Genomic DNA, 142,786 nt, shown 5'->3' on the forward strand with positions numbered 1-142,786 from the left:
ATGGCTCTGCAGAGATGGCGGACACACGTTGTGCCAGGGTGGGCGACATTGCAGCTGCCAGCAGCAGCCCTCCCCAACGCCCCCCGCCAGCGACCGATGCGGCCCTCCTACCACCCAGATGGGCAAGAGAAACGGGGAGAGGGGAAAATTGTGATGGGAAGATATGCTACCATCGCCACTGCTGTTGTTGAGGTTGCTGCTGCGGCCGCTGCTGCCGGCTTTAGGGGTCTTTCCCAGGCCCAAGGAGAAGGAGGAGGGGGAGGAAGAGTGGAGAAGGCGTGCCTGTCCCTCCAGTATGCACACAAAGCTGGCCTTGGAGGGTGCCTGCAGCTGTTTCCTGTGGGGGCTGCGGGCTGAAAGGGCCTGAATTTCCCCCTATCTTTTCTGCTGGCGGGCAACACAATGCCTTCCTTTCAACCCTGTCTCCTCATCCTGATTACTGCGTGGCCTGTTTGCTGCTATCATTTCCCTGCAACTGACGTCAATGGCATGTCATTTTGGATGTTCTCTGCAGAAGCCTGCTTTGTAGAGACTCTACTAGTTACCCTCTGCAGCCAGCCAGCCAGACAGCCTAACAGACAGACAGGGAGCCAGTTAGCCAGCCAGCCAGTGCCTGCTTTTCTTCTCCCACGGGGACATCTTCCAGCTCAGTGAGAAGGGCAGGCCAGGGAAGAAGATGGTCAGCTTTGCATGCAACATTAGGCAATGGGCAGGGGGGTTGGTTGCCACTGGTTGGGGAACCATCACACAGAGAACAGTTCTGGCATGGAGGTTCCCAGAACCATCCTAAAAATGCTTTTCTTCTAACTCAGGAGCCCTGTCCAACCTGCCCATAAAGAGCTGGACTCTACCCCTGGTAGTCTCTCCCCCTCCCTCATCCCATTCCCTTTCCCGGTACCCTCCCTGAATTTAACCACCTCAATGCCTAATTCTGGTTGGTCAATCTTTATCCCAATGGGTGAAACTTTTACCCTTCCAGTGGTCAGCAGCAGGGTTTCGGGACTTGTATTTCAGCAGGACTCAAATCTTTAAGTGACCCTCGATTTTCTCCTTCCCCTTCCTTGGGTGAGAAGTTGGGACAAACTCCCCTTGCAGATCTCTTTAAAGATCTCCTTTCTTGATCAATCAATCAATAATATTTACTGAGCACTTGGTTCATATAGAGCACTGGACTGAGTGCTTGGGAGAGTATAATAGAGTTAGTTGACATGATTCCTGTATTTAAGGAGCTTACAGTCCAGCGGAGGAAACAGACTCCAGTGGTTGCCTATCCTTTTCCACATCAAACAGAAACTCCTCACCACTGGCTTTAAAGCACTCCACCATCTTGCCCCCTCCTACCTCACCTAGCAACTCTCCTACAACCCAGCCCTCACACTTCACACCTCTAATGCCAACCTTCTCACTGTGCCTTGATATCATTTATCTTGCAGCCGGGACCCTTAACCCACATCTTGCCTCTGGCCTGGAACACCTTTCCTCCTCAAATCCCACAGACAATCACTCTTCCCCACTTCAAAGGCTTATTGAGAGCGCATCTCCCAGACTAAGCCCCGCCTTTCCTCTTCTCCAACTCCCTCGTGTGCCCTGACACTCTCCCCAATCCCAGCCCCACAGCTCTTATGTGCATATCTACAGTTTATCTATTTGCACTGATGCCTGACTCCTGAGCCCTCTAGATTGTAAGCTTATTGTGGGCAGAGAATGTGTCTGTTTATCATTGTATTGTACTCTCCCAAGCGCTTAGGAAGGAAGGAAGCGCTCAATAAATACAATTGCATGAATGAAGACACCAAAATAAATTACAAGTAGAGGGGAAGGAACGGAGTTTAAAGATATATAAATTCTACCAGGGAGGGGTTGAGGGGTAAGGAGTGCTTAAGTGAGATGGAAGTGCTTGAATCAATCAATTAATCAATCAATGGTACTTATTGTACAGTGCAGACCACGTACAGAGCACTTGGGTGAGTACAATGCAACAGAATTAGCAGACACATTCCCTGCCCATAACAAGCTTACAATCTAGAGAGGGGAGACAGATATTAATATGAGTAAATAATTTATAGCATATAATTTAAAGATTTGTACATAAGTGCTGTAGGGTTGGGGTGGAGCAAATATCCAAAGCCACAGATTCAAATGAATAGTTGACGCTGATGAGGTGGTAGTGGGGGAAATAAGATGGCAAGATGAGAGATTAATCAGGAAATGCCTCCTGAAGGAGGTGAAGATATTTCTCCAAGGGCTAGATTGTATTTAGTCTGGAGAGGTTTAGGAGGCTGCCTGGCCTGAGGGCAGGGAGGTGGGCAAAACCTCTTGAGATACCCCTTGACTCTCTTTCAGACTTACCAAAATGGAGGCCACTGCAGTGCTAACAGGTGCTAGTCCCATTGTGACAGGGTGCTCCCTGAAAGCAAGGAGGAAGGAGGCTAGAGCCTGAGGGTTAGGGGTTGGGGGGGAGGTCACCCCAGTGCTAATTCTGGGACCATTTTTATCCTCTTCTCTAGCATTATAGCAGCACAATCCTCCTTCTGTTCATCCTCTCCGGAGTTCAAAGTGGGACCAGGGAGTGGGACTAGGGAGGCAGGCGAGGTAGAGACAGAGAGCAATGGGTGGCTGAGAGGAAGAAGAAACCAAAAGGGTCAGAGATAGTGGAGATGCAGAGATAGAGAAGGATCGAATGAGTCGTAGAGAGAGGGAGGCAGAGGGAAAGAGAGTGATGCAAACACACAAACAGGAAGATCACACATGCAAACACACGCACACACAAAACCTTTCAGAAACATATACTTCAGTCAACATTCACAAGGCTCTCTATATTCTCTCACTCAGTTGCACTCAGAGAAAAGCAGAGGAAAGCAAAGCAGGGACAACAACAGGCCAAGGTGAGAGACACAGCAATTGCCATTTTGTCTCTTGCTTTCTTTCCACTGTTCCATTCTGTGGTGGGTTCTCGGTGGCCAGTGCTGCCGCTTCAGGGGCCACCTTCGTCAAAACTGGGTCTTTTGAACCACCTGTCAGTAGGTGGGTTCGTGTGACCACATCCTGGACGTGTTATGCCACCATGTTAGTCTCCAGCTTTTTTCTGCCTCTCCCCATCCCCCCACAAGCTGTTGGGGGCAGCGACAGTAACGGAGAGGGGGGAAAAACTGGAAGGAAAAAGGATTCGGATCCCTCAAACCAAATCACGCCCATACGCCACTTCTCCCAGCTGAGAGGCAACAGGGGTAATAGAAGTCACAGTTCTGATCAATCCCGCTCAGTTTCAGTAAGTCAGGAAGGGGAGAGAGCGCCCAGTCCTGCAGAGACAGAAGTGATGGGGGTGGACAACCAACCTCTCAGCTGTCTTCTCCTCCCCTTCGCCTGCCCCCAGATCCTTGGCTGTGAAGGAGTCACCAGGGCTGAGCTACAGCAGCTGTGGCCCCAGCTGCCACTCAGCATAGAAATAGCTAGCTAATAGCCACATCAATTAGCATCAGCTAATTGCCCCAACCATTAGAAGTGGTAGTAGTATTTATTGTGAGTCCACTGTGGGGAAGTGTATTTCACTAAGCATTTTGGAATTAGCATTAATTAGTTTAGATGTAGGGGATTAGTGAACGGTGTGAACAAAGGTTGGGGGTGGCCTACCCAAACTGGATCGGTCCCCGCTGGGCTGGGAGAGTGGGGTGCAGGAGCCAATGTGGGGAGGGGGAAGCTCCTCACCAGGGACAACCCAGTGAAGACAAGGAGACTGCTCCATTGTCCTGATTTGCAGCACATTGTAATGACTTTATTATTATCACGTGCCATCAAGTTGTTTCCGATTCATAGCGTCTCTATGAATCGCTATTTTTTCTCCAAAACTTCCTATCTTTCTGCCGTAATCTGTAACCTTGCTAATGGTTTTTCTATTATCCTTGCTATGGTTTCCTCCTACTAGCTGCTGGTCTGCTCACATTTTCCCTGGACTTTTCCTAGCATTAGGATCTTCTCCAGAGATTAGTCCTTCTGAGCAAGTGTCCAAAATATGCTCGCCTAAGTCAAGTCATTTGGCCTTCCAAAGACCAATTTGCTTCAAAAGCCATTTGTTTTGTTTTGCAGCCAGTCTATGGTATTTGCAAAAGCCTACTCCAATAGCTCATTTCAAAAGAATCAATGACTTGAGTAGGGCCCTACAAAATCTTTTAACCCCAGGCCCATGAGGATATTTAACACGTCCCTGGTCTCAAGGCAGTGAGGGGGCAGGAAACAGGGACGTGTGCAGGTCTCTAACTGGAGAACAGCTGCCTGCCAGAAGGGACACAGCTGCCTGCCAGAAGGGACTTGCCTGAGTGTTTTATTAAATGTGGCCCTCACCATCCTGGGCCAGAGGCTCCTGGCAACTGGCCACTAGAGAGAGAGTGGCAGTCAGGGGTCTCATCAGTACAAGGGGCTTGCCACAGGATTCAGCAGGGGTTAACTGGCCTAGGAGCTGACTGATCCTGGTAGCCCAGCTGGGGGGGCAGGGCAGGGAAGTTAACCTCTTATTGGGGTGGGGTCTTCAGATGTTGGGGACCAGGAGTTAGGAACAATGCAAAGATGGGCCTGTGATGTGGTAATAATAATAATGACATTTGTTAAACACTTACTATGTGCAGGTACTATAAAGTGTTGGGGAGGACACAGTCCCTGTTTAATGTGAGGCTCACAGTCTTAATCCCCATTTTACAGATGAGATAACTGAGGCACAGAAAGTAAAGTCACTTGCCCAAGGTCACACAGCAGACAAGTGACAGAGCAGGATTAGAACCCATGACCTTCTGACTCCCAGGCCGGTGCTCTATCCACTATGCCATGCTGCTTCACATGTGGCACTTCCCAGAAACCAATTTAAAAGACATGGATTGGTTGCCCAAACCCTTTGCTGGAAGGAGGGAGAGGCCTGAAAGATATGGGGACAAAAGGAAAGGGAGAGGGTAAGACACCAGCAGATAAAGTCCTCACCAGCCTTGAGGTGACCTTTCTGCCTCCACCTACTTATAATGGTACTTTTTGAGTATCAACCATAAAAATGGTATTTATTGAGCACTGACCAGTAGTTAATGGTGCTTGTTACTATTTTAACTAATAATATGATAATAATAATCATGGTATTTGTTAAGCACTTACTATGTGTCAAGCACAGTATGAAGTGCTGGGGTAAATGAAAGATAATCAGGTCCTATGCTCCTCTCCCTCTCCCTTCCCATCCCCTCAGCACTGTACTCGTCTGCTCAACTGTATATATTTTCATTACCCTATTTATTTTGTTAATGAAATGTACATTGCCTTGATTCTATTTAGTTGCCATTATTTTTACGAGATGTTCTTCCCCTTGACTCTATTTATTGCCATTGTTCTTGTCTGTCCGTCTCCCCCGATTAGACTGTAAGCCCGTCAAAGGGCAGGGACTGCTCTATCTGTTGCCGACTTGTTCATTCCAAGCGCTCAGTACAGTGCTCTGCACATAGTAAGCGTTCAATAAATACTATTGAATGAATGAATGAATTAATAGACCTCACAGTCAAAGTAGGCAGGAGAACAGATATTGAATTCCCACTTGGCAGATGAGGGAATTGAGGCACAGAAAAGTTAAGTGACTTGTCCAAGGTCACATAGCAGACAAGTGGAGGAGCCAGTATTAGATCCCAGGTCCTCTGACTCTCAGACCCGTGCTCTTTTCACTAGGCCTGCTCTTTTCCAAATCATTATTGAGGACTTACTGATAGTAATTACTATTGGGACTTACTAATAATAATAGTAGTTATCAAGCACCTAATAATTGTGATATTTGTCAAGCACTTATTATGCTGCCAAGAACCATGTTAAGGGTTGGGGTAGATGCAATCAGATGAGATACGGCCCTTGTCCTTTATGGGGCTCACTGTCTAAGGGACTGTGCTAGGCACTGATCAAAGCACCTGGAGAAGTACCCCAGTGGTAAATACATATTTCTGGCCTGTAAGGAGCTGCCTTGTCCTAGCCCCAAAGCTGCCATTTAGTTTCAAATCTCAAGAGTGAAATTCTATCCCCTTTCTATCCCCACCAGATGTGATTGGAGATGGAGTTTAGTAGCCTTATGAGGGTTTATGCCTAAAAATATCCCTGCTGTCAGTTATTTCCTTGCTACCCAAACCCCAGCAGGGAAGGTATTAATAAATTAAAACTGGGTGGACTCCCAGGAGTGGGACTGGAAATAGCCAGCCCAGCAGCTAGAAGTCAGCGTCTACAGGTTGGGGCAGGACAGAAATATTCAACGGTCAGTACCACCTGCTGGCTGAGACCAGTGTTGACAAATGAGCCTGTAGGAGGGTCAACGTTTTAGGAGGAGACAGTAGTCACATTGGGGCAGTCAGGCGGGGACAACTTGATTCAGGCAGGCAAGGATACATGTTTTCCCAGAATGCTCCTCCCAGGCCTCTGAACCAAGGTCTTCTTGCTTCCTCGGTTTCACTCAGGGAGGTAGAGATGGGGGCTGGTGGAGAGTTTTATATGATCAGGTCCACTGGGCTAACAGGAGGGCTGCAGCTGGTTCTGGGTAGCAAAAGGAAACTCTTTACTTCCGCCTGCTGTGTCGTTCTTGGAGTTGGAGCAAGGGTAGAGCCTCTCAGTCCTCTCAGGGGGCAGTGCAGTGGACAGGAATCAAAGAGCTTTGACCCTGCTACCCTCCCCCCCCCCGGCACCCTTCTCCATGTGGGAGACTCAAAATGTTTCCAAGATGCCTTGAGGGAACAGGTTAGTTGGGAGCGGGCACAGGGGTACTGTCAATTTTTTAAAATTTAGGAAATCCAAAATGGCAACCTGGAACTGCAGGGGCTTGATGGATCAGACACAGTTATTATTATTATTATTTTAAAGCGTATTTGCCAAGCATTTACTATGTGCCAAACACTGTACTGTGCTCTGAGGTAGGTAGACACAAGGTATTCAGATTGAACACAGTCCATGTCCCAGATGGGGTTCATAATCTTAATTCCCATTTTATAGATAAAATAACTGAGGTACAGAGAAGTGAAGTGACTTGACCAAGGTTACCCAGCAGACAAGTGGCAGAGCTGGGAGCAGAACCCAAGTCCTTCTGACTCCCAGGCCTGTGCTCTATCCATTAGGCTACTATGCTTCTCTCTTCTCTCTCCTATTTAGACTGTGAGCCCCATGTAGCACAGGGACTGTGTCCAACCTGAACAAATTGTATCTAACCCACTTACTACCTTACTTACCTTACTAACTTACTACCTTTAATATCAAAAGAGGTGTCTGTTAAGAGCTTACTACGTGCTAGGCACTGGGAGAGATGCAGTACGATCAGGTCAGATGTAGTCTCTGTTCCACACTGGGATCAGAGTTCAACTGGAGAGAGAACATATGTTGAACTCCCCATTTTGCAGCTGAGGAAACTGAAGCCCAGAAAAGTTAAGTGACTTGCCCAAGGTCACACAACAGGCAAGGAAGCAATTTGGCCTAGTGGAAAGAGCATGGGCCTGGTAGTCCAAGAACCTGGGCTTCTCATCCCAGTTCTGCCACTTGTGTTCTGTGTGACCTTGGGCAAGTCACTTAACTTCACTGTGCCTCAGTTACCTCGTCTGTAAAATAGGGATGAAGACTGTGAGCCCCATGTTGGACAGAGAGTGTGTCTAACATGATTATCTTATTTCTACTCCAGTGCTGTACAGTACCTGGATCATAGTAAGCACTTAACAAATAACATTAAAAAAATAACGTGGTGGAGTGGGGATTAGAATCTAGGTCTCCTGACTCCCAGGCCCTGTTCTTTCCACTAGGCCACAATGCTTCTCACTGTTAATCAATCAAACAGTGACATTTATTGAGCATCTACTCTGCAGGGCACTGTATGATCCCTGCTTTCAAGGAGTTTACAGTCTAGTTGGGGAGAAAGATATTAAAAGAAATTGCTGCTCCACCCCAGAGTCCTCACCCGAGCTGCTCCCTGCAGATAGCAATTCCCCGAGGAGCCTGGCCACTTGCCAATGGTGGGAGGAGACGTGAATAGGACACTTTGTTTACAACCTTTCCCGCCCCCAACTCCTGCCAAGACAGCAACATTGTCCCCAGATCTTGTTTCGCTTCTGGCTGATTGGACGCTTCCTTCAGTGAACCAATCCGCTAAGAAAAGCAAAGGGTTTTGGGGCCCCACCTGCTGCCTTTCCTTACGTAACAACCTAACTTTGGATTTTAGGTCCAGATTAAACAAAGCAATCTCATCTTGTCGGCAGGTGGGTAGCTGGGGTTCAGCCACTGGTGAGTGTGAACTGATGTCCAATTAAGGAGGTTTGTGACACTGTTGATGATGATGTGGGGAAACTGAGGCACCAAGAAGGAAGAGGAGAAAGAGGAACAGGGGAAATATGTTCTCTGAATCAGGAGGGGAACCCAGAAAAGAAGCTAGAGTTCTTGATCCCTGGGCCATGACTGTGGCAAGCAGAGATACCTGCAGATCTGAGTTCTAATTCCAGCCCCACCACTGGCCTGCTGTGTGACCTTGAGCAAATCACTGGCTTCTGTGCCTCAATTTCCTCATCTGTAAAATGGGAATAAAATACCTTGCTTTCAACTTAGATTGTGAGCCTCGTGAACGACAAGAACTGCATCTGACCTATTTATCTTGTATCTACCCCAGCATTTGATACAGTGACTGGCACATAGTTAAGTGTTTAACAAATACTACAATGGTTATTATTATCACTAAGGGGGAGAGGAGAGCTGCAGGCAGTGGAATCACCCAAGGCTCACTCCTGAGCCAGGAAACAGACCTGTGCCAGGGATAGAAGTTGGCAGTAGAGCAGTCAGGATCCCTTCCCCTGGTGGCATGACCACTGCCGCCCAAAGCCAGTCAGTCGCATTTACTGAGCACTTACTGTGTGCCGAGAACTGTACTAAGTGCTTGGGAGAGTTCGATATTACAATATAACCAACACAATCCCTGCCCACAACGAGCTTACAGTTGAGAGGAGGCAAAACAGACATTAATATAAAGCAATATAATTTAAGATATGTACATAAGTGCTGTGTGGCTGGGATGGGGGAATGAATAAAGGGAGCAAGTCGAGGCGATGCATTAGGGAGTGAGAAAAGAAGAAAGGAGGACTTAGTCAGGGAAGCCTCTTGGAGGAGATGTACCTTCAATAAGGTTTTGAAGATGGGGAGAGTAATTGTCTGTCACATATAAAGGCAGGATGTGGGTGAGAGGTCGATGGCGAGATAGACAAAAAATGGAAAAATGGAAAAAAAGGAAAAATGACTGGGAAATCCAAGAAGACTGGCAGGGCTCAGAGGAATCCAATTCCACTGTAAAGCTGGCATAGCTGTGGACTTTTTTGCTCTTCTGAGTAGGGCAGCAGAGCTGGGCAGAGGGCAAAGGGATAGGCTTACCAGGCCCATCACCCACCCTTGGCAATGCCAGTCGCATGGTGGTCTTTATGTGTTTGTAAGCTTCCCCCATACCCATGGACAGGCTAACATCTCTTGAACCAGCCATGGGGTTTGAAATTGAGTTTTTGAGCTAGAAATTTACACTCCATTTTTTCCCCAATCGATAGCAATAAAGTTTAGAAGAGACATTCAACCCCTGTTCAAAAAGAAACCCAAATGTCACAGCAGGCTAGCCGGGGGTGGCAAAAACCTCAATTAAAACCAAGAAGTAGCTAGAGATAAGGCCTCCGGGAAAAACAATCCAGATGATTCTTTTTCCAGACTGCATTCAGCTTCTCCTCATCCTGACCTGCCCGAGAGGTGAAAATGTAATTTTCTTTTTTAAACTCTGTTCCTGGTTTTTTTTCATTAACTCATTTAGCTAATTGGGCAGCTGTTCTATTATGGTTTGTTCAGTTCATCTTTAGGCTCCGCTCCTCTGTCTCGGTCTCTCTGCTACTGCCTCAGTTTCCCTATGCCTCTAACTTTGTCCCTTTTCTTGTTACCTCTTCCTGTTGTGTACTTGTTTTCTCTTGCTCTTCTCCTCTGTCACTGTCATCCTGTCTCTCCTTCGGGGTCTCTGTCCTTCTTCCTCTCTCTGCCTCTCCGTCCCTCTGTCTTGGCTTCTCTCTCTCACTCTCATTCTTTCACAGGTGCATTTGGAAATAAAATTGGAAGGTTCTATTTTCTACCCACACCCCCTCCTCTTTCAGGAAGGGGAGTTGAATTCAGAGGCTGATACTGGGAACTCGAGGCCCTCCCAGCTCCCCCCACCCAAACTCCCCAATCTCCCCATCCCCCAAGGCGGGCAGGCTGCTCTCTGCTGCCTGCCAATCCAAGAGACTCAAACAAACTAAAGGTCATCATGGACACTTTTGAATCCAGGGCTGTTCTGCTGCAACTCTGATGAGAAGAAATCTTAACCCAGGGCAGGGAAGGGCATGTAGCATGTGGCCAGGAGCTCGCTCTCCATGTTTCAGAAAATTTCCTGTCTCTGGTCCTCCCACCGGGAAGCAGAGTTCACTTGTTCCCAATCTACCATAGACGTGAGTGGGCTCAGGGGACTGAGACCCCCTCAATCAATCAATCAATCAATCACATTTATTGAGTGCTTACTGTGCAGAGCACTATACACAGTGCTTGGGAAAGGACAACATAACAAAGTTGGTAGACATATTCCCTGCCCACAAGGAGCTTCATTTGAGTTAAAGGTGTGATGCCCCCAAAGCTTTGCAGAGGAGAGCTCTTTCCTCCAGGAGAACAACTTCCTTCAGGACTGAACTCAGGTAAGGGCTCACTGGATCCCTCTCATAGGTGCCCAAGCATGTTGAGAAGAAACTGACACTTTCATGATGCCTCAAGATGATGATGATAATAATATTAATAATAATTGTGGTATTTGTTAAGCACATATTATATGCGAACACTGTACTAAGCACCAGGGAGCATAGGTCAGAGACAGTCTCTGTCACACATGGGGCTCACATGGGGAGACCAGGTAATGAATCCCCATTTAACGTTTGAGGTAACTGAGGCCCAAAGAAGTGAAGTGACTTCCCTAAGGTCACACAGCAGGTAAGTGGTAGAGGTGGAGTTAGAACTCAAGTCCTCTATCTCCCAGGCCCCTGCTCTATCCACTGGGATGGGGTGTGGAGCTGCTGATCACATCTGTGACCGCAAGTCAGAGCTGGTAGCACTGCCGGAGCCTCGACGGAGGTTGGGGTGGACCTAGAAATAGAAGGGCTGATGATCTCAAGCTCCACTCCCACTCTCGAACATTCCGGCTAGGAGAGAAGTTTGACGGGCCAGTGGGAGAGGTGTTAGTTTGCAGGACCCAGCACCTCTCCCAATATAAATAGAACTCCAATTTCCTCACCTACAACTCAGGAAAGGGGGAATGTCTTCAAAGTGGTTCGTCACCAATCACCACCACTGAGGTCGCCCATCCCTCTCACCAGGACCTGGGAGATTCTGATTATACCTGTCCCTTTAAGTATCCTCTTGGCCCTTGGCTTTCCCTTTCATGGGGAACCTTGTCCTAGTTCCCACAGCAATTCAGAGCACTGGACATTCCAGGAGGACTGCAGCAAATTCTGGGTACCTCCCAGAACCAGAGAGAATATCTAGGACCCAGGGGAGTCTTCTAGATTCCAGAAAAAGCTTTCTAGAATTCAGGGAAGCTTCTCTACCCCAGGAGAGCCTTCTAGAATCCAGAAAGGGCTTCCAGACCCAGCGGTAGTGGGGTGGGGGGACTTTCTATTATTCGAAGAAGGCTCCTAAAGCCCAAGAAGAGCTCTTCAGGGAAGATTGCTGGAACCCAAGAGAGGGTTTGAGAGGAGAAATCCCCCAGGAGGTTAGCTTGGGGTGAGTCAGACACCTGAGTTAGTTCACCTCATAGTTTCTAAATTCTCTGCCACTCCCGAGGAACCAGGCCTGTTGGCTCAGCTGGGAGTTCTGGTCCTCTATGTTCTAGCTCTCGGATGCAGACAAAGATGGCAAACCGCACTGCCTCCTCAGCTCCTCCTTCTGAATACATGTGGGAGCTCGTTGCCACCACTTCCCTGTAGGGAATGGTCCAGTAACTTTCTCAAGAGGAGTACAAACAGGGTTGTCCCCTGGGATTTGGCTTTTTTGTGTATGTGTGATATTTGTTAAGTGCTTACTATGTGCCAGGCACCATTCTACATGCTTGGGGAGATACAAGCAAATCCAGTTGGAAGCAATCCCAGTCCCACATGGGGCTCAGAGTCTTAAACCCCATTTTACAGGAGAGGTAACTGAGGCACAAAGAAGTGAAGCTACTTGCCCAGGGTCATACAACAGACAAGGGGTGGAGTGGGGTTTAGACCCAGGTCCTTCTGACTCCCAGGCCCGTGCTCTATCCTCTAGCCCACATTGCTTCTCTAGGTCCCTCTAGATCCTGCAGGAAGAACCTGAGGTCCTGACCAAGAGGCAGAAACTGCTTGCCTGACCAGTCCAAGGGGACAGTGGGGATAGGGAAAATTCTCCTTAGCAACTCTGGGCTTCGGATGGAGGGAGTTACTCTGTAACCATTCTTCAGTGAGCCCAGTTTTGGGGTGTTCTGGTTGGAAGGGACCTCCCCTGCTTCTGAGGCACTCCAAGTGGGCTCCCTTCCTCTCTAGGTCAAGCTGGAACTTAACTGAGGTCCCTCAGGACAGTCCAGACTATAGCCTTTTGTGCAGAACATGAGCTCCACGAGGGCAGAGACACCAGCCCTGGAATGATGCAGTCTCCTTGTTCAGTTTGACACTGAATGGGCCCCCACAGGGTGCTGTCTTCTGGCTCAGCTACAAAGCTTCCCCCCGGATCCCTGTGGGCTAGTAGGAAATGAACAAATCTATTGCCTCATTTTTCTAGAGTCTGGATTTTTTATACATGTAAAGAATTGGCTGGGCACCTTGGTTGTGGCCATCCACTTCCCTCTTTAAAGCCACACTCCTGGGTTGGGACAGAGAGGCCCAGAGGAAAACAGTTTCTTTCCCTACCAGAGGCTGAGTTGGGTTGGACCCAAATGGTTCCACAGCTCTAGACTGTGAGCTCACTGTGGGCAGGGAATATCACTGTTTATTATTGTATTGTACTTCCCCAAACAGTTAGTACAGTGCTCTGCAAACAGTAAGAGCTCAGTAAATACAATTGAATGGATGAATGAAATAAGGAAGTTCAAGTTACTGGATAGAACAAGATGCCCCAGGTCATCTTCAGGGTCCTTGCCTGGGAGATAGGTGCTCCCTAAAGAAGTGGGAGAGGAAGAGAACGCTGAGGTATGAAACCTTGGTTGAGTGCAAGCTGAGAGAATTCCAGGGTGTGGGCTATGTGGTTATTATTATTATCATTCTTATTATTATCATTATTTCTTTTAGTGGTATTTGTTAAGCAAGTACAATGTGCCAGGCACTGTACTAAGTGCTGGAGTAGCTAGGTTGGACATAGTCCTTGTCCCACCTGGGGCTCACAGTCTCAATCTTTATTTTGTCTTGTCTTATGGATGTCGTCATTTCTGACCCATAGGGACATCACAGACACATCTCTCCCAGAAGGCCCCTCTCTCCATATGCAATCGTTCTGGTAGTGTATCCATAGAGTTTTCTTGGTAAAATTCCGGAAGTGGTTTACCACTGCTGCCTTCTGCGCAGTAAACTGGAGTCTCCACCCACGACTCTCTCCCATGCTGCTGCTGCCCAACACGGGTGAGTTTACAGATGGGGTAAATGAGGCCCAGAGAAGTTAAGTGTTTTGCCCAAGGTCACTCAGCTGACAAGGGGCAGTACGGGGATTAGAACCCAAGTCCTTCTGACTTCCAGGCCCATGATCTATGTACTAGGCCATGCTGCTTCTCATAATAATTATATTATTCCTGTTATCATATATGTTAAGAGCTTACTATGCACTGTTCTGTGGACATAGTCCCTGTCTCACATGGGGTTCACAGCCTAAAATGTGGGGGAGAACAGGTATTGAATCCCCATTTTACAGATGAGGAAACTGAGGCACAGAGAATTTATGTGACTTGTACTAGGTCAGACGGTAAGGAAGTGGTGGAATGGGGATTAGAATCCAGGTCCTGTGATTTCCAGGCCCATGCTCTTCCCATTAGGCCATGCTGCTCTTCAACTGGTCCTGTTTTATGCCAGATTATACAGTTTCCAGCTAGTCTGCTCCAGTCCAGCATGGATATGACACCATTAGCTGCTCTTTTATATTCAGTACCTGGACCCTCTCACCTTGGCTTCTCCACCATGTTCCGTGGCTCAGATGCGGTGCCCATGTTCACACAGACCCAGAGTTCAGAGGTGGGGAGAATTACAGGATGTAGGGGTCCCCCTGAAAAAAACCCCAAGATTTGGGTGGTTCAGGTGGATTTCTGCAAAAATGGTGTGTGACGTCATTAGGCACTATGTCGAGATGCCAGGGTTGGGAGCTGGAAAGACGTTTCCCCAAAGGCTCAGTGTCTCTTAGGACCAGAATGAAGCTAGCAGGCATGAGAGGCAGGTCCCCTGATCCTGGACTCAGCCCAGACTCCAGCCTATCTCAGAGAGCTCTTGGCAACCGGTCAACACCAAATAAGATTCTAATAGCCATGGCTCTTTCTTTTTCCCTTCGTCTAACTGTCCAATCTAATTGATTTCCCCAGCTAGAATATCAACTCTCTGAGGGCCAGAGGGATGGTGACTAACTCTATTGTCCTCTCTCAAGTGCTTAGGGCAGTGTTCTGCACACAGTAGGCACTCAAATACAATTGATTGATTGATTGGCTTGCCTCGGAGCCTCTCCCTGCCCTGGGGCTATGGTTTGCTAGTATAGGCCTATTCAGGCATCTATTACTAGGAGAAACAGAATGGCCTTGTGGTTAGAGCACAGACCTAGGAGTCAGAAAGATCTGGGTTCTACTCTCAGCTCCATCACTTGTCTAGACAGCTCACTTAATTTCTCCATGACTTTTACCTCTTCTGCAAAATGGGAATACAGATTGTGAGCCCCATGTGAGACATGGGATGTGTTCAACCTGATTAGGTTTTATCAACCCCACTGCTCAATACAGTGCCTGGGACACAATAAGCACTTAATAAGTACCATAGTTATTAATTATTATTATTACATGTACGTGCAGCCCTGCTGTGGGTCCAGTGGAAAGAGATTTGTTGTGGGAATCAAATGTTCAAGGGCCTTTCCGAGTTTGGGTGTCCTCGTGTTGATGCGCACGGCACATACACCAACAGGGTACACCTATAAAATCCGGTCAATCCTTGTCAAGCGGAGTCATGGTACTGATAACTCAAAGCCACAGGCTCCATTTAAATGTCCCACCGTTTATAATAATGATGACATTTGTTAAGCGCTTATTAAGTGTCAAACACTGTTCTAAGCACTGGGGTAGATACAGGGTAATCAGGTTGTCCTACGTGGGGCTCACAGTCTTAATCCCCATTTTATGGAGGAGGTAACTGAGGCACAGAAAAGTAAAGTGACTTGGCCAAAGTCACACAGCCGACAAGCGGCAGAGCCAGAATTAGAACCCATGACCTCTGACTCCCAAGCTCATGCTCTTTCCACTAAAGCCATGCTGCTTCTCTGTGGGACCTATTTGAAGTGGGCCACCATGCATGACTCAGATGGCTTTTTGACCTGTTGCTGGGAACAAAAACTCCTCACTCTAGGCTTCAAGGCTCTCCATCACCTTGCCCCTTCCTACCTCTCCTCCCTTCTCTTTCTACCGCCCACCCCGCACGCTCCGCTCCTCTGCCGCCCACCTCCTCACCGTCCCTCGGTCTCGCCTATCTCGCCGTCGACCCCTGGGTCACGTCCTCCCGCGGTCCTGGAACGCCCTCCCTCCTCACCTCCGCCAAACTGATTCTCTTTCCCTCTTCAAAACCCTACTTAAAACTCACCTCCTCCAAGAGGCGTTCCCAGACTGAGCTCCTCTTCTCCCTCTACTCCCTCTGCCATCCCCCCTTTACCGCTCCACAGCTAAACCCTCATTTTCCCCTTTTCCCTCTGCTCCTCCACCTCTCCCTTCCCATCCCCACAGCACTGTACTCGTCCGCTCAACTGTATATATTTTCGTTACCCTATTTATTTTGTTAATGAATTGTACATCGCCTTGATTCTATTTAGTTGCCATTGTTTTTACGAGATGTTCTTCCCCTTGACTCTGTTTATTGCCATTGTTCTCGTCTGTCCGTCTCCCCCGATTAGACTGTAAGCCCATCAAACGGCAGGGACTGTCTCTATCTGTTGCCGACTTGTTCATCCCAAGCGCTTAGTACAGTGCTCTGCACATAGTAAGTGCTCAATAAATACTATTGAATGAATGAATGAATGGCAAATCACAAATCAAAACAGCCTGGGTTTACCAGGGAAAGGAAGTCTTTTGGGAACCCCACACACCTTTCCTTCACTCTCTCACCAGCCTAGGCTCTCTCCCTTGACACCTCAGTAGCAGCAGACTCAGCATCCCCAGAATAATTTTCCTAGGTCTACCCTGATTGCACTATATTCATTCATTCATTCATTCAATCATATTTATTGAGTGCTTACTGTGTGCAGAACCCTGTACTAGGCACTTGAAAAGTACAATTCAGCAACAGATAGAGACAATCGCTACCCAACAATAGGCTCACAGTCTAGAAGGGGGAGAAAAATGATGGTATTTAAGCACTTACTACATGCCAAGTACTGTTCTAAGTGATGGAGCAGATACAAGGTAATCAGGTTGTCCCACGTGAGGCTCACAGTCTTCATCCCCATTTTACAGATGAGGTAACTGAGGCACAGAAATTAAGTGACTGGCCCAAAGTCACACAACTGACAAGTGGCAGAGGTGGGTTTAGAACCCATGACCTCTAACTCCCAAGTCCGGGCTCTTTCCACTAAGCTACGTTGACTCTTTTTTAAGAAGCTCTCTATTCAGCCCAGCCTTAAACTTAGTGGTTGGCCCACAGCAAGCACCTATCAAATACCACTGATGATTATTTTTTTCATGCTCCAGCACCTTGAGCTTAACCAATCTATTGTATTTATTGAGTGCTTACTCTGTGTAGAGCACTGTACTAAGCACTTGGGAGAGTATAATGTCACAGAGTTGATAGAAGCATTCCCTGCCCACAGAGAACTTACAGTCTAGAGTCATTTTGTGGTGAAGAACTGTTAGTCTCCCTCATCTTCCTCTCCACCACCCCAACCCTTCAACAGGGAGGTGTCTGGTTAGAGAAATTCCTCTCATCTCAGGACCACCAGGGAAGGTATTGACAATGGTTGAGATGTTTGTTAAGCTCTTAGTATGTTCCAAGCACTGTACTAAATGCTGGGCTAGATAGAATACAATCAGATGGAACACAATCCCTGTCCCACCTGGGGCTCACAGTCTAAGGAGGAGGGAGAATAGGTATTTCATCTCATTTTACAGATGAGCAAACTGTGGCATCAAAAAGTGAAATAACTGCCTAAAGTCTTGCAGCAGGAAAGTGGTAGAGCTGGGATGAGTTCCCAGGTCCTCTGACTCCCAGGCCTGGGCTCTTTCTACTACTACTAATAATAATTATGGTATTTGTTAAGCACTTACTATGTGCCAGGCACTGTTCTAAGAGCTGAGGTAAATATAAGATAATTGGGTTGGACACAGTCCACGTGGGACTCACAGTCTTAATCCCCATTTTACAGATGAGGGAACTGAGGCACAGAGAAGTTAAGTGACTGCCCCAAGTTCACAGAGCACACAAGTGGCAGAGTCAGAATCAGAACCCGTGACGTTCTGACTCTCAGGCCCATGCTCTATCCACTAGGCCATGTTGCTAATGTTCGAGGGATAGATCAGGTTTCCAGGGCCCCTGAGATGCTCTGCTCGGAGTCCAGACAATTAAATATTTCTGTATCGATCAGCAAAAGTCAGCAGCAGTTTGGGACTCGACCGTTCAATATCATCATGAACCCAGCAATGCATCCTATCCCATTAGCAGCCAGCAGTGCCGCTTCCCATCCACCTGAGCCAGAGAAGGTTCTTCTTCTTATTAGTCTTCTTCTTATTATTACCCTGGCTGAGTGGGGCTGAGTAGCTATCTGCCTCTGCCAAAGAGGCTGGTGGGGAGGAAAGATCTTATATTTAATTGACAGCTGGCCACCAGCCACCTCTTTTGGGCCGGCTGGACAACTGGCCGGCTGACTCGGGAGCCGAACGTTTCAGGAACGCTGTTTCCCCAGTAGGTCCTTCCTTGGCTCCTGCCGGCTTTGGCTCTCCACAGCTCACGCCGGCCCCCAAGATGCTTTCGTTGAACCTCATATTCTTGGAGTGGAGGACCGAGGCAGGCCCATGGACCCTCAGGGAGGCCATGACCTCTACAGGCATAGTTAGGGTGAGATGGACTCTTGGCCTTCATTCCCTCCAAGGAGCAGGCAAAATGCTGTTAGCACTCTGACGGGGGAGGGGGCTGGAGAGGAGGGCCGAGGTAGCTGAGACCGACCGCAGGAAGGAAACTCAGAGGCACAATCACACAGAGGAGCGGGAGGCCGGGCGGCTCCGGACCTTTATTGGGACGTGAGCACACAATGACAGCCGAAGGCATGGGTACAAGACACCAGCTCCCACTGGAGTATTGCCGTGGATACGGAGAGAGGAGACAGGGTTCAAAAAGACAACTGACCGACAAAGGGGAGCAGAGGCCAAGGGAGAAGGGGAGACTTTGCCTCTATATTGCACGCATCCTCTGGCCAGGGGTTGGGGTGATGGTGTGGGAGGGAGGAGGGTGGGCCAGGAAATATTGCAGCTTATTTCACCTCATCCTGAGGCTCCCCTCCTCAGACCCCTCCTGGGGCGGACGGACGGGCGGACCGTTCTCGTCAGGCCTGTCGGGGCCATCCTAAGACAACTAGTAGATGAAGGAGACCGGAAAGAAAACGAGACCACAGAACAACTTCCTCTTGCCCTTCCAGGAAAGGCATGGGCTACAGTTAACACAGGCCCCATGGGGGAGGGATGGGCACGGGCTGCTGGGGCTGGGGGTGGCGGGGAGGTCTCCCATCGGGGGACTTCGCGTTAAGCCGGAGGGCGTCGAGTCCGGCAGGCCCCTCGGCCCCATCCTAGGCTACCCCAGGGGTCAGTGACCAGAGTCCCATTGGGCATCACCACGCTGTCCGGAGCAACCAGAGCACAGGGAGATGGACTCGGTCAGAATAATCGACGTGGATCCAGGGGACCAGAAAGAGGACTTGGAAGGAGGGCGGAGGCTGACACGTTAGACGGACCACTGAGCAACACATGCATTACAAACAAGCTTACAGGAAGTATGGATATATATATACGAATGCATGTATATCTTCTTCAATGTACATTACAACAGGGAAACACTAGGATCGTTCCAGGTTCCGGGTCTGGGAAGGTCCGGCAGGGTTCTGCCAACACAAGGATTCAGAGTCTTTCAACGTGAAAAATCCTTGCCGGGTTTTCAGAGCTCCCTAAAGCCTCCCGCAGTCCATCCATCTGTCCGTCCATTTGCCGCTTTGCGCTTTCGTGCTGGTGGAGCTTTAAGAGAGGGTAACAACCTCGGCTTGAGGGTAATTGGAAGAGTGGACGTCTTGGCAGGCCTCTGCGTTTAAAGAATACGGGCGTGAGACGCCGGGACGCACGTTTCCCTTTCGGCAATCCCTTCTCGGGGAGAAATGAAATAGGATTAGATGGAGCGATTAACCGTCACCCCCAAGCCGACGAGGCACTGGATCCAAGGAGTTGAGCAGCAGGGCGCTGTGAGTAAGGGGAGGGGTCCGCGGCTACCCCTTGTGCTGCTGCCCCTTGGTCAGCCTGAGCCCTGAGGAGCTAGGGGAGAGGAAGAGTGTAGGGGTTGATGCCAAGGCTTCAAGGCAGGGCCGGAGGGAGGGCTGGTGGGCCAGGGCTGAGCCTCTCTGGGGCTGAATTACATACCTGAAATTTATTCATATCTGTAATTTCTTTACTTATTTATTCATAATATTGTGTGTCTCCCCTTTTAGACTATAACCTCAATGTGGGCAGGGGATTGTTGTACTCTCCCAAGTGCTTCAGTACAGGCCTTTGCACACAATAAATGCTCAGTAGACACAGTTGAATAAATGAATATGTCTATTGTTATCCTGAACTCTCCCAAGAGTTTAGTACAGTGCTCTGCACACAGCAAGCACTCAAAAAATACGAAGGAAGGAAGGAAGGAAGGAAGGAAGGAAGGAAGGAAGGAAGGAAGGAAGGAAGGAAGGAAGGAAGGAAGGAAGGAAGGAAGGAAGGAAGGAAGGAAGGAAGGAAGGAAGGAAGGAAGGAAGGAAGGAAGGAAGGAAGAAAGGGAGGGAGGAAGGAAGGGAGGGAGGGAGGGAGGAAGGAAGGGAGGAAGGATGGAAGGAAGGATGGATGCAAGGAAGGAAAGAAAGAAAGACGGGCCGCCAGGTTGGTGCCCAGGTCTCAGGGTCAGGCCCCTTCACCTGCCCTTTCAGCCCTGGTGGTCTGGAGTGTCAGGCTCCACCAGCCTCAAAGAAGTCAGAGGACTTGGGGATGGAGTGAGCTCTGGTGGTTCCTGACTGGTTGGTCTCTGGGTGAGATGGGGAACTTCACCGGGCTGAGCCGGGCACCCTAGTAGGCCTGACTGGCCCAGGCCTCCAGCGTCTTCCCCCAGTCCTCCAGGAAATCCTCTCCCCCAGATCTCATCTTCAAGCCTTCAGGAAATATTTTCCTCTCCCAGGTCCCCAGCATCTTTTTTTAAAAATTTGATAAGCGCTTACTATGTACCAGGTACTGTATTAAGCACCAGAGTAGATACAAGATAATCAGGTTGGACACAGTCTCTTCACACATGGGGCTTACAATCTTAGGCCCCATTGTATAGATGAGAGAACTGAGGCATCTTTTCCCAAGCCTCTAGGAGAACCTTCTCCCCCAGGCCTCTATCAAACAATAATATTTACTGAGGGCTTACTGTGTGCAGGGCACTGTACTAAATGTTTGGGGTGCAAGACAACAATATGAAATATTCCCTGACCACAATGAGCTCTAGTATCTCCCCCAAGCCTACAGGATAGCCCCTTCCCCCAGGCCTCCAGCTTCTCCCTCCAAGCCTCCAGATCCACCCCCCCAAACACCCTCAAGCATCTTCCCCCAAGTCTCCAGGAGAGTCCCCTTCCCCCCAGGGACAGATTGGGGCTGTCCCTCCAGTCCTTGCAGAAAGAGCTCAGAAGCCCAGGTCACTGATCCCAGTGGGCTACAGGTCCCTCTCCCATTATTTGGGAGGACATTTGTGTCCACTTGGGCTTTTGACAGGAACAGGGACTGGGACCAGCACCAGCCTCAGCAGAGCCCAAGTAGGTCCCCTGGGGGAGCCAAGCCCCAGAGCCAAGCTGAGGAAGGGGGAAGAGTATAGAGGGGTGCTCCAGCTCTGGATGCAGGCTGCTGTGGTTCTGAGCAAAATGTGAAGCCAGCCAGGATGACCAAGGGGAACCCCACAGGTCAGTCAGGAAGACAGCTGCCACTGGGGAGACATGGGCCTTAAAAAAAATGTTGGTATTTGTTAAGCGCTTACTATGTGCCGAGCACTGTTCTAAGCGCTGGGGTAGACACAGGGGAATCAGGTTGTCCCACGTGGGGCTCACAGTCTTAATCCCCATTTTACAGTTGAGGGAACTGAGGCACAGAGAAGTTAAGTGACTTGCCCAAAGTCACACAGCTGACAAGTGGCCGAGCCGGGATTCGAACCCATGCCCTCTGACTCCAAAGCCCGTGCTCTTTCCACTGGGCCACGCTGCTTCTTAGGCCATAGGCCGGAGTGATCGGGGGACGACCAGGTAGAAGCAAGGAGTGGTGGTTGGAAGAAGTAGAAAAATAGTTACTCTCTTGATGAAAAATCTGGCCTTGCATATGTGGGCCTGGGATCTGGGCAATGTCCAGGGCAGGGGCAGGGTGGGATTCTGTTAGCCAGACCTCAGGAGGGCTCCTTCCCCTGATCCCTCCCTCCCTCTAACTGCCCTGGTAGGACCTCTAGCTAGGGACCGCAGAGCCCAGATGTGAAGGGGTATCCCAGGAGCGTCTCGGGGGGAGATGGCACAGCTGGCATCCCTCTCTGGATCCTGCTCAAGGACTTCTCCAGGGTGAACTGGGCCCCTTAGCCTGGCTGGTCTGCCCAAGCCGCCAGCATTTTGCAGAACTCCCAACCCCAACCAGTCCAAATCAGTGGGGTGTCTGTCCCTCCACCCATTGCAGCATGAGTCCAGAGGCCCGGGCACCAGCACCTGCATATGCCCAGGGCAGACAGGAGGGCAGAAGGTGATTCAATGAAGAAGCACAATGCCAAGGTGGGCCAGGGAACCAAGGGGGGGGCAGTATGAGAAGCTGAGAAGCAACATGATCTAGTGGAAAGAGCATGGGCCTGGGAATCACAGGACCTGGGTTTTAAGCCTAGCTCCCCTAATTGTCTGCTGTGTGACCTTGGGCAAATCATTTAGCTTCTCAGTGCCTCAGCTGCCTCATCTGTAAAATGAGGATTGACTGCCTAATAATATTAATTGAGGAATTCATTAAATGCTTACTATGTGCCAAGGACTGTACTAAGCACTGCGGTAGATATTCAGGTTGGACAGGGTTCACATTCTACCTGTCCACCCCTACTTGGACTGTGAGTTCCACATGAGATAGGAACTGTATCCCACCTGATTGCCTGGTATTTATCCCTGCACTCAGAACAGTGTGTGACACTATAGACTGTTGTGGGCAGGGAATGTTTCTACCAACTCTGTTATACTGTACTTTCCCAAGTGCTAAGAAAATTCTCTGCACATAGTAAGCACTCAATAAATACCATTATTTGATTGACTGACACATAGTAACTAACAAATACTGTAAAAAAAGAAAAATAATCTGGCTGGGGCATCTTAGGTGCCAAGTCTGTGGTGTCGGCTCAGCTGTGGCCTAAACAATGGTAAAGTCTTCACTTTCTGCTCACCTATCTAAGATGCATCCTCATGGCCCAGGCCTGTCAGGTGGTGGGATCAAATCCAACCTCAAGAGACTGTGGCTTTTTCTAGGTGGTCCAGTTGCTACAGGAGCCTCTTGGGGACCTGTCTCTCTCCCCGGGATCCCACACACACTTTCTCTATATCTCTCACCTGGATTTCCGACACAGAAACTCCAACACCTACGTGGCAGCAGGGGTCCTCCCCCAGACTAGCAGAGGGCAGAGCTTCCCAGCCTCCAGACAGAAATTGGGGGTGAGGGCAGAGGAGTGAACCCCTGCCTGTACCCTAGAGATGTCCTGTTCTAGGATCCCCGAAAAGGGGTCCTGTACCCTGGGCTGCCACAGAACTGGGATTTCCTCCCACTGAGTCTGGATAGGAAAACTAGAGTGTAGTGGAGAATTGGGGGAGCCTGGGGAGTCCTCAGGAGGGGAGACTTGGTGGCCAGGGCAGGGTCTGTAGGACCCCTGAGCTGCGACTAGATGGGGAAGGATAGCCAGTGTTGAAAATGGGGCACCCAGGGTCAATACAGTCTGCAAGTCGTTTTTCCTCCTCATCTGGAAAGAACACAAGACTGGGAATCAGAGGAGCTGGTTCTAATCCCAGCTTGGTCTCGTCTCTGCTGTGTGACCTTGGGTAAATCATTTCACTGTGCCTCAGTTTTCTCAGCTGTAAAATGGGGATTCAATACCTCCCTCCTTCTTAGAATGTGAGCCCCATATGGGACAGGAACTATGTCCGACTTGATAATCCTGTATCAACCTGAGTGCTTATCACAGTGCCTGGCACATAGTAAGCACTTAAACAAATACCAGTGGTGGTACCTCCTTTCTCCACCTCCCCCCACTCCCCTCCTCCAACCATGCCCAGAGGATGTGAGCCCTTTCTCTTCTGGTCTGAGAATCTCCTGGACCTGGGAAAGTCTGAGTGCTGATCCTGAGCACCTAGACCCACTGAGGAGGATTCTCGGGGTTCCGGACAGAACCAACACCAAAAAGACCCAGATGGGAACAGCTGAGAAGCCCAAATGGGGAAACCCTGGGCCCATCTCTCTGGGCCAGTTCTACTCCAAGACGGGGCTTGGAAGAACCACAAAGGCTGTGGGCAAGACGAGCTGGGCTACTGAATGAACTGGGCTGCTGAGGGGAGGGGCCCAGGCAAAAGGTCCAGCAACCTGGTTGACCCCTTCCTCCTCCCAGTGGGCTCTGGAGTGGGTGGAGCTGAGATGGCGAGAGCACTCGTTGAGCTGTGAGATGCATCAGAGGGGACGAAGAGGCTCTGGGCCACTTCTTCCCACTCCCCTCCCTTCCTGCCAGGGGATCCCAGGAGCAGATGTCACATGGACAATGTGTCATGGGTGCCCCAGGCCTGGAAAACTCAGCTTCCTGCTTCCTGGCCTCACCAGCCCCCCAACTCTGCAGAGCCCTGGGCCAGCAGCTGTGGAAGTCCCACCTTTGAATAGGAGGGCCCTTGGGGCACCCTCAAAAATGATTGAACGACCGACTGCCATCTGAGCATGGCTAGAGTGCTCCAGGAGCCGGGCTCAGTTGTCCAGAAGCTGAAAGACAGGCAACCCCCACAACACCCTGTCCTCAATCTTCCCTTCCTCTTCTAAAACATAAGCTTATGCCATTCTTGCCTTACCCGGAATCCCCCTCCATTTCTTCTCTTCAACCCATCCCTTTCCTCCTTCCAAATGTTACAAAAACCCCGACTCCATCAGGAAGCCTTCCCCAATTAACTCAGCCCAGCTCAGCACATGCCAATTACTAAAGCCCCCGTCTAGCACACAGATACTTCCAAACATTCACAGACAGGTATAAACAGTGTGCAAGTTTCTATGGTTTGTGCTTATAGGTACCTTATTTTCAGCATCTCTGTCCCTGCACTCTGGAAACATCTTACTCCCCCGTCAAGTCTGCTAGCTCCTCACCGTCAAGGGCTGGGTTTCCCCCTTCCACTTCACTTCCCTCAGTGCCCAGTACAAATGCGGGGAGAAACAGGGAGAGAGAGAGAAAGTGTGGCCTGTCTCCTCCGCCAGATAGCAGTCCCAGAGGGCACCAAATCAATCGATGGCATTTATTGAGCACTCCCTGTGTGCAGAGCACTGTACTAACCATTTTTCCATCCTCTGTCTTTCCCTCCTTCCCCACAGACTCAAGTGCAGAGGTCTGCTCAGTGTTGGCACTCAGGCCAGAGAGGGCAGAATGGCTAACTAGCAGCTGGGCTCTTGAGCTCAATGCCTCTGGTCCTGGCATACAGGGAATGACCGAAAGACTTGTATCAGACCCAAGTCATTGTCCTCTCCATGTGCCCTTGGCTAATAGGTCAAGAAGCAGCAAGACCTAGTGGATAGAGTGTGGGTTTGGGAGTCAGAAGGAGCTGGGTTCTATCCCAATTCCACCACTTCTCTGTTGTGTGGCCTTGGGCAAGTCACTTAACTTCTCTGTACCTCAGTTCCCTCATCTGTAAAAATGGGATTTAAGACTGTGAGCCATGTGGGACATGTGGATTGTGTACAACCTTAATAGTTTTTATCTACCCCAGTGCTTAGCTCAGTGACTGGTACATAGACAGTGCTTAACAAGTACCATAGAGGAAAAGTCCTTGAGCTCAGATCTCCTGGGGAAAAGTTTCAAGGGGTGCTCTGGATTAAAAGATCAGTCCACTAAGTGCAAATAATGGTATTTGTTAAGCTCTTACTATGTGCCAAGCACAGTGTTAGAAACAACGCAAACAGATGAGTCACATTCTTACACAAAGTTTGTAGACTGAGGAGGAGGACCAGATACTGAACAGTGCTTGACACGTAGTAAGCATTTAACAAATGCCATCATTATTATTATTACTGAATCCCCATTTTACAGATAAGGAAACTGAGACCCAAAGAGATTAAGTGACTTGCCCAGGGTGATAGTACACACAAGGAGCAGAGGTAGGATTAGAGTCCCGCTCTCCAATCCTCAATCCTGTGCTCTTCCCACTAAGTCATATGGCTTCTCATTTCAGTTGGACCTTGATACCCTCTCCCACAAAAGGAGATGGGCCACCAGGCCTTCTGTCCCAGGACCCTCACCTGTGGGGGGGAGTGCCATCTCTGGAATCTGCTCCCGGCCCCTTTCCATCCACCACAGACATGTCTCGCCTTCTGCCGGAGTCCCTGGAAATGAGGAGATGGCCAGAAGTGGGGGACCAAATGGGACAGATCGTGAAATCTTCAGGCTCCCGCACGGTGCCCGTTAAATTTGTTCCCACTTAGTCACCGCCCCAACCACCTCCCCAACCACGCCCCAGTGTCACTGAAGGAGCTGCTCTGCTTCTGCTGCCAGCTGAGTGATCACTCAGGAGCTCAGAGAGCTTGGCCAGGGTTGCAGTGGGGTTGGAGTGCAGGTGGTCCCCAGGCAGGGCCCAGGCCGGAGCTCAAAAGTTTAAGGTAATGACAGCTCCTTGAACCAGAAGAGGGCATCTCAGAAAGGACCCCCTTCCTGGGGAAGAGTCCCGATTGTGTGCTGACCCCCAACCCAGGGCCCATTCATTCCTTTGGCCCTGGGAGGGGGACCTCCCTCTGAGCAGAGGGCTGCACCCAGAGTCCAGGAGAGGAAAGGGAACCATTTTGGCAGCTCTTCTCTGGGACTCTCCTTTTCCCTGCTGCCCTCTGGGAAGCTTGGGACCAATTCTCTGCCCCTGGTGCAGGAGGGGCTTCCGTGGAGGGAGAGATTAAAGAGGAGGGGGCTGCTGGGAATAAGGGACCAGAGGTGGTATGTCAGCCTCCAGCCACGGGCTGATGGCCCTGGGAGCTGGGGCCCCCAATTCTTCATTCATTCATTCAATAGTATTTATTGAGTGTGTAATGTGTGCACAGCACTGTACTAAGCGCTTGGGAAAGTACAAATCCGAATGGAACCAGGGACACTGCGGTTCCAGAGCCCCGATGAGACCCTGTCGTTCTAGATCCAACAAGAATGGGGTCATCCTAGAATGGTAACAAGAACACCATCCCTCTCCATAACAGTGGGGCTTGAGAAAGGGGGCAAGAGCACAGGGGATCCTAGAATGGCAATGAGAAGAGCATCTTCCTACATTAGAACTAACTCTCTGAAAGACCCCTTGGTCCTCCTCCCTGCCACTTCCCCAGGGTGATGTCATTTTGCAATCCACTGCAGCTGTTCCAGGCCCTCGCCCGGGGGCACTGCTGCAGTTCTGGTCTTGGGTGCTTCAGAAGGAAGAGAGTGAGCACATTAGTCATTCTCTCGACAAAGTTGCATAATGCCAATTCTAAAAATGGCCAAGCACCACTGTCACAGGAAAGATGTCCCGACAGGGGGAAGATGAAGGGTCTTCGCTGAGTGGTTTTGGAGGTCGGGAGGGTAAGCCGGGCAGGAAGGAACAACACGGGTAGGTTGCGGGAAGCAGTTTCAGGCTTTGCTCAGCAGCTGAAAAGGAAAGGGCAGGGGATCTCGCAGGAGGTCGGCCGGCTGAGAGAGCTCCAGAAACTCTGCTCCCCCAGAGCAGTCAGTCCCCCAGCACTCCCCTACTCCATTCCGGCCGGCTAAGGTGGCTATTTTCTCCTCTCGCTGGGCCGCGCCGGAGAGGCAGGGCCCCGGGTTTGGCCTGTGACTCACGCACCTGTTGCGCTCCCAGGATTGGTAGGTAAATGAATCCACTTAATTATAGAAATTAGATGAGTCTACGATTATGGCATAAATTCAGGGAGAAGAGACTGGGTGGGGAAGGCAGATGAGTCACAAAACCCCGGCAGAGTTCATGGGGGAGAAATGGGCAATGCTGGCATTTGAAGCTGATGGAAATATAGCGGAAAATGAGCTTTTATTACTGTTTTGGGTTACTGGGTTTCAGCCTGTGCTGCCAAAGTCTAGAGTGCCACTCCAAACAGGAATAGGCAGGAAGGAGGGGAGGGGAGAAGGGGACAGAGGGTAGAAGGGAGCAAGGGGAGAAGAAGGCATGGGGGGCGGGGGGAATGAGGACAAAGAGGAACTGTGAGCCCCATTCAGGACCGGGACTGTGTCCAATCTAATTAACTTGTACCCCAGTGCTTAGAACACTGTTGGACACATAGTGAGCTCTTAACAAATACCATTAAAAGAAAAGGAGGGAAGAAGAGAGGAAGGAGAGAATGGCATTTCAGACTCAGCGATGGGCTCATTCTCGGTGGCTCCAGCGTCAGTAGGCAGTCGAAGGTAAAGAGTGATATTGGGACCAGAATCTCATCCATTTCATTGTGGGTGAGAAACATAACTACCAACTCTCTTATATTGTACTCTCCTAAGCACTTAGTCCAGTGCTCTGCACACAATAATTGCTCAATAAATACAATTCATTGATTAATTGATACATTGTCATGTAGTTAACAATGATTTGGACCAAGCTGAGCTCCCAAGGGCTCAGAAAATATCGAGTCTCCACCCTAGACCAACAAGCACTCAGAACAAAAGCCACGTCTGCTGCCAAGAAGATGGTGGTCCCTCTACTCCTGGGACCAACAAGAGGGAATCTGTGAGGATTTGAAGTGGATAACTAAAGTCCAGGAAACTGAAAAGTGCTTTGACTTCATCCAAAACAAGAGTTTTCTGTTCAAATCCAAGCTGTGGGGGGTTGGAAACCTCTTTCCGATGCAAAACCCATCGAAGGGGGGGAGGGGGCGTGGGAACCGGCTGAATGAAAAAGGATCTTCCCAATATGGATAAGGGTCACAGGTCCCCAGCCTTGGATGTCCAAGTCGGCTTCTCTGGGAACTCCCAGGGGAGGTGCTTGGCGGGTTGGGAGAGGTGGGGAGAGAAAAAGCTTTGCTCTTTTCAGAAGCTATTTACACTGAAAAGATGTTCACTCAACTTGTTTATTTTCACTACTCTAGGGGTAAGAATTTTGGACTGTTTCCCCATTAGAATGTAACCTCCCTGTGGGAAGAGAATGCATCAATTCTTACTGCTATACTTCCCAAGTATCTAATACAGTACACCACACAAGTGGGCATTCAATAAATGCTCCTCCTTCTCGTGGACAGTCAGTAACTCCATTCTCTTCAGGGCAGAAAGTACTGGGTCACTGATACTAAACTCCTGCAGCAGGCTGTGCCTCCTCTGTCTGTGAGTCCCCCCAGTGAGTCCTCCTCTGGCTGGCAGTCAGAGGACCTGGATTCAAATCTCAAATCTGCCATTTACCTGCTGGGTGACCTTGGGCAGGTCATTTATCTTCCCAGTGCCTCAGTTTCCTCCCTTGTACAATGGGAATTCAATGCCTGTTCTTGCTTCTACTTAGACTGTGAGCCCCATGTGGGACAGAGACAGAATCTGACACTATTAACTTGTACCTATCCCAGCGATTAGGACAGTGCTCAACACATAGTGAGTGCTTCATTATAATAATAATAACAACAATAATCACGTTCTTCACCTGCCCTTCTCTAGCCTACAGCCTTGGGCTGCCCAGGAAAAGGCTTTCTTCTCTCTGAGGGCTCCCGGGCACTCTCCATCACCTCGGTGGGACAAGCCCATCCCAGCCTCTTCCTCTGCATTTTAGCAGACCCGGACTGAAATGCTGGTCAGACAAAGAGAAAGACAGTCAGGCAGACCGAGGCCTACCATCTCAGGTTGTTCTATTTCTGGCCATAGGATGTCAAATATTTTCTGATTAGTTATTAGTACATTATAATAATGATGATGATGATGACGAATTGCAATAGTTTAAAATAAACACACTTGCTCTTCAGTTTCAGGGTTCCCAGCTTAATCCTCAATCTCCTTCCACCCTAAACCAGCCCTGTCACACTGGTCTGAGGTCTAAATTGGGAAGCCATGGTTGACAGGAAGGGAACAAGTTTAGGTTGGACTTACTTTCTGAATTTCTGGTCTACCAGAGGGGACAATTTTTCACTGGGAGCCCAGTAGTGAAAAAGGGGCAGGGGGAATGAGGACTGGGAGGAGATAGGCTTCAAAGCACTAAGAGGCCAGAAAGCTGTCTTTCTGAGTCTTTTCAATCCTGAATGGAAATGTTCAGGAGCTGTCAGATCTGAGATGAGCAATTCTGGGGGTTCAGTTATTATTATTGCTAAACACTTACTATGTACCAAGCACTGTACTAAACACTGGGGTAGACACAAGATATCAGACTGGACCCAGTCCCTGTACCACCCAGGGCTCACAGTTTAAGTAGGAGGGGATCTGTTCAGTTCAAAAAGTTATGGGGACCATAACCCTATCGATTCCCCAGCATGGGCACTTATGTCATCTAAAGCTGGAGGCTCACGGGAAGAAATGGATGTCTTTAGGGCACTTCACCTGGGGCTGAACAACAGGAGGAGGCCCACATACCTAAGCCAACCGAAGGCCGATGCTTAGATTCGTTTAGCACTTAGTAGAGTGCTCTGCACACATTAAATGCTCAATAAATACCATTGATTGATTGATTTAGATTCTGGTTGCCGGTGGCAACAATGTTCCTCTACCCAAGATGGTTTGTGACTGAGGACAAAGGTTTAGAGGGCATGTAGCCAGGGGAGTACTGACAGGAGAGGGCATGGGGCAAGCGGAACAATTTGTGTTGAGACCCCAGGACAAGAGGCTGGCTGGAGAGCCAACAGGATGGTCAGATAAGGGTGGAGCAGATCCAGGCAAATGACCAGTGAGAGGGCGGGAGGTGCAGGAGATTGGGAGCATGTGGGAGGGTAGGGTGAGATGGGACAGGGCAGAAGCGGACCAAGCCCCACGTGGGTGCCAGTTCGGGCTGGCCTTTGAGAAAGATAATGTTGGTGAAGGAAATGCACCCTTCAGGAACGACCCTGAAAATCAACCCGAAGGGCATCTGAGTTACAGAGAAGCAGCATGGCTTAGTGGATGAAGCACGGGTCTGAGTCACAAGGTCCTGGGTTCTAATCCCAGCTCCGCTAAATATCTCCTGTTTGACCTTTGGCAAATCACTTAACTTCTCTAGGCTTCAGTTACCTCATCTGTAAAATGGGGATTGAGTGTGAGGCTCATGTGGGACAAGGACTGTATCCATCCCAATTAACATATCTATCCCAGTGCTTAGAACAGTGCACTTAACAAATACCATTATTATTATTATTACGGCTCTGCGGCTCCTGATCCTGGTCTTCCTCTCCTTCCTGAGGAGAACCCAGACAAGTCAACGAAGGAGGAGACTCTCTCTTCTTGAATAGGCTTTCAGCCACCTGTCCTCCATTCTGTGTCCGGGGGGACGTCTCCCAGACTCCATGTTCCCCAGTCCTGGGGTCATTCTTCTGACCCCAGAGAACACTCTCTGGCCCTGGTTCATCTCAAGATTACATGTGTGGCAGGACTCACCTCAGCAGACTCCCAGTTTCACTGATTCTTGGGAGACAAGTTTGTTCCAGCTGCCTGGACCCTGGAGGCCAGGACCAGGCTCCCCTCGAGGACATCAGTAGCCGGGTCTGCAGATGCTACTACCATCGGACTCGATGTTTCTCTCCCACCCTGGAAGCCTGAGTTTGACCAGTCCAAAGAGACCTCAGAAGGGCTGGAAGGAGTCAGACAGCATTGCCCGCCTTTGCCCACTGAGTCTCACCTCAATCTTGAGAAGTAACGTGACCTAGTGGAAAGAGTCTGGGAGTCAGGAGACCTGGGTTACAATTCCAGCTCCATCACTTAACCACCGTGTGACCTTGGGCCAGTCACTTAACTTCTATGAACCTTGGTTTCCCTTTCTGCAAAATGGAGGCTAAATCCCTGTTAGACCCTCCCCTCTGACTAAGAGCCCTATGTGAGATAGGGCCTGTGTCTGACCTAATTGTAGTGTATCTACCCAGCGACTAGTATAGTGCTTGGCTCCTAGTAAGCACTGAACAAATATCCCAATCACTATTGCTGAACGGGTCTGGGTGGGCTCTGAACAACTCGGGTAGCCTCTCTCCTGCCAGAGTAACGGGCCCGGGTGCCACTGTTGCCATCTGAACAAGCGGCCGGGGGAGACACCCACAGTGTCAACATCGGGATCCAGGCTGACAGCCCCTCACTGGCTGCCGCCGCCAAGCCCAGGTGGGGCTGGTGGGGCGGAGAGAGCGGCAGGGCGATGGGCAGTTCCGTGATGCTAATTGCCGCGTTTGCTGGCAGCGGGGCCGGTTTCCCAGCAACCCACCTGGGTGTGCGTGAAGGCCACTTTAATTGGTTTAGAAACGTGCTTGTTGCCAAGGCGCCATGTAGAGGCATTTCACAAACAGAGAGCCTTGGCCAGCGGACCCCTGGGGGCCTCTTCCCCTCGGAAATTGCATGATGGTGGAAGCAAGGTCGGTGCCACCCACCGCCGCCCCCGGACTCAGCCTGGTCTTACTATACACACGGCAACACGTGGATTAGAACAGGAACAGATGTATTCCTCCAACGCTGCCCACCGTGTCAGTGCACGTGTGTACACACACACACACACACACACACACACACACACACACATACAAGTCAGGCTTGCCTGCACTTCTGATTCCTCAGCCCCAGACACCCACACGTGTGGTAAGTCAGTCCCAGTGGCATTCGGCTTGATAATAATAATAATGTGTGGTCTTTGTTTAACACTTACTATGTGCCAGGCACTGTACTAAGCATTTGGGTCTGGCAAGACAAGCAAATCGAGTTGGACACAGACCCTGACCCACATCAGTCTTAATCCCCATGTTACAAATGAGATAACTGAAGTAAAGTGACTTGCCCAATGTCACACAACAGACAAGTGGCAGAACCGGGATTAGAAACCATGACCTTCTGACTCCCAGGCCTGTGCTTGACCTACTAGGCCATGCTGTTTCTTAAATAACTGGAACCTTTTTTAATGGTATTTGTTAAGGGTTTACTATGAGCCAGGCACCTTCCTAAGTGATGGGGTAGATAGAAACTAATCAGGTTGGAGACATTTCATGTCGCACAAGGGGTTCACAGTCTTAATCGCCACTTTAGAGATGAGACAACTGAGGGCCAGAGAAGTTAAGTGGCTTGCCCAAGGTCACACAGCAGGCAAATAGTGGAGCTGGGATTAGAACCTACGTCCTTCTGCCTCCCAAGCCCGGACTCTATCCACTAAGTCATGCTGCTTCATGGAAATTCATGTAAATGCAGACACATGATCATTTCCCATTCCAGTAGCCATGACATGTTGGTCTCCATTAATAATTAAGGTATTTGTTAAGTGCTTACTATGTGCCAAGCACTGTTCTAAGCATTGGGGTAGATACAAGGTAATCAGGTTGTCCCATGTGGGGTTCACAGTCATTATCCCCATTTTACAGATAACTGAGAAACAGAGAAGTGAAGTGACTTGCCCAAGGACACACAGCAGACAAGTGGCGGACCCAGGATTAGAGCCCATGTCCTCTGACTCCCAAGCCCGTGGTCATTCCACTAAGCCATGCTGCTTCTCATTACCCTTCCCTTCCTCCCCCAACCTGTCCCAATACACACCCAGACCCGACCCCTCCTCTGACCACTTCCTCCTCTGTTTGGACAAGACTCAACTCCCTCAACCCTCCACAAATGAGCTCCATGGGAGTTTACACGTGTCATCCAACCTATCGATTAGGTCAATCTCACCACTAATCCACTCCTCAGGACACATTCCAGATACATGGGTTGGCAGAAAGAGAGAATGGCATCTTCTGGATGTCTTCAAACAAGAAACACCTTAGAATGGCGGTGACTGGGGAGCAGATTGGTGGATGAGAGATCAGGGAGATCTGAGCCCAGAAAAAGGCTGAGAGAGCAACTTCTCTCTTGCAGAGAACTGAGCCATTGGCCAACCACAAACCCCTCAGCAACCATCACCTGCCTCCTCTGAATGAGCTCACTGCCCCGCCTTGGCGGCCAGTACTCAGCATGACTCTGGCCCCAGATCTACTTAAGAGATAGGGCCGCACATTAAACCCTGGAACCCCAGTTCCCAGAACTCTTTGTGGTCTTGAGAATAATAAGTGCCCAGGAAACTCCTGCCCTGCCCTGGAAGCCTGCTCTCATCCAGGGATTTCTGAGAGGTCACGGAAGCAGAGAGGATAACGAGCTTTTTTTTTTGAAATGGTATTTGTTAAGCACTTACTAAGTGCCAGGCACCATACTAAACAACAGGATAGATACAAGTTTCTGAGGTTGGAGATAGTCCATGTCTCACTTGGGGTTCACAGTCTTAATCTACATTTTACAGATGAGGGAACTGAGGCCCAGAGAAGCTAAGTGACTTGCCCAGGATCATACATCAGACAAGTGGCAGAGCCAGGATTAGAACCCATGTTCTTCTGACTTCCAGGACCATGATCTATCCACTAGGCTACAAGCTTCCCCTGAGGAACCCAGCAACTCAGTAGGGAAGAACCAAACAAGTCTCCAGTATAAGAACGGTGCCTGGTCTTCCTCTCACTGTCTCCCTTTTTGCATGCTTCTTTGTCTGCTAATCCAAGTGTGTATGGAGAGAGAGTCTTCTCTGGGGCTCTGGCTGCTTGAGAGCTGTAACATAGAATGGGCCAGATGGTCCTTGTTCCCTCCCTGGAGCTTGGCCTATTGGAGGCCACGGCCTGTTGGGGATGGGAGGGCAGTAAAAGCATGGCTGTGGCTCCGGGCCACAGGACTTTATGACTGAGGCTCAAGGTGTAGTCAGAGTAGGGTGGGAGGAGAAGATTATTCTGTCCTGGGCTTCACTGCAACTACTTGCTCCAAACTGCCCTGGACTGCACTGGCTCAGGGGATTGGAGTGTTGAACTGTCCCGGGGGGGGGCCTCAAAAGTCCAGCCAGAGGATTCCCAGGAGGTTCTGCTGGCAGTGGATCATCTCTTGGCTGCACCCTGGAGGGGAAAAGGCCTCAGGCCCTGTGGTGAGGGCTTGAAGAGAGCCCAGAGCTGCACTGGAAGCTGAGCAGAGAAAGACCAGAAGATGGTGATAGGGTGAAGGGATGGGCAGTGGGGCTGGGCCATGTTTGGCCGGTTGGTTGCCTCCTGCTCCTGGCCCCCTTTGAAACTCGGTGACCAAACCAGGAGGAGAAAGGGAACAAGAGAGGCAGGGGGAAGGAGACCAAGGCAGCATCCAGCTAGTTCTGGAGCATCAAGAAGGACTCTGAGCATGAGAGATGGCCCCTGGGTTGGGGCAGAGTCAGTGAGATCTGGAGGAGAGACAGTGGAGCTGCAGACCATGAAGAGGGAGGCAGGGAGGAGGTAGAGCCAAGAGCAAAGGGAAAGGATGGACTTGAGGTGTTGAAGGGAGGGAAAACCCACAAAAGGGGATCAGAAAAAACTGGGTAGGGCCCAAAAAGACCCCTGGGGACCCAGGCTGGGGGGCAAAGCTGCCCAGGGCCCCAGGCCAATGGAGGCACAGGAGAAGGGGGAAACCGGGTGATTCTTTAAGGGGACTTCAGTGGTAGAGGGGATGGGATTATAATTCCCACTGGGAGCAGAAGGGGCCCAGCCACATCATCCTTCACCCCGCCCCCACACCCCAGAGACCATGACCCAACTCTTACCTTTGTGGATGCTGCCATCGGCGGCACAGGTGTAGTCCCCAGCACTAAGCAGGAAGCAGGTGGCCGCCTTCTTGCTCTTGTCGCGTGAGCTGGAGCGCCTCAGGGACCTGCACTCCCCGGGGGCCGAGGCCAGGGGCTGGGTGAGGCTGGCCCCCTCTTCCTCCTCCGACAGTGCCACATTGGCATCCCCATTCTGCTTCGAGTCTGAGGAAGGGATGGGAGCGGGTGATTGAGTGGGGTGCTAGTGTTCGGGGATAGTGGAGAGGCAGGATCTGGATGCCCAAGGCTGGGGCTGACTGAGCCCTTCAATCCCAGGTCCAGGCTCACTACATCCCAGCAGCTCCAGCAGGAAATAGAAATGGGGGCAGGAATTTGGGAGGCCCCTGAAAGAGGAGCATACCCAATCCTGCAATAGTAATAACTATGGTACTTTAAATGCTATGTCCCAAGCACTGTTCTAAACGCTGGGATTGATACTTCTTAATCAGATTGGATACAGTACCTGTCCCACATGGGGCTCACACTCTTAATCTCCATTTTACAGATGAAGTAACCAAGGCCCAGAAAAGTAAAGTTACTTGCCCAGGGTCACACAGGAGACATGTGGTGGAGCTGGGATTAGAACCCAGGACCTTCTGACTTCTAGGCCCGCAATTGCCCCAGCCTGCAGGGGTCCGCGGCACTGAGGTTCAAGGCCGTTATTCTCAAAGGGAAGGGCATGACCAGATAAATTCCTCTACCTCATCCACCTCAGGACCCTGCTTAGACCCCACTGATGCCCTTCTCCCGCAGAGGGGTAGTACAGCCCCTTTCCTTGGGCTCCCCAGAGGAAGAGGGATCTGTGCTCTCCTCCTAGGACCTGGTACACCTGTTCAAACACATACTCATTCAGTAATGCTGACTGAATACCTCCTTGGTGCACAACACTGTTCTAAGTTCTGGGGAGAGTTCACTAGAATAAATACAACTGACTACTGCCCTCAAGGAGCTGGCAAATCCATGTGGCTCCTTGGATTCCCATCTACACACAGGATCTTTCAGGGTTATCACTCTGGATTCCAGTTTGGAATTCAAACCAGAGGTCGTGTGTGTCCGTTTGTGTGCTCCTGGATTCTGTTGCTGGTCCAGGAGGCTTCTGCGATAGGCTGTGAGCCTGGTGCCACCATCATGGAGAATTATAATGATAATAATAATACTAATGATGATGATGGTTTTTGTTAAGCACTTATTATGTGCCAAGCACTGTTCTAATCACTGGGGTAGATACAAGGTAATCAGGCTGTCCCACTTGAGGTTCACAGTCTTAATCCCCATTTTACAGATGAGGTAACTGAGGCACAGAGAAGCTAAGTGACTTCCCCAAAATCACACAGCTGACAAATGGTGGAGTCAGGATTAGAACCCCTGACCGCTGACTCCCAAACCCATGCTCTTTCCACTAAGCCACACTGCTTCCTGGGTGAAGTTCTGGCCCAGAGGTTCCTGGCCTGGATTTATGGCCAGCCGAGCAGGCTCTTTAGCACCTGGATTAGGAACTTGAACAGAGCCGAACCCTGGACCTCCTCCATGTTCTCCTAGGAGAACCCTTCGCTCCACAGGTGTCGATGAAGAATGGGGAGAGGAAATGCGAAAGGGCCGGTGCTGGGAGGAGACTGGAGAATTGGATCCCCAGTTTCCTATAGGGTGGGCTGAGCCTGGCCCTGGTCAAGCGTGAAGCAGCATGGCCTGGTGAATAGAGCACAGGCCTGGGAGTTAGAAATACCTGCGTTCTAGTCTTGTCTGCTGTGTGTCCTTATGACAAAGTGCTTCACTTCTCTGTGCCTCAGTTACCTCATCTGTACAGTGAGGAATAAGGCTGTGAACCCCATGTGGGACAGGGTCTGTGTCCAACTGGATTACCTTGTATCTACCCCAGTGCTTAAAACAGTGCCTGGAACATAGTAAGCACTTAACAAATGCCATTTAAAAAGAAAATTTTTTTAAAAAGCTCCCAATCCAGGGGCTAAAGAGCCTGCTCAGTTGACCATGAGCTTAGACTGACAGCCCCGGACCACAGCTTCACAATGAAGGTGGTACCAGGCTCAAAGCCTGGCCCATAAGCCCTTGGGACTAGCAGCGAACATAGGAGCATGCAAGCAGACACGAAGGACTTTTCTTCGGGGGGGGGTCCCCAGTGCACCCCAAGGTCACCGCTAGGAATGAAGAGCTGTCACCATCAACTGTTAGGCCCAGTGGCATTGATGGTAGACCGGGCCTTGCTACTGGAGATTTTGGCATAAGCAGCTGGGAGCTATGTCAGCTCACCCAGAGAAAAAAGCGGCAGAGGCTGGTCTTGGTCTGGTCTGACCTCCTGCAACCCCAGCACCCTGTCTCACCACAGATATAACCCAATGTCAATTACCCTCAACAAGAATTTAGCTTGCAGGCTGCAGAGCCACCGAAATCCCCAAGTGGTGGCTTGTTCCCTCCCCTTCCCGCCCTCCCTTCCCTCCCCTTCCCGCCCTCCCTTCCCTCCCCATCTCACCCTCCCTTCCCTCCCCTCCTTGCCCTCCCCTCCCGCCGCCTCCTGACCTGACCGCTTCCTCTCCGCCCCTTCCTCCCCCGACAGGGGCCCGGCGACGTCGCTCAGGGCACTGTCGCGCAGGGAGTTTCCCTCCGACTTGCAGTAGGTCGGCGACTCGAGAGGGGGTGGGCGGGGCACGTGCTTCTTCCTCTTCTTGGGCAGCTTCTGCTTGGCCATGGCTAGTGAGTAGTACATGCCAAAATTGTTGACGATGACAGGTACCGGCATGGCGATGGTGAGCACTCCGGCCAGTGCGCACAGCGCCCCCACTAGCATGCCTGACCAGGTCTTGGGGTACATGTCCCCGTAGCCCAGGGTGGTCATGGTGACCACAGCCCACCAGAAGCCGATGGGGATGTTCTTGAAGTCGGTGTGGTCGTTGCCCCGGGGGTCGGAGGGCCGGGCCCCGATCCGCTCGGCATAGTAGATCATGGTGGCGAAGATGAGGACGCCTAGGGCCAGGAAGATGATGAGCAGCAGGAACTCATTGGTACTGGCCCGGAGGGTGTGGCCCAGAACTCGCAGCCCCACGAAGTGGCGCGTCAGCTTGAAGATGCGCAGGATGCGGACGAAGCGGACCACCCTCAGGAAGCCCAGCACGTCCCGGGCCGCCTTGGAGGACAGCCCGCTCAGCCCCACCTCCAGGTAGAAGGGGAGGATGGCCACGAAGTCAATGAGGTTCAGCAGGTTCTTGACAAAGACCAGCGTGTCCGGGCAGCAGACGATCCGCACCAGGAACTCCAAGGTGAACCACAGCACGCAGACGCCCTCGATGTAGGTCAGGACGGGCTCCGTCTCCACCTCCGTCCGGTAGTGGACGCTGGTGGTGTTGCCCTCCCGGTGGATCTCCGTCACGTTGCGGTCGAAGTTGAAGGCCTCGTGGGTCTCCAGGCAGAAGGTGGTGATGGAGACCAGGATGAAGAAGAGAGAGGCGAAGGCCACCACCTGGGGAGAGCGGGGAGGGAAGGACAGGCCAAGCCCCAGTGAGCCCACCACAGGGGAGTGAGGAGTGGGAGACAGAGGGTGGGAAGGGAGTTGCACAGACCTACATTAAAGGTAAGGGCAAGCAACAGTTTAAAGTTATGTACATATGTACAGAGAAGAGCTGTGGCTTAGTGGAAAGAGCACGGGCTTGGGAGTCAGAGGTCATGGGTTCTAATTCCGGTTCTGCTACTCATCAGCTGTGTGACTCTGGGCAAGTCTTTTCACTTCTCTGTGTTTCAATTACCTCATCTGTAAAATGGGGACTAAGACTGTGAGCTCCATGTGGTACAACCTGATTACCTTGTATCTACCCCCGTACTTAGAACAGTGCTTGGCACATAGTCAGTGCTAAACAAATAGCATTATTATGTGCTGTTGTGGGGAGGAGGGTGTGTGTGTGTGGGTATTAAGTGCTTAGTAGGGGAGGGCTCAAGTGCTCAGGTGACATAGTAGGGGGAGATGAGAGTTCTCACTAAGCCCTCATTTTCTCTTCTCCCACCCCCTTCCATATCACCCTTGCACTTAGTTTTGCACCCTTTATTCACCCCTCCCTCAGTCCCACAGCACTTAGGTACATGTCCATAATTTATGTATTTATATTAATGTCTGTCTCCCCCTCTAGACCGTAGGCTCGCTGTGGGCAGGGAATGTGTCTACCCACTCTGTTATGTTGTACTTGCCCAAGGGCTTAGAATAGTGCTCTGCATGCAGTAAGTGCTCAGTAATTATGATTGATAGATAAGTCAGAGAAGGCTTCTGGGAGGAGATGGGCTTTTAGTGATCAATTCTCATCCGACAAGCTGGAGTGCTGACTGGAGACTGAATTAGACTGTAAGCTCCTTGAAGGAAGGGATCATGCCTACTAACTCAAATGTACTCTCCCAACCACTTAGTACAGCACACTATAGATGCTTAATAAAGACTACTGTTTGATTGCCTGGGGCATGGATGGGATGACCAATCATGTCCAGAACTCTTCATCTCCCTGACCTGGCCTCAACCCCTTTCCTGTCCAGCTCTTCCCATGCTCCCCACTCAAGGCACAAGCATCTTCCTCTTCCTTCTCTTACCTCAATATCGTAATGAGAGAGGGCTAGGCAGAGGCAGTCTCTCTCTCCCTTAGGGTGGGGCTGAGCTCCTGCTGCTCCACCATGGACCAGCTTCCCTGGATTTACTCCTGTTCACTTCTCCATCCACCAGGGACAGTGGCCACCTCACCAGGCAGCTAAGCTGTTGTCCATTTAAAGAAACCTGCCTGGCTGAATCATTAATCTCCACCAGGGATTAATAATAACAATAATCATGCTAATTAGCAGGTGCTTACTGGGTGTCAAGCGCTGCACTAAATGATGGGGTAGAATACAGTCCTACATGGGACTCACCAACAAAGGAGAGGGGAATGAGGAAACTAAGACTCACAGAAGGTAAATGACTTGCCCAAGGTCACACACGAATGGCAGAGTCAGGATTACAATCTAAGTCTCCTGATTCCCAATCCTATGCTCTGCCCACTAAGTCACTCTACCTTTCATAAGAACGGTGGCCCGGGGATAGGAAAATGAATCCAGCCCAGATGTGCCCAGAATGACATCCGGCGACCCAATCACTGCAGAACCCAGTGATTCGTGTGTAGATTAGCTCTGTTTTAGGGCCACATGCCCATGTCTGCCTTGCACATCTCCGTTCTGTCATCTGCCTCTTTATTTAATTCTCCAAGTATCTTTAGGTGAGTTGGTGAACCCACCTTTCTCTGACTTTCCCCCCCCCGGTTGGTATTCAATGGGCACTCAGGAAAACTGTTCAGTGATTCAGATTAGTAACTGCCCGAAAGGCAGTCCTCCAGAACTACCCCTTCCCCTCACTGAGGAAAGAGGGTCTCCCCTGCAACTCTCCACCTTTTCTGAGGTGATCTTATGTCTCCCTGCCCATCCCCTCCAGCTCTGGCTCCCCAGCAGAGCTGGTCAGACCAGAGCAGGTCACTGTGAAGAATGGACCAGGGCCTCTCCCCAGCCATACCAGCCCAAGGACCAGAGCAGCAACAACTCCTGCTCAGAACCCCCAAACAAACCTCATTTTAGCCAACTCTCAACGTTGACCCCAGCCCCCCAGAACATCCCAGGGGGAGAGGGGGAGGCTCTTCATTCCCTTCCAGACCAAGCAAGCAGGTGGGGGTGTCCTGTAGGCTCCCTTCTGGGCACATCACCTTCCCATGGCCAGCTGGGCCAAGCCAGCAGCAGGATCGGGGAGAAGGGGACAAAAGCGGGACATGGACACCAGAGACTGTCTCTCACCCACCCAATAATAATAGTAATTGTGGTATTCGTTAAACGCTTACTGTGTGCCAGGCACTATTCTAACACTGGGGTGGATTCAGTCCTGTCCCATGTGGGGCTCAGTTTCAATCCCCCATTTTGCAGATGAGGAAACTGAGGCAAGAGAAGTGAAGTGACTTGCCCAAGGTCACACAGCAGACAGCTGGCAAAGCTGGGATCAGGACCCAGATCCTTCTGACTCCCAGGTCTGTGCTCTATCCACTATTCCTGAAACCCACCCACAAGGGCAGGGAGTCAGAACTTTACATCCAGTTCCTAATAGGCATGCACACAAACATACTCCTCCCTCTAGACTGTAAACTCATTCTGGGCAGGGAATGTGTCTGTTTATTGTTGTAGTGTACTCCCCCAAGCACTTAGTACAGTGCTCTGTAAACAGTAAGCGCTCAATAAATACAAAGAATGAATGAATGAATACTCACTTGTACCACCGCCCCCCCCACACAAACACACCCATCACTCCAAAACCAACCAGCTCCTTAAAAACAGCAGCAATCCCCCCAAACACTCCCTGGGTCAGAGGAGAAGGGAAATAGGGCAAGGGATGAGGTCAAGGGGGCAGCACGACCTCAGTCAGAGGCGAGGGGCCAGAGCCTCCAGCCTGGCTGAGGCCCCTGGCCTTCGAAGGCCCCATGAGGAGGTGCCGGTCCCCGCGGCAACTGGGATTCCGGCTGGGATGATGGAAACGGCACTTTCCACAGTAACCGTTGGGTTTAAGTGTCCAATCATTATGAATGGATATGAAATGCATCTGTAATAACACCAATTACCAAGCCTTCATTTGTAATTCATGCGGCTGCCACCCCGCTGCCGTCCCCGGAGGCCCTGCCACCCGCCACCCTGAGCTAGGGAGCTGACGGCTCCTGCCGTCAAAATCAATCCCTCTTTTCCTTCTTCCCCTGCCTCCGGCCTGGGTGGCAGAGAGGCAAGGTGGCTGCTGATGAGACCCCCGCGGAAGGGAGCAGGGCAGGTCTGGCTCCCTCTCCAGGGCCACTCAGAATCCCAGATTCCTCCAGCAGCAACAAGCCCCAAGCTGGCTTTCTCAGACAGGTTAACTGCTCCTCTCCCCACCCATGGAGTAGCCAGCTTGATCTCCCTCTGGGAAGCCAATATCCAAAGGGAGGTCGGGCCTCTTTTGACCCCTTGCACTTATTTCTAAGACCCTGAATTTCCCGTAGCTCTAACTCTGCTTGGAAACCGTTCAGAGTGGGTTTATTTCCCAAGGAGACTCCCGCTCCACACATGGGCCAAGTTCCCCTCACAGGTGGTGATCCAGACAAGTCATTTAGAAGTCACAGTCTTCCAGACTGTGAGCCCTCTGTGAGCAGGGATTGTCTCTACTTGTTGCTGAATTGTTTTTTCCAAGTGCTTAGTACAGTGCTCTGCACACAGTAAGCGCTCAATAAATTCGATTGAATAAATGAATTGAATGTAGAAGCAGTGTGGCTTTGTAGAAGGAGCCTGGGCTTGGGAGTCAGAGGTTGTGAGTTCTAATCCCGGCTCTGCCACCTATCAGCTGTGTGACTTCGGGCAAGTCACTTAACTTCTCTGTACCTCAGTTACCTCATCTGTAAAATGGGTGTTGGATCCCTGTTCTCCCTCCCACTTAGGCTGCGAGTTCCATGCAGGACAGGGACTGTGTCCAGTCTTATTATAGTGTATACACCCTGGCACTTAGCACAGTGGTTGGCACATAGTTTGAGCTCAATGACGACCACCGTTATTAACGCGGAAACAGTTTCCGCTTTCTTTTTGTATGGTATTTGTGAAGCGTTTACTATATGCAAAGCACTGTTCTAAGCGCTAGGGGAGATACAAGGTGAACAGGTTGTCCCACGTGGGGTTCACAGTCTTCATCCCCATTTTCCAGATGAAGTAACTGAGGCTCTGAGAAGTAATGGCAGAATTCGAACCCATAACCTCTGACTCCCAAGCCTGGGCTCTTTCCACTGAGCCACTCTGCTTCTCTCACCCCTCCAATTTCATCGAGTGGCCTCTGACAGGTCAACCTCATGGCTCAGTTCTGTCTATGTGGCAGAGACAGGGTGGCGTCAGGGCAAAGAGGGCATTGAGCGCCTGTGTAAAAGCAGCAAGGCAGAACTTGCTTCCCTGAGTGCCAGGTCGTCTTTGAGTCAGAGAGCGAGCTGGAGCCAGAGGACCCAGGTCCATCGAGGAACAAGAGATGCTACAACATTTAGCTGTCAGAGGGCAGATGAAGACAGTGGATCGAGGCCAGGTCTAACTGACCATCCTCATGTCTTCTCTCGGTTCTCATCCATTGCTCGGCACACCTGAGGTGCTCAATAAGCATGAATGAATGAACGAATGAATGAAGACACCCCAGGAGAACTGCTGGGCAAAAGAGCAAAGTGGTAATTAAATAATAACGGCCGACTCTTCTCCTTCCCCTTCCAGGCCCACCGGGACAACTTCGTATGCTGTGGTCAGTTTCTCCCAGGAGGTGGACACTGAGGCCCAGCTCTGGAGCCCCTGGCAGGCCTGGTGCTGAGAAACTTCCAAGGCCTTTGAGCTAATCAACGAGAAAGGGGCTGGTTCTCATCAGGTGGGCCCAACGCCACTCAAGGGAAGAGGAGGTGGGACAGCGGGGGCAATATCTGTCTCCCCAGGAGAAGCAGCAATGGGAGGAAATGGGCTATCACAGGGACAGAGGAAGTGGAAGACAGAGATTGGAGCTGGGGAGGTTACAACCAGTGTGGGAGCCTCATGGAGAAATTCTCTTGGAGAAATTATTCTCTCTTGTGGCTTAAACTACCACCTCTATGCAGATGATTTCCAAATCTACATCTCCAGCCCTGACCTCTCTCCTTCTCTACAGTCTCGCATTTTCTCCTTCTTTCAGGACATCTCTATTCGGATGTTCCACTGACACCTCAAACTTAACACGTCCGATAACAGAACTCCTTAACTTCCCACCCAAGCCCTGTTTTCCCCCTGTCTTTCCATCATTAAAGACAACACCACTACCTTCTCTATTTCAGAAATCTATAACCTTGGCATTATCTTTGATTCATCTCTCATTCAACCAACATGTTCAATATCGCCAAATTCTGTCAGTTTTACCTTGACTACATCACTAAAATCTGCCCTTTCCTCTCCAATGAACTGCTACTCTGCTGATCCAGGCACTTAAATCCCACCTTGACTACTGCATCAGCCTCCTTGCTGACCTCCCTGCCTACATCCTGTCTCTCTCCACTCATTCATTCTTTCAATCATATTTATTGAGTCCTTACAGTGTGCAGAGTATTCATTCAATAGTATTTATTGAGCGCTTACTATGTGCAGAGCACTGTACTAAGCGCTTGGAATGAACAAGTCGGCAACAGATAGAGACAGTCCCTGCCGTTTGACGGGCTTACAGTCTAAACGGGGGGCTTACACTAAGCACTTGGGAAGTAAAATTTAGCAACAGAGACAATCCCTGCCCACCCCGAGCTCCACTCCTTACTCATTCTGCTGCCCAGATCATTCTTCTAAAAAACCAGTCAGTCCACATTACTATCATTATTGTATTTGTTAAGTACTTACTATGAGAGAAGCACTGCTCTAAGTGCTAGGATAGATATGAGTTTATCAGTTTGGATAGAGTCCCTGTCCCACCTGCAGCTCATAGTCTAAATATTTCCAGGGGCTGCCCATCCACCCCTGCATCAGACAAAAACTGTTTTAAAACATTCAATCAGCTCACTCCCTCCTAGTTTCCGGTCTGGAACTCCTTTCCCCTTCCTATCTGACAGACCACCAATTTCTGCTACCTTCAAAGCCTTATTAAAAGATCACATTTTCTCCAAGAGGCCTTCTCTGTCTAAGCCCCTTTTTCCTCTAATCTCTCTCCCTTCTGCATCACCTATGAACTTGGATCTTTAAGCACTTGATATTCGCCCCACCCTCATTCCTTCATTCAATCGTATTTATTGAGCACTTACAGTGTGCAGAGCACTGTACTAAGCACTTGGGAAGTACAATTCAAGTACAATGAGAAGCAGCGTGGCTTAGTGGAAAGAGCACGGACTTGGGAGTCAGAGGTCGTGGGTTCTAATACCAGCTCCGCCACTTCTCTGCTGTGTGACTTTGGGCGAATCACTTAACTTCTCTGTGCCTCACTTGCCTCATCTGTGAAATGGGGATTAAGACTGTGAGCCCCATGAGGGACAACCTGATAACCTTGTATCTATCTCAGCACTTAGAACGGTGCTCGGCATGTAGTAAATGCTTAACAAATACCATCATCATCAATTCAGCAACAAAGAGAGACAATCCCTGCCCACAATGAGCTCTCAGTCTAGACCCCCACAGGATTTATGTACATATCCACCGTTCCTTTTAATGTCTGGCTCCCTCTCTACACCGTATGCTCTTTGTGGGCTGGGATTATTTCTACCAACTTTGTTGTATTGTACTCTCCCAAGAGCTTAGTTCTGTGCTCGGCACTCAATAAGTGCTCAGTAAATACCATTGATTCATTTATTTATTGATTGAGCCCCGTGGGCCTGGAACTGAGGGAATCCCAAGGCCCGCTGAGCTAAGCAATGAGAAGCAGACTGGTTCTCGTCTGGTGGACCCAAAGCCACTTTTTTATAATGTATTTGTTAAGTGCTTACTACATGCCAAACACTATTCTAAGCACTGAGGTAGATATATGATAATCAAGTTGGACACAATCCCTATCCCACATGGGACTCACAGTCTAAGTAGGAGGGAGAACCGGCACTGAATTCCCATTTTATAGATGAGATAACTGAGACACAGAGAAGTTAAGTGACTTGCCCAAGATCACACAACAGACAGGTGGTGGGGCGGGTATTGGCACCCAAGTCTTCTAACTCCTAGGTCCACACTCTTTCCACTAGAAGAGGAGGTAGAATCAAGCGGGGGCAACATCTGTTTCCCCAGGAGGAGCAGTTGCTGGGGGAGAAGGGCTGTCACAGGGACAGAGGAAATAAAGAGAAAGAAAGAATGGTCAAGGAATGTGTCTACCAACTGTTATACTGTATTCTCCAAAGCACTTAGTACAGTGCTCTGAACACAGTAAGCATTCAATAAATACAACTTATTGAGAATCTGGGGCTTTGGAGGTCACCACGAGCATGGAAGGCTCACAGGTGGAGAAAAGAAGGAGACAGAGCAGCAAGAGAGAAGGAGACCAACGTGCTTGAAAAGGAGGGTTTGTTGCTGTGGTTCTGAGCCCTTGGAGAGAAACTTTAATCCACCTGAGGAGGAATGTGCAGCTCAGAGGTCCCTGAGGAGGCTCTCTGCTTAGCTGTGACCTCATTTCCCAGGGTCCCAGGATAAGGGGATTCCGGCCTGGGATTGCTGGGGAGCCCCAGGTCTTTCAGGTTGAAGACGGAGCCAGAAGAGGAGTCAAGCGGCTCCCTCCTCTCTGGACAGGCATGGAGCATGCAAAAGGCTGACTCGGGAGGGAGCCGGAGTCCGCCTTTCTGCCCAGGCAAGCCTCCCATGGTCCTCCACCAGGGTCCCCACAGCCTCGGCTGGGACCCTATGGAAAGCTGAGGCAGCTGTAGTTCAAATGGCCTAGAACCACTCAGGTCTGGCAGGAGCTGCACCGGGCCCACATTGGATGGGCCGGGGAAGGCGCTCCAGGTTCCTCCCCGAGTTCCTGGTGCCAAGGCCGCCTCCCCAGAGGGCCAGACCCTGCAGGCCGGGAAGCAGATCACACCAGCTGCTGAGCTCCAGAGACCCAGACGGAGACACTCTCCAGCCCCCAACCGCGCACACGTGGGTCACTGTGCAGAGAAATACTGCGGCAGCCCAGGCGCCGCCGGCCGCGAACCACCTGCTCCCTCCAGGAACGGGCGGGCGGGCGGGAGAACACCCCGGGGGGCCCGCTTCCAGCTGGCCAGCCCCTCTCCCCCTCCTCCCTCCACCTAAACCCCTCTTGCCGCAGGCAGAGAGAAATCACAGCTTTGCCTGAGAGAGTCCAAGCTCCTCGGACCCCTGACCCTGGCTGCTCTCCGTCCTGAGGCCGCCAACCCCGCCTCGCTCCTATTCTCTCTCTCTCTCTCCCCCCGTCGACTGCTCTCCCCCCCTGTTTTTGAAAAGACTCCCAGTTTGTTTTTTTCTCCACCATGGCAAAAACACAAACACCTCATCCTCCCAGAGACAAGCTGTTCAGAGGCGAATGTTTATCTGTTCCAAGCAGAGACCAAAAAAGACCGTGATCTGAAAGTTGCACTGGGCCTGCTTGGTGGTAGGGAGGTTTCAGAAAGAGGGGCTAGTTTGTTGGTGATCCCCCTGCCTGAGGACAAGTCCGGGGAGCCCCTCGTCCCCACCCCGCCGATTCTAAAGAGACAGTGACACCCCACCTTGAATTTTATTTAGCCTTTTCATTTTCTGGTGTACATTCCTCATCTGATGTTTATCTTGACTGCACCTCTAGGGAAAGGCAGTGTGCACCCATTTTACAGATGAGGAAATGGAGGAAAGATTGAGACTTACCAAAGATCATCCAGCAGGCTAGCACTAGACCTGGAGGAAAACTAAAATGCCCAGACCTGTGCTCTTTTCTCCACCCAACACTGCTGTGGCTCTGGGAAAGAAGGAGTCCTCTCGGGCCAGGACTGCAAGCCCCTATTAGAACGTGAACTGCCCGAGGTGTGATACTAGGTCATTTTTTCGTTGGGGCACCCTCCATCTCCTCGCCTGCCCTGCATCGGTAACATCAGCTACCTCAGGCATTAGCTGATTCCTAATGCCTTCTCCCACAAGGAGTGACACCAAGAATGCCCTTCCTCTGCTGCATGGCCTGGTAGAAAGAGCACAGGCCTGGGAGTCAGAAGACTCTCTAAGGTCACCCATGACCTCCTTCTTGCCAAATCCAATGGCTCCTACTTCATTCTAATCCTCCTTGACCTCTCTGCTGCCTTTGACACTGTCGACCATCCCCTCCTCCTCCATACCTTATCTCACCTTGGCTTCACGGACTCTGTCCTCTCCTGGTTCTCCTCTCACCTCTCTGGCCGGTCATTCTCGGTCTCCTTCGCTGGAGCCTCCTCCCCCTCCCATCCTTTAACTGTTGGAGTTCCTCAAGGGTCAGTTCTTGGCCCTCTTCTGTTCTCCATTTTTTACACTCACTCCCTCGGTGAACTCATTCGCTCTCACGGCTTTGACTACCATCTCTACGCAGATGACACGCAGATCTACATCTCCGCCCCTGTCCTCTCCCCCTCCCTTCGGGCTCGCATCTCCTCCCGCCTCCGGGACGTCTCCACCTGGATGTCGGCCCGCCACCTAAAACTCAACATGAGCGAGACTGAGCTCCTCATCTTCTCTCCCAAACCCGGTCCTCTCCCAGACTTCTCTATCACCGTGGATGGCACGACCGTCCTTCCCGTCTCTCAGGCCCGCAATCTCGGTGTCATCCTTGACTCATCTCTCTCGTTCACCCCACACATCCTATCCGTTACCGAGACCTGCTGGTTTCACCTCTACGATATCGCCAAGATCCGCCCTTTCCTCTCCACCCAAACGGCTACCTTACTGTTACGGGCTCTCGTTATATCCCGGCTAGACTACTGTGTCGGCCTTCTCTCTGACCTCCCTTTCTCCTCTCTCGCCCCGCTCCAGTCTATTCTTCACTCCGCTGCCCGGCTCATCTTCCTGCAGAAACGATCTGGGCATGTCACTCCCCTTCTTAAACAACTCCAGTGGTTGCCTATCGACCTCCGCTCCAAACAAAAACTCCTCACTCTAGGCTTCGAGGCTCTCCGTCACCTTGCCCCTTCCTACCTCTCCTCCCTTCTCTCTTTCTACCGCCCACCCCGCACGCTCCGCTCCTCTGCCGCCCACCTCCTCGCCGTCCCTCGGTCTCGCCCATCCCGCCGTCGACCCCCGGGTCACGTCCTCCCGCGGTCCCGGAACGCCCTCCCTCCTCACCTCCGCCAAACTGATTCTCTTCCCCTCTTCAAAACCCTACTTAAAACTCACCTCCTCCAAGAGGCATTCCCAGACTGAGCTCCTCTTCTCCCTCTACTCCCTCTGCCATCCCCCCTTTACCTCTCCGCAGCTAAACCCTCATTTTCCCCTTTTCCCTCTGCTCCTCCACCTCTCCCTTCCCATCCCCACAGCACTGTACTCGTCCGCTCAACTGTATATATTTTCGTTACCCTATTTATTTTGTTAATGAATTGTACATCGCCTTGATTCTATTTAGTTGCCATCGGTTTTTACGAGATGTTCTTCCCCTTGACTCTGTTTATTGCCATTGTTCTCGTCTGTCCGTCAAGGACCGTAAGCCCGTCAAACGGCAGGGACTGTCTCTATCTGTTGCCGACTTGTTCATCCCAAGCGCTTAGTACAGTGCTCTGCACATAGTAAGCACTCAATAAATACTATTGAATGAATGAATGAATGAATGAAAGACCCGGTTCTAATCCCAACCTTACCACTTGCCCATTGTGTAACTTGGACAAGTCACTTCACTTTCCTTTTCCTCTATTTCCTCATGTGTAAAATGAGGATTCAATACCCCTTCTCCCTCCCACTTAATTTGTGAGCCCCTTATGGGAGAGGGACTGTATCTGACCGAGTGATCTTGTATAACAATGATGGTAATTATTTGTTAAGTGCTTACTATGTGCCAGGAACTGTTCTAAGCGCTGGGGTAGATGCAAGGTAATCAGGTTGTCCCACATGGGGCTCACAGGCTTAATCCCCATTTTACAGATGAGGGAACTGAGGCACAGAGAAGTTAAGTGACTTGCCCAAGGTCACAAAATAGACAAGTGGTGGAGCAGGGATTAGAACCCATGACCTCTGACTCCCAAGCCCTCGCTCTTTCCACATTATCTCCCTCAGCACCTAGAACACCTTGATTCTATTTAGTTGCCATTGTTTTTATGAGATGTTCTTCCCCTTGACTCTATTTATTGCCACTGTTCTTGTCTCCCCCGATTAGACTGTAAGCCCGTCAAATGGCAGGGACTGTGTCTATCTGTTGCCGACTTGTCCATTCCAAGCGCTTAGTACAGTGCTCTGCACATAGTAAGCGCTCAATAAATACTATTGAATGAATGAATGAACAGTGTATGGCACAAAGTAAGAGAAGCAGTGTGGCTTAGTGGGTAGAACTCGGGCCTAAGAGTCAGAAGGACCTGGGTTCTAATCTTGGCTCTGCCACTAGTCTGCTGTGTGGCCTTGGGCAAGTCACTTCACTTTTTTGTGCCTCAGTTACCTCATTTGTAAAATGGGGGTGAAGACTGTGAGCCCCATGTGGGACACGGATTGGGTCCAACCTGATTACCTTGTATCTACCCCAGCACTTAAAACGGTGCCTGGCACACAGTAAGCACTTAAGGGATATCAATAAAAAATAGTAAGCACCTGCTAAATACCACAATTATCATTGCTACTCCATTCCCCACAAACTCTAGGGCCCTGAGGTACTTCTGCTCCTGCTCAGGCACGTAGCACAGAGCCCTGCCTCCTCCACCCACCTTCAGATCAAGGAGAGCTGCCTCACACCAGCAGCTATTTTACCAAGGGTTGAACCCCCTTGCCTCAAAAAGTCCTGATTACCCAAGTAGGAGCTAGAGCTGCCATGTCCTTCCCGGGGACCCAGGGAGGAGGCCAAAGTCCTGTTAATGAATTGTACATCGCCTTGATTCTATTTAGTTGCCATTGTTTTTATGAGATGTTCTTCCCCTTGACACTGTTCAGTGCCATTGTTCTTGTCTGTCCGTCTCCCCCGATTAGACTGTAAGCCCGTCAAACGGCAGGGACTGTCTCTATCTGTTGCCGACTTGTTCATCCCAAGCGCTTAGTACAGTGCTCTGCACATAGTAAGCGCTCAATAAATACTATTGAATGAATGAATGAAAGTCTGGGGTTCCAGAACAGAGGCCAATGGTCAGGCAGTGGAGCCTCAAACCAACCCCCTGAGGAGGCCAGAGTAATCTCAGTCTTACTCTGTACCCCACCCCGGGCAAGTCTAGGTAGTAGCTCCCCATAACACTGGTGTTTCAGATTGAACTTGATTCCTGAGCCCCTGGAATTCCTACCTGGATCCCCAACTACATCCACTGCAGGGTCTTCAGACCTGAGAGCCTCCCTAGTATGGCCCAGGAAATCTATGAGCCAGTGTGGTTCCTAGCTGTGCCACAGGACCCTGTGCCACAGAAGCAGTGTGGCTCAGTGGAAAGAGCATGGGCTTTGGAGTCAGGGCTCATGAGTTCGAATCCCAGCTCTGCCACTTGTTGGCTGTGTGACTGTGGGCAAGTCACTTAACTTCTCTGTGCCTCAGTTCCCTCATCTGTAAAATGGGGATTAAGACTGTGAGCCCCACGTGGGACAACCTGATTCCCCTATGTCTACCCCAGCGCTTAGAACAGTGCTCGGCACATAGTAAGCGCTTAACAAATACCAACATTATTATTATTAGGTTCAGGGAACAACCAGGTGAACGTAAAGTGTCAGCACTGCATTTCCACTTCCCTGACCCTGCCTGGCCCTATTGAGAAGTCATATTTGATGATCCAAGTGAGCAACAACTGCCACAGTGCCTCACAGCAACCCCTGCTCATCCCTTTGCCCCCAAAGGACTGGGCCACGACTGGCCCAGAGAGACTCTGCAAGTGTCTCAACTGAGAGGTTGGATTCCTCTCTCCCAGTGCCCCATGACATTCTGGTTAGGGAGGCTGCTGTCCACAGAGAATCCAGAATCCAGCTTCCAGCCAAGGGTAGTAATACTACTACTACTAATAATAATAGTAATAATAAAAACTGTGGTATTTGTCAAACATTATGTGCCAGACACTGTTCCAAGCACTGGAGAAGATACAAGGTAATTGGGTTGGACACAGTCTCTGTCCCACATAAGGCTTACAGTCTTAATCCCCATTTTCCAGATGAGGGAACTGAGGCACAGAGAAGTGAAGTGACTTGAGCAAGGGATTAGAACCGAGGTCCTTCTGACTCCCAAGCCTGTGCTCGGCTGGAGGTGAGATCTTGTGCTTCTCCCTTTCTTGGTTCAAATGGTCCCAGGAGAAAACCATGAAGTGAAGGAAGAGGGTGGCACCTACCCACCCTCAAGAGCAAAATTCAGCCACCCAGAGAGCTCAGGCTCCAAACCATCTCCACTGGCTCACCAGTCCCTGCGGAAAATCAGGAAAAGGTCATTCTGGTTTGGATTGCTCTGATGACTTGGTTGCGGTTGCTCGCTCATTCCCCCCTTCGCTGGCCGCTGATCTGCCTTCTGCCCAAAGACACCCTCTGCCTCCCACATCCCTGACCCCTCTGAAACTCCCCCACTTCCCTCTCATCCCGAGCCACAGTCAGGTGGCACTTGTAGGGGTGAGACAGGCCGGTCTGACCACAGGCCTGAGGGGCATGTGGAGGGCAGAGGCTCAATGCCCCGCAACAACTCACGGTCCCACGTGCTCAGAAAAACACGTCGCACACTCGGGGCCCCGTAGCCAAGCGACCAGTGTGTGCATGCAGGCAAAAGGCCAGGGCCAGGCCTGTAGCTAGGCAACAGCCTCTCCTAATCATCTTAGCGCTCTTCCCACTTATTGCCAGTTTGCTCCCGTCAGAACTCGCGCCGAAAATTCCAAATGACCGCGGGCTCGGCTCCTGCCTCAGAGAGATTTTGCAAAGGGGTAGGGGATGCTTCTGAGCTCGGGGCTCCTCCATGATATAATAATGTTGGTATTTGTTAAGTGCTTACTATGTGCAGAACACTGTTCTAAGCGCTGGGGTAGACACAAGGTAATCAGCTTGTCCCATGTGAGACTCCCAGTCTTAATCCCCATTTTACACATGAGGTAACTGAGGCACAGAGAAATTAAGTGTCTTGCCCACAGTCACACAACTGACAAGTGGCAGAGCCGGGATTCGAACCCATGACCTCCGACTCCCTAGCCCGTGCTCTTTCCACTGAGCCACGCTGCTTCTCTATGTCCTCTCTCCCCCAACCTCGGCAGTCCCACTGTTCTCCCAGGGGCTCCGCGGGGAGGGTGGGTTGAGGCCCTCTGAGGGCATTCACTCCGGCCCTGAGACTCTCCATTCTTCCGAGTCACCCCACCTCAGTTCTTCTTCCAGTGAGCCAAGATTTATGATCCTTTCCTTTCCTGACACTTCAACTCTCCTGTTTCAACTAAATAATAATTATAATATTTATGACACAAGAAGCAACATGGCTTAGTATATAGAACACAGGCCTGGGAGTCAGAAGGACTTGGGTTCTAGTCCCAGCTCTACCGCTTGTCTGCTGTGTGACCTTGGGCAAGTCATTTAACTTCTCTGTTAATGCAACTATAAAATGAGGATGAAGACCGTGAGCCCTATGGGGGACAGGGAATGTGTCCAACCTGATTAACTTGTATCTACCCCAGTGTTTAGAACAGTTCTTGGCACATAGTAAGAGTTTAACAAGTACCGTAATTATTCCAAGTGCTGGGGTAGATAAAAGTTATATAGGTTGGACATAATCCCTGTCCCTCATGGGACTCACGGTCTAAATAGGAGGGTGTAGGATTGAATCCCCATTTTATAGATGAGGTAACCGAGGCCCAAAGAATTAAGTGACTTGCCCAAGGTCACACAGCAGACATGTGGAAGAGCCAGGAAGAGAAAGCAGATCCTCTGACTTCCAAGGTCCATGCTCTTTCCAGTGAGCCTTACTGCTTCACAAACTGAAATTCCACAATCCAGGGACTGACGTTTGATTTGCAGGATTATCCAGACCTTGGTGTCTTCTCCTTTTCCTCCCTTTAGCTCCTCTCATCTCGGCCAAGTTACTGCTCCTTAGCACCTCTCCCAGGCAGACACTCCATCAGTCACCAACTTTTATGGTGTGTCTGCTGTGGGCGGAGCCCTGTTATCAACACTGACAGGAAATGGAGAAGTCTGATCTGCTCTTTACTCATCACTTAAAGAAGGGGTTTGGAGGGGAAAGGGGATGGAAATCTTTTGGCCAAAATGAGTCCGGGGGAATTTTCTTTAGGTTTTGGTTTTCCACGCCTTTTCCAGTTATTGCCCCTCCCGCCCAAGTCCTCAGCTTCACACTCCATCTCACCGCAGAGACTAAAGTTGCTTTGCTTCATTCACTCATTCAATTGTATTTATTGAGCGCTTACTGTGTGTAGAGCACTGTACTAAGTGCTTGGAATGTACAATTTGGCAACAGATAGAGACAATCCCTGCCCAACAATGGGCTCACAGTCTTTGATGCTACTGAACAGCTGCCATGCTCCACCTCAGAAGGAGATGCAGGTGGGCAGTGTAGGGGCAGGGGGGAGGGAGTCCAGGACCTCAGGAAAATTACCCCCTGCAACAAGAAGGCAAACCCCATGAGTGGTCCACCCGCTCAGGGGATCAAATTCTGGGAGACTTATCTCTGCCTCTCACTAGCCCTCGAGCAAGTCATTTTACTTTTCTCAGCCTCAGTTGCCACTCCTGTAAGAAGGGCAGAAGCAGCTCCACCTCTGTCTCAAGGGACTGGTGTGGGCTACCATTCACTCCATGATTCGGGGGAGGGAGGTATGGAGGGCTCTGAAGTCTAAAAAAAGGAGATATAGAAATTGAGGATGTCACTGACACTCTCCTCTGGTGGAACTAATTGTAGGGTTGAAAGCATGGGTCTGCGGGACATATGTCCCATTGCAGTTAGTATCAATAATGTGGACTCCTTGGGAAGAAAGCTCCTCGGGGCTTGGAGGAGAGGGGGCCAGGACATTTGCCCCAGGTTTCAGACCACTAAACCGTTTTTCAGATCATTAAACTTGGCTTGGTTCTCAGCAGGAGAACCCAGGAGTGCCTCCCTACCCGCTCATCCCCACAACTCACTCCTAGGATCTGAGAACCGAAGGGCTTGGGCAAACAGCTTCTTTCTTGCTGTCTTTCCCCTCCGAGGCCCCTTCTTCCTCTTCTGTCTTCATCTCCACAGCTCCCCGAGGGAGGGGCCCCGGTAGCCCCCTTGGTGCTGGCCCTATTAGAAATGCAGTGCTGGCTGGAGGCTGGCAGGCTGGAGCTCAATCAGTCAACCAGGAACCTGCCTGGAGGCCAGACAACTTTTCTGGGCCTCGGAGATGCAGGGAAGGCCGTGGGCTGGGAGGCAGCTCTGCATAGGGCTCAGCGGGGAGGGGAGTGTTATTACAAGATTCATTAATAAGACAACTTGGGATGTCAGGGGTGGCCCATCGCTCACTGCAAGAAATGCTTCTCCCTTACCAATCCCATCGTCCTTTAGACAGAACTGCTTATTTATGCTTGGAGAGTCTCGCCGAGGGGCGGTCGGCCCTCCGACCAACGTCTAAATGGTTTTCCTGAGGCAGACCTAGGAATGGGGGATGGGGCGGTGGGCAATACCACATCAATCCATCCCAGTGGGAGTCCTGAGAGATCGATGCGGGTGACCCCTGGAAACTGAACCCCAATAATGAGACGAGATTCTTTTTTTTGGTAACCACAGCCTTAGTAGCTGATGCATTTTGTATCTTTTAATTGGACAAAATCCCATCCCCAAGCCGCCGTTTCTCCCTCCCTCTCTGGCTCACGGCCCTGACCTTTGCCCTCTCTGCAGAAGATACATCCGGAAGGCCCGGGCCCCGTGGCCGGAGGGCACGGTTGCTTGGGGTGGGCCGGGGAGGGGAGGGGGGGACTTCGGGCCCCAGCGGAGTAAGGGGAGCGAAGGGGGGGGGAACAGGGCCCCCAAGCAGAGGGAACGATGGGAATGGAGGGCTGGGATGGGAGGTCCAAACCCCCAGTCTGGCACCAGAATGGCCCCCCCACCCCGCTTTTGAGCCACACGCCTCTTAAGTTGGGGAGGGGGGGAGGAAACCAACTTACCCGGGCCGCTCGGGACGAGTAGGGGTCCTCGAAGAGCGCCCACATGCGGGGCTGCCAACCCCGCCAGCCGCCGGGTCCGCCTCCGCCGGGACCCCCCGCGGGCCCTCCATCCCGGGCCCCAAGGCGTTGCAGGGCCAGATCCCGCTCGTCTTGTCCGGCCTCGTCGCCCTGTCCGGGCCCACCTGCGACCCCGCCGCCGCCCGGGCCTCCTCCGCCGCCCAGGCCGCCGCCCAGGCCTCCCCCGCCGCCGTCCGGACTCTCGAAGCTGTCGAGGGCCTCCTCGGCGTCGCGGTGCTGGCGGTAGGTCATCCAGCAGCAGGGCTCCACGTCCGTCTCGTCGATGCCCCAGAAGGCCAGCTCCTCCTCGAAGAGAGGCCCGCACACGTCGGCCGGGCAGTGCAGCTTGCCGGTGCGGTAGTAGTTGAGCACGTAGGCGAAGACCCCCGGGTGCCGGTCGAAGAAGAGCTCGTGGCCCGAGTGACCCCCGGCTCCGCCGCCCGTCCCGTCGGGGTCGGCCAGCCAGGCGAGGCGGGTGCCGGGCAGCGTGCGCAACGTGCTGCGGTAGGTCTCATGCCTGGTGCCGCCCACGTTGATGATGATCTTCTCCGACTCCTCGCCCTGGGCCATCTCCTCCTTCAGGCATGTTTTAGACGGGGGCTTGTTGCCCGACTTACGCCCGCGGTAGGAGGACACGCACACGGAGCTGATCATAAAGAGGCGCTGGCCGGCTGCGGGGCGAGGGGGCGGCCGCTGCCCTCCAGGCACCCTTCCCGGGGAGGCAGCGTCAGGCCGGGAGAGATGGGGGGCTGCGGGGAGAGGGAGGGAGAGAGGGCCGAGGGGAGGAGGGACCCGGGGGACCGGCGGGACAGGCTGCTCCGACGACGACCTGGGGGGAGGCTAGGCCGCACAGGTGGTTGGGGGCTTCGGGGAGGACGGGGAGGGGGAAAGGAGCCAGGAGGAGAAGCAGGAGGAGGAGGGACCGGAGAGGCAGAGGCTCTGGGATGCACATACACACACACACACACACACACACACACACACAACACACCCAACCCAGAGAAAGAGAGGGAGACGGGGAGAAAGAAGCACTAAGAAAGGACCAGACCGAAGGGCAAGGAGGGGGCGGAGGAGGGACTGGAGAGGCAGAGGCTGTGGGATGCACACACACACGCGCGCGCACACACACACACACAGAAGGGGAGAGAGAGAGAGAGAGAGAGAGAGAGAGAGAGAGAGAGAGAGAGAGGGAGGAAGAGAGGGAGAGAGAAGCACTAATAAAGGAGGGAGAGAGAAGCACTAATAAAGGACCAGAGCGAGGGGTAAGGAGGAGGCGGAGGAGGGACCGGAGAGGCTGTGGGATACACACACACACACACACACACACACACACACGGTAGAGAGAGAGAGAGAGAGAGGCACTGATAAAGGACCGGAGCGAGGGGTAAAGGAGGAAGGGAGGAGGGGCGCGCGCGCACACACACACTCACACACTCACACACACAAACAGAGACACACACCCCCCCAGGGACCCAGGCATCCCCGAGGAGAGGCCGGGGGCTACCCAGATTGGGATGGGGCTACCCAGGCGCGCACACGCCCCCCTGCCCTCCTCGCCTCCCTCCCCGAGCCGGGCAGGCCCAGGGACGCGCCCGTCCGAACCGGTCCGGAGCCCAGGGCGGGGGGGGGGGTGAGGGGTCCACCTTTCCCGGGAGGAGGGGGTGTCCACCTTTCCCGGGGGCGTGTCCGTTCCCGGGAGCCGGAGCCGCCGCAGCCCGGCGTGGCAACAAGTCCCCGGGCGGGTCCGGTGATGCTGTCAGGGCCGCGGGGAAGGGGGCGGGGAAGGGGAAGGGGGCCTGCCCCCCATTCATAAAACGGGCGGGGGGCGGGGTCTCTCCGGGAGGACTCCCCCTCCCCCCCGCCCCCCCGCTCGGCCCCTCGGACCCCGGGACGGGCGTTGGGCGTTGGACGGACCCAGGAGTCCGAGGGTCTCTGCGCCTCCCTCCGCGGGCTCCGTCCGTCCGGGCCCGGCCGGGACGCGCCCTCCGGGGCTGGGGGGAGGGGGTCGGCCTGGGGGTCCGGCGGGGGGGCTCTCACCCCCCACCCTCCTTTAAGGCTGAGATTCCTCCGCTGCCATCTGCCCAGCTCTGTAACCCTCCCGCTGCCGGCGCTCCGCCCTGCGCGGCTACTTCTCCCCTCCTTCCTCTCCACCTCCCCCTCCTCCCTCCGTGCTCCCGTCCTATCTCCTCCTGCCCCCCTTCCCGCTTCCCGCTCCTCCCTGCTCTCCCCTTTCTCTTCCCACCTCCACCTTCAGCCCTGCCGTTCTCCTCTCCCTCCCTGCCTCTCCATCCCTCCTTCCCGCCTCATCCTCCTCCCTGCCTCCCCATCCTTCCTTCCCGCCTCATCCACCTCCCTGCCCCTCTCCTCTCTCTTCCTGCCTCCCCATCCCTCCTTCCCATCTCCCCCTCCCTCCTTCCCATCTCCCCCTCCTCCATGCTCCTTTCCTCTCTCTTCCTGCCCTTCTTCCCACCTCCATCTCCTCCCTACCCCCTCCTTTCTCTTCCCTCCTCACCCTCCTCCCTTCCCCTCTCCTCTCCCTTTCTGCCTCTCCTTCTCTCCTTCCCACCTTCTTCTCCTCCCTGCCCCTTTCCTCTCCCTTCCTTCCTCCCTCTTCCTTCCTTCCTCTCCCTTCCTGCCTCTCCTTCTCTCCTTCCCATCTCCCTCTCCTTCCTGCCTCTCCTTCCCTCCTTTCCTTCCCTCCTTTCCACCTCCCTCTCCTTCCTGCCTCTCCTTTCCTACTTTCCACCTCCCTCTCCTCCCTGCCCCTCTCCTTTCTCTTCCCTCCTCGCCCTCCATCCTGTCCCCTCTCCTCTCCCTTCCTGCCTCTCCTTCCCTCTTTCCTATCTCCTTCCCCTCCTCCCCGGGCAGCAGAGCCACCACTTCTTATTGCTCATCAGCCCCTCTCCCCAGCCTTAGGGGTAGTGGATACCTGTGACTTCTGGGGACCTCCCCAGACCTCACTCTGATCCCTCCGTGCTCTCTCTAGCTTGCCGCCTAGCCTGGCGAACATTCCTGTTTGCCTACTGGCATCACTGGAAGTCTGGGTGGTCTAGAGGATGGGGATGGTGAGAGAATGGGCCAAGGTTATCTTTGATCTTGTGATGCCCTCGTGGTACTGTACTACCCCAAGACGGATTTATCTTGGCACATGTCACTGCCCTCCGTATAAGGGAGATTATCAGGCCATGAGGTGGAACTGCCGGATGGCAATCACCATGGCTTGAGTTTGGATTCCACCAGGGCAAAGGGCTGGGAGCTGGGAAGAAGCTGGCTCTGGGATGGAGTGTATCCAGAGCTTGGGATAGGCTGGGGGTGGGGCTGGCAGCCTCATGAAACCATGGTGGGGGATGGGCCTGTTTCAGAGGGCCACCCCCAGGCTACCCGGGCAGCAGTAGCAGCCTGGTCCACACCTCCCCAGGCTCCCCATGCCCAACCTTACCCACCTGGCCTGTGGTCGGGGGAAGCTGAAAGCCCGAGGGCCCAGGGAGCCAGCTGGCTGCCGTAAACCTAGGCAGACTTCAGGAAAGGGGCAGGGACAAGCGGGAGGGTCCCACAGGGGAAATGCAGCCCTGCCCGGATTTTTTTCCAGTTCCTGTTTCTTTCATTTTTTGCAGGATGAGGGACTTGGTGGTGGGGAGGGGGCAGGATACTTGGGTTCCGTGGCCTCCTGGGCCCGAGGCCGGGGCCAAGAGCACCAGTGAAGACTTGAGAGAACAGAGCCATGAGGAAGGAAAGGGGAGTGGGAATTGTGGTATTAGCACTGTGCTAAGTGCTGGGGTGAAAATAAGCAGGCACCCGGGCCAGACTTTGCGGAGGTCACCTTATCCATCCCCCGTCCTCCACTCTAAATCAAATCTAGATCAAACAGATGATGTGTTGAGTCTGAGGTTTAAAGTGAACACTATCCTCCAACTCCAGGAGCCTAATGCAGTGCCTTGCCATCCTCATTGTCGGGCATGCCTGAGAGTCTAACCCAAGTCCCTCCTACTCCAGAAGAGGGAACAGAAAGTCCCAGACATTTCTTGATTAACCCTTGCCCTTGGCATTCTGCCAGTTTCCTCAGCCCCTCAAGTGATTCTGTTTTACTTGTTGCCGTTTCTTGGCTTCTCACTCTGTTTAACGGCATCAACGTTATCCCCTTTTACACATGTGTTTTCATCAGTGTAGAGCTCCTTGACTTCCCGCCATTACTGCGGAAAGGCACCGAGTTCATACAGAGCTGTCCCTCAGACTTGAAGGAGAAGCCACTGATGGTGAAATTCATCCAGGGATATGTGTGAACTAGCTCCATTTTAGTCCTGAGACATAAGGCTGGTGTTTCTTGGTGAAAGGGGTAAAGGATTGGGAAGGTGATGAGGGGAGAATGGAAAGAAGGGTTCAATGTGGGACAGGGAGCATGTCCAATCCAATTATCTTGTATCTACCCTAGTGCTAAGTACAGTGCTTGGCACAAAGTAAATGTTTAGAGTCGGAGGAACTCCTGCAAAAGGGTAAATGTGACGGGTGGCAACGTGGCTCAGTGGAAAGAGTCCCGGGCCTGGGAGTCGGAGGTCGTGGGTTCCAATCCCAGCTTTCCCACTTGTCAGCTGTGTGACCTTGGGCAAGTCACTTAATTTCTCTGTGCCTCAGTTACCTCATCTGAAAATGGGGATTAAGACTGTGAGCCCCACGTGGGAGAATCTGTTTACCTTGTATCTCCCCCAGTGCTTAGAACAGTGCTTGGCACATAGTAAGCACTTAACAAATACCATTGAGAAGCAGTGTGGCTTGGTGGAAAGAGCATGGGCTTGGGAGTCAGAGGTTGTGGGTTCTAATCCCAGCACCACCACTTGTCAGCAGTGTGACTTTGGGCAAGTAGCTTAACTTCTCTGTGCCTCAGTTACTTCTTCTGTAAAATGGAGATTAAGACTGTGAGCCTCATGTGGGACAGCCGGATTACCTTATATCTGCCCCAGCGCTTAGAACAGTGCTTGACGCGGAGTAAGTGCTTAACAAATATCATTATTATTATTATTATTATTAACAATCATTACAATTAGTATTATTAAATGTTTGTGAAAGGAAGAAGAGGACATTCTAGACCAGAGGAGGAAGGGTAAAACCCCGGGGTGAGTTGGAACCAAGGACTGAATAATACTAATAAGCGTGATACCTGTTACACGCGTGATACCTGTTACACATTTCTAGTTGCCTAGCACTGGGATGGATACAGAATACTCAGAATAGACATAGTCCCTTTCCCACAACAGGGCTCACAGTCTAAGGATGAGCAGATATTTAATCCCTGTTTTGCAGATGAGCAACCAAGTACAGAGAAGTGAAGTGACTTGCCCAAAATGACTAGCCCAACAGGCAAGTGGCAGAGCAGGGATTAGAGCTCTAGCCCCTTGACTTCCCGTCCTGGGCTCTTTCCATTTGACCACGCTGCTTCTCCGAAGGAAGCGGGACACTAGAGGTAGAGAAAGAGGGGAAGGGGGCTGAAGAGAGGCAATGTGGCCTAGTGATAAGAGCATGAGCTTGGGAGTCAGAAGGAGGTGGGTTCTAATCCCAGCTCCACCACTTCTCTGCTGTGTGATCTTGGGCAAACCACTTCGCTTCTCTGTGCCTCAGGTCCTTCACCTATATAATGGGGATTAAGACTTTGAGCCACACTTGGAACATGGACTCTGCCCAACCTGATTATCTTGTATCTACTCCAGCGCTTAGTACAGTGCCTGGCACTTATTATTATTAGCACTAATAATAATAGTATTTATTGAGCACTTGCTTTGTGTAAAGCACTGTACTAAGCGCTTGGGAGAGTACAATATAATAATGTTGGTATTTGTTAAACGCTTACTATGTGCAGAGCACTGCTCTAAGTGCTGGGGTAGATACAGGGTCATCAGGTTGTCCCACGTGAGGTTCACAGTTAATCCCCATTTTACAGATGAGGTAACTGAGGCACAGAGAAGTGAAGTGACTTGCCCACAGTCACACAGCTGACAAGTGGCAGAGCCGGTAGTCGAACCCATGGCCTCTGACTCCGAAGCCCGGGCTCTTTCCACTGAGCCATGCTGCTTCCCCTAACCTAATATAAATTAATATAAACTAATTATATATTGCCCTAATATAAAACATATTCCCTGCCCACAGCCCACAGCCTAGATATTAAGCACTTAAGAATTAGCATACAGAATAAGAGAAGCAGCGTGGCTCAGGGGAAAGAGCCCGGGCTTGGGAGTCAGAGGTCATGGGTTCTAATCCCAGCTCCGCCGCTTGCCAGCTGTGTGACTTTGGGCAAGTCACTTCACTTCTCTGGGCCTCAGTTCCCTCATCTGGAAAATGGGGACGAAAACTGTGAACCCCACGTGGGACAACCTGATCACCTTGTATCTCCCAGCGCTTCTTTGCACGTAGTAAGCGCTTAACAAATGCCACCATTATTATTATAAGGAAAAAAAGGGAAACCAGGAGAGAGGATGGCGTATGGAGGATGACACCCCCTCTCCGTTCTTGGAGGAAATGAGAGTCCGGGGGAAAGATGAGAGGAGGCCCGAGGCTAAAACTCCAAGGATCCAAGAAGAGGCCGAGAATGGCCCAACCCTTATCCCCGGCTTCTCAACATTGAGTGGGCTTGTGCTGCCCCCTGCTGGGAATGCGGGGATCTACCCTGCTGGAGATCTCCCTCCGCCCTTGAGGAAAGTTGGGGCAGGCTGAGCTTCCTCACGTTTAATTATAATGTTGGTATTTGTTAAAGTGCTTAAGAGCACTGTTCGAAGCGCTGGGGGAGATACAGGGGAATGAGGTTGTCCCACGTGAGGCTCACAGTCTTCATCCCCACTTTACAGATGAGGGAACTGAGGCACCGAGAAGTGAAGTGACTTGCCCACGGTCACACGGCTGACGAGTGGCAGAGCCGGGATTCGAACCCAAGACCTCTGACTCCTAAACCCGGGCTCTTAGAGCCCAGTCCTCTCGGGCACTACCTCCGCCCTCATCCTAGGTAAGCAGCGTGGCTCAGTGGAAAGAGCACGGGTCTGGGACTCAGAGGTCATGAGTTCGAATCCCGACTCCGCCACTTGTCAGCTGTGTGACTGTGGGCAAGTCACTTCACTTCTCTGTGCCTCAGTTCCCTCATCTGTAAAGTGGGGATTAACCGTGAGCCTCACGTGGGACGACCTGATTACCTGTATCTCCCCCAGCGCTTAGAACAGTGCTCTGCACAGAGTAAGCGCTTAACAAATACCAAGAGTATTACTAATAGTATTCGTTAAGTGATGATCAAGCGACCAATCTCCTTTGCCTCAGTTTCCCTACCTGAAAGAAGAGTAGAAATATGCAGTCCCCAGATATGCCCACGGGGAGATTTGCCTTCATTGTGCCAGATTTCCGGCAGTCATTTAAGGGAAGAGGAGAGCCTGAACCTCTCAGAGGAAAACCGCCAGCTGGAAATAGGGGAAGGCAGGAGGGGGTGTTGAGTTTCTTGGGCTCATCTCCTTTCTCCTTGGGTGGAATCCCTCACCTCAGTCAGGTGAGAGGGAGGGAGGCCGAGCTCTGGCCGCGTCGGTAATGCGGCTTCCAAAATCCATTTGGGCTTTAATGATGGCAGTGGGGTCTGGCGTCATAGCCAGAGAGGGTCACAGCTGGCTTATGGAGAGATTCAGCGGGGCCTAGGGGTTAGAGTACGAGCCTAGGAGTCAGAAGGACCTGGGTTCTAATCCCGGCTCCTCTACCTGTATGCTCTGTGACCTTAGGCAGGTCACTTAACTTCTCTGTACCTTGGTTTCCTCAACTGTAAAATGGGGATTAAGACGGTGAGCCCACATGGGACATGGACTGTGTCCAACCTGATTAGCTTGTATCTACCCTAGTGCTCAGTACAGTGCCTGGCCCATAGTAAGCGCTTTACAAATACCATTAAAAAAAATAAGGAGCAGATCACGTCCTTGAGAAACAGCGTGGCCAACAGGATAGACCGTGGGCCTGGAAGTCTGAAGGACCTGCGAGTCTGAAGGACCTGGGAGTCTGAAAGACCTGGGTTCTAATCCCGGATCTGCCACGTGTCTGCTGTGTGACCTTGGGCAAGTCACTTTACCTCTCTGGACCTCAGTTTCCTCATCTGTAAAATGAGGATTAAAACCGTGAGCCCTGTGTGGGACAGGGATTGTGTCCAACTGGATTAGCTTGTGCTACACCCCGTGCTTAGAACAGTGTCTGGTACATAGTAAGCACTTCACAAATACCACATATTATTATTATAATTATTATAATTTATGGGACCTCCTGATGGGCAGGGGTCCCAAACTGCTCCCCACCCCCTTTCCCTGTATGCCACCCTGTCGGGGAGGGACTGAGACCAGCCCAGGTGTGGGGGCCCAGAGCTGGGACATCTCCCACAGGGCTGTCTGTCCGTCACTTAACTTCTCTGTGCCTCAGTTACCTCATCTATAAAATGGGGATTAAGACTGTGAGTCCCATGTGGGACAGGGACTGTGTCCAACCCAATTACCTTGTATCTATCCCAGTGCTTAGAACAGTGCTTGACACATAGTAAGTACTTAACGAATGCCATAATTATTATTATTATCATCAGTCAGACTGTCAGGATGGCAGTTCCCAGAACGGGCTCTGAGGTGGCACCCATGGCTCGTACTGCCAACATCGCTGCTGGGCATAGTCCCTGCTAATGCCAGGTTAGTGCTCAGGGGTAGCTTTGCCCCAGGCAGATCTTCCAGAGTCTGCAAAAACTAATTGGCGGGGAGATTTACCTTCATTGTACCAGATTTCCAGCAGTCATTTAGGGGAAGAGGAGAGCTTGAACCTCTCAGAGGGACACCGCCAGCTGGAAATAAGGGAAGGCAGGAGGGGGTGTTGAGTTTCTTGGGCTCATCTCTTTTCCCCAAGTCAACATTGTCTCTGGGAGCACCAGGTACTCAGTACAGGACAAGGCAGCAAACGACTGATCTTGTGCCTGGGACAAAGAGAGAGAGAAACATCCTTGTGCCTGGGACGAAGAGAAAGAGAGAGAAGCATCATCTTCCACCTCTCCCACCTCACCCACTCACCCCCTCGCTCCAGCAAGGACCTGATATCCCAGCCAACTGCATGCATTCTCTGGGTTGTTCCTCATTTTTATCTATGGCATTTGTTAAATGCTTACTGTGTGTCAGACACTGTTCTAAGCCCTGGGGTAGATACGAGCTAATCAGGTTGGACACAGTCCGTGTTCTACATGGGGCTTACAGTCTTCATCCCCCTTCTTACAGTTGAGGTACCTAAAGCACAGAGAAGTTGAGTGATTTGCCAAGGTCAGACAGGAGTCAAGTGATGGAGCTGGGATTAGAAACCAAGTCCTAACTCCCGGGCTTGTTCTCTGCCCACTAGGCCAGGCTGCTCCTGCTCCTTCTCCTCCTCCTCCCGGCCTGGTCCTCCTCCCTTCTCCCTTTCCCAAGCTTCCCTGCACCACCGTCCTTCCCCACCCAGCTAAATCTCCTTCGGCTGGAGTCTGCAGTAATAAGAGCCCAGTTCCATAAAGGCTCGGGCTGGGATGGGCTTTCTTGACTGTATAATCGAATCTGCCCAATCCCTTGGGAGGCTCATGAGTAGAAACCAATGCTGGAGCCAGAGAGGAGATTTCTTATCAGATGAGTGAGGACACAGGGCAGAGAGGCTGCTGGGACGCTGGGCTTCTCTGACCAATTCCAGCAGCACTGAGGTGGGGAGGGGGAGAGGGAAGCCTACCCATTATGGGTAGGCCCACCCAAACACTCCTCCACCCAGGCCCATCCACCTGGTGCGTGACTCCATTCTGGGGATTGAAGTCCCTGGCAGGAAGTGCTAGTCCCCATTGCCATGGAGATAGTGATGCCAGCACAGGAGGACCATCCTTCCCATCCCATTCCCTTGTTCCCCACAAACCCAGTCCTGCCATGGCACCTCTCAGAACCGTTTTAGGAGGCCTGAGACTCTCGCCTCCTCCTCCCAACTCTGCCCTCTGGAGCCTCTGGGCAGAGCGGATCATCCCGGCCCCTAGTTTCCCCATCTCCTGCCTAGAAAAGTGAAGTAGCCTAGTGGAAAGAGCATGGACCTGGTAGTCAGGAGACCTGAGATCCAATCGCAACTCCACCATTTGCCCTCTGTGTGACAGTGGGAAAATCACTTAATCTCTCTATGCCTCGGTTTCCTCATCTGTAAAATGGGGATTCAATAATCAATCAATACCTGTTCTCCCTGCCTCCAAGACTTTGAGCTCCATGTGGGACAGGGACCCATGAGTCTGACCGGGTTATCCTTTACCAAGTCCAATGCTTAGGGCAGTGTTTGGCATATAGTATAAGTACTTATCAATTATTGTTATTATTATTATTCCAAGTTAATAGCAGGTTCTTTGACTTTGTCATCACATCCCAGTGAAGCAGCATGGCTTAGCGGCAAGAGCCCGGTCTTGGGAGTCAGAGGACATAGGTTCTAACCCCGGCTCCGCCACGTCTCTGCTATGTGACCTTGGGCAAACCACTTCACTTCCCTGTGCCTCAGTTATCTCATCTGTAAAGTGGGGATTAAGACTGCGAGCCCCATGTGGGACAACCTGCTTACCTTGTATTTACACCAGTGCTTAGAACACTGGTTGGCGCAAAGTAAGCGCTTAACAATACCGTAGTAACAATAATAATAATGATCACAGTGATTTAGGAGTTCTCTCAGTGGCCAAAAGAGAAGGTTGAAATGCTTATCCCGGACTGTGGGGTCAACTCCACTGGGACTTGTGAGAGGACAGGGTGGTACCATGGAAGCAGTGTGGTCTAGTGGATAGAGCATAGGCCTGGGAGTCAGAAGAACCCAATTCTAATCCCGGCTCCACCACTTGCCTGCTGTGTGGCCTTGGGCAAGTCACTTCACTTCTCTGTGCCTCAATTACTTCAGTTAACTCAAAATAGGGATTAAGACTGTGGCCTCACGAAGGACATGAACTTTGTCCAACCTGATTGGCTTGTGTCTACCCCAGCACTTAGTACAGTGCCTGGCATATAATAAGTGCTTAACAAATGCCATAAGAAAAGAAAACACTCCCGTGGGGCTGGCAGTGTGGGAGGCAGGACCACTGACTCCCCCTCTCTCACCTCGGCTTTCAGGGCAGGGCAGGCAATCATAGCTGGTCCACCCTTGGAGCCACAAAGAGAGTGGAACTGGAACACTGTTACCAGCACTCGTCCCGTGCCAGCCGGGGGCAGCTATTCCCCCGCCACCCCATTTCCTGCCTTCACTGGTCTCTGGGCCGGGGCAGAGAAGCTACTTACCCCTCCGGGGCTGCCGGGGGCAGGCAAGGTCACAGCTCACAACCATTTCAACCCCCTGGGCTCCATGTCTCCTCCTGGGGGAAATAAGACTTTCACTGTGGGCAGGGAATGTGCCTGTTTATTACTGTACGGTACTCTCCCAAGCACTTAGTACAGTGTTCTGCACACAGTAAGCACTCAATAAATACAATTGACTGACTGACCAGGCTGAAGATCCTGTGGGATATTTAGAGTGTGAGCCCCATGTAGGACAGAGACTGTGTACAACCTGATTGACTTGTGTCTACCCTAGTGCTTAGAACAGTGCTTGACACGTTGTAAGCGAGTAATAATAATAATGGTATTTATTATGTGCTTACTATGTGCCAGGAACTGTTTTAAGCACTGGGGTAGATACAAGCAAATCAGATGGGACATGGACCCTGTCCCGTGTGGGGCTCACAGCCTCAATCCCCATTTTACAGATGAGGTAACTGAGGCTCGGAGAAGTGAAGTGACTTTTCCAAGGTCACACAGCAGACAAGTGGCAGAGCCAAGTGCCATAATTATTATCTTGGGCAAGTCTCTGAGACTCCCCGGGCCTCAGTTTCTCCCTCTGCACCCCGGAGTCAGAAAACCCCACCCTCTCATCCTGAGGCTGCAAGCATAAGGTGACGGGCAGTCCTACGATGTGCGGGACAACTCATGGAACTTGGCCACTTGTCCCCACCTGAAAAATGACCCCTGGGCCCCCAGTAGTCTTGCTTTGGACCTCAGCACTGGGCAGTCAGTGAGAGCAGTAGCCGGTACTGGCTCATCTGTGCAACCTTGAGCACGCGCGTGAGTCTGTAGATACGCGTGTGTCCTCTGCCTTTGCGTGAATCAGCCTCTTTCTATTTTTGCCTGTATTAATTAGGTCTCTTTGCCCGGCTTCTTCTCCCCCTTCCTCCCCCTCCCCCACTGCCCAGTCTTTCTCCATTGGTCTCTTGCTGTCCGAATTGAGTCCCAGAAAATATGTTCACTTTCATCAGGGAGGGGGCTAATGTCCATCCATTATTTGATTGACTGATGACACTTGCTAAGCACTTAACATGTGCAGGGCTTTGTTCCCAGAACTGAGGAAAGCCACAAAGCTATTGATCCAGACACAGTGGGACGAAGGAGGGCTCCCGGCATCAAAGAAGGGGGGGAGGGCAGTTGCCCTAGGGAGATTCAGAGAAGGAGAATGGGGAGAAAACCTGTAGCATATTCCTGCAGTCCTCACGCATGGGGGCCAACCTTCATCCCAACCATCACAACCTGTCCTCGTTCAATTGGGTTACAGGGTCTTCTCTCAGCCTTTGGGCCACATCCCAGCCCCCAGAGCCTCTTGGTGAAGGAATCCACCACACTGCGATACTGGGCAGCTTCTACCTACTCAAGTGAGGAGCAGACCACGGGCCTGGGAGTCAGAGGACCTGGATTCTAATCATGCCTCGGCCACCTGCCTGCTTGTGACCTGGGGCTAGTCACTTCCCCTGTCAGTGCCTCAGTGCCCTCAACTGCAAAATGGGGATTTTTTTTTCTAATGGTATTTGTTAAGTGTTTACTATATGCCAGGCACTCTACTAAGGGCTGGGGTAAATACACGATAATCAGGTTGGACACAATCTATGCTCCACATGGTGCCCACAGTCTTAATTCCCATTTTACAGATGAGGTAACCGAGGCGGGGAGACGTTAAGTGACTTGCCCAAGATCACACAGCAGATGAGTGGCAGAGTCAGGATTAGAACCCAGGTCCTCTGACTCCCAGACCTACACTGCTTCTCACTTAACTTTTCTGTGCCTCAGTTTCCTGATTTGTAAAATGGGGATTCAATTCCTGTTCTCCCTCCTGCTTTGACTAGGTGCCCCATGTGGGCCAGGGACTGTGTCCGACCTAATTACCTTGTACCTACTCAAGCATTTGACATATTGTAAGTACTTAACAAATACCACAATAATACTAATACTCTGGCCCTCTGCCTCTGGGTTAAACCAACTGTGGGGGGTGGGGTCCTTGACTGTACAGTCGTATCAGGGGCCAGAGCTCTGGTCATGTGGCTTTGTCTTTGTGGCTCGAATGTCTCCCCATGTGCCTGACGCCACTTCCCAGCTCACTCACCCCCTTTAGGTTGTGAGGGCCAGGTCTTCCCCAGAGTTTAGTACAGTGCTCCGCAAACAATAAGCTCGCAAGCAGCATGGCTCAGTGGACAGAGCACGGGCTTGGGAGTCAGAGGTCATGGGTTCTAATCCCGGCTCAGCGTGGCTCACGAGAAGCAGCGTGGCTCACGAGAAGCAGCGTGGCTCAGTGGAAAGAGCCCGGGCTTGGGAGTCAGCGGTCGTGGTTCTAATCCCGGCTCTGCCGCTTGCCAGCTGTGTGACTTTGGGCAAGTCCCTTCACTTCTCTGGGCCTCAGTTACCTCATCTGGAAAATGGGGATTAAAACCGTGAGCCCCACATGGGACAACCTGATCACCTGGTATCCCCCAGCGCTTAGAACGGCGCTTTGCACATAGTAAGCGTTTAACAAATACCACCATTTATTCTCTGTGCCTCAGTTACCTCATCTGGAAAATGGGGATTAAGGCTGAGAGCCCCACGTGGGACAACCTGATCACCTTGTATCGCCCCCCGCATGCTTAGAACAGTGCGTTGCACGTAGTAAGCGCTCGGCAAATGCCATCATCATTTTTATTATTAATAAATACCATGCGTGAATGAAGGAGGGAGGGGAACAAGGAAAACCGGGGAAACAATGAGGCCCAGAAACTGGGTTTGAATGGCATCCGCCCTCTGGTGGCTGCATGTGGAAGAACAGTCAGATTCTCAGTCAGAGGGAGCGGCTTCGTTGCGTCCCGCTCTTATTCCCTTGGGGTTGCATTTTTGAGGCTTTTCCATTCCACTCCCCAAATCACCTTTTAAAATATTAAAGCTAACCCCCAAACCTGTGCCAGGTTTCTGGCCTAGGGGCCCAGATGGATTCTGGGGAAAGAAAAGGGAAACTGCAGCAGATCCACAGAGGGGAACACAGGGAAGTTGGGAAGAAAAGAAGAAGATCATCTAAGATCCAATACGGGACAGATTCCAAACTCCACGTAAAGTAGAAGGGATGCAACCTCAGCTGAGCTGGGCAGGAAAGGACAGCAGGAAAGCAGGGCTGTGGGGCCAAAGCAGAGGGAAAGGGGACGATCCAGGAGTGGCCAATATGGACCTTTAGGGATTAGGCCCCTTCCCCAGTGACCAGGGGGCAAGCCCTGGGGGTATGCCAGCTGGTTAATAACCAGAGCCTCAAGGTCAGTACCACCCTCACTTCTAATCTGCCCCCCAGCTTCCCTCTTGACAAGCTCGAAAAGACTGAGTTAGTTCTAATATTTATTAAATGCTTACTGGGTCCTGTGTATCGATGTGGGCAGGAAGTATGTCTGTATTGTTATATTGTACTCTCCCAAGAAGTTAGTACAGAGCTTTGCAAACATTAAGCGCTCAGTAAATACAATTGAATGAGTTGTATCCTAGAGGATAGAGCACTGGCCCCGAAGTCGGAAGGACCTGGTTTCTAATCCCGTCTCTGCCACTTGCCTGTTGTGTGACCTTGGGCAAGTCACTTCACTTCTCTGTGCCTCAGTTACCTCATCTATAAAATGGGGATTGAGACTGTGAAACCCATGTGGGACAGGGACTGTGTCCAACCCTGTTTGCTTGTATACACCCCAGCACTCAGTACAGTGCTTGGCACATAGTAAGTGCTTAACAAATACCAGAATTATTATTATTATTACTTGAGGAATGCCATATAGGGTGAAAGAGTACAGGTGCAGTGAGTTGGAGGCAGGAGAGTTTTGAACAATATACAGCTGTGAGCTTAGGTTTGGGGAGCAAAGAGTGTCAGCTGGGAAGTTAGTGGGAGAGCCTTAGATCCCATTGGACAGGAGTTTCGGTTGCATGTGAAAAGACATAGGTAGCATTTGGAGGGTTTTGTGGAAAGCAGCCCTCTGAGCAGCATTTTGGGAAGATGATGTGGACTGCTAGCATAGGAGGGACTGAAGAGGGGTGAAACAGGGAGTCAAGTGAAGAGTCTGATACCATAATCCAAGGGAAGGTAAAGATCAAGTTCGAGGTTGGAAGGGTGGAGAGGAAGGGAGGTGTCTGAGAATGCTGACAGCGGTATTTGAGCCCAGCCTGGGCCTGCCAGAATTTAGCTTGGCCAGGGGTAATTTCTTCAGGCCTGACCACGGGTAGTCTTTTTTTTAAGGTACTTGTTTAGCCCTGACTTTGTGGCAGGCAACTGGACTAAGCACTGGGATAGATACAAGCTAATAATTTTGGACATGATCCCTGCCCCCATGAGGCTCACAGTCGTAATCCCCATTTTATAGATGAGGTAACTGAGGCACAGAGAACTTTAAGTGACTTGCCCAAGGTCATGCAACAAGCATTTGATGGAATAGGATTAGAACTCAGATCCTCTGATTACCAAGCCCATGCTCTTTCCACAAAGACATGCTGATCAGGATCTTTGCACTGGGCTCAGCCCATACAGGGCTCTAATCTCTCCTCACTAATTCTTCCCCTCAGTGTACCCCAACTTGGCCACAGCAGCTCCTCACCTACATCTCCCCAAACAAGAGACAATTCCCATTGGGAAGAAAGGAAATAACATGGGGGTTGGTAAGAACAGACTTTATTGTGCTCAGGGACAGGGTGATACAGGGTCTGCCCAGCCCCCAGACACCTCCCACTAGCACAGGGCAGTTGGTAACTAGAGCTCAGACAGGCTACATGAAAAGAGCAGATTGTGGATGGGTGAGTTTTTTTTCCAACCAGAAAACAAGTGATTTTACAGCAGGGTTTGGGTAAGGAGTATCCAATCCCAGAATCCCCTCTTTCCCTAGCATGGGCCAAAGCCTGGCTCCTTGGCTCTGGCCTTAAGCCCCAGAGCAGGAACACTGCAGCCTCCCCTGTCCCTCCCCATGCCACCACCAAGATCTCACAGGCTTCCTGCCCAGTTGCTGCCCACAGGGACCCTCCATCTCTCTTTCAAAATGGGGGAGAAGGGAGGCAGAAGAGGAAGAAGCCCGCTTGGTAGAAGGGGCGTAGCAGCCCCCAGGGCCTTTTTTGTGCTGGCTCTGGGGAGACGGCCATATGCCCAGGCAGTCAGGCTCCAAGAGCAGTGCCCTTTCTGTCCCTCAGTTCCCTGCCCTCAGGGGTGGAACCAAATCCTTGGGAGTGAGCCCAGGGGGTCAGAGAGGTTGGACTCTGAGTAAAAATGGTGGGAGGGCAGGCAGGAGAGCTCCTGACGCTGGTAGCGAAGGTTGGCTGAGCCCTTCTGCCCTTGGGACAGGGCACCTGGTCTCACACTGCAGAGGAGGCAATTGTGGCCAGTGCCCTGGACTTCATTGGCAGCTCCTGCCCCAGGGCAACCCATTTGGGGACATCAGAGCTGGAGGAAAGGGCCTGGGACTGTGGAGGACAGTGCCCAGGGAATTTATTGCTGGAAAACAAGCTGCCCGGGGAGACTGCTGCCCTCCTAGGCAGCCGATGTCCCAAGCTTGGGAGGTTCTGACCTCGTCACTTCCAGCACGTTGACTGACCCTGGCCTGGACCCTATTATTGGACATTGTGCCTTGCTGCCTTCTCAGGAGGAGACATTCAGGGACTTGGCCAAGGTCCCGGTGGTCCTCTGGCTGACTTGCTGACCAGAAGAGCTGGCCAACCTCACTGTGCTAGATGGGAGCCCCTGGCTTCCCCTGCCTCAAGGACTGAAGGGGGTTGTCCACGGGGGCAGCTTGTGCTTCTCAACATTCAATTCTGTGCTTTAACTACCATTCCAAGCCAGAGGGGTCCACACCCCCACATGCGCGCGCGCGCACACACACACACACACACACACACACAAACACACTCAGTTTTTTTCCTCTTTGCCTCCGCCCCAGGCTGCTGAGCTCGGCATGGGGGTTCTAATCAATCTCCCCAAACGGCTGCAGGTCCAGATCCATCCCTGTGCCCCCCACCCCCATGGGTGCTTAAAACCTGCTCCTGTTGGAAAAGACCTTTCCACAGAGAAGACCCTTCCTTCCCCTTACCCTGCGGCCCTCTGCCTGGGGAGAATGAACTATGCGAGCTTGCCTGGAGGCAGGGGAAGGGCTGAGATGACCTGTACTGGCCAGAGAGATCTAGAGTGGTAGCACTGGTCAGTGTGTAGGGGACAGGAGCTGAAGTAGAGGGATCACACCGTGCAACCTGCCCTGTTACTTCAGTTGCAACTTGCGGCAAACAACCCACTTCCTCACACGTTATAATAATAATAATAATGACCATGACACCTGTTAAGCACTAACTATGGGCCAGGCACAGTACTAAGCGCTGTGACAGATAGAAGATAATCAGGCTGGACACAGTCCCTGGCCGACACGGGCTCACAGAATAGGTAGCCCTCCTCATTCCCTCACTGCCCTCCTCCTGCTCTTACAGTTTAGTGTTTAGTACAGTGCTCTGTACACAATAAGCACTCAATAAATATCTTCGATTAATTAACTGATAGAGTTTTGCCAGCTGCCACAACTTCCCTGCCCCCACTTTCTCGGATCCTCCCAGTCCCTATAATCCACCCCCATAAACTGTTTATTTTAATTTAGCCGCAGCTTTCGCCACTATCCTTTCCCCAGCTGACTGCACCCCACTCTGTCCCAGCCAAATCTGGGGAGGGCAGGCCAGCCAGGGAGGGACAAGGGAAAGATAGGATGTGGCCCCTTCCCCTCATCCCATCCTGCCCATCCCAGCCCCCTAGACTTTGCCTAGCACAGGCAAGAGGTGCTGAGGTTGGGGAAGGAGGAGTTGGCGGCAGCACAGACGGTGGCCGCTATGTTAGAAATGAAACAGTTAAACAAAGAAAAGAGGCAGATCAGCTATGAGAGCTAGCTGGCCGGCGGGGGGGGGGGGGGGGGGGGATGGTGCAGGAGCAGAGGAACAGAGTGGAGAGCAGGGGTTCGGGCCATGGGGAGTGGGGCAGGAAAGCCACACGGGGCCGGCAGTAACTAAGAGCAGCGAGGGTCGTGGGAGGGCTTACTTTCCCCCAGATTCAACAAGCTGAGCACAAATCACTTTGTCAGGCAGCAACTTCCTCCAGGCCGTCGGGACCCTGCAGGTAGGCCCCATCCCAGGCTGAACCTGCAGGAGGGTCCCATCCTGGGCCAAACCTGTGGTTGGTCCCCATCCTGGATCAAACCTGGTATCTCCTGGCCCATCCCTGCAGCAGGAAGCTGGAGGGGAGGAAGAAGCCAGGGAAGGGAAAGGGAGTAAGACCAAACCAACTCCAGCCCTAACTTGCTGGGATGGACCCCCGGGGATGGCTCTGGGGGGCAGACTGCACTGAGGTAACAGACCCTGCCCCGGGAAGTTTCCTGGGGAGGAGGGGGGTGATCTTTGCCCATCCTGTTTAGGATGGGTCAACCTCCAGGGCAGAGAGGAACAGCTGGGAGAGGAACTGGAAACATGGGAATCACTAACCCTAAACACTCGCGCGCACGTGCATATGTATACACGCACTCACACACACGCACACACACAGAATCAGTGAGCCCTACACCTAACACACACAAGGACCACAGAACGACAACGAAGCCCCAGGCCCTGGCACAAGGCAAAAGTCACAACTCAATACTGAACCGCACCGGCATCAGCCCAGCCACCTCGGCCCCTCCAACGGAGGCCTGGAGCAGGGCCTGCCACACACTAAAAAATTATAAACATATTAAATGTACAATGGAAATTGCTCTGTACAGTGTGTGGATGAAGGGTCTGTGGGTCTCAATGTATAGATCTGTGTCATCATTTAGCAGCATTTACACCAACATGTACAGATTAAATATACAATAGAATCTATAGACTAGAATGTATATATGTATAGTCGATTGCCTCCCTTGGACTCCTTGTCTTTTCCTAATTTCACAGCGACTGGGGCCTGAGAGATATTTGTGGGGCAGGAAGTGGGGCTTGGCTCTCCCCAAGGCAGCTCAGGGAATGGCTGCTGGCTGGGGAGGTACTGGGGGTAAAGGGGTTCCTAGAGGTGTGGGAGAGGAACAAGGTGAGGAAACAATGGGAAAAGGAGAGCCAGGGATGGGGAAAGAATGGAGAAAGGCATGGAGATAGAGGGTGTGAAGGAAGGAGGGGAGGAGGGGGAGCAGAGGGAAACGGGGATGGTGAGAAGGGGCGGAAGGAGGCGGGGGGGCAGAGGGAGGATTCAAGCACTTTCTCACATCCTAAGCCCAGTCTCTTTACCTCTCCTTCCACCCAGCCTCACCCCCAACAGCTTTGTTCACTCCTCCTCTTGCCCAGGCTATCTTGCCAGAAAAGGGAAGTCCAGAACTTCTGCAGGATGAGTTTAGGTCAAATAGGAGCTGGTCTTCCTTTTCCCCCCTTCATCCCTTGATTGCAAAAGTCTCTGCTACGAAGAGCACCAGCCTCCAGCTCCGACACAATCGATCAACCAATTGCTATTTGAGTACTTACTGTGGTGCAGAGACCGGTAGTAAGCGCTTGGACTCCCGCACTGGCCAAGGATGGCCCTGAACGGAAGATCCGCAGGGAAGAAGGGGGACAGGTGGCAACCTCTGACCCAGTACTGACCCAGCGATTCCAGATACCAGTGCCCTTCCTCAACCCCTGCCCCGGCCTTGGGAGGCTCTGGAGGGGACTCTAGAAGGGACTCTACTCTCTTCTGCATCACTCTGACTTGCTCCTTTTAGACAACCCCCCTCCCAGACCCACAGCAATTATGTACATATCTGTAATTTATTTATAACAATGTCTGTTTCCCTCTCTAGACTGTAAGGTTGTTGTGGATAGGGAATGTATCTGTTCCCTAGGGGGCTGAGTGTGCCTGGGTCGGTCATTCAGGTTAGCCCCACCAATAGGGTAGGGGTAGTATAGGGAAACCTCGAAAGTTGCTAGGACAGTTGAAAACTGGCTACGGAGAACCCCCTCCCCAACAGAAAGCTAGTCTGCTTTAAGTGTCAGAATCTCAGCAGGTAGCTCTAGCTAGAACCCTCACAAGAGGGAATGGGGAAAAGAGTAAGGATTTTTTTTCTCTTTTCCTTATGGTATTTGTTACGCACTTACTATATGTGAAATACTGTTGTAAGCGCTGCAGTAGAAAGAGTTTAAATTAGGTTGGACATAGTCGCTTCCCAACAAGGGGCTCAAAGTCTGCCACCCTCGGCCAATTTTAAGTTAGAGCAGGGGGCTGAGCAGTCCTCGGGCAGAAGGCAGGAGAAAACAGGGTTCCCAGGAGAGGATCCCAGTAGATCATCAGCAATTTCACCCTGGAATCCAAAAATCTCGAGAAAAGGATCTGGGTGGGGAGGTTAGGGGGGTGAACTCGAAACTTGGGATTCCCCTGAGAGAGGCTGAGGGAGACAGAGTTGAGGAATGTATGCCCCAGGACACCTGCAGGCCAAATGGGAAAGTTCCTGGGGAGGGGGTGAGGTAGGGGAAAGGGAAAGGTGTTTTGGAACAGAGGTCTTTTACCTCTGAGTAGTTTGATTGGTCTATTAAAACCCAGTGAGCACTCTGACCTTGCATTTGGAAGAGGCTCGGATGACTCCTGGGTTCTGGGGGACGTCTTCACCTGGGAAGAAGAGCAGGAGGAAGAAGAGAAGAGTGCTCAGGAGGGGCACAGCTGGCTGGACCCTAAAAGATCCTCCTGATACTTGGGGTGCTCACCCGCTGATTTTAGGGCTTGGTGGACCCTGTGGCCTGCCTGAGGCTGCCCCACTATGATGGTTCCTGGAGCTATTTCAGCAGGAAGAAGGATTGAGGAGACTCTAGTCTGCCACAGGGCCCCTTAGAGAAATGAAACACTGGAAGCTTACTGGCCATTTAGAAAGTACTTTGGGATCCTGGGGCAAAAGGGGCTGGAGAGTTTCAGAGATCCATCAAGGGTTGGGGACCAAAGAGGGGCAGTCCAGAGCTGGTCCTCTGCCCCCTTGGGTGGGCCTGAACACAAGCCAGAGGGGCCTCAGAAAGCAGAAGCACTTCTCCAAAGGGCCAGAACCCCTCAAAACCCCCCTCCAAAGCCCACCTTTCAAGGCCCTGTCCCCAGACCTATGTCTTAGGGTACAGTCTGTCACTTGGAAGACCCCCAGGCCTTAGAATTTGGATAAATTCCAGCTAAACACTTCTTGAGTTACTAGAGATGCAGAAGGAGATGGTGGGATTTTACAGAAGGGCAACCATCCCCGCCGACCCTCCAGAAGCCTGTCCAGCTGCCACTGTTGGAGCCGGAACACAGGGCTAGGTGGACCGTTGGATCAGTCTGAGCAAGGCAGACCCTGGGTCCCTGCACTTCTAGCCCAATCCCAGCCTTAATCCAGGGGGCAGATACCTGGGCTGAGTGACCACCCTGTCTCATCCAGCCACCAGACACAGACACCACAAGCAGGGGAAAGAAGCTGAGTAAGAACAGAGGTATGCTGGCACACTGACACGCAAACCCAACCCCACCACACTCTCCCTCTCAGGAGGTGGAAACAGCAACAGTTCAGTACCCAAAGGGAGGAGAAAAGTTCCCCTGGGAGTGAAAGGACAAAGCCTCCTCAGGGCCCAGCTGCTGGGCAGGTGGGTTTCCCTGGGAGTGAAACCATAAAGCCTCCTCAGGGCCAGCTGCTGGGTGGGTGTGGGCAGAGGGCCCTGAGCCTCTGCCCTTCCCGGGCCCATGCCCCTTGTAGGAGCCCCACCTGGGCTCGGGAGAAAGGTGCCACAAGCGGGCACAGGATTTCTGATCCTCAGACAGTCCAGTGCCCAGGGGACTGGTCCCACCCGACAAGTCAGTTGCGTGGACAAGTTTCTTGTGCTCAGTAGTCAGGGGCATCATGGTGGGAAAAACACAGAGGGACCCCACAGGGCAAAGAGTAGGACGCTGAGGGAGGAAGCTAGAAGCGTGGTAGATCATCTGGTGTCGTCACACTGGGTCTACCCTGGGCCAGGCATCTGGACTCCCGGACTGATCCCAGCAACCCAGTGTGTCCCCTCTGAAGTTGCCCCCAGGACCACCTGAGTTAGCAAATCAAAGGGCTGGCTGGTGACAGGAGTGAGGAGCCCAACTGGCAGGAAGGCTGGGGAGCGGGGGGCAGGATGGGGGACAAGTCCATTGGGGTTGCCCATTCCAACTTTTCCTCTGTCTGAGAGTGGAGTAGAGCAGGGAGTTCTGAGGCCATTGTTTGGTGTGTGTGTGTGTGTGTGTGTGTGTCTCCCCCATAGTTGAGGTGGTTGTTTCGTGTGTGTGTGTGTGTGTGTGTGTGTGTGTCTCCCACAGGACAAAGGGCATGGGCCGGGGGGCCAGGAAAGAGGCCACCACGGTCACAGCTCAGACTCAGGGGTGCCGGCCAGGAGGTAGCCGCTGCCGTAGCGTCCATTGGGAGCGCTGGTCATCTCCATGGGGGAGGAGTTTCCCGGACCCAGGTAGGAGCGGTGGGTGGGCATGGGGGAGGGGGTCTCGCTGGGCCCCTTGCTGAGGATGAAGCGCGTCTCATCATTCTCCTCCAGGTTGGACATGTCCTTCATCATGCGGCCCTTCTTGTAGGAGACGGAAAGGGTGTTGGAGCCGTCCGGCAGCAGGTGGAAATGGCGCAGGGTGAGCACCACGGGGATAGGCAGCACGGCCAGCACGATGAGGGAGATCAGGATGGCCATGGCCCAGTTGGGGAAGTACAGGTACCGTTCGGCAGCCTGCAGGGAAGGGAAGGGGAGAACTAGGGTCGGAGAAACGGTAGCCGCCGCTCTGCCCAAGAATCCCTATGCCACCTTCCCACTCATCCCCACCCCTCATCCTCTTTAAACATTTCCTGCTGAGCAGCTGGAGGCCGGGAATAACCGCAGGACACATTCCAAGTCACCCAGCTTTGAGGCTCCCTTTTCCCCCATGCCCTTCTGCCCTTATCCTGCGGCCATTGCCCCAACATCCATCCCTGGGGTGAAGCTCTGCAGGCCTTCCTCCCAGGCTTCTTCATACTCCCTCCCTAGGCCCAGGGCAACAGGATCAGGGAGACCAAGCAGGCGGAGCACCGGGCTGTGATTCAGATGACCTGGCTACTGATCCTTGCTCCGCCACTTGCCTGCGGTGTGACCTTGGGCAAGTCGCTTCATTTCCCTGAGCCTCAGTGTCCTTATCTATAAAATGGGGATTCAATCCCCATTCTCCCTGCCCCTTAGACCGTGAACTCCATATATGAGAGGCAGCATGGTGCAGTAGACAGACCACGGGCCTGTGAGTCAGAAGGTCAGGGGTTCTAATCCTGACTCTGCTGCTTGTCTGTTGTGTGACCTTGGGTAAGTCACTTCTCTTCTCTGGGCCTCAGTTACCTCATCTGTAAAATGGGGATTGAGGCTGTGAGCCCCACATGGGACAGGGACTGTGTCCAACCTGCTTTGCTTTTATCCATCCCGGCGTTTAATACAGTACCTGGCACATAGCAAATGCTGAAATACCACAAGTATTATTGTTGTTATTACTATGTGTGACTGATCTGATTAGCTGTTTCTACCCCAGTGCTTAGCACAGAGTAAGTACTTAAATACTATCATTATTTTTACTGGAAGGTTTGGGTTAGGGTTGGTCCTCCTGGTGATCCAACAGCCCCTCTGGTCCCCCTGGGGAGTTCTTCCCATACCCCAAAGTGCACCCTGCATGAAAGTGTCTCGCCTCATGGTTTGGTCCTTGGGAATAAATTCTCCATTGAAGCTCCTGGGGTGTCTGCTCACCTCTTCCTTGATCCAGGCACTGTATCCAGGCGGGGTGACTCCCAACTGGACAATGCTGGCTGTGGTCAGCACAGCCATGCACAGTGGGGACACATACTTCCACATGTAGAAGTAGAAGCGGTAAGGCTGGAAGCCCAGCATTTCTGTCAGCTCCTGCATGAACCTGAAATTTGAGGGGCGGGGAATGGAGACAGAAACGGGGACTAGTGGGAGCCTCTCAAAAAACAAGAGTGGGTATGGGGGTGGGAATCTTCTCTGCCCCTCCCAAGTTTCCAGCCCTCTGTTCCCAACTGGGACCACCAGCAGCTCCCAGTGCTTAGGAGAATGTTCTTCACATGGTAGGTTCTCGGTAAACACTATTAATTGATTGGCTGATCCCCTTTAAGTAGAGGGCTCCTCCCCAGGGTCATCCCAGGGGCCCACTCCCCTACCCAGCACCCTCTGGTGCCCAACCCTGCCTCCAAGTGGCCTCCACCCCAGAAACACCGGCCCCTTCCTCACTTTTTGGTGCCGTAGATCCAGGCCACGGCGATGTTCTCCAGAATGACGATGACCGTGAGGGGGAGGGTAGCTGAGTAGTCATCGAACATGGTGACAAAGTAGTTCCCCGAACGCTGGACAAACAGCAGCCCCACCAAGAAGGCGAAGATGCAGCAACCAACTGCAAGGAGTCCAGGAGCTTGAAGTGGGCACTCACTCATGCCCTAATACCTAGCTCTTCCCTTTCCCAGAATCAGGGCCCAGGCTACCTTGGGGTTAGCAGCGTGGCATATTGGATAGAGCATGGGCCTGGGAGTCAGAAGGTTATGGGTTCTAATGATGGCTCCGCTGCTTGTCTGCTGTGTGACCTTGGGCAGTTCACTTCATTTCTCTGTGCCTCAGAGAATGGGGACTGATATTGTGTGCTCATGTGGACAAGGACTGTGTCCAACCTGATTTTCTTGTATCCACCCTACCGCTTCGTACAGTGTCAGGCACAGAGTAAGCACTTAAATACCACAATTACTATTATTATAATTATTAAGATGGAACAGATTTGTCTGGGGGAGGGTCAACCCGTAGGCCGTAGCCCCAGGGTCTGGACCGGCCCCAAAGTTTCTCAGACTGGGAGAATCCTTCAGGGAAGGGGCTATGGGTCAGGGTTGCATCTGTTTAATTATCTGGTATCTACCCCAGCACTTAGAACAGTGCTTGACACAGAGAAAATGCTTATCAGTACCATAGTGATTATTATTAAAAGTGAGCCACATGCAGGCACCAGATTCCAGGTGGGAACCGGGGCCTGTCGGGAGCAGGCTTGAAGCTCCGCCCTTCCGGGGAAGCAGAGAGCAAGCAGGCCAAGGTGGGGGGGTGGGGGTCCTCCTCACCCGTGAACATCTCCTTCTGCACCTTGAAGGTGTCGATGATGGGCGTGGTGATGCCGGCCATGGTCCCGATCATGCTGCCCAGGCCCAGGTTGATGAGCATCAGGAAGAACATGACGGACCAGAAGGGCGAGGCGGGGAAGTGCGTCATGGCCTCGGTGAAGGCGATGAAGGCCAGGCCGGTGCCCTGCACGGACTGTTTGGTGGCAGGAAGAAGGGGGCTTGAGGGGGCGGTTTCCTTTCACCGTGGACACCAGCTTCTGGCACACCCAGCCCCGGGCCCGAACCCCACCTGGGCATGGGACCCTCGTCTGCACACGCTCACACATGGACTGGGCATGGCTCTCCTACATGCTCGGGCCACGGCTGAGGGTGCGGCAGCTACCACAGGTGCCCAATGGATACCTGAGGTCAGGGGTCATAGATTCAGCATCACTAGGGGGAAGTGAGGAGTGATGGAAGCCCACCAGTGGCTCCTCTCTACTTCCAGGAAGCTAGGAGTTGGGGGGCAACAGAAGGAGGCAGGACTGGGTGTGGCCAGAGTTGGCATCAACTCGGTGGGTACACCCCCTCACGGTGCTGGCTCTCAAAGCACACACGTACCTCTATCCAGGTCTGACTCTCGTGGGTTCTGACCCTGCCCACTCCTCCCCAACAAGCCTGGCATCAGGAAGGGGTGGAGGAAGGTGCAGAGGGGCTCCTAGGGGCTCGGGGCTGGGGTGGAGGGCGGGGGGGGGGGCTGGCACCTTGTCGAGCTCATCCTCCAGCAGGCAGGGGTCCAGACCCAGCTCCTGGAAGTGATCCTCCTTGACCGTCTGGATCACCTTGTACATCTCACCATAGTCCCGTGCCGTCAAGTGGGAGAAGTTCACGTGGGGTGGGATGAGGTCGCGGCTCAAGACATTGCTATTCAGGTATCCCAGGATCTTCTCTGCATTCCTGAGGGTGAGGAGAAGATGGGACCGGGGGCAGAGGCCGGGAGAGGGAGGGAGAATTTATCTAGGTGTAGATACCTCCTGATAGCCCCCATCTCCACCTCCCCTCTCCCGGGACCCCAGACCAACCAGAGCCCCCACATTCCTGTGCTGTGGCTGGGAGTGAGGGAGGGGTCCAGGAGAGGCCCTCAAGAAGTCACTTACTCCACCACACACTTCTCGTTCATGATATTGGCCTTGAAGCCGAGCACAGCGAAGACCACAAGGGTGGCCAACACAGAGGTGAAGAAATTGATGAAGGAGACCAGGGCGGCATCGAAGTGGCAGTTGTTGTCCTGCTTGTTGTAGCTGGAGAAGGCAATGACGCCCCCAAAGCCCAGCCCCAGGGCAAAGAAGACCTGCGTGGCTGCCTCCCGCCACACCTGAGGGTCCAGCATCTTGTCCAGCTGGCGGGGGGTAGGGAGGGAGGAAAGGAAAGAGATCACATTGAGTCACTCCCCCTCCATCTGGCTACTGGAGAACAGCGTGGGGATTCCTGCTCGTGCCCTTATCTTCCTCTTTCTTTCCCACCCATCCCTCCCCTTCCCACCGGACATGAGGAAGCACTGAAGATCCGTGGATCCACCCATCTCTTTGGAATGCCCTGATGGAGGGAAGGACCTGGGCTCCTGGCTCCCTTCCCAGGCTTGGTTCCACCAAGCCCCCCACGCCTAAGCACTGGCTTGCCTGCCATCTGGCCTGAGATTTCATTCTGGGAATCCATTTAACTGGGGGTTCTGCTGCCTGGCTAGTGCCCCTGATTGCAGGATTGTTAGCAGACAGGTTTTTGCTCACTGCCCATGGGCCTCATTAGAGGGCCAGCCCCAGTCATCCAGCCTTTCAGGGGGTATATGGCCAAGACTGCAGGCAAGGTGTCTGGGAACAGACAGCTGGTCCTCAAAAAGGAGAAACAGCGTGCCCTAGTGGATAGAGCACAGGCCTGGGAGTGAGAAGGATCTGGGTTCTAATCTCAGCTCCACCACTTGTCTTCTGTGTGACCTTGGGCAAATCACTTAACTTCTCTGGGCCTCAGTTACCTCACCTGGAAAATAGGGATGAAGGTAATCATCCTGACACTCTGAGCCCTATGTGGGACAGGGACTGTGCCCAATCCGATTACCTTGTATCTACCCCAGTTCTTAGTAGAGTGCCTGGCACATAGTAAGTGCTTAACAAATACCACAATATTACTATTATTAAGCCACTCCCTAGAGCCTGAAAACATCCAATGAGGGTGGGCAGAGTCAGGGCTGGGCTAGGGTGGCTCTCAGCTCTGGACCGAATCAGGATGAGAGTACGGACGCGGGGGAGAGGAAGCTGAGGCCGGAGAATTATTTTTAATGGTATTTGTTAAGTATGTACTATGTGCCAGCTCTATATTAAGCGATGGGGTTGATACAAGGTAATCAGGTGAGACACAGTCCCTGTCCTGTTCCACATGGGGCTTACAGTCTTAATCTCCATTATACAGATGAGGTAACTAAGGCACAGAGAAGTTGAGTGACTTGCCTGAGGTCAGATGGGAGGCACGTGCTGGAGTCAGGATTAGAACCCAGGTCTTTCTGACTCCTGGGCCTGGGCTCTATCCACGAGGCCATGCTGCTTCCCCAGCCTGAACAATACAATTCTGTTGCATTACACTCTCCAGAGTGCTTAGCGCAATAGTAAATGTTCAGTAAATACCAGTGGTTGATTAATGAATTATATTACTAATGATATTAATAATGAATGAGTTATATTACTAATGCACTGCTGAAAATAATAAGAGGGTCCAGAAGGATTTTTATGGATCCAAGGGTGAATGAAGCATGCTGGGTAACTGGAGGGAAAGGTACTGGTGGATAGGGAAAACTTAGAGGGTGTTGCTTGGTTTAGCCCTGACCATGAGGATGGAAGTCCAGAAAAACAACCATCTCACAGTTCTTCCAAACATCCTGACACCCCAGTTGGAGATGGGACACTGGGCTGGGTGGACTGCTAGTATGGTCAGCAAGAACCTTGAGTATGCTCATGGATTTCCCCTCTCAGGGTCGTAACTGGAGAGTTTCCAGTACTTTACCAGTCTCCATTACAGGAGGGAGACTCAAATAGAGGCATATCCATTCCATTCCTAGCTTGGGCAGTGGCTAACGAGTGGAAGCTAATCTGCTACAGTTAAAACTCCCCTGTGTTGGGCGGCAGCAGCATCATGGGAGAGAGTTGAAGGTGGAGACTCAAGTTTACTGTGTGGAAGGAAGCAGTGATAAACCACTTCAGTATTTTTTCGAAGAAAACACTATGGATACACTACCAAAATGATTGCAGATAGAGGTGGGGCATTCTGGGAGAGATGTGTCCAGGACGTCTCTTCGGGTTGAAGACGACTCAATGGCATAAGACAAGAAAGCTCATGGATTCTTACTGGCCAAATATGCACAACTGAGTGAGTATGAAGTGAGTTATGTGAAGGTCTGTAGAGTGCGTTTGAGTATGTGTCTGAGTAACATTACTAATAATAATCATGGTATTAATTGCTTACTATGTACCAGGTCCTTTACTAAACTCTGGGGTATTTACAAGATAATCTCACTGGACACAATACCCCAGACAGGGCTACAGTCTAAGAGGGAGAACAGACATTTTGTGGATGAGGAAACAGAGATCCAGAAAAGTTACATGAGTTGCCCAAAGTCACAATGCAGGCAAGTGGCAGAGATAGGATTAGAACCCAGGTCCTCTGACTCCCAGTCTGATGCTCTTCCCACTAGGATAAAATATGATGGGGGAGAACCTCAAGCCCACGGCACTCATGTACCTACCCATAATGAATTTTAATTTCTGTCTCTCCCTCTAAATTGTAAGCTCCTTGTAGGCAGGGATCATGTCTACCAACTTTATTGTACTGAACTCTCCACACAGAAAGTGGTCAATAAAAACTATTGATTGATTAATCCGATTGGAATGAGTCCTCTTTTCCCACCATGTCCCGGAAGCAGACTCCTCCAGAGAGCAGCCAGAGTCACTTCCCTGGGGAACAGGAGTTAGCTGAAAGTCTCATTGGTCCCAGGAGATTGGCAGCTGCTGGAACTGTTCAGGGCAGGAAGCCAGGTCACAGTTTTCCATTTCTTGGGCCCCCCTGCCTTCCTTCACCTCCTGCCTGGATTAAACAGCTCCACAAAGACCCCACAGCCTCTGGGGCTGCCTCCTCCTGCAGAGATCGAGCGTGTGTCCTCTGAACCCCCCTACACTGACCCCTCCGCAAAAAGCATCAGGCCCCTTCCCACAATTCCATGTTTTAGGAAAGAGTCTCCCATGCCTGTCTGCCTGCGTGGCCTGTAAGGGTCAGAGGGCAGAGATCGGAGTCCTTGTGCAGAGCCCGGTAATTCTCATGTTGATCATCAGAAGTTGCTGTCTCCCGGGACTCTGGTCCTCCCTGAGGACTTTGGGCCAGCTCTTGGGACCTTGACCCCTCAGAGAAATGCCAGACCACCACACCCCCTTCTCCCAGAAGGCAGGAGCTGCAATCTAGCAACCCTATCTACCCTAGTGCTTAATACAGTGCCTGGCACATAGTAAGCACTTAAATACTATTACTATCATTATTATTATTATTATTACTATTATGTCATCCCCAATCATCCTGGTTATCCTCCTCTGAAGGCACATGGACTTGGGGAGTGTTTTTCCTTTCTTCCCACTTGTTTTTTTCTGTCATAGGGCCTGCCTGCTGGGTTCTATGCATTCACAAGGGGAAGGAGGAGCCAGCCAGGGTGGAGGACCTAAGGAGCAAGGGTGGGTCCCCAGAACCAGGCCAGGGAGCAGCAGGGGTCTCCAGCCAAACCAGAGGACTCAGGGAGCAGAAGAATCTCCAGCCAGGCTGAAAGGCACAGGGAGTGGTGGGAGGGTCTCTTACCTTGGGTGTGAACATGTGGAGGATTCCATCAACTGCCCCTCTCAAAAGCAGCCCCCGCACCAGGAAGCAGGCCAACACCACATATGGGAAAAGGGAGCTGAAATACATCACCTAAGCAGGGGAAGAGGAGGAAAAAAGGGTGGAGGGGAGAGGGAGACAGAGAAACCAAAGGACAGCAGGTCCAGAGACAGTCACCTTCCCCCAGCTCCAGCTCCAGAGCCCGGTTCTTCCCCACTGCAGTGGGCAGAGCACTGGGGGAGAGGGCAAAGATCTCCAAACCATCCTCGGGTGGCACCCTGGGCCCCTCACCTATCAGCTGAGCCTTGGAGACTGCTGCCTGGTGCCTCATCATCCGTTTCTGGTCACCAAGGAGGTTTCCCACTCTCATCTCTTCCATCGCTTTTCACTGGCTCACAGCCCCCTCCCTTCTGCCCAGGGCCCCCACCCCTTCATGCCCAGCAGGCAAATGCCCTCCCCCGCTTCTGAAATCACATCTTGTCCAGAAGGCCTTCCCTGATCAGTCTCACATTTCCTCATCCTATTTCCTCCCCCCTTCTACTTCAGCATTTCCACATCACCTTACCATGTTTAATTTTTAAATGGTATTTGTTAAACACTTACTAAGTGCCAAACACTATTCTACGTTCTGGGGTAGATACAAAAGAATCCGTCTGGACACAGCCCATTCCCACATGGGGCTCACAGTCTTACAGATGAGGTAACTGAATCACAGAGAAGTTGAGTGACTTGTCTAAGGGCACGCATCAGACAAGAGGCAGAGCCAGGATTAGAACCGAGGTCCTTCTGACTCCCAGGCCTGTGCTCTAACCACTAGGCCATGCTGCTTCTCAATACCTTGGTAATCACACACCCCAGAGCACTTATGTATATATCTTTCTACTATAGTACCTCCTCTTTTCTGTAACTTATTCTAGTATCTACCTCCTTCGCTAGACTAAGCAGGTGCTTGGAGCAATTATGATGTAGAGATCTTGGGAGGGGTGTGATCTGAGAGGTTAATAGATTACTAACCAAAGGATCAGGATGGAAGAGAAAAAGTGATGGAAAAAGTAGTTGGAGGTAGCCTTCAAGAACAGCTCAATCAGCAAGCTAGGTGGAGCTTTTATATTTGGGAGATGAAGGGTTTCTGTGTTCTCTCTCCCCTGGCTCTCCTCACATGTTCAATCACTCTCTCTCATCGAGCCAGTTGTTCTGGAGGGCTGTCTCCCTCTCCCCAACATGGTGGACCAGGAGTCCATGGGCTCAGGCCCAGTAAAGCTTGTCTGGTTATGGAAGCATGTGTATTCACTAAAATTTGCAAAATGCATGAAGTGTCAGCGTTTGCATCTAGTTATCTTTCCCCTTTTTCTACGCCCCCGAATTAAAACCAAAACTCTCTGGAGTGCTTAGATTACGAAAGGGACAACCACGAACTTCATCCTGGATCCTCCACCATTAACTCTAGAAGACCACCTTTCACAAAATGCTGCATTTTGTCGAGCTTTTACAAAATGCCACATTAATTGAAATTGCAAATCTGTAATGTGGAACCCAGACCTGAGACATTTTAAAGAACTGGGCACTTAACACTGAAGACTGCTTAGGTGTGGTATGGTAGTCCTGAGTCAATGTCTAATTGGCATCCTTGACCCTCAGTGGAGGGGAGAAGACCTTGGCACCAACTCTCCCTTCCAGCCCTGACTCCCACATCTTCACCTTCCATGTCTCGTAGCCAAGGCAGATGCCAAGCCCGTCACTCACCTTTCCAGAAGACTGGATGCCCTTGACCACAGCCATGCCCACGATGCTCCAGGCGACTAGGAGACACAGCGTCATCTTCCAGTTGAGTCCCCCACTCTCTGAGATGGAGTTGGAAATGTCCAAAGCCTCCCGGTACCAGAAGTAGGTCGTGGCCGAGCTCTTGTCACACTCCGCCTCCACCACTGCGAGCAGTCCAAAACCCAGAAGACTCAGGGGCCAGAGGCTCCTGGCTGCCCAGAGAAGCCCCTAAGAAGACCTGAGGTCCTGGCTGGATGTAGACCGACCCATATCCACTACTTACCAGACAGACCAGTGACCCAAAATAATAATAATAATTGAGGCATTTGTTAAGCGCTTACTTTGGGCCAGGCACTGTACTAAGTACTGGGGCGGATACAAGCAAATCGGATTGGACACAGTTCCAAAGGTCATCCGAGGGTCACCAAATTGGGATCAAGTCTAGATGGTGTAATTCTCTCTCAGCACTCAGAGCCTCCTAAATGAGTCTGAACCACACTTTGATCTGGCTGGATCTGAGTCCCTTCTTCCACCAGATTTCTGATGCCAGCCACTCCCCTCTCCTGGCCCGGAGGTGCCTTCTACAAAGACAGACTTCCAATCCCTTACCATCACCTCCTCTCTTTTATTTTTTAATGGTATTTGTTAAGTGCTATGTTCCAGGCACAGTACTGAACGCTGGGATAGATAAAAACCAATCAGGTTGGACACGGTTCTTTAAATGGTATCTTGAGGTCACCTTCTCCGGGGTTCTTCCTCTGATTAATCCCACTCACTTCTGCTTGTTGAAATTTTCCCTTACTTTAGTAAAGGAAGCAGCATGACCTAGTGCATAGAGTACAGACTTGGGAGTCAGGTCCTGAGTTCTAATCCTAGCTCCACCACTTGCCTGCTGTGTGACCTTGGGCAAGTTACTTAACTTCTCTGTGTCATTTTCCTCAACTGTAAAATGGAGATTCAGTACCTGTTCTTCCTATTTAGACTGTAAACCCCATGTGGGACAGGGACAGAATCCAGCCTGATTAACTTGAATCTACCTAGTGCTTAGAACAGTGCTTGATGCATACTAAGCACTTAACAAATACCATAAAAAGTTAAAAAAAAAAGAACTGTTTTACCTTTTTGTGGATTTACAAAAAGGACCCAGAGGGGGACAGGAGTGCCAGGTACCCAGATCCTCAGGCAGCAGGGAAGGGGGCAGAAAACTCTTAAAAATAAAAACTAAGGTGTTTGTTATGTACTTATTATGTAGCCTGCAGTGTACTAAGCACTGGGTTAGATACAAGATAATCAGGTTGGATACAGTCTCTGTCCCACATGGGGCTCACAGTCTAAGTAGGAAGGTATAGGATTTAATCCCCATTTTACAGATGAAGAAACTAAGGCCCTTGGAAGTTATTTGCCCGAGATCCCATAGCAGCAGGAAAATGGGAGAGCTGGGATTAGAACCCAGGTCCTCTGACTCCTAAGCCTGGGTTTGTTCCATTAGACCACACTGCTACCCAGGAAAGAAACTATTTTCAGACCCAGCTCTGGGTGTGGCTAGACTACCGAACCCAATCAGGGATGTTCATTCTCAAGATTTTGGAGGGTGGCAGAGGACCCATGAAATCTAGGTGGTCTATAAAGTGGAGTGATAGTAGGCTGAGAGGAGGGTTTTGGCTGGGGCAAGGCAAAAGGAGTGCAGTATAGAAAATGGAGTTCATGGCAGTCCCATCACTCATGTGCTTGGGCAAAATGTCACCTGTCTCCACAGTGGATGATATGGTTTTTGTTTTGAAATCCAGAAACGTCAATAAACTCCAGCTCAGCCAGTCATTCTGAACTGTTATCATGTAGGCAAGGAGAGCCCAGTGAACCATGTAAACTGTGTCCTGGGAAGCAGTCAAGTCAAGCTCTCCTCTTGGGCTCTCCCTTTCCCCTTCCTTATCAGCCTAGAGTACTCCCCACCACCCCGACCCCTGACACACACACAAACACACACACACACACAGACACACACACAGGCAATTGCTTGGACTCACCTGCCACGGAGCCATTCCTGACCACTGGACACTCGCTCCAGGGCAATGGGTACTGGAAGGACTTGAAGAAGTAGAAGATGCTCCAGCCAATAATCACATTGTAGTAGAGCCCAACAAAGAGGCAGACCTGGGGGGTGGAGCGACCAAAAGTGATGAGTGAGACACTGTCCCTGCTCCCTGTTCCCTGAACTCACCTTGGGGACCCTGGATGGGGTGGAAACAAGGTTGTCAGGTTGGACACAGCCCCTGTCCCACATGGGACTCCCAGTCTTAATCCCCATTTTACAGATGAGGTAACTGAGGCACAGAGAAGTGAAGTGACTTGTCCAATGTCACACAGCCAAATAGCAGATGTAGGATTACAACCCAGGTCCTTCTGACTCCCAGACCTGTGCTCTCTCCACTAGGCCACGCTGCTTCTATCAGAGCCTCCCAGCAAGGAGATGCAGAATCCTAAGGGATTCACACTCTGGCTCTGTGAGCCAAAGAGAGTGTGGCTATGGGAGGCTGGGATGTTTAAGCTCCATCCTGTAGAGAGGCAGGGGCATGGCCAAAATGACCTCCTGCGGGCCACTCTCAGTTTTTGCCCTTCTGTAGGAATCATCAAGGAGATTGAGGGACCAGTGTCATCTGACCTGTCCTTCTTGTGGTATTTGTTAAGCATTTACTGTGTGCCAAGCCCAGTTCTAAACTCTGAGGTAGATACAAATCAGTTTGGACATAGTCCCTGTCCCACATTGGGCTCACAGTCTCAATTCCCATTTTTTACAAATGAGGGAACTCAGGCACAGAGAAGTAACTTGCCCAAGGTCACACAGCAGACAAGTGGTGTAGTCAGGATTAGAACCCATGACCTTCTGACTCCCAGGCCTGTGCTCAATCCACTATACCATGCTGCTTCTTGTTTCCGTGACCCTGGAAGTTGGCAGAGGAAGCTTTCATGGGGTGGAGGAAGGGTTTCAGCAGCTCAGGCAGGGGCCCGCTGCATCCACCTAAGAACCCCCTGGACCAATGTCACAGGATCAGATGTTGGTCTTTTCCTCTTAGATCACTCTCCCAATCCCTGAAATGCAGCAGCTGGATCAGGAATGGAAGGCTGTGGCAGCTGGCAAACATCTGGAAATGAGGGCCCAGGGTGGGAAGTTCATCTTGAGAAAAGTTCAGAGAAGTCTGAGAGACCACAGGATCCCAGTCAGGGTGCAAGTCTCAGACAGTCAGTCAGTCAGTCAATCATATTTATTGAGTGCTTACTGTGTGCCGAGGACGGTACTAAGTGCTTGGGAGAGTTAAAAAAAAACCCAGCTTCCTCCACTTGGCACAGGGAGGATGAAGGAGATTTTCTGGGTTCTTTGCCTCCCAATCTGAGAGCATCGTGGGAGTCCTTCTGCCCACCCTCTCCCACCAGGTCAGGCCCCGCCCGGTCCCACCCACTCACTATGCAACTGGAGAAGCCGATGCCCCCGAGGCGAGGGCACACGTAATGCCATACGCCGATGCTGCCCCGGCGGATGCGCTGGCCCACGGCCAGCTCCAAGAAGAACAGGGGGATCCCGATGATGATGAGTAGCACCAGGTAGGGCACCAGGTAGGCACCTGAAAGAAAAGAACAAGCATCAGGAAGTCTGGAGGGGTGGCAGAGGCAAGGACAGGGGCGACGAGAGGGAATCCCAGTCTGGCACATGACATGACCCAACTGGACCTACCTCTTCCAACATCCTCCTCCAACATCCACCAACAACAATTCTCCCCCCATTCACAGTTTTACATGTGACACATCTCCTCCAAGAGGCCTTCCCAGATTAAGTCCCTCCTTTCCTCTTCTCCCTCTCCCTTCTGCGTCGCTCTGACTTGCTCCCTTTGTTCTTCCTCCCTCTCAGCCCCACAGCATTTATGTACATATCTGTAATTTATTCATTTGTATTGATGTCTGTCTCCATCCTCCAGTCTGTAAGCTTATTGAGGGCAGGGAATGTGTCTGTTTATTGTTATACTCTCCCAATCGCTTAGTACAGTGCTTCCCCACAGTAAGCGCTCAGTAAATACAATTGAATGAATCCTTCCCCCTTGAATCCCAGCAGCCCAAACGGTAGAAACCCAGCCACCCTCTCTAGCATTCAGGTTTTTAACACACACATGTTCAGCACTTATTCACCAGTTTTGATTCTTCTCTTTGTAAATACTATTCCCTCTCCCCTTCATTGAAGTCTAAGCTCCTTGGGCACAGGGAATATGTCATTTGCTTGTTTTGTATTTCCCAAACACTTAGTACAAAGGATCACACCCAGTGGGCACTAAATAAACACTATTCATACCAGACTTGGAACTGGCAGACTCTGGCCAAAGCCTTCCAACACTGTCTGGTTCACACATGTGTCCTAGCCGACCCCTTCCCGTGGTCCATGTGGAAAAACTTCTATTCCCACATGGGTAATTAAAGCCACCAGTCCCTATGCCCTCAAACATATCCGGACACCCTTCCGTCAAGATCCACCCCAGTGCTTAGTACAGTGCCTGGCACATAGTAAGCGCTGAACAAATGCCACAGTTATTATTCTTACTATTATAACACATGCTCTCTTCTATCCGTGCATACGTGACCACCACCACACACCCAGGAGGATCACAGGCATAACCATTTTAACACCCACACACACCACTATACACGAGGTCATATATCATCCTGGACTCTATAGGCTCACGCCCACATTAGACACTCCACATGGTTGACAAGAGTTCAGCACAGTGCACCGAACCTCAGAGATGCTCAATAAATACTATTACTACTGCTATTACGAAGACGTACTCATTCATCTAAGCACACACCTACACGCTGCTCCTACAGGCATAGTTTCAGCCACATCAGCAACCGCTGCAGATACAGAAGCACACACATACACACAAACACACACACAACTCTCTGTCCACATTTGGACTTGCACAGCACAAAGGGAATCTCCTAGCAGGCTAAAACTGGAAACAGACTTCAAGCCAAAAATCAGGCACCCTTCATCTGCAACTGATTGGGGGAGGCCAGAGAGAATTTAGCAGATCAAGAAAAGTAACCGGGATGACCACAAAAAGACAAATCGGATCTCGCCAACGGTTTTGCCTTATAAAGCCATCTGTGGGCCAGGAGGCCGAGAGGAGGTGGAGGCGTCTGGTCCCATTCAGACACATTCCCGATTCTCGGTGACAGGGTGTTTAGCAGGAGAATTAAAATCATGTTTGGACACAGGCGAATGCTCCCAGCTAAGGGAGTCAGCAGTTGCGGTGACAGCGTGCTAACACCATCCCCGACCTCCATCACAGAGACCGTCAGCCCTGTTAGCAAGCTCAGACATCTCATTCAATCACCGCAACATGCCCCATTGCTGCCCCGACACACTCTCTGGCTCACTCTGGCCCACTCAGAGGTAATCATGGTCTTTTACCAACTGAGAAGCAGTAAGGCCTGGTGGATAGAGCACAGGCCTGGGAGTCAAAGGACCTGGGTTCTAATCCCAGGTCCATCACTTGTCAGCTGTGTGACTTTGGACAAGTCACTTCACTTGTGACTGGGGGGGAGCGTGGCTTAGTGGAAAGAGCCCGGGCTTGGGAGTCGTAGGTCATGGGTTCTAATCCCGGCTCTGCCGCTTGTCAGCTGTGTGACCTTGGGCAAGTCACTTAACTTCTCTGTGCCTCAGTGACCTCATCTGTAAAATGGGGATGAAGATTGTGAGCCCTACATGGGACAACCTGATTACCTTGTATCTACCCCAGTGCTTAGAACAGTGCTTGGCACATAGTAAGTGCTTAACAAATGCCAACATTATTATTATTACTACTTCACATCTCTGTGCCTCAGTTACTTCATCTGTAAAGTGTGAATTAAATAATAATAATGTTGGTATTTGTTAGGCGCTATGTGGCAAGCACTGTTCTAAGCACTGTCAGCCTTATGTGGGGCATGGAATGTGTCCAACCTGATTATTTTGTATCTACCCCAGTACTTAGTATAGAGCCTTGCATGTAGCAAGTGCTTCACAAAAACCATTAAAAAGAAAACCTGAATGGATTGTAGGTCTGGGGTTTCAACCTCTTTTTTTCCGACACTACTCTAACGTTTTCACCCAAGAGAGCCTAGTGAAAAGCGGACCTGGGTTCTAATATCAGCTCTGCCACTTCCCTGCATAGTGACCTTGAATGAGTCACTTCACTTCTCTGTGCCTCAGTTTTCTCATCTAAAATATGGGGATTCAATACCCGCTCTCCTCATCCATCCTTAGATTGTGAGCCCCATATGAGGCAAAGATTGTGCCTGATCTGATTAAATTGTATCTTCCCCAAAGTTTAGCACACGGTAAGGACTTAGCAAATTGCCCAATTATTATTATGTCCAATAGTTCTGTGGACACTCTACCTCAAGGGTCTCAGCTTTCACCTAAAGTTTTTCCCCTTTCCCATCCCACTCCCCAATCTCATCTCATGAGAAGCAGCGTGGCGCAGTGGAAAGAGCACGGGCTTTGGAGTCAGGGCTCATGAGTTCGAATCCCAGCTCTGCCACTTGTCAGCTGTGTGACTGTGGGCAAGTCACTTAACTTCTCTGTGCCTCAGTTCCCTCATCTGTAAAATGGGGATTAAGACTGTGAGCCCCATGTGGGACAACCTGATTCCCCTGTGTTTACCCCAGCGCTTAGAACAGTGCTCTGCACATAGTAAGCGCTTAACAAATACCAACATTAATCTCTTCCCCTCTCACACACACAAAGTCAGCTTCACAATGGAGCAGGAACTGAGGGAGCTGAAGCAGTCAGAACAAACAAGAAAGGAAACTGTTTTTGTTGCTTCTCACACCTCTGCTAATGGCTATTATTAACAATAATAATAATTGTTGTATTTGTTAAGCTATTTTAAATGGTATTTGTTCCTGCTGGCATTCCTACCACTGTTAGCTCCCCAAAGTCTGTATTTCTGGGGGTAGGGGCTGCTGTGCTCCCAGCAGAGGACTGAGCTTGAAGAAGCCAAGAGTAGTAACAAGAGGAGCAAATTCCCTTCTCATGTAGTCCAGCCGCTGTGGCTTGGCTTCTTCTGGAATCCCTAGACCTCTCACCTCATCGGAGCTCAGGGAGAAGTCACCTGGCTGTTCCAGAAGCTGCCACTGTCTCAATATTTATTTGTGGTAGTACCTGGGTGGCCTTCTACAGTATAAGCTTGTTGTGGGCAGGGAACATGTCTACTAACTCCATTATACTGTGCTCTCCCAGGCACTTAGTGAAGTTCCCTACACACAGTAAGTGCTCAAAAAATATGATTGATTGGTCGATTGGTAGCTCCAGGAATTGAAAACCTCTGCCTTAGCAAAAGCAGGGAAAGATCAGGGACCCAGAACCTCTGTCTCCTGGGTCCTCTGCTAGACTTGAGCTTACCTGTATGTGGTGGAGGAAGGGAGAGGAGGGAGTGGGAGAGGGCTAGGGACTGGTGTGCGATGACATACAACCTTCCAGGGCTTTGAATTCCTCTTGTGGATACTGCATCTGTCCCACTTGCCTGGGTGTCTAGCAGGTTCAGCCAAGGCTGGGCAGGGCTCTGAGAACTTAGGCCACTCATTGCCATAACCTCTGCCTACAATCCCTGATGACCCTTTCCAGTCCCCGCCTCCTCCGCAACCCAGTTTCCCACTCAGCAGTCCCAAGACCTCACTCTGCCCTGCAGCCAGCCAATTAATGGCAGTGTGAGGTCCTGAGGGCTTCAAACTTGAACCCAGGAGTCGTAGCACTCCTTTTCTAACCTCAACTCAGCATCCCGGTTCTCCTCCTCACCTTTCCCAAAGGCCCACCGCGGGATCATCATTGGATGATTCCCAAACTGGCCTTGTTGGGAAGCATGGGGACTTAAATAATAATAATAATAATAATATTTGTAAAGTGTCAAGCCCTGTTCTAAACACTGGAGTTGATACCAGATAATCAGGTTGGATACAGTCCTGTCCCACATGGGACTCACAGTTTAAGTAGGAGGGAAGGTAGTTATTGAATCCCCATTTTACAGTTGAGGAAACCGAGACACAGTGAAGTTAAGTGACTTGCCCAAGGTCATACAGCAGACCAGTGGCAGAACTGGGATTAAACACAGGTTCTCTGACTCCCAGGCCCATATTCTTTCCACTAGACCATGCTACTTCCCTAACAGCCTGAGGGCAGCCTGAAACTCTCCCAGATCCAAAATCCTGAAATATCCTTATAAATCCTGGGAGGTTTCAAAGAGCAGGGCAAAGTCTGTATCTTCCTCCCTCCCTTGGGAGGATGAGGAATACTGAGCTTACTGACATAATTTACTCTACTCCCTTTGGGTGATGGAAGGCAGGAGGAAAGAGAGGGCAATACATTCTGGCCTATTTAGCTTGGTCCTGACAACAACCACACAGTACCCACCCTTATTTCAAACTACCTCCTGTCTGTCCATTCTGCTGGACAACAGTGGCGAAAGACACCTCCCACAGTGGCCTCCTACCTCCACCATTTTTCTGGCACAAGTAGGGAAATCTCCAGACGTTCCCAAGGCCCACGGAGAAGCCGATCTGCGCCAGGATGTACTGTAGCTTGCTGTTCCAGGCGGGCCGGTCCTCTGTGTCCAAATCTTCCTCTGCACCCTTCTGTTTGTCCGGGGCTTCTCCTACACCATCCAGCACACCATGCTTGTAATCCACGGGCTCCTCGTGGGCCAGCAGGTCGGCCACTGACTGGGTGACCTGCTCATGGCTCTGCTCCCGCTGGGTCACTTTGCTATTCTTCGGCATCTGGCCTCTCTTGGGCCCTCCGGCCCCCCGTGACCACAAAGAAGATGGGATGGGAGTGGCCTTCAGTGCCTTTTCATGAAGGGAACCTGGAGGAAGGGGATGGTATAAGAAGTTAAAACAGTGTCCTTTTTTGGGGGGAGGGGGCTCACCCCTAGGACCCACAAAGGGACCACCCAAATAAGCTGCTTCTGAGGTCAGAGGAGTCTCCACCTGCCTAATTAGGAAGACTGGGGGGGGGGGGGCGGGGTGAGGGGGTGGTGGTTATAATAGCAATAATTGTGGTATTTATTAAGCACTTACTATACGATAAACACTATGCTAAGCACTGGGGGCACTGGGGTAGATGCACTGTATTATGCTGTCCCACATGATCCTCCTAGCCTAAGTGGGAGGGAGAAAAGATACCTTAACCACATTTTGTTAACTACGATAGAGCCCGTGCTCTATCATATGAAGAGAGCATGGGCTTGGAAGTCAGAAGGTCATGGGTTCTGATGTCGACTCCGCCACTTCTCTGCTTGGGTGGCCTTAGGCAAGTCACTTCACTTCTCTGGGCTTCATTTACCTCATATGTAAAATGAGGATTAAGACCGTGAGTGTCATGCAGGACAGGGACTACTGTGTCCAACCTGATTTGCTTGTATCCACCCTAGTGCTTAGTACAACTCCTGGTACATAGTAAGTGCTTAACAAATACCACATTTTACGAACAAGGGAACTGAGGCCCAGACATGTTAAGTGATTTGCCCAAGGTGTCTTAGCAGGCAAGTGGCAGATTCAGGATTAACTTTAACTCTCTCCTTAGGCCCCCTGTTCCTCCCCCTCCCCCATCTCTCACCCCCAATGATCTGGCCACCTATTTCCTCACGTAAATCAACACGATCAGGTCTGAGCTCCCCAAAGTCACCCCTCTGCCTCTTCCCTCCCCCCCCACCAACCCCCTCCCCTACTTTCCCATCCTTCCCTGCAATATCCTCAGAGGAGATCTCCTCTCTCCTCGCAAGTGCCAGCCCCTCCACCTGCGCCTCGGACCCCATTCCCTCTCACCTTATTAAAACCATCGCCCCTGCCCTCCTACCTTCCTTAACTTCTATTTTTAACCACTCGATCTCCAAGGGCTCCTTCCCCTCTGCCTTCAAACATGCCCACGTCTCCCCCATCCTAAAAAAACCCGCTCTTGACCCCACTTCCCCCTCCAGTTATCACCCTATCTCCCTACTACCCTTCCTTTCCAAAATCCTAGAACGAGTCGTCTACAATCGATGCTTAGAATTCCTTAACTCCCATTCTCTCCTAGACCCCCTCCGATCTGGCTTCCGTCCCCTCCACTCTACCAAGACTGCTCTCTCTAAGGTCACCCGTGACCTCCTTCTTGCCAAATCCAATGGCTCCTACTCCATTCTGATCCTCCTTGACCCTCTGCTGCCTTTGACACCGTCGACCATCCCCTCCTCCTCCATACCTTATCTCACCTTGGCTTCACGGACTCTGTCCTCTCCCGGTTCTCCTCTCACCTCTCTGGCCGGTCATTCTCGGTCTCCTTCACTGGAGCCTCCTCCCCCTCCCATCCTTTAACTGTTGGAGTTCCTCAAGGGTCAGTTCTTGGCCCTCTTCTGTTCTCCATTTACACTCACTCCCTCGGTGAACTCATTCGCTCGCACGGCTTTGACTACCATCTCTACGCAGATGACACGCAGATCTACATCTCCGCCCCTGTCCTCTCCCCCTCCCTTCGGGCTCGCATCTCCTCCTGCCTCCAGGACGTCTCCACCTGGATGTCGGCCCGCCACCTAAAACTCAACATGAGCAAGACTGAGCTCCTCATCTTCCCTCCCAAACCCGGTCCTCTCCCAGACTTCTCTATCACCGTCGATGGCACGACCATCCTTCCCGTCTCTCGGGCCCGCAATCTCGGTGTCATCCTTGACTCGTCTCTCTCGTTCACCCCACACATCCTATCCGTTACCGAGACCTGCCAGTTTCACCTCTACGATATCGCCAAGATCTGCCCTTTCCTCTCCACCCAAACGGCTACCTTACTGTTACGGGCTCTCATTATATCCCGGCTAGACTACTGTGTCAGCCTTCTCTCTGACCTCCCTTCCTCCTCTCTCGCCCCGCTCCAGTCTATTCTTCACTCCGCTGCCCGGCTCATCTTCCTGCAGAAACGATCTGGGCATGTCACTCCCCTTCTTAAACAACTCCAGTGGTTGCCTATCGACCTCCGCTCCAAACAAAAACTCCTCACTCTAGGCTTCAAGGCTCTCCATCACCTTGCCCCTTCCTACCTCTCCTCCCTTCTCTCTTTCTACCACCCACCCCGCACGCTCCGCTCCTCCGCCACCCACCTCCTCACCGTCCCTCGGTCTCGCCTATCCCGCCGTTGACCCCCGGGTCGCGTCCTCCCGCGGTCCTGGAACGCCCTCCCTCCTCACCTCCGCCAAACTGATTCTCTTTCCCTCTTCAAAACCCTACTTAAAACTCACCTCCTCCAAGAGGCGTTCCCAGACTGAGCTCCTCTTCTCCCTCTACTCCCTCTGCCATCCCCCCTTTACCTCTCCGCAGCTAAACCCTCTTTTTCCCCTTTTCCCTCTGCTCCTCCACCTCTCCCTTCCCATCCCCACAGCACTGTATTCGTCCGCTCAACTGTATATATTTTCGTTACCCTATTTATTTTGTTAATGAATTGTACATCGCCTCGATTCTATTTAGTTGCCATTGTTTTTACGAGATGTTCTTCCCCTCGACTCTATTTATTGCCATTGTAATCGTCCCCCGATTAGACTGTAAGCCCGTCAAACGGCAGGGACTGTCTCTATCTGTTGCCGACTTGTTCATCCCAAGTGCTTAGTACAGTGCTCTGCACATAGTAAGCGCTCAATAAATACTATTGAATGAATGAATGATTAGAACCCAGGTCTCCTGACTACCAAGCCCATGCCCTTTCCATTAGGAAACTCACCCTGTTTTTCCAGGGGTCCCATCCTCAAGGCCGGAGGAGGGTTGGTGAGGGGAAGGGAGCCACACTGAGCCATCTGTAACTTTTGGAAAAACCAGACTGAGCTCCTAGGAAACACAAATCTTGGCATCCAGACCTCTGGCTGGTGTCTTGCTCCTGGGTGGATTTTCCCACGTCAGGTGTTAGTAAGTCAGTCAATCGTACTTATTGAATGCTTACCGTATGCAGAGCACCATAGGAAGTGCTTGGGAGAGTACAGTGTAACAATATAACAGACACATTCCCTGCCCTCAGTGAGTTTACAGGCTAGAGAGGAAATAGCTATTAATATAAATAAATGAAATTACAGATATGGACATTAGTGCTGTGGGGTTGGGAGCAGGGATGAATAAAGGGAGCAAGTCAGGATGACCCAGAAGGGAGTGGAAGAAGGGGAAAGGAGGGCTTACTCAGGGAAGGCCTCTTGGAGAAGTTATGCCTTCAACTGAGTCCCCACAAGTGCCACCATAACTCTCAGCCTGGTTGGCGTTCCCGCCCATTAAACCCAAAATGCCCTCCCCGTGCAAACATTTAAGGTGGAAGGTCAACCCCAAAAGAGTTGTGAGCTATCCAGGGGCCGAGGGGGAGACACACAGGCAGAGAGGAGGGGAGGGGGCCCCAGTGTCTTGGGTTTTGAAAGGTGCCCAGGCAGATAATAACTGGAATTTGTTAAGCACTCACTATGTGCCAAGCCCTGCACTAACTACTGGAGTTGACACAGATAACTAGTCAGACACAGTTCCTGTCTCACCCAAGTCCACTCTTACTCTAACTTCCATGGCTCAAGGGACTCACCCATCTTGAACTGACCAGGCACATATGCCCATGAAAAGCCCCAAGGCAAAGCCCAACTACCCTCCAATGCTAACTTCCTCGCCGCCGGAGGGCCAAGCCCAGGGCTGCTCCAAGCTCCGACATCTGAGCAGGGAACCAAGCACGGCTGCTTTGCTCCTTGCCAGCAGATTCCAGGGTTATTCCTCCTTGCTGACACTATCAGATGGAAGACTACATCCCAGAGAGCTGGTTCTTACCATGCAGATAGTATCTACACACGAGCTGCTAGCTGTTACCTCCCCCTCCCCCGCAGCTTCCTCCTCTCCTCCTTTATCTCTCACTCTTTGCTACTTCTTTTTTTTAAGGGATACTTTAAAGGAACCCCAACCTTTTGCTGTGTTCCAAAGCATCTCCTAATTACAAGGACTGGAAGGATTTGGAGAACAGCTTGGGAACCATTCCACCCTCTTTCCAGGGAGAGAGATTACTCATCTGTGTAATTACATTAGCACAGCAACGGCCTCTGAAACGGCCAGGTTTCCGTCAGTTCTGCCGTCTGCGTATCACCTGGTGATTTCAAGGCAGAGAGGTGGGATTGTACATGGGGACAGAGACCCCCAACCCTTAGGAGCTGCAGACCGTTTCCTGTCCATGGTAATAACTGTGATATTTGTTAAGCCCTTATTATGTGATAGGCACTTCACGAGCGCTGGGACTCACACGTGGGATTCACAGTCTCAAACTCTATTTTACAGATGAGGTAACTGAGGCACAGAGAAGTGAGGTGACTTGCCCAAGGTCACACAGCAGACAAGTGGCGGAGTCGGGATTAGAACCCATGACCTTCTGAATCCCGTGCTCTATCCGTTGTGCCATGCTGCTTCTCTGCTGGTCACTCCCAAACTTCCTTGTTGACTTCTGCAAGCACCCGGAGAACATGAGTGGGTGGCAGGAAGAGCCCTGGTGTGCTGGCTTGGGCTTGGGTCTTGAGTGACTCATAGGGGTCAGTCAGGTCTCAGGAAGACTGATCAATTACTGACTTGCATTCTGAGGTCTCTGCTCCCCTTGGGATTAAGGAGGGCTTTGAGGTTCTAGGAACCTGAGCAAAATGACCCTGAATGCCCTCTGTCCAAAGTGTTCTAGGGCTGGACCTCACGATGCCATCTCAGCTGGTAGCTGATGCCATCGGAGGGAGGCAGAGTGACCTTGGACAAGTCGTTTAACTTCTCTGGGCCTCAATTTCCTCATAAAATGAGAATTAAATACCTGTTCTCTCTCCCCCTTAGATGGTGAGCCCGGTAGATCAGAGACTCCGATCTGATTGAACTGAATCTAACCCAACACTCTGTACAGTGCTTGGTAAAGAGTGCGTGCTTAACAAACACCACAATTATTATCATTATCATTATTATTATTACTAATCTCTACAATGCAGCCTCCAAAATTCCCTCCCAGGAAGGTGCTACTTCACCTCAGGGTGGTAGGCCTCAGCTTTTATTCCTTCTTTAATGGTATTTCTTAAGCACTTAGTTTGTACCAAGCGCTGGAGTAGTTACAAGCTAATCAGGTTGGACACAGTTCATGTCCCAAATAAGGCTCATAGTCTCAGTCCCCATTTTACAGTTGATGATGATGATGGTATCTGTTAAGTGCTTACTATGTGTCAAGCACTGTTCTAAGCACTGGGATAGATACAGTCTAATCAGGTTGGACACAGTCTATGTCCCATGTGAGGCTCAATGTCTAAGTCCCCATTTTACAGATGAGGTATCTGAGGCATAGAGAGGAGAAGTGACTTGCGCTAGGTCACATTGCAGGCTCCCAGGCCTATGCGCTATCCATTAGGCAACACTGCTTCTTTTATAATTCTCTTCACTCTATTATTTTATCTCTACTTCCTTCTCCTCCCCTTTCCCTTCATCATGCCTTACTCCTTGCCCCCTCAGGGGACTCCTGCTCCTCATGGTTTCTGCTTTCTTCCATTCCCCAGGGTGGGGTTGAGAGAGCAGTATTGATTCCTCAAGGCCGATCCTACAAAAGGTCCTTCCCCAAGCCCCCTCCCTGCAGCCTTGGAGGTCTCCCATCCCCTGCCCCACCCTGGCAGAGAGTAGGGTGGAATCTCCTGGGCTTAATCATCTCTAAACCCCATCTCTGTGGCAACCAGAATTAGGCTCCCTCCCACCACGCCTCCACCCCTTCCACCCCATGTTCAGAGAGTCCCTGCCCAGGGGCAACCTACCCAGAGAAACACAAAACATGTGTGTAGCAGTGGGCTCGCAGAGAGCAAGACACAGGCACCACCCTGTCCTCCTGGCCCACACTGCTGCTTTTCAACCCAAGCCGGGAGCAAGGTCATACGGCCTCCCGAGATATCAATCACTGGCCCATCCTGGCCTGCCGGGCCCTCCTCTGCTACTTGGTCTGCAGGGCGATTCAGTCAGAACAATCTGCAATTCATTAGGACTGATTTACTATTCATTACCAGACAACTGGAGAAAATCAAGGGGGATTCCAGCCAGTCTGCAGTGTTTATCTTGATCCTGAACAACTGGAGAGACCGTTTTCCTGCTGAAAAACCCCGAGGGAGCGGCAGTTTGCCTACCGAGGGAGCCTTGGTGGGCTTCCGTCTGGGGTATTTCTGGGTTGAAAGCAATTGGGACTCAAGCGAATGCAGTTCTGCTTAGCCTTTAAAGTATCGTGTGCAGCATTAAGTGTCATTACAGCAACCACAGAGTACGAACTGGAGGCCCAACTATTTCCTTCTTCCTGTGAGGTGCCTGTTTAGAGGTAGTATGCCCGCATTCTGAGCGAGTGAGCGCTCGTCCCATCAGACTGCGAAGGCAGAGCAGATTAACCAAGCGGCATATTCTGCCCTCAGGGAGCTGAAAAGACTCCACCCAGAACCTTAAGCCCTCTACTGAAGGCGTTCTTTCTCCTTGTGGTTCAGCTTCAGCAGAGAGCGCAAGGACAGGATTGGGCTACTCCTGGGGGCTACTGAGTCGGTGTCCAAAAGAGGAGGTAGGAAGCTGTCGAGCCATCCCAATCTCCTTCCCCGTTGACCCCACCACGGGCCGCTGGAAGTCCTGGCCCAGAGGTCTCAACTCAGGGGCCCAGTGCCATCACCTTGACCTGCTGGGCAGGGGTCATCCAATCCTGGCCTGAGAGGATCCTACCTCTCAGAAAAAGCACCAGAGACAGGGCATGGTCAGAGATTTTCCCTGTGGATTCCCCTTTCTCTGGGTGAGTTTGTTTACCCCAGTTCCTGTGAGCTCCACATGGAATAGGGACTGTGTCCAACCCTATTAGCTTGTATCTACCCCAACACTTGGAACAGTGCTTGACATAGTAAGCACTTAAATATCATCATTCCTACTTGAATCGGAGACCCAGCCTCACTCTTGCAAGATCATAGCAGATCCAACCATTTTCTCCAAAGGCAGCCCCAGGACCGCAAGGGACACTGAGGTGATGGTGATCCTCTAGGCGACAGGGAGCCGGGATGTCCTGAGTCTCTGTCCTCACTACCCCTCTCCTAAAGGTGGGGAGAGAAGGCCTTGGCCCACCTCTTGCCTGTACTCAACATTTTGCCCCTGACATTCTACCCAAACTGCTTTGCAAACTCTTAGGATCCTCCTCCCTCAGGTCTGGAATTGACTACCCCTCACTTTGACTGACTCATACTGAGTTCTGCAGCCCGAATCCTGCCTGATCTGGAAGCAAGGGAAATCTAAATTTACACTGCAATCACCTAGACCTCACCCTCCATTTTAAAATTCACCCTCTCTAGTAAGCCAAGGAGGTCCTAGAGCTGACTGCCTCCTGGCAAGTCTCTAGACTATAAGCTGGTTATGGGCAGGGAACATCCTACCAACTCTGTTATATTGGTCTCTCCCAACTGCTAAGTATACTGCTCCGCACCCAGTAAGTGCTCAATAAATACGATTGACTGACTGATTGATTTCTCCACACCACTCAGATTATCTGGTCCCAGGACAGCCAAGTCACCTTTGGGTTCCTTTTCCACTCCCAGTGTCCTGTGGGATCTACTGAGCGTTACTGTGTACTAAGAACCATGTACTAAGTACTAAGTGCTTGGGAGAGTTCAACAGAGTTTGTAGTGTCACTACAGGAGGAACTGAGGAAAGACGTGGGTCTCTGCAGTCCGGCTCCTCCTTGAAGGATCCAGAATACTGGTTTTCGGTCCTCTATCATCAAAGCCTCTCTGGGCACCCCATTAGCCAGGCTACTGCCCTACCACCCAGCCACTTCTGCTCTCATGCCATGAAGGTGAACCCCTCCCACACCAAGTCCACCACCCCCAAACCCTGCAGATTGACGAACCCCACTGCCTTTGGAAAAGCCAATCAATCAATTGCATTTATTGAGCACTTACTGCATGCAGAGCACTGTACTAAACACTTGGGAGACTACACTAAAACAGGGTTGGTAGACATGTTGCCTGCCCACAATGAGCTTACACTTTCCCTAATGCCTGAGGTCAAAGACCAGCAGCAGAAAGGCATCACTTCACTCTTCTGGAGAGGGTCACACTGACCAGTGCAACAGATCCTTTAAGGGTCACTGACACTGTATTGTACTCGAGAAGCAGCATTGCTTAGTGGATGGAGCACGGGCCTGGGAGTCAGAGAGACCTGGATCCTAATCCCAGCTTTGCCACGTGCCTGCTGCATGACCTTGGGCAAATCACTTAACTTCTCTGTGCCTCAGTTATCTCATCTGTAAATGGAGATAAAGGGTGTGAGCCCCATGTGGGACAGAGACTGTGATCAACCTAACTTGTATCTATCCCAGAGCTTAGAACAGTGCTTGGCACATAGTAAGCACTTAAGTACTATTATTATTATTAGGATAGCAAAGAGGTACAGCAGAGCCTCGGGTTGTCAGTGCGATGAGGAGAAAGGAGGAAAAAAAATCTCTACAGATCTCTTCAGTGAATGAAGCTCTCTTCGAAGCAGGGGAACTCTCCCCTCCAGTCACTGACCAAGAACTTAAACAACATCCAACTTGGAGTCTGCCTTGCCTGCAGGAAAGGGGTGAGGAAGCCAAGGGACCTGGATGGATACACTCTTTGACAGCAAGCTCTTCTGCCTCTCCCTCTGCAGGTGTTGGGCCCTGAACCACACTGCTCCCCGCCCATGACCTTCAGCAGGGTCGTCTTCTCCAGCCTGCCCAGCCGCATTTGAACCCTGGCCCTATTGCGGCTGGGGCCAGCCACGAGAGGCTCACCTGGATAAAGATAATGATGATAATGATAATAATGATAATAATAATAATAGCTGTGGTATTTGTTAAGTTCTTACTATGTGCCAGGCTAAGCGCTGGGGCGGATACAAGCAAATCAGGTTGGACACAGCTTCTATCCCATGTGGGGCTCACAGTCTTCTACAGATGAGGTCACTGAGGCACAGAGAAGTGAAGTGACTTGCCCAAGGTCACCCAGCAGACAAGTGACAGAGTCAGGATTAGAACCCATGACCTTCTGACTCCCAGGCCCATGCTCTATCCACTACACCATGCTGTTTCTCAGGCAATCCCTTAGCAGACCTGACCGGAACTCCCAGGAGCAGGTTGCAAGTTTTAAGATGCAGTTCAAGGACAAACCAAATGGGACCGGGAAAGGAGAGAAGGGGGGAAAGGAAGTGCCCGGTTCCTGCATGGTCACTTAGCAACCGAGGCTCCGCCCAGCCCCCAAATAGCACACTGAAGAGGAGCAAGAACAGAGCAGTGAGTTTTCTTAAGGGGGGGAAAAATAATGAGGCACAGAGTCAGAGAGATAAAAATATCTCCTGGCAAAGTGCTGATCTGACAGCAGTGACTAGAGTGCTCTCGTTAGACAAGCACTGTGGCCTAGTAATAATAATAATGGTATTTGTTAAGCATTTACTATGTGCAAAGCACTGTTCTAAGCACTGGGGGGGATACAAGGTGATCAGGTTGTCCCACATAGGGCTCACAGACTTAATCCTCGTTTTACAGATGAGGTAACTGAGGCACAGAGAAGTTAAGTGACTTGCCCAAAGTCACACAGCTGACAAGCAGCAGAGTCAGAATTAGAACCCATGACCTCTGACTCCCAAGCTCCTCCTCACTGAGCCACTCTGCTTCTGTGGAAAGAGCACAGGTCTGAGAGCAAAAAGATTTGGGTTCTCATCCCAGCTCTGCCATCTTCCTGTATGTGACCTTGGACAAGCCACTCATCACCTTTGGGCCTCCGGTTCCTCATCTGTAAAATGAGGATTAAATATCTGTTCTCTGTTCCATTTAAACTATGAGCCCCATGTGGGAGAGGGGCTGTGACCAACCTGATTATCTTGCCTCTACCCCAGTGCTTGGCACAGAGTAAGCACTTCCAAGTACCACTATTATGTACAGATCATTAAATTACATGTTATAAATTATTTATTTATATTAATGCCTATTTCACCCCTAGGTTATAAGCTCATTATAGGCAGAGAACATGTGCACTAATTCTGTTGTATTGTATTCTTCCAAGCACCTAGTACAGTACTCTGCACATAGTAAGTGCTCAATATTCATTCATTCGTATTTATTGGGGACTTATTTTGGGCAGAGCACTGTACTCAGCACTTGGGAGGGTGCAATATAACAATAAGCAGACCCATTCCCAATAAATACCATTGATTGGTCAATGATTGATCATTCGGGTGAAAGGAGGAGGAACTCATGCAGTAAGTTGTCAAAGACGTTTGTTGGTGGATGCTGTGTTTTTGCTCCTGGGGTCTCTCAATGCTGGCTCCCAGCTAGGTTTTGGCCTCCAAGCCTCTCCCACGAAAAGAATCCATTTCACATTGAGGAAAATTCACCCAGGGTGGCCTCTATCAGCGCTGATAAAGTCAGGCAGCCCACTGGGACAAGGTGCCAACCTTTTATAAAGGGCGCTGCGCAATTCACAGGCTCCAATTCCACGGACGGGCTCAGCCTAGAGTCTCCCTTGGGCCATGTGGTTTAGACACAATGTGGTGAGTTGAGAGAGAAGAAAATTCAAAGTTCTATTTTGGCAGGGGAAGAAAACCAGACTCATGTGGACTTGTGTCCACTAACAAAACCCAGAGCCCAGGGTTCAGTATACCCTCCTAATACAACTCAGGAGCAAAACAGGATTCCTGAGTCCAGCTCTTCCCCCAGAGAAGATCACAACCCCTTCCAGGAGCCTGGCCCTGAAGGATAAGAGTAGAGTTACAGGCCTCCCAATTTTTGTGTTCTTTGGGCATCTTTCTCAAGTTTCTGTTTCTCTGCTTCCTAATCTGTGCCTCTTACCTTTCATGAAATCTTCATTTCTTCTCAGGTCCTAATTCCCCCCATCCCAGAGCCCAGAGAGCCTCTCTTTCCTACCCCAGGGGTTCTAGACCCCACATTTCAGGGAGGGCCACTACCCCAGAGGACATAGTCCTGACTGAAAGCCAAGGATCCTGGGTTCCTGGCTCCACTGATTGTGTATCCAAATCACAATCAGGCAGCAGCTTCACCACCACCTTGGGAGATTATCAATCAAACAATCATATTTATTGTGCAACGACTATACAATAAGCATTTGGGAGAGTACAATACAACAAAGTTGATAGATACGAAGATTAAACACTTTGGAAGCCTCTGGAGGAAGGTGCAGCCTGGGTCTACAACGTTACTGCCCAGGAGGTGCCGGGCAAGTTGGGTGAGAGAGATGGTGGTGGGAGGCAAGAAAACAACATGAAAATAAACAGGGTCTCAGAGCAATCTGGAAAGGAACAGAGAGAACTAGGTCTGAGAGACACAAATGTCCTCTCCATTTTACTGCCTTTGAGTTTGGTTTTTCTTCTCATCTGGCACAGAAATCTCTGCTGCTGACAGATGGATCTTCTCTGTGTTCATTTACCTCATTCTTCAGCCTGACCCTCCTTAAATCCTTCATTTTCTTTATTTTCTATGAGTGGCCAACCCAGAGGGTGTCCACTTCACTGAGTTACACACTGGGCTACTGAAGAACCCTTGAAGGAGTATTTATCAAACATTATTAATTACAGCCATCTTGGGCCTCCTTTTTTTGCACCAACGAAAAAACTTTTCGTTTCTTTTCTCATCAGTGTGCCCTAAAAGGAAAAGGTCAAGGGTTGGGGAGTCGGAGGAGAAAGATGAGGGGAGCATGCCTATTTTACTTTAGGAGAAACAGGATCAGAGCATCCAAATGCCATATTTAGCCAAGCCCCTTTAGTGTGTCAGGGTCAGGCCCCAGATCTCTCTGAATCCTGTATTCTTCACTAGATCATCATCCTCAAGGGTTCTTATTGAATTTTGGAACTATCTTGCAAGAGTCTTTCAAGGGTGAAGATCTTACAATTTCAAAATCGCCAATCTGTCAACATTTTCCTGTTTTCTGAAGTACTTCAAGGCCACTTCCTCTGAGAAGTTCTCCCTGATTAGTCCCACTCATTCTCCTACCTTCAACTTTCTCTTTTCATGATTGCGCCTATTTGTTTTTATTTACGTAGGCTGTCTTTCTGTCCTGTCTCTCCAATCAGTCTGCAAGCCTACTCTAAGCTGTAAACCCACTGTGGGCAGGGAACGTCTCTACCAACTGTGTTGTATTGTGCTTTCCCAAGCGCTTAGTACAGTGTTTTGAATAACATAGATGCTCAATAAATACCATTGATTGATTGAGTGCAGTTCGTGACCGGGTTAGCACGGCTTAGTGAAAAGAGCACGGGCTTAGGAGTCAGAGGTCTTGGGTCCTAATCCCGGCTCTGCCACTTGTGAGCGGTGTGACCTTGGGCAAGTCACTTCATTTCTCTGTGCCTCAGTTCCTTCATCTGTAAATTAGGAATGAAGACTGTGAACCCCACGTGAGACAACCTGATTTCCTTGTATCTACCCCAGCGCTTAAGACAGTGCTTGACACAAAGTTAAACGATTAACAAATACTAACATTATTATTATTATTATTCTCTGACATGGAACCCAAGGCAATACCCAGAGAGCTCAAGAGAGAGGAGGATGTTACTTCAGAACCGTGGATAGCGCTCTGGATTTATTAATTTTTTAGCAAGGGAAGGCGGGGGTTGATTGAAAGACACTGGAGGAGGAGGTGTCGTACGGGAGAAAGGATGTAGCTGAAACTCTCACCTAGTGTATTCCCCTTCATCCTAGCCCACAGTCCGAAGGAGAAATGTCATTTTCCCTACTGACATGCGATCGCATGTGCACACATTCACACACGCACGCACGCACACCAGTGCCCTGTACAGATTGAAAATCCCGTGGCAAACAGTTTTCCCAGAGACCTCTCTGGCATGGTTTTTAAATCTTTGCATCCTTGGGGTTTTCAAATGAACAAGAAATGTCAGTGGCAGAACCACTAGAGGCCGATAAATAAATTCCACTTTTCAGATGGAAAGTTGGTCCGGCAGAGGCAGCATGGTGTAGTGGATAGAGTACGGGCCTGGGAAACAGAAGGTCACGGGTTCTAATCTCAGCTCCACCACTTGCCTGCTGTGTGGCCTTAAGGCAAGTCAGCGCACTTCTCTGGGCCTCAGTTACCTCATCTGTAAAATGGGGATTGAGGCTGTGAGCCCCACGGGTTAGGGACTGCATCCAACCCAATTCGCTTGTAACCACCCCAGAATTTAGTACAGTGCCTGGCGCTCAGTAAGTGCTTAACAAATACCAGAATTATTATTATTAAGTAACTGAAGTGTAAAATCCAGAGGAAAGCAAATTAAATTATTAACTAGAAATAATAGAATGGATTAAATAAGTAGCAACTTCTTTCCAGAGGGTCCATGGGCTGGGAGTTGAGGACCTCACATCTCCTCTGGAGCATTTCCAGACTCTTGGGTTGGAAGGAGAAAGAGGATTCTGAAAGTTAAGTCCATTTCCCCACATGGCCCAAATTTCTGCCCTTTACCTGACCAAGTAAACGATCACAGACTCCAAAATCCTGGAGTTGACTTGCTTCCCCAGACTCACAGGTAGGCTGAGTATTGACTTCCAGAACCTGTAGGCAGTGGGATTTGTTTTTGTTTTTGAATAAGAACAAAATCCCAAAATGGACATGGCTTCACAAAATGGTTGTGAATGGAGCAAAGGCTTCTGGGAATGTCTCCTATTTCAGTTTCAGGCAGTGGCTGCTGATACAGTATGCTCCTATTATCTAACCTCAGTCACCAGAACTTCTCCCCACACTGTTCTCAGGCTGTTTCAGAAATGGCAAGGAGACCAGAATTGTGCATGTACATGTGAGAATGTGTGACCACTGCTGTTAGTGTCAGTGGTTTCTCAGAGGCACAAGAGCTGGAGAGGCAGACTGGTTGGTGCCAGTTTTGTTTTGTGTTTTGAGAAGGGCACAGATACTCTATCCCTGAAAGATTGGAGAGAGGATCAGGAGTTTGGTTTGGGGGTGCTATTATTGCTTCAGCTCAGCTTCCCTCCATCTCCCCCCTTTTCTGGATGGGCTAAAATCAAAAAAGGATGGCAGATTCCCTCTTCAGGAGAAGCTGAGAGAATCCCCAGTATGTGTTTTACTCTGGGTTATCTGTCTTTTTGAGTCTGACATCCTGACTCCTCCAGAGGTGAAATCCAAACCCACCTTCCCCTCCCCCCGTTCTCTCATCGGAAGCCAGTTCTATCAAGATTGCTCAGTCTTGGAGAACTCAGAGGGAAGAACAGGATGTCTATATCTGCTGAGGTTCTCGCATCTCTCATCTCAGCATCCAACCCCTGACTCAGCCCAGAAGTCAGTTTTAAGAGTCTCAGGGTTTGAGGATGAGGGTGACTCCAGCAGAGCCTGGTAAAGCCTCTGGGATTTAGTTTAGTGACCACTCTATTTAACGCCCGAGACGCTTTGATACACGGCCTGAGGTTCTCAACTCCTGGATTATGACTCACTTTCATCTTGTATCTACCCATCTGTGGTGGAGAAGGCCTTCCCTCAGCCCCAAAATGCTGCCTCACCTCTCTGACTAGATTCCACATCTTTGTTCCTAAGAGAGACTTCAGGCCGGAATCTCATCTGAAACAGAATTCTGGCCCTCAGCCAGTAGGGAAGATAACCTAGAATGAAAGATAACCTTGAGAAGCAGTGTGATCTAGCAAAGAGAGCACGGGCTGTGGAGTTGACAGACCTGGGTTCTAACTGTGACCTTGGGCAAATCACTTAACTTCTCTGGGACTCAATTTACACATCTGTAAAATGGAGATTAAACACCTGGTCCTCTACCCTGTAGATTGTGAGCCCCAAGTGGGACAGGGACTGTGTCTAACCTGATTAAGTTGTGTTCACTCCAATCAATCAATGGTATTCGTTGAGTGCCTGTGTGCAGAGCACTGTTCTAGCGCTTGGCAAATAATAGGCACTTAACAAATATGACTTTTTTATTATTCTTATGATAACCTTAACAGGGCTGGGACATGAGCCTGGAAAATCTGGTTAAAGGTGATCTTTTTTTTCCCCAAAGGATTCTCAGGGGAGGAAACTTCCACTCTTGGTCTAAGCAACCCCTCCTTCCTTCCTCTGGACTATTTCATGATGTCGTTGACTGCTTTAAAGGGATCATGGACAGAAGTTACGACTGCGGCAAGACAGGAAGAAAGAGATCCACAGGGCCTTGCAGTCCTGCTGCCCTCCAGGAATTCTTCCCAGCCTCTAAAACTTCCCAACAGAGCTAGCCAGGCAGGGCCGGGTAGAGAGCCCCCATCACCCAGAGCCAAATGTGCACTGTGCAGCCTTTCTGTCACAGTATTGGGCACGTGGCTGCCTCCTGACTCCAACACCCCAGCAACGTAATCTCAGAACTGAAGCAGGAGTGGGAAGAGGGTGACCTGAACCCTGAAAAGTGGCATGGCCTGGTGGAAAGAACCCGGGTCTGGGAATCAGAGGTCCTGGGATCTAATCCCGGACCTATCACTTGTCTGCTTTGTGACCTTGGGCAAGTCACTTCATCGGTCCTCGTTTATCTCATCTGTAAAATGGGGATTAAGACCATGAGCCCTATGTAGGACAGGGACTCTAATAATAATAATAATAATAATGTTGGTATTTGTTAAGCGCTTACTATGTGCCGAGCACTGTTCTAAGCGCTGGGGTAGACACAGGGAAATCAGGTTGTCCCACGTGAGGCTCACAGTCTTCATCCCCATTTTTCAGATGAGGGAACTGAGGCACCGAGAAGTTAAGTGACTTGCCCAAAGTCACACAGCTGGCAAGTGGCAGAGCCGGGGTTCGAACCCATGACCTCTGACTCCAAAGCCCGTGCTCTATCCAGTGAGCCACGCTGCTTCTCGCTCTATCCAACCCAATTATCTTGTATCTACCCCAGGGTTTAGTACAGTGCCTGGCACATAATAAGTGGCTAACAAACACCATAAAAAGAACAATGCCATGCATGTAGAAGCCAATATTACAATATCCTAGAAGCACATACCAACTTTTTTCCACTCCTTAACCTACTGCTCTTAAAAGTAGGAATGTGATGGGTGTTTTTCAGCTTCCCAGAACACCAGGAAGTAGGAAGAGGTGGAGAGATCAACAAAGAATTTGGATGATCTATGGGACCACAGGTTCTGATGGAGTGAGAGGGGAGATTGCCCCAGGATATCACAGAGGTCAACATGTCCGGAACCTTCTCAGCAAGCCCCCCACCGATCCCCCCCCAGGCAGATTGGGGATGGGGGAGCGGGGCAGTAGCCTGGAGCTGGCTCACACACCTTCCGCCCCTGAAGTCCTTTGCCCTGTACTCCCCTGAACTTAGGAAGCAGGCCAGCTTGAACACTGTGGTCCCTGACCCTGTTTCAGACATGTCTGTTCTGTGCTCACTCATCTCCTAATAATAATAATAATAATGTTGGTATTTATTAAGCGCTTACTATGTGCCGAGCACTGTTCTAAGCGCTGGGGTAGACACAGGGGAATCGGGTTGTCCCACGTGGGGCTCACAGTCTTAATCCCCATTTTACAGATGAGGGAACTGAGGCACAGAGAAGTTAAGTGACTTGCCCACAGTCACACAGCCGACAAGTGGCAGAGCTGGGATTCGAACTCATGAGCCCTGACTCCAAAGCCCGTGCTCTTTCCACTGAGCCACGCTGCTTCTCCTGTCTCTTCGCCCACCGCTTGGGGTGAAGGTGGGATCCTAACCAATAAAGCCCTATTTAGCCAGTTGGAGTCTCCCAGGTTCCGGCCGTTCTCCCCTTCCCCTGCTTGCCACCGAACTCCGTTAGTTAAATTCTGCAAGCACCCACACGGCTAGCACATGATGCTGCATGTGACTGGGGAAAAAACAAACTCACGCTCATCAAAGCTGGTGGGCACGACTTGCCTGAACACACTGAGTCACGCTCGATGGCTGGGCTGCGGACACTCCGGGGAAACATCTTCAGTGATGTCCTTAGCGATGGCCGGCCCGGGAAACATGAGAGCTACCTTGGAGCGGTCCAGGTGGGGTGGACGCAGTCAAGGACACCCACTCATGCAGCCTGGATATCGGCCTTGACTCAGGGCCATCAAATTCCCCAGGGACAGCAAGGCAGGCAACCAGTTCAAAACTGCTGATTGTCCCTGGGCAGTGTGGTCTAATGGATAGTGCATGGGCGCGGGAATCAGAAGGATCTGGTTTCTAAACCCGGCTCTGCCACTGCCTGCTGGGTGACCTTGGGCAAGGTACTTCTCTGGGCCTGTTACCTCATCTGTAAAATGGGGATTAAGACTGCGAGCCCCGTATGGAACGTGGATTTTGTCCAACCTGATTATCTTGAAACTACCCCAGCACTTAAAACCGTGCCTGGTACATAGAAAGTGCTTAACAAACAACATTTAAAAAAAGGCAGTCTCTCTGGGAAGGGAGCAAGAGAAGGATTAAGAGGATGCTGTGCTGGGTAGTTAATGAATACATTTATTCATAGGTTTTAATCTCCTTTCGGGTTGGATTCTGCCTCAGTTTGAACACTAGGGCAAGGTGGCTCCTGCCTGATATGTTCTGGGGACATCATATGATTTCTTCTGGATCACCAGCCTCTCCCCACCGAGAAGATCCACGGTACTGGAGGATTTAGGAGATGAGCTGAAAAGCAGGGTAGCCAACTAACCTAAAAGCAATCCCAGTTTAACCTTATTCTCTGGAAACCTGCAGGGAAACATGCCCCATTACTGAATTCATTTCCTACTTCCCTGAGGTTCCTGGAAGGGTCTTCAAAGGACACCTCCCCCCCCACCCCCAACCCCCAGCCGACCTCCCTAACGTTGGCTCCTCATCCCTCAGCCTAGTTATCCTGTTCAAGCAGCTCTAGCGGCAAGTAAACCCGCTGAAATCTCCACCAATGTGATCAGAGTTGAAAATTCAGGTCACACCACCTCCAGCCCCCGTGAAAATGAAACGAAGTGCCATCTGCACGCAGGCCCCGGAGGTGGATTTTAGGGTGCTCCTGGCACTCCGAAGGTGAAAGTCGAATCCCTCCCGATTTGTTTGGTTCGGGGGGCTTTCGGAGACTCCGGATTTCCTTCCAAGTTTCTAGCCAGCACGACTGGGCAGACCAGGAACTCCCGAAGGTGTGGCGAGTTCGTGCATGGGGGAGGCGAGCGATGACGAACGCCAAGCCCCTCTCCCCAGATGGACACCTCCTCTCCCCCGTCCACCCCCCGGGCCAGCAGTAACCTCCATAAATATCTCTATTCCGACGAGGCGGATCCCTGCTCTGAATTCATCACGGCCAAACCCTGAGCCTGGGAATTAAATATTCATCAAGGGCGATCGTTCAGCCTCTCCTTCCCAATGTCACTGTCAAGGTCAAACGGGCCCGGGGCTGGCAGACTGGGGAGAGGGGTCCGGGTCCTTGGCGGCTGGGGGCGGGAGGGAGGGATGGGATCGTGTGTCTCCCCCTCACACACGCCGCCCCGGGAGAGGTATCCTGTCCTAAAGAGGCTCCTCCAGCACCACGTCCACCGCGCTCTGCAGCTGACTGGGGCCAGCTCAGACCTGCTCTCTAACGGAGCGGTCGTCTCCCCACCTCCGGGCACCTCCGGGCATCTCCGGGACCCGGGCGTCCGATGCCTCAGCGCGCCAGGCAGCTTCCCTGCCCTGCCCAAGAAAAGGGGTGGCGCCCATCCACGGGGCGAGGGGGGGAGGGATCCCGAGGGGCCTCGGCCAGCCGGTCGGGCCGGGCACTCCGTTGACCCTGGGAGGAAGAACCGGGGCTGGCCTGGGGGCGGAAAGGATGCAAGGGGATAACCCCGCGGAGCCCGCTCGGGCGGGACGGACCTACCTGTCCCGCACGGGTGCCACCCCGGACCTCGGCGCAGCAGGTGCCACCGGTCCTTGGCCGGCGTCCTCGCGTGCGCCCGTCGGTGGCCGCCCCGGCCGGACTGCTGAGCGGCGGCGAGGTGCCCACTGGCGCAAGCGCCGCCCCTTCTCCCGCTCCGCCCTCGCCCCCTCCACCCACCTCTGGGCGCCCCGCCCCTTGGCACCGGGCGGCGGCGGTGCCCTCCGGGGGCGGGCGACGACGGCGGGTACCTGGCTCTCCGCTGGCCCGGCCCGGCCCCTGGTCGGGCCCCGGCTCCGTCCCGCCGGCCGCCGCCTCTCCCGCACCGGCCGAGCCGCTCTGCCCCTTGGCACGGGCGCCGAGCATCCTCCGGGAGGATGCCCGCCGGCCGGGCGCGCTGACGCACGCTTGACTCACCGCGCTCCGCGTCAGTTATTGCGCGATCCCACCCGACGCCCCCCGGAACGGGGAGGGGAGAGCCCAGACTAAACCTCACTTTTCCTCATCTCCCTTCCAAGGCTCCCTTTGTTCTCCCCCCCCCCCCCCCCATATCTGTCATTCTATTCATTTATACTGAGGCCCGTTTACTTGTACTGATGTCTGGCCCCCGCGCCCCCAGACTGCGAGCCCGTCGTGGCCAGGGATTGTCTCCCGTTAGTGCTGCATTGTTACTTTCCAAGCGCTTAGAACGGGGCTCGGCCCACAGTAAGCGCTCAATGCGATCGAACGATAGAAGAACGAAGGGGACTACGCACAGAAAAGGAAGGAGTCGCGAAGGGCGAGGGGGCCACGAGGGGGGTGGGGGGAAGCGTGGAGAGGAGGAGGTTATGGGAATGGAGGGGTTAACAGGAGGGGGGTCTCGGGAAGATGGGGGTCACAGGGAGGATAGGGTTCCCAGGGAAGGAGTAGGAGGTCACACGGAAGGGTTACGGGGAGGCAGGGGCAGTTTGATGGAATACCCTCTCTCACCCACACACACTCCCTTTCTCTCTCACTCTCTCTGCCCCGGAGTCTGGCCGTGGCGGTGGGGAGAAGCAGAAATAGAGGAAGGAGGAGTCATCGGCCGCTGACAGTCCAGTCAAGCTGAAGCAGAGCAGGAAGACCTGCAAAACAAAATGGACAGAAAATCCCACTGCCGAGGAAATGGCAGGTCTAGCAGAAGGCCCAGAGTAGCTCTCCTTACCCTTTGCCATCAAATACTGGGTCCCTCCTAGCTCGCCCTGCCCCAGCTCCAAGCCGCACTTTCCCCTGCTCTCTCCTCTCCCCTGTCAGTGCAATGCCCTGGCCATTCCAGGCTTTGGGACTTCAGAAAGGCTCCTGGTTTCTTCTTTCTTTCCTAGTTAACTAAGGGCATTGGCCATCCACCCAGTTGTTCCAGGAAGGAATGTCCTGTTTTCCCTGCAAGACTGAAGCTAATCGATAATTTGGCCAGGACTCATAATGGGATGTTTTATCTGGTGGATCTTCCCTAGCCTGTATGCTCGGTGTGAGCAGGGAACATGTCTATCAACTCTCAGGCGCTTAGTGTAGTGTTCTGCACATGGTAAACGATAAATTCCATTGATTGATGTATTGATTGATCTTCAAGCTTAATGACTGTTTAGTCTCCCTGTTGTGGAAGAGGGGGCAGACCCCATAGATCAGATATTCAGGGAAAGACTCTGCATTGGCAGCTCAGGATGGGGTGGTCCTTGCCTTCCCAAGTTGGGCCACTTCAATAATTAATAATAATTAATAATTATGGTATTTATTAAGCACTTACTATGTTCCAGACACTGTACTAAGCACTGGGGTGGATACAAGCAAATCACGTTGGATACGGTTCCTATCCCACGTGGGGCTCACGGTCTCGATCCTCATTTCATCGATGAGGTAAATGAGGTACAGAGAAGTGAAGTCACTTGCCCAAAGTCACAGAGCAGAGAAGTGGTGGGATTAGAATCCATAACCTCATGATTCCCAGACTCGTGCTCTATTCCATGCTGCTTCAAGGCCCCCAGCTGGCCAGCCGTGTGTAATTCCCTCCATTCCCTCCTGCCCCAGGTTTTTCCCCCAAATCAGGAATGGTCAAGCTGAGTTCCCATCACACCCATCACACTCTTCTTGGGATGGAATTCACAATTTCAATGTTGCAGGGCTTTAGACTGTGGTGCGGGGGGCGAGAGGGGGGGAGGGAGGTTTGCTGTGGATGTGAATGTGACAGCTGTAGAAGTATGTGAGTTTTTTTAGAAAAGTGGGGGAGACAGGTGTAAAGGAAAACTAGAAGAGCCCCAAGGCATACAATACTGCCATAGGTGTTTCTGCAGTTTCCCAAAAACCAGAGACTCAGAGGGTGAGAACAGCTAATTCTCAATCTGCTGCTCTCACCATTCCCCTAGGCCACTGTGGGAGCTGACCAGAGGTGATGAGCTCTAAATTCACTGTGGGCAGGGAATCTGTCTACCAACTCTGTTGTCCTATACTCTCCCAAGTGCTTAGCACAGTGCTCTCTGTACAGTAAGCAGTTAATACATTTGACTGATTAACTGATTGACCCGGAAGTTATAAAAAGCTGCTTTAATCGACAAGCCATCCCGGTAACATGACCTCTCCACACGGATCAAGTTAAGTCAGAAAGGAAGTGAGGTTTGTTCATCTCCCCTCCCAGCCCCACAGCACTTATGTACATATATGTAAGTTATTTGCTTATATTAATGTCTGTGTCCCCTCTTCTAGACTGTAAGCTCGTTGTGGGCAGGGAATGTGTTTGTTTATTGTTGTACTGTACTCTCCCAAGCACTTAGTATAGTGTTCTGTGCACAGTAAGCGCTCAATAAATATGATTGAATGAATGAATGAGAAGAAAGACCCAAGCTCCCCTCAGCAAATCTCATCACAGTAACCCATAGGGCGGGTAGGGAATGTGTCTACCAACTTTGTTGCATTGTACTCTCTCCCACGTTTAGTACAGTGTTCTATACACAATAAGCACTCAAAAAATGCCACTGGTTTACTGATGGGGTTACCGAAGAATTCAGTGTCACCTTTCCTGTTCTGTAAAACCATGGTCCTGGAAAGGGGTTGGAACTTTTCTAGGAGATTAATTCCTTGGAGGTCCTAGAGCATCAATCAGTCAAGGGAGGGGTTCACAGGAGGGAGGGCAGATTTTAGGAAGGAGGAGGTCACAGGGAGGATAGCGTCCTGGGGGACTTTGTTGTGGATGTGAATGTGACAGCTGTAGAAGTAGGTGAGAATAAAAAAAAAATTGGGGGAGACAGGTGTAAAGGAGAATGCTTCTGGGTGCAGAGTACTGTGTACTAAGCAACTGGGAGATCACAATATAACAGAACTGGTAGACAAGTTCCTTGCTCACAATGAGCTTACAGTCTAGAAAGACTGTGTGTCAAAATTCATTCAATAGTATTTATTGAGCGCTTACTATGTGCAGAGCACTGTACTAAGCGCTTGGAATGTACAATTTGGTAACAGAGACAATCTCTGCCCGTTGACGGGTTTACAGCCTAATCGGGGGAGACAGACAAAAATAATAGCAATAAGTAGAATCAAGGGGATGTACATCTCATTAACAAAATAAATAGGGTAATAAAAAATATATACAAATGAGCGGACGAGCACAGTGCTGAGGGGAGGGGAAGGGAGAGGGGGAGGAGCAGAGGGAAAGGTGGGGACAAGGGGATTTAGCTGAGGGGAGGTGAAGGGGGGAGTAGAGGGGCAGCAGAGGGAGCAGAGGGAAAAGAGGAAGCTCAGTCTGGGAAGGTCTCTTGGAGTTGTTTTTGTCCGTCTGTCACCCCCGATTAGACTGTAAGCCCGTCATTGGGCAGGGATTGTCTCTATCTGTTACCGAATTGTACATTCCAAGCGCTTAGTACAGGGCTCTGCACATAGTAAGCGCTCAACAAATACTATTGAATGAACACACACATCCACCACCTTCCCATCCAGTTACAGCCAGTCAAGAAGCTCAGTCATCCTCAAGGGAGGACAATGTGACTTCGTTCCCTTCCTCTCTCTGACTTGGGTTCCCTGTTTGAATAATGGGGTACCTACTTATACAGTGGGATAATTACTTAGTGTAATTCTGGTTCATAGGAGAGCCCCACTTGGGTGGAGAGAGGCACACCTCAGAAAGATAATTCATTTATTCAAATGTAATTATTGAGCGCTTACTTGTGCAGAGTACTGTACTGACCACCTGGGAGAGTACAGTACAACAATAAGCAGACACATTCCCTGCCCACAATGAGCTTACCCTCTAGACCAGTGGGGAGAGTACTGGAAAGAAGGCTGGTGCACTCCAAATCGGCTGCTTCTGCCTTGTCGAGTGATCTGATGCAAGTGCTGATGCAAGTGCTTTGACCTCTCTGAACCCCATGTCCAACCAGTGCAGGAGACTGCTCTCCCTGTCCTGCCACGCAGGAGGAATGACGAATGAAGAAGAACGCAAAAAGCCTTTGGCAAGTCTTAAAAGGGCTCTGGGAACACTGACGCTTGCTCTTTAAAGACAAGACAGAGCCCGCAGAAGACAGTGGGCGTAGGCCCAGGACAACCAGCAGCAGGGACAGAAGGAAAGCGGTTTGTTGGTGAACAGTCCCAGCATCGCTGAGGGGTTCGCTCCGCTCTCGGTCCCCCCCTCCCCAGGGCTGACCCTCTCCCCAGCCCAGCACGATCCCTTGGGTTTTCTCGTGACACTTTTGGGAGCCTAGGACCTTCTGGGCAAAGAGCAGTTCTGGTGGTAGGTGGTAGGGAAGTCATGGGATTGAGGAGGAAGATATGTTTTCCAGGCCATGTGGCCCCAAACCTGGGAGTTATTTCTGAAATCAGTTTCAGATGGAGGCTCTGTGCCACTCCTTCCAAAACTGAGCCCGGGGGAGAGAACCCAGGTTTAATATACCCTCAAATATAGACTCATTTCCAAAAACGCACCAGTCGCAGCACTATAAATACCTCAGCCGGTTTTCCATGGTCCTCATGTGATTTTGATGCCTACATCTTCTGCTGGGATCTGTCGCCATGGCGACGGGGTCACATGGCCACTCGTTCTTCATTCATGGCTGTGGCCGCCTGCGTAGGGGAGAACAAGAAATGAATGATTTGAGAGATAAAATTTCAAGCCTTGAGGGGGATGGATAAAAGGGGGCAGAGGGAGGGGTGAGAGGATGCCAAGCTCTGATTGAGTGGCAAAGATGTGCTAAGAGAACTATTGATCTGCTTAGGGCCGGTTGTTACAGAAAGCAGATTTGCATTCCAGAGGCAGGAGAAGATTTCCTGGTGGATTAGCCTCTTCCAATTTATCTTGCAGTTAGCATGGAAGATGAAGGAGGCAGTCCTTGGGCTTGGACCCTTTGTAGCTGTCCTAGCCCTCCTTTCCTCGCCCTGGTCCCCCTGCCCTTTAGACGTCAGCTATTTCTACAAGACAATAAGTCTGTCCTGCCTGGGCTTGGCAAGAGCAGGACCGTGTCTGCCAACTCTGCTGTATTGTATTCATTCATTCAATTGTATTTATTGAGCGCTTACTGTGTGCAGAGCACTGTACTAAGCGCTTGGAAAGTACAATTAGGCAACAAATAGAGACAATCCCTACCCAACAATGGGCTCACAGTCTAGAAGGGGGAGACAGACAAAACAAAACAAGTAGACAGGCATCACCACCATCAAAATAGATAAATAGAACCATAGGTAAATGTACATTAATAAAATAAATAGAGCAATAAATATATACGAATATATACAAGTGCTGTGAGGAGGGGAAGGGGGTAGAGCAGAGGGAGGGAGTAGGGTCGATGGGGAGGAGAGGAGGGGCAGAGGGAAAGGGAGGGATGGGAAGCCTTCCTGGAGAAGGTGAGCTCTCAGTAGGGCTTTGAAGAGGGGAAGAGAGTTAGTTTGGCGAATATGAGGAGAGAGGGTATTCCAGGTCAGAGGCAGGACGTGGGCCGGGGTCAACAGTGGGACAGGCAGGAACAAGGCACAGTGAGGAGGTTAGCAGCAGAGGAGTGGAGTGTGCAGGCTGGGCTGTAAGAGGAGAGAAAGGAGGAGAGGTTGGAATGGGCAAGGTGATGGAGAGCTTTGAACTCAGTAGTGAGGAGTTTTTGCTTCGTGCGAAGCTTGATGGGCAACCACTGGAGATTTTTGAGGAGGGGAGTGACATGCCCAGAGCGTTTCTGCAGAAAGATAATCCGGGCAGCAGAGTGAAGTACCGACTGAAGTGGGGAGAGACAGGAGGGTGGGAGATCAGAAAGGAGGCTGATGCAGTAGTCCAGTTGGGATATTATGAGAGATTGTACTCTTTCAATAATATCGTACTCTCTCCCAAGCGCTTAGTATAGTGCTCTGCCCTAGTAAACACTCAAATACCACTGATGATGAAGATGATGAACAGAGACTCCTCACAGACTCACCAGAATGTGACTGGAAGCCTCTCCTCTTGGAGCTGGAAGGTGTTGTGGGGGAGGGGGTGTCTCTTAATAATAATAATCATGGTATTTGCTAAGCACTTACTATGTACCAAGCATCATTCTAAGCACTGGGATAGATAAAAAATGATCAGGTTGTCCCACGTGGGGCTTACAGTCTTAATCCTCATTTTACAGATGAGGAAACTGAAGCACAGAGAGGTTAAGTGACTTGCCCAAAGTCACAGAGCTGACAAGTGGCAGAGCTGGGATTAGTACACACGACCTCTGACTCCCAAATCCGTGCTCTTCCCACTAAGCCCCGCTGAGGTTAACCCTTCTCTGTCATCCTCCACAGTCTCTTCCTGTTGTCCACTGGGTGCAGAAGGCTCTGATGGGGGCGGAAGGGAGTTCAAGGAGCTCAGAGGAATATGGACAGCTTCAAAGACACACCATTGGACAGAATGGGCTGGCACGAGGAGCGATCATTCAGTACTTTGTATACAGTAAGCGCTCAAAAAAAATACGATCGAATTAATTAATCATTGGTATGTATTGAGCACTTACGGTGTGCACAGCAAGGTACTAACCACTTGGAGGGAGCGCAGAAAACAAGGGATAGGTATCTGACTTGAGACAACTCTATGCACACATATGTTAGCTTGCCTCTAGACTGCAAGCTTGCTACAGGCAGGGAATGTGATTGCTAATTCTGTCATACTCTCCCACGCACTTAGTTTAGTGTTCTGCACATAGAAAGCGCTCAATAAATACGACTGATTGAAAAATATAAAGATGCAAAAGCGAGAGTTCACTGGACCTTTTTCTCGTCTCTGGTTCCATCAACGCCTCCATGTTCCTGCACTCTCTCCTGCCTGGAACTCCCTCCCCCTTCTCATAGGACAGGACAGAACTCTCCCTATCTTCAGAGCTCTACTGAAATCCTATCTCCTCCAGGAAGCCTTCCCTGACTAACCTGTCATTACCCCCTTCCTATTTCCCCCACCTTACTCTGACACTTACATACCCAGTATCGCTCCCTAAGCATCTAAGAACTCAATCAGCTCCAATCTCCATAGCACTTATTGTACATGTCTTTGTACTTAGTTGCTTTCCATTTTTGTAATTTAACTTAATATCAATCTCTCTGGTAGATTGTAAGCTCCTTGGGAGCAGGGATTGTGTCTAGAACAGTGCATGACAACATAGTAGGTGCTTTAACAAATACCATCATCATCATCATCATTACCAACTCTAATACACTCTCCTAAGCCACTGACACTGTGCTCTGCATAGAATAAGTACTCAATAAATACCATTGATTGATCTATTGGAATTTGTTTAAACTACGATGCATATGGGAGGGAGTCAAAGGGACCAAACACTTTTCTGAGTTTTGAACAGGATCGGTCCCTCCTTGCCCAATGAGGCTGTTATTCGTCCTAGAAGCTCAGATTTGGGACTCGCCCTAGATATGTTACTTGTTTCCAGGATTTCCTGTCAGCAGGCACGAGGCTGGTCTAAGCTTTCTCACAGCTGTGTGCTGGCTCCCTGTGGGGAACAGGTAGAGGAGAAACACAATAATGGTGACACTTATCAAGCATTTACTCTGTGCCAATCATTGTCCCGGGGATGGGATAGATGCAAGATAATCCCTCTAGACTGTAAGATCATTGAGGGCAGGGAAAGTGCCTAGCAACTCTTGGGAATTTGGGAGGAGAGGCCTGAACGCTACTAGTCACCCAGTCCTGGCACTTAAGCGCTACTATGTGCACAGCACTCTTCTGAGCACTGGGGAGGATACAAGGTGATCAGGTTGTCCCATGTGGGGCTCACAGTCTTAATCCCCATTTTACAGATGAGGTAACTGAGACACAGAGAAGTTAAATGACATGCCCAAAGTCACACAGCTGACAAGTGGCGGAGCCGGGATTTGAACCCATGGCCTCTTACTCCCAGGCCTGTGCTCTTTCCACTGAGCCCCACTGCTTCTCATGCTCTCCCTCAGTCAATCTCATGTATTAAATGCTTACTGCTTGCGGAGCCCAATATAATGTTTCGATGTCTGTCTCCCCCCCTTCTAAACTGTAAACCCCGTGTGGGCAGGGATTGTTTCTCTTTATTGCTGAATTGTACTTTTCAAGTGCTTGGTACAGTTCTCTGCACACAATGAGTGCTCAATAAATACAACTGAATGAATGAATGCACATTCCCTGCCCACAGGGAGCTTTCAGTATAGAAGAGACTCAGCTGTGGCTGATGGTAGTGATTTTTTAATGGTATCTGTTAAGCGCTTACTATGTGCCAGGCACTGTACTAAGTGCTAGGGTAGATCCAAGATAATCAGGTTGGACACAGTCCCTGTCCCATATAGGGCTCACGGTCTTAATCCCCATTTTAGATGAGATAACTGAGGCACTGAGGAGTGAAGTGATCTTTCCAAGGTCACACAGCAGACAAATGACAGAGTCTGGATTAGAACCCAGGTCCTCTGACTCCCAGGCTGTGCTCTTTCCACTAGGCCATGCTTGCTTAGTCCACGCTTGCTTCTCAAGTTGTTGAAAGGAGAATGGGATGTCGAAAGGAGCTATGAACCTTTGCTCGTATCTGACCTCTCTGAGGCTTGTGAGTCAAGGGCTGGAGGGTGTATCGCCAAATCATAGCTTCCATCGTCAGCAAGTGTCTCTTAGATTGTCAACTCCTATAGGGCAGCAGCCACATCCATTCTGCTTATAGGTATAGAGCCCAGCATGACATCGCAGCGTGGCTCAGTGGAAAGAGCATTGGCTTTGGAGTCAGGGCTCACGAGTTCGAATCCCAGCTCTGCCACTTGTCGGCTGTGTGACTGTGGGCAAGTCACTTAACTTCTCTGTGCCTCAGTTCCCTCATCTGTAAAATGGGGATTAAGACTGTGAGCCCCAGGTGGGACAACCTGATTCCCCTATGTCTACCCCAGCGCTTAGAACAGTGCTCGGCACATAGTAAGCGCTTAACAAATACCATTATTATTATTATTATTATCGCGCAGGTGCTTGATGGATGCTCTCCATTGACGCGGTTGCTGTTCGTGAAGGTTGTTGGCGACTGGACCAGGGATAGCTGAGCCAGAGCCTTGGCTGTGGATCTCAACCTCAGGCTAAGTTTATTTTTGGAGAGAGGGGAGAAGAGGTCAGCATTCTGACAACCCCAGACATGGGGATAATTTTCCCACTTTTCCCCCTATTTCAGGCAAATTCAAGATTTCTGAGATTTCCATGATTTATTAAAGGCAATGCATCATTTGGAGCTGGTTCTGTTCACGAGGTATCTGGATGCAGTACAAGTCCATTTCAGAGACTGAGAAACCTTTTATTTTCAGAAACAAGGGCAGGAGTTATTTCCAGCAACACTCTGAGAAGGAGCCAGGACCACCTCTTGGTCCCGCTATTAAACGTTTATATTCCAGGGCTTCTATTTGCATATTGCATTTGTCATTTACCATTGCTCTTCATTAATTATCTTCGCAGGCAGGATTGGAAGCAGTCCAGGAGCGTGTCCCCATTTCGCAGGTGCAAAAATCAAGGCGCAGAGAAGTCAAGCATCTTACCCAGAGTCATAAATAGACTCGAAGTGGGGGATGCTCAGTCCCAGCCCCTCTGAGTCTCTGAGAAAATGCTGAAAGTATCAAACAGGTTAGGGGGAGGTGAGGGAGGTTGTGAGGTCTGGTGGAAAGAGCACGGGCCTGAGAGTCAGGAAACCTGGGTTCCAATCCTCGTTGCCACTGGCTGTATGACTTTGGGCAAGCTTCTTAACTTCTCTTTGCCTTAGTCTCCTCATCTGTGAAATGGGAATAAAGTACGTGTTTTCACTCCCGGTTAGATTATGAGCCCTGTATGGGACAGGGTCTCGGTCCAATCTGATTATCTTGTATCATCCCCAGAACTTGCCACATAATAAGCACTTAATGAATAGCATTATTATCATCACTTGTTTGGGCACCAGTTTTAGTATCTCCCTACATTTTCATAATGAGATCCTAGTCAGAGGTACGATCTTCCAGTGACTCAAGCTCTGGATTGGGCACCAGAAGTCCTGAGTTTAAGTCCCACCTTTGTCATTGAACTTCTGGATCACTCAATTATTCAAATGAATTTACTGAGCACCTACCAGGGGCTCAGCATTGTACTAACTATTTGGGAGAGCACGATAGAGCTAGAAGATGCGATCCCTGCCCTTAGCGTCTCTGGGCCTTGGTTTTCCACCTACTTGTCTTGTGCCATCGAGTCGTCTCTGACCCATAGCGACGCCATGGATACATCTGTCCCAGAATGCCCCAATTCCATCTGCAGTCATTCTGATAGTATATCCACAGAGTTTTCTTGGTAAAAATACAGAAGTGGTTTACCACTGCCTTCTTCTGTACAGTAAACTTATGAGTCTCCGCCCTAGACTCTCTCCCGAGCTGCTGCTGCCCAGCACAGGTGAGTTTTGACTATGGGGGTAATATTCCTTGCCCTTTCCTACCTCCCTAGGATGGCCTAAGGATAAAACTAAACCCTGCATGCAACAGTGATTTGGAAATAGAAAAGAAGTAATCTAAAGTGGACCGTTTTGATGCATCCAATCTTTCACTTGTATTCCCTAAGCACCAACCACCTGTTGGGGATTCTAGTCCCACGGGGATAATACAATAGAAGTAGAAGTCATAATTCCTGCCTTCCTGGAACTGACTACAGTTCAGGACTGGAACCCCAAATTGCTGATCAATCAGTGGTATTTATTAAGTGCTTACCCTGTGCAGAGCACTATACTAAGCTCTTGGGAGAGTACAAGATAACAGAGTACGTAGACACATTCCCTGCCCACAGTGAGCTTATAGTGGTCCTGGTTAGCTTTCTCTTGGCCTCAATGTGTCTTGCACTGTTCATTCATTCATTAAGTTATATTGATTGAGTGCTTACTGTGTGCAAAGCACTAAACACTTGAGAGTACAACAATAAACAGACATTCCCTGCCCACAAGGAGCTTACAGTCTAGAGGGGGAGAGACATTAATATAAATAAATAAATTACAGATATGGACACAAGTGCTGTGGAGCTGGGAGGTGAGATGAATAAAGGGAGCAAATCAGGGCAACACGGAAGAGAGTGGGAGAAGAGAAAAGGAGGGCTTAGTCAGGTAAGGCCTCTTTGAGGAGATGTGCCTTCAGTGAGGCTTTGAAGGGAGAGAGAATCATTGTCAGCTATGAGAAAGGAGGACGTTACAAGCTGGAGGCAGGACATGGGTGACAGATCGTAGAACACTGAACCCATGTCGGTAGGCTTCCTCCACTCTCTTCTGTTTTCTCCTCATTCACAGCTGTACAGCAAGAGGACTACCTTGCCCAACACCCCCCTCCACCCAACGGAAGCCCCTTCCTTCTATATTGCCCAAGGGGCACTAAACCATAAGCTCCTTGAGAGCAGGGCTGATGTCTGCCAATTCCACTGTATTGTAGTCTCTTAAGTGCTGAGTCCAGTGCTCTGCACACAGTAAGTGCTCAGTAAATGCCACTGATTGGTTTTCTGATTGGGGAAGCCTGAATGACTGTAACCTCTGCAGGATGTGGCCCAGCTCCCAGTGATTTCTCCTTTTGGTTCTCATGTAACCCTGGATGGTAAGGGTACACTGAAGGGAGTGAAAACTGAGACCCCAGTAGCCCCTAAACTGCCAGCTAGCCAACCAGCAATGCAGCCAAATTTGGAACCCCAGAGGGCTTCTGACACAAGGGGAGACCAGAGACTTCAAATCCCAGAGGACTTCTGATACAGAGGGAAACCAGAGTGTCATTCTGAATTCTATTTTCAGCATGAGCTGCCAGAGCTTTTTGTCTTTTTAAGGCATTTGTTAAGCTCTTCCTATGTGCCAGGCATTATACTAAGTTCTGAGGTAGATATAAAGTTGGACACAGTCCATGTCCCACATGAGGCTCACACCTTAATTTCCATTTTACAGGTGAGGTAACTGAGGCCCATAGAAGTTAAGTAACTTGCATGAGGTCACACCGAAGACAAGTGGCAGAGTCGGGATTAGAACCCATGTGCTTTTGACTCCCAAGCCTGTGGTCTATCCTTTAGGCCGTACTGTTTCTCTTCATTGTTAGCGTTGACCCAAGGCAGGTCTGAGACACTTAGAGCTCACGCTGGATCATCCTCGGTCAGGTATCGACATTGTACCTGCCTGAGTTTAGGAGAAAGGCATGCCTGCCCTCTTCACCATCCCTAGGGGTCTTCCTCCATGACCAGGGAAAGTCCAAGGTTGCTTCACCTGTGCACTCTGTCCTAAAAACCTGCCTTATTGGCCCAGCCTGATTCTCTCTCTCCCCATGGGCCAAAGCTGTCTCGTGGGAAGCAGCTTGGCCTATCAGTCAATCACTAATATTTATTGAGCACTTACAGTGTGCAGAGCACTGAGCACTTACCGTGTGCAGAGCACTGTACTAAGAGCTTACAAGAGTACAATAGAACAGATTGGGTAGACACGTTCCCTGCCCACAAAAAGCTTAGAATCTAGAGCAGCATGGCGTAGTGGATAGAGGACCGGCCTGGAAATCAGAAGGTCAAGGGTTCCAATCCCAGGTCTGCCACTTGTGTGACCCTGGGCAAGCTACTCCACTTCTCTGGGCCTCAGTTACCTCATCTGGAAAATGGGGATTAAGACTGTGGCCTAATGGATAGAGCACAGGCCTGGGAATCAGTGGGACCTAGGTTCTAATTCCAACTCCTCCATTTGTCTGCTGTGACCTTGGGCAAGTCACTTCACTTCTCTGTGCTTCAGTTACCTCATCTATAAAATGGGGATTAAGAATTTTAGCCCCATGTGGGACAGAGATTGGGTCCAACCTGACTAGCTTGTATCTACCCCCGGGCTTAGGAATAGTACACGACACATAGTAAGCACTTACCAAATACCATCATTATTATTTTTGGCCCGCTCCTATTCTCCCTCCCTATACTGACCACAGTCTTGGTAGCTATCATGGTGGACTGGATCTAGGGCTGGTGGTCATGCCAAGGTGGGATCTGAAGAGCCTTTCTGGTAGGGAGTCCATCTGCATGTACCGTAAGAATGACTATGCAGTCATATGTGGGGGTTATCTGCTGTTGATTTCTCACATAAATTCTCCTTTCTACAGTTCCACATTATGGAGAGTGGGCTTTACCTGGGAGCTAGTGGCAGGACAGGAGAAGTTAGTCCTTCTCTCCCTTCTTTCCCACTCCCATCTGCAGCAGGAGTTTAATCCTCCTTCCCACCTGCAGGTAGAGAACTGATCCCTGCATCCTCTTTCCCTTAACTCTGATACACAGATGGTTAGTTTTACCCATTCATTCTCAGCATACGCCAGCCAGAGAAGCAACAGGGCCTAAAGGAAAGAGCAAAGGCCTGGGAAACAGACGACCTGGGTTCTAACCCCACTTCTGATAACTACTTGCTGTGAGACCTTGGGCAAGTCACTTCACTTCTCTGTGCCTCAGTTACCTCACCCATAAAGTGAGGATTAAATCCTCCCTCCAATTTAGTCTGCATTCAGCACTTAGTGTTCACAGTTTAGTACAGTACCTGGCATATAGTAAGTGCTTAACACATATGACAATTATTACTACTAGATTGTGAGCCCCATGTGGGATGGGGACTGTGTCTGACCTGATCAACTTGTATCTATCCCAGCGCTTAGAACAGTGCTTGATATATAGTAAGTGTTTAATAAATACCACTAAAAAAGAGATGGTTGGCAGTTTGGGTTCCCCAGGCTACAGGGTCCACAGAGTCCCCTTACTGCTCCTAGAGAAGCAAAATTCAAAGTCCTTTGCTGACCTGAGGACTAAAGTGGATATGAGTGTTCTTCCTCCTGGCTGAAGGTAGAGAGAAAGATTGATTATTGCTTTCTTCCCTGCCAACAGCCTGCGAGCCAGCTGTCGGCAAAACAAGCAATTTGGGAGGTGCCCGGAGCAAGGCAGCCTGGATGATTGTGTCGAAGGGAAAATAATAGTCCTGGACTGGCAAAAATCAAGCCCCAAATGCAGACTTATCCCTGACCAGATACATGAAAACGAGCACACCCGGACACTGCATTTGAGTTATCTAACGTCCCTGATCCCACACCAGCCTCCTGTCTTGGTGTTAAAGCTCCTATGGTTTCTTCTTCCCCCTCTCATCAACATCATCATCAATCATATTTATTGAGCACTTACTATGTCCAGAGCACTGTATTAAGTGTTGGGGAGAGTACGATACAACAGTGTTGGCAGAAGTTCTCTGCCTATAAGGAGCTTGGAGTCCAAAGGGGGAAATAGATACTAATATAAATAATTTATAATACATAATCTATAGCTATGTGCATAAGTGCTGCGAGGTTGGGGCAAAGATCAAATGCCCAAATACCCAAAGGACACAGATCCGAGTGCAGAGATGACACAGAGGGAGAAGGGGCCGGGAAAAAGAGTGTTTAATCGGGGAAGGTCTCTTGGAGGAGATGCGATTTTATATACTTTCCCAAGCACTTAGTACAGTGCTCTGCGGACAGTAAGCACTCAATAAATGTGATTGAATGAATGAATAATGCTGTGAAGGTGGGGAGAGTGGTGGTCTGGCATATATGGAGTGGGAGGGCGTTCCAGGTTAAGGGGAGGGTGTGGGAAAAGGGCTGGCAGTGAGATAGATGAACCTCTTCTTTCCCTGCGTCTGCTGTCTTCCTGAGCCTCTGGGAGGGGTCTGACCTTAACTCTGGAGGATTCATTACCCAGAATATTGGCAGCAACAGTAGCCGGGTGGCAACCACACTCCCGTGCCTGTGGAGACGTATGTGCTAGCCACGAATGTGCCCTCCACTGTTCTCCTCACTCGCTGAGCTCACCGTGAGCCTGCGCACACCCACGCATTCACAAACACGGATGCACCAGCACCCGTGGAGCCTCCTGCAGGGTGGGACTGCAGGGGAACGAAGGTGACAAGGCTCTGGCCTTAATAGCCTGGAAATGTACAAGGCAGAATCCTCTGGGGAGCAAGCGAGAACGTGACGTCAGAGCCAGGCTTAAAATACAGCCTGGAAAATCACCAGGCCGCTGTGAAACATGAGCTTGCCTTTTGAAGCGCAGAGAAAGAGAGGGGTAGAAATCCAGGCTCTTGACCAGATTTCCTCCTCCCTTTAACTCCAGCCTGGCATCTCTGCCCTCTGCCCTAGGCTGGGGCGGGGACCCAGCTGTTTTGCCCTTCTTGGTGCCCCGGGAAGTCTCAGTGGTTGAGTGATATAATAATGATAATAATAATAATTGTGGTATTTGAGTGCTTACTATGTGCCAGGCACTGTACTATGTGCTGGGGTAGATTCAAGGCAATTGTGGTGGACACAGTCCCTGTCCCACACAGGGCTCAGTCTTAATCCTTGTTTTACCGATGAGATAACTGAGGCCCAGAGAAGTGAAGTGATTTGCTCAAGGTCACACAGAGAGAAGCAGCGTGGCTCAGTGGAAAGAGCATGGGCTTTGGAGTCAGAGGTCATGAGTTCAAATCCCGGCTCGGCCATTTGTCAGCTGTGTGATTTTGGGCAAGTCACTTAACTTCTCGGTGCCTCAGTTACCTCATCTGTAAAATGGGGATTAAGACTGTGAGCCCCACGTGGGACAACCTGATTCCCTTGTGTCCACCCCAGCGCTTAGAACAGTGCTCGGCACATAGTAAGCGCTTAACAAATGCCAACATTATTATTAAGACAAGTGTCAGAGCAAGGATTAGAAGAACACAGATCCTTCCGACTCGCAGGCCTGATCTCTATTCACTAGGCCACGCGGCTTGTGATCAGTTCCCCGTTGACCCAAACCGCTGCTTCCCTCAGCGTCCGTGGATCTCAGTCCACCACGAGTCCCTTTCTGTCCCAGTGCAGTAAATGAGCAGCTCCAGCTTCTAGCTAACTGCAGCAACATCGGTCAGTCAGTCAATTGTATTTATTGAGCACCTAACGGCATGCAGAACACTGTACTAAGCACTTGGGAGAATACAATAGAATGATATAACAGACACACTCTCTGCCCACAACGAGTTTTCAGTCTAGAGGGGGAGACAGACAATGTAAATCAATGAATTACAGACATGGACAAAAGTGCTGTGGGGCTGGGATGGGGGGGTGAATAATAGGAGCAAGTCAGGGTGACCAAGAAGGGAGAGGAAGAAGAGAAGGGAGAGGGAGAATAGCAGCAGCAGTGTTTAAAGCACTGAATCAGCTGCCTTGCTGCCCACTCCTCATTTTAAAGCCTTAATGAAAACACACCTCCTCCAAGAAGCCTTCCCAGACTAAACCCTTACTTCCTTTTCTCCACTCCCTTCTGAGTGGCCCTAATTGGTTCCATTTATTCACCCCTGCCTCAACCTCCCAGCACTTATGTACATCTCCATCATTTATTTATTTAAAGTCTGTCTCCCCCTCTAGACTGTAAGCCCACAGTCGGCTGGGAATGTGTCCATTATATTGTACTCTCTCTAGAGCTTAGCACAGTGTTTTGCACACAGGGAGTGCTCAATAAAGATGATTGATCGATTGATTCACCCGGACCCCACTAGTGGCAGCATTGCCAACTGAAGGGAAAGGGGAGGACTGGTAGGAGAGAGCCCCCTGCCCACCTCTTGCACCTTCCCCCCCAACATCTCACGCCCCTTTCCCCTCTCTTCCAGCCGACGCGCAAGATCACAACCTCCCTCTGGCTATCGCCCCTCCTCCCTCAGTCCCATCCACACATTCAGCCTTGTGGTGGCATCTGCCAAACTGGTCAAACCCTGGGCATGGCTAGAGCTGGGATCAACGACGCCAGCTGCTGTTTGAGGGTCTCATGTTTGGGGATATCCTCGTCACACTCCAACTTCCATGACCACCACCACACACATTGGCACACACTCCTACCTGTACCTGGAGGCTCCCTGACTTTGGAATGTGCTGATTTGAAACCAGACATATGGAAAACAGAGGTCAAAGAATCCTGTGATTGGGGATCTTCATCTTTATGGATTGTTGCAAATGCCACACATGCTCCCATGCTCCTTTTCTTTCTCAACTGCACAAAATTCATCTATATTTCTTCCTATATTAAATCAGTTCAGGGCCAACTCTTCCAGGAATTTTCTTTTCCAATTATTCCCACCTATCCTGCAGCCTGGAACTCCCTCCCTCCACAAATCTGACACACCCCAGAACTCACTACATTCAATACCTTCCTAAAATTCCAATTCCTACAACAAGCCTCCGTGATTAGTTCCCAGAACCCCAAGTCACACAAACCCACCAGCAATCTCCAATTAATCAATCAACAGTATTTATTCATTCGATAGTATTTATTGAGCACTTACTATGTGCAGAGCACTGCACTAAGCGCTTGGAATGTACAAATCGGTAACAGATAGAGACGGTCCCTGCCCTTTGACGGGCTTAGGCTCAGTGGAAAGAGCACAGGCTTGGAAGTCAGAGGTCATGGGTTCGAATCCCAGCTCTGCTACTTGTCAGCTGTGTGACTGTGGGCAAGTCACCTAACTTCTCTGTGCCTCAGTTCCCTCATCTGTAAAATGGGGATTAAGACTGTGAGCCTCACGTGGGACAATCTGATTACCCTGTATCTACCCCAGTGCTTAGAACAGTGCTCTGCACATAGTAAGTGCTTAACAAATACCAACATTATTATAGCTCTGTACTAAGCGCATGGGAGAGTACAATACAATAGAATTGGTAGACTTGTTCCCTGCCTGCAATGAGCTTACAACATCCAGCACTTATTTATATCCTTTCTGGGCACCTTTGTAATATATGCTAAACAAGCCTACACTCAATTATGTCCTCTGATCACTCTATTTGTAAATTATGGGATGTGTAAATATTTTCATATCAGTCTTCTCAATTAGTTTTAATTCCTTGTGGAGAGGGAATATGTCACTTGCTTTTTCTGTACTTCCCAAGCACTTACTACAATGTATTGCACCGCATGGGTGTTTAACAAAGGCTATTGCGACTGAGTTGTATTTATTAAGTACTTATCATGGGGCCGAGCACTGAGGTAGGTACAATGCAATCAGATGGGACACAGTTCCCGTCCCAACAGGAATTGAATCTCCATTTCACAGATGAGGGAACTGAAGCGCAGAGAAGTCAAGTCACACAGGAGACCAGTGGCGGCCCTAGGATGAAAACCCATTACTACTACTAATAATAATATTAATTGTTATTACAGAATTTGTTAAGTGCTTACTATGTGCCGGCTCCGCCACCTGTCAGCTGTGTGACTTTAGCCAAGTCACTTATCTTCTCCGTGCCTCACTTACCTCATCTGTAAAATGGGGATTAAGACTGTGAGCCTCACGTGGGACAGCCTGATTACCCTGTATCTATCCCAGCTCTTAGAACAGTGCTCGGCACATAATAAGCACTTAAATACTAACATTATTATTATTATTATTATTATGTGCCAGGCACTGTACTAAGTTCTGGGAGAGATACAAGCAAATCGGGTTGGACACAGTCCCTGTCCTGCAAAGGGCTCAGAGTCTTAATCCCCATTTTACAGATGAGGTACCTGAGGCACAGAGAAATCAAGTGACTTGCCAAAGACCACACAGTTGACAAGTGGCAGAGCTGGGATTAGAATTTATGACCTTCTGATTCTTAGGCCTGTGCTCTATCCACTACACTATGCTGCTTCCCACTACAGCGCTTAAAACAGTGCTCAGTGCTTAGAACAGTGCTTGGCACATAGTAAGTGCTTAACAAATACCATCATTATTATTACTATTACTACTGCCCCCATCTAATAAATGACCCAAGCATTTGGGTATAGGTTTCTTCCTGCTACGGGTTCTCAGGACAGATTTGCTGTCTGATTTCCCCACACAGCTTTTGGGGTGGAATTCTTTCAGAAGCTCATTTGCACAGGTATGAGACTGACTCAGATCACAGTTAGCATCTATAGATCATGGGTCTGGCTTTCATTTTAGCCTCTCACAGCTCTAAAAGAGACAAACAGCTTCCTCAGTTTCCTCCAGCATGGCTGGGGCATCAGGAGTTTCTCTGGGTTTCTCCTCCCTGAACAGAGAACTAAATGGCTTCCAAACTCCCAAAAGGAAAACCACTGGGAATGGGCTTATAATTGAAGTGGCTTAGAAAATCCCATTAAACCCAGAAGCTGTTCTAGCTTGAAGTCTAACAATCCGGTCACAGGAAGGGTTGGTGAGGGGGATGGGGTTCGGAAGCTGTCCAGAAATGTCTCACTATGGACAGGGAACATATCTACCAACTCTGTTGTATTGTCCTTTCTCAAGCACTTAGTACAGTGCTCTGCACAAAGTAAGCACTCAATAAGGAGTAATATAGAACATCTGTTTCCTCATCTGCATAAGGAGAACCTTAATGGAAATTGTATCTATCCCAGCTCTTAGTACAGTGCTTGGCACACAGCAAGCACTTTACCCCACTTATTACTATTAATATTTTTATTATTATTGGTAACAGGTAAAGGGGCAGGATTGGGGGCTGGGCATAGGGAACAGAGACAGGCTGTGGGGCTGGGGCTGGTCTTCCTACCAGTCAGTCAATGACTGGGCTATGTGACCTTGGGCAAGTCATTTAACTTCTCGTTGCCTCAATTCCCTCATCTGTAAAATGGTGATTAAAATCATGAGCCCTATGTGAGACAGGGGCTATGTCCAATCCCATTATCTTGCATCTATCCCAGTGTTTAGTACAGTGCCAGCACATAGTAAGCACTTAACTAATACCGTTAAAAAAATGGAGCTTATGGTCTAGAGGAGGAGACAGATGTTAAAATAAATTTGATATGTGCATAATAAAAATAATAATGTTTGTATTTTTAAGCACTATGTGCCAAACACTGTTCTAAGCACTGGGGAAGATACAAGGTAATCAGGTTGTCTCACATGTGGCTCACAGTCTTTATCCTCATTTTATAGATGAGGTAACTGGGGCACAGAGAAGTTAAGTGACTTGCCCAAGGTCACACAGCTGAAAAGTGGCAGAACCGGAATTAGAACCCACACCCTCTGACTCCCAAGCCCGTGCTCTTTCCACTAAGCCATGCTGCTTCTCCTGCATAAGTGATGTGGTGCTGAGGGTGGGGGAATAAAGAATACAAATCCAAGCGCAAGGGTGACGCAGAAGGGAGAGGGAGTAAGGAGAGAATAGTCAGGAAATACCCTCCCAGATTCCCTCCCCAACCCCCACCTACTTTTCTTTTCCACTGCAGTTAGTTTCCCTTAATGAGCCCCCTCGGGATTGCTGCCACAGCCGGGCCCCTGGGAGCCATCAGGGCAGAACCTGATGCTGGGATTTGCCATTCTTGGCTCTTTCTGGAGTCCTCAGCGTCACGGCTCTGAAATGGGGGCCCAGGGGGGAGAAGCTGGGTAGTAGCTTTCAGGACTGGTGGGATTTTGCTCATTGCTTGGCGTGGCCCAGAGCAGGAGCAGGTAGAGTACAGTCCAGAGAGCAGGCAGGTGCACAGCCCAAATAATAATAATAATAATTGTGGTATTTGATAAGCGCTTATTCTGCATCAAGTTCTGCGGTACTTAAGCCCTGGGATAGATAAAAAATAAACAGGTCCCAGATGGGGCCCACATTCTAAGTAGCAGGGAGAACAGGTATCAAATCCCCCTTTTCTAGATGAGGGAACTGAAGCACAGAAAATTTAAGCGGCTTGACTAAGGTCACACAGCAGAAAAGTTGGGGAGCCAGGATTAGAACCCCGGATCGTTTGACACCCAGACCCACGCTCTTTCCACTAATCCACTTCTCATCTGATTAGCCCCTTCCCTCTGAGGCCCAATCAAACATTCGATGGTATTTTTTGAGCATTTACTATGTGCTGTGTGTTCTAAGTGCTTGGAAGAGTACAGTACATAAGAATTAGCAGAAATGCTCCCTGCCCACAGTGAGCTATTATTTTGATGCTGCCTTTGTTTCCAGGGCATGGGTCTCAGCCTTGACACACCGAAGAGGCAGCTTGGCCACGTCAGGTCCCACTGGTCTCTCTCGATGCCAGTGTCTGAAATCCCAGCACAGGAGATAGCAGCAGCTTCAGATTCCCATTTCTCTGGAATGAACGGAAAGAGATCCTGACAAAGCAAAGGAGCAGAAATAACGGGTTCTAAGGAGCCTTCCTTGGTATTCCCTGGATTGCTGTGGTTTGCCACCAGGATTCTAGGCCTTGTTGGGCCATCGAAAATGCCTGGAGTAGTAAGTAGTGGTAGTAAGTAGTTTAAGTAGTAGCAGCATTTACTGAGCACTCACTTTTCATTCAATTGTATTTACTGAGTGTTTACTGTGTGCAAAGCCCTCTATTAATTGCTTGGGAGAGTACAATACAACACCAAGCAGACACATTCCCTTCTCACAAGCTCAGTTACTTCTTTAGCATTATATGGGTAAATCAGCAGTCCTCATAACTGTTACCTACTTTCACTTAACTGACTTGTTTTTCCGGAATCAATGTAAGAACTAATAGTAATTTCTGTGTGTAACCAAATCCAATATAAACTTCTACTTCAACTATGTACCTGCTTAACGGTGCACCTTTAACAAAGCAAATCATTACCACCAAAATATTACTTACTTGGAAAGTATCAAAAAAGCAAGAGACATATTCTCTGCCCACAAGGAGAAGCAGTGTGACCTTGTGGATAGAGCACGGGCCTGGGAGTCAGAAGCACCTGGGCTCTAATCCCAGGTCCACCACATGTCTGCTGTGTGACCTTGGACAAATCCCTTCACTTCTCTGTGCCTCAGTTATTTCATCGGTCAAATGGGGATTAAGACTGTGAGCCCCATGTGAGATGGGGACTAGTTTCAGCCTGTCTGGCTTCTATCTACCCCAGCACTTAGTACAGTGCCTGGCACATAGCAAGTGCTTATCAAATATCATTTTTAAAAAAATGTCCCTAGCCTTCTTGTATGAAAAGAACAGCCTCCCTGTTCCCAATTACCACCTTGCCCAGATCCTGCCTCTGGCTTAGAATGCCTTCCTTCTTCATACCTGACAGGCAATTACTCTCCCTGCCTTCGAAGCCTTTTTGAAGGCATTCCTCCTCGGAGAGGCCTTCCCTGACTAAGCCCTCATTTCCTTTTTTCCTTCTCCCTTTGCATCCATCTGACTTGCTTTTTTATTAGCTTTCTCATTCCTCCAGCCCCACAGCACTTATGTTCAGACTTATAATGTATTTATTTATTTATATTAATGTCTATTTCACCCTCTAGACTGTAACCTCATTGTGGGCAGGAAATTTTTCTGTTATATTGAACTCTTCCAAGTGCTTTTTACAGTGCTCTGCACGCAGTAGTTGATAGATAAATACCCCTGACTGTTTGATCTTCCAACCCTCTCCGTCACATTCCAGAAGCTTTCCCAGATCAATCGAATTTTTTTGAGTTCTTACTATATACAGAGCACTAAACATTTGGAAGAGTACAGTACAACAGATTTGGTAGAGATGTTCCCTGCTCACAAGGAGTTTGTAGTCTAGAGGGGGAGCTTACAGTGTAGAGGATGAGACAGATTTAACTTATTCACTCTCCCACCTCACCAGCATTAACTTCTGTCCCTCTCTTCTTCCCACCAATTTAATTCTGTCATTTCTGTAGCAAATGTCAAATCCTGTTTTTGGGAGTCCTTTACTCCACAAGCAATTTGGTCATTGCCATGTTTTTTTTTTTTTCTCTTCTTCTGTGGAAGAAATCTGTTTGTACCTAGAGCCAAAGAAGCTATATCCACCACTGGGATGGGAAGATAGGTCAACAAAGGCCATGAGGCTTCTAGACCCTCAGAATAAGGTCTGCCAAACAGCTCTGGAGGTGAGTTTCTCCTTGAAATTCTTCCCCAGAAATTCCCAAGAAAGCCAGGTCCCAGGCTCCGGGGGCTCACAATCTATTAGGGGAGAGAAGCAATCACATAGACACTCGGTATCGGTCTGTCCGGGAATGTTGGGAATGATCTGAAGGGGAAGGGTGAGTCATGGACTCTACTGACAACCTGAAGAGATAGTGGAACTAAATCAGGAAAGTCTTCCTGGAGGAGGTGGCCTTGCACTGCAGAGTATTCATTCATTCAATAGTATTTATTGAGCGATTACTATGTGCAGAGCACTGGACTCAGCGCTTGGAATGGACAGTTCGGCAACAGATAGAGTATAGAGACCATCCCTGCCCAATGACAGTCTAAATGGGGGAGGTCAGCATTAGTTGTAATAGCAGTAGCATTAGCAGTAGTAGTAATTGTCATAATAATATTGGTATTGTTAAGCTCTTACTATGTGCCAAACACTGTTCTAAGCACTGGAATAGATACAACGTTATCAGGTTGTAAAAAAAATGCTGGTATTTGTTAAGCGCTTACTATGTGCCGAGCACTGGGGTAGATACAGGATAATCAGGTTGTCCCACTTGAGGCTCACAGTCTTCATCTCCATTTTAAAGATGAGGTAACTGAGGCACGGAGCAGTGAAGTGACTTGCCCAAAGTCACACAGCTGACAGGTGGAGTCAGAATTAGAACCCATGACCTCTGACTCCCAAGCCCAGGCTCCTGCCACTAAGCCGCGCCGCTTCTCTTATGAGCAGTAGTAGTAGAATAGAAACAATAATAATAAATAAATAATTATGGTATTTGTTAAGCGCTTACTATGTCCCAACCACTGTTCTGAGTGCTGGAGTTGATAGAGGTAATCAGGTTGTCCCACACTGGGCTCACAGTCTTAATCCCCAATTTACAGATGAGGTAACTGAAGCACAGAGAAGTTAAGTAATAATAATGTTGGTATTTGTTAAGCACTTAATATGTGCTGAGCACTGTTCTAAGCACTGGGGTAGATGCAGGGTAATCCAGTTGTCTCGCATGAGGCTCACAGTCTTAATCTCCATTTTACAGATGAGGTAATTGAGGCCCAGAAAAGTTAAGTGGTTTGCCACAAGGTCACACAGCAGACGAGCGGCAGAGACGGGATTAGAACCTATGTCCTCTGACTCTCAAGCCACGCTGCTTCCTAATAATATTAATAATAATGGTACCTGCTAATCATTTACTGTGTGCCAGGCACTGTACTAAGAGCTGGGGTGGATAAAAGCAAATCAAGTTGAGCACAGTCCCTGCCCCATGTGGGGCTCGCAGTCTCAATTCCCATTTTACAGATGAGGTAATGAGGCCCAGAGAAGTGAAGTGACTTGCCCCAGGTCACACAGCAGACAAGTGGCAGAGTGATGATGAGAAGCAGCATGGCTCAGTGGAAAGAGCATGGGCTTTGGAGTCAGAGGTCATGGGTTCGAATCCTGGCTCGGCCACTTGTCAGCTGTGTGACTTTGGGCAAGTCACTTCACTTCTCGGTGCCTTAGTTACCTCATCTGTAAAATGGGGATTAAGATTGTGAGCCCCAAGTGGGACAACCTGATTCCCCTATGTCTACCCCAGCGCTTAGAACAGTGCTCGGCACATAGTAAGCACTTAACAAATACCAACATTATTATTATTAACACAGTACCTTCTAACTCCCAGGCTCTATCCACTATACCACACTGCTTCGCAGTAGTAGTAACGGTAGTAATGACATTTACTGAGCACCTGCTGGGTGCTCTGCACTGAACTAGACTGCAGTTGGTAGAGAGGGTTCCACCCCCATCACATCCCAGGAAAATGAGGGTTTGGTCAAGGAGACACATGCCCAGCTCACAAGAAGCTTACCTAGAACAGGGGATTGTAGTCTCTCCCAGTGCTCAGTACAGTGCTCAGCCCACAGTAAGTACTTAATAAATGCTATGACTACTGTTAGGGGAGGTGAGAGTCCCCAGGTAGGGAGGAGCCTCAAGGACCAAGGGATAACTATAGTAATGATGATAATAATAACAATCATAATAATATTTGTTGAACACGTACTATGTGTCAAACACTGAGCTAGATAGAAGATAATCGATTAGACTGTGAGCCCATCATTGGGCAGGGATTGACTCTATCTGTTGCTGAATTGTACATTCCAAGCGCTTAGTAGAGTGCTCTGCACATAGTAAGCGTTCAATAAATGCTATTGAATGAATAATCAGTCTAGACACAACCTCTGCCCGGCACGGGGCTCTGGAGCAGTTCTGAGCAGCACTGACTGAGGCATGAACGTTGAGCCCTATCCCCACATTCACAGCCCTCTGTGGGACTGGGGGACCCAAGGCCTGAAGAGATGGGGACAGGAAAGTTTCAGGGGCCCTCAAGGGGCTGCTTCTGGAGAGACCTGGCCCCTACAACTGGCTCCAATTGCCTCTTTTCTGGCTTTTTTTTTTCCTGGATGATGAAAACGGATGATTGATGTCAGCTTTGATCTACTGTTAATGGGTCTATAAACAAACTTCACAGCCTCGGGTGCCCTGGGGAGGCTCAAAGGGGCCAAAGGGGTTGGGGGAGCAGGAGGAGGAGGAGGAGAGGAGGAGAAAAGGAGGAGGAGCAGGAGCAGTTTGAGGAGTTAGAGAAGCAGCGTAGCTCAGTGGAAAGAGCCTGGGCTTGGGAGTCAGAGGTCATGGGTTCGAATCCTGACTCTGCCACTTGTCAGCTGTGTGACTGTGGGCAAGTCACTTAACTTGTCTGTTACCTCATCTGTAAAATGGGGATTAAGACTGTGAGCCCCAAGTGGGACAACCTAATTACCCTGTACTTACCCCAGCACTTAGAACAGTGCTCTGCTCATAGTAAGCGCTTAAACAAATACCAACATTGAAGGAGGAGCCGGAGACTGGAGAGGCCCTGACTAAGCCCTCATTTCTCCTCATTACGCCGGGGAATCAGTGTGGCGTAGTGGATCGAGAATGGGCCAGGGAGTCAGAGGACCTGGGTTCAAATTCCAGATGCTACATGTCTGCTGTGTGACTTTGGACAAGTCACTTCACTTCTCTGTACCTTAGTTACATCATCTGTAAAATGGGGATTGAGAATGTGAGCCCCATGTGGGACAGGGACTGTGTCCAACTTGATTATCTTGTATCTACCCCAGGGTTTATTACAGCGTCTGGCCCATAGTAAGCACTTAATAAATAGCACAGTTATTTTTATTCCCTGCTCACTCTACTTCTGCGTCACCTATGCACTTGGATCTGTACCTTTAAGTACTTGATATTCACTCCTCCTCATCCCCACATTTATGTACGTATTTGTAATTTATTTTAATTCATGTCTCCCCCTCAACTGTAAGCTCCTTATGGGCAGGGAACATGTCTATCACCTCTTTTGTAATGTACTTCCCCAAGTGCTCTGCACTTCACCTCATTGAAGCTACTACAACCCAGCTGCTCTCCTTTTACAACCCAGCCCGCACACTTAGCTCCTCTAATGCTAACCTTCTCACT

At 50.6% G+C, this 142,786-nt stretch overlaps 2 protein-coding genes across 7 annotated transcripts; both read right to left on the reverse strand.

Annotated features, from left to right (window-relative positions):
- Positions 1 to 18,433: 18,433 nt before the first annotated feature.
- Positions 18,434 to 57,271, reverse strand: KCNC4 (potassium voltage-gated channel subfamily C member 4). Of its 4 annotated transcripts, none has more exons than XM_029069942.1 (5): positions 56,089 to 57,271; positions 37,957 to 38,893; positions 35,386 to 35,589; positions 25,982 to 26,065; positions 18,434 to 19,529 (listed from the first exon to the last, which is right to left on the reverse strand). In XM_029069942.1, the coding sequence occupies exons 1-5, from the start codon at positions 56,797 to 56,799 to the stop codon at positions 19,468 to 19,470; spliced, it is 1,998 nt and encodes a 665-aa protein (XP_028925775.1). In that variant the 5' UTR covers positions 56,800 to 57,271; the 3' UTR covers positions 18,434 to 19,467. The 4 variants fall into 4 exon arrangements, with proteins under 4 accessions (XP_028925775.1, XP_028925776.1, XP_028925778.1 ...); XM_029069943.1 differs by having other exon boundaries at positions 18,434 to 19,588; XM_029069945.1 differs by lacking the exon at positions 25,982 to 26,065.
- A 21,433-nt stretch (positions 57,272 to 78,704) lies between these two features.
- On the reverse strand, positions 78,705 to 116,300 carry SLC6A17 (solute carrier family 6 member 17). Of its 3 annotated transcripts, none has more exons than XM_029069157.2 (12): positions 116,279 to 116,300; positions 96,706 to 97,077; positions 91,652 to 91,809; positions 90,217 to 90,343; positions 88,175 to 88,356; positions 86,414 to 86,524; positions 82,687 to 82,928; positions 82,294 to 82,486; positions 81,551 to 81,743; positions 80,685 to 80,844; positions 80,184 to 80,346; positions 78,705 to 79,151 (listed from the first exon to the last, which is right to left on the reverse strand). In XM_029069157.2, exons 2-12 carry the CDS (start codon positions 96,989 to 96,991, stop codon positions 78,783 to 78,785), a joined length of 2,184 nt encoding a protein of 727 aa, XP_028924990.1. In that variant the 5' UTR covers positions 96,992 to 97,077; positions 116,279 to 116,300; the 3' UTR covers positions 78,705 to 78,782. The 3 variants fall into 3 exon arrangements, with proteins under 3 accessions (XP_028924990.1, XP_028924992.1, XP_028924991.1); XM_029069159.2 differs by having other exon boundaries at positions 78,783 to 79,151; positions 116,208 to 116,280; XM_029069158.1 differs by lacking the exon at positions 116,279 to 116,300 and adding an exon at positions 116,031 to 116,168 and having other exon boundaries at positions 78,783 to 79,151.
- Positions 116,301 to 142,786: the final 26,486 nt, after the last annotated feature.

This window comes from Ornithorhynchus anatinus, chromosome 7 (assembly GCF_004115215.2).
Source record: "Ornithorhynchus anatinus isolate Pmale09 chromosome 7, mOrnAna1.pri.v4, whole genome shotgun sequence".
NCBI lineage: Eukaryota > Metazoa > Chordata > Mammalia > Monotremata > Ornithorhynchidae > Ornithorhynchus > Ornithorhynchus anatinus.

Coding starts and splice junctions, on each gene's coding strand:
- SLC6A17 (XM_029069157.2), bottom strand. CDS start 96,991: ATGCCGAAGAATAGCAAAGTGACCCAGCGGGAGCAGAGCCATGAGCAG. Junction 82,929..86,413: donor TCCACATGTTCACACCCAAG/GTAAGAGACCCT, acceptor ACCCCCCGCCAG/CTGGACAAGATGCTGGACCC. Junction 79,152..80,183: donor GTGCCTGGATCAAGGAAGAG/GTGAGCAGACAC, acceptor CCTTCCCTGCAG/GCTGCCGAACGGTACCTGTA.
- KCNC4 (XM_029069942.1), bottom strand. CDS start 56,799: ATGATCAGCTCCGTGTGCGTGTCCTCCTACCGCGGGCGTAAGTCGGGC. Junction 38,894..56,088: donor ACTCGTCCCGAGCGGCCCGG/GTAAGTTGGTTT, acceptor CGCTCTCCCCAG/GTGGTGGCCTTCGCCTCTCT. Junction 19,530..25,981: donor GATGGCACTCCCCCCCACAG/GTGAGGGTCCTG, acceptor CTTTAAACGCAG/AGGCCTGCCAAGACGTCCAC.